Raw genomic sequence first — 122,629 nt, forward strand, 5'->3', positions numbered from 1 at the left:
ATTTCGTGGTTAGCCAATCTAGTTCGATACAAGATTGCTATCTGACGTTTTACAGCGCTTATGCCGAGTTTTCCTCTTCAAAAGAAGTACTTCATGGCATGTACATTGCACTTAAAAACAAAGTTTCCTTTTCAGCAAAACTTCACTGCAGGCAAGCAACTGCTTCTCTTGCAGGACTCGTCACGCCTTTATCGGTGTCGCCTGGCTGCAGGCGTGACTTAAGTGGCAGGGCAGAACGGAGCGAAACGCCATTCCACGGTATAGATTACATACTGCCGTAACTCATTGACTGCTATGAAAGCGATATCCTAAAGTCTAGCTGGCGAACGGTTCGCTAGACTTAATAGAAGATCTCTAATTCAGAATTTTTCAGCGTTTACTTTATCGAAGACGTTTATCTGATATCGTCATTTAGTGCTAATTTGTCTAATTTTCTTACTAGAAAGCCTTTTTAATGCTCTAAATGTTTTCGACGGGCTTTATTTTGTTCAAGTATGTGACTGAGGATTAAATATAATCGACCCATAATTCGGTTAGCGAACGCTGAAAGCAAAACTCTCGATAATTTCAAACTCGAAGGCGTGCCAATTATTCAACTTCCGGGCCAAATGGGCACGGCAGTAAACCAATATAATGTGGATATAATGTGGTGAAAAATGGGAAAGAAAGAAACGAAAATAAGTAAAAGAACGCGCAGAAAAATAAATATTGTCGTTATTGCTGATTGCTAACGAGATATGTCTGGTTTACAATGTACTTGGCGTAATTCCGTTGACCCGAGTCGGCTGGGACCTATATCTCTCAAACCGTTATTGATCATGCATGCATCCATTTGGCTTAAAGTAAAAAAACACGCGTTGAATATCTGATCAATTTAGCCTTTGCGCATTTGTGAGTGTCGCGATCTATCGGGAGGAAAACTTTTTGCCAAAAAAAAATGAATCAGTGTCGAAACTGAGCGCGGAGTTCCTTGTCGACAGTTTCAGATCAGAAAGTTCCTTTGATGATTCCTCTCAATTTATTTTTTCCTTAGGATTTCATTGATGATATTACTTTTCGACAATTTTAATTTAAAATCCTGTTCCACCTCGGCTTTTATTTATCCTGTTCAGATTTCTACAATTTAAGTTTTGCTATTGCGGCGTTTTCGCACATTTTTGACAGCTGGGTAACTTTTGTGTTATTTTTTGTTGCTAGCAAAACATTGCTAAAATAAACAGAGTATAGAAAGGGTGCGAACAGCCGGTTCCAAAAAGCTACCAACCCTCTTTATTTTTGCATGTAGAAGCACTTAAATATAGCATTTTGAGCTTTCGTAACTGAGTTTTGAATGTTCTAGAATTTTTTTTTTTTCTCGTCTGTGATTGTGTAATGGGCTGAGTAGGAAATCCGTCAGATTTGATCAAGTCTCTTTCGGGTAGCCGCGAGTGCCGTCATAAGCATCAACCAATTAGAATGCGAGTTGTCGGTCATCTGATCGCAAAGTCAACACTCCAGAGTTTCCTTTCGAACAAGAAAAACATGGCGGTGAAATTGATGAGTCGTTTGTTTTTTAAGTAGAATTTTTAACGTTGTAGCCCTGGATAAAGCACATAATGGGTTGATTTATACGATGCAGTATATGGTTTGGCTAACTAGACCAGAATGGATAAACATGACCGCTTTCTTGGTGAGTTTTTCGTCTGTAAACTTGGGGCCTGTTTACAGTGACTGCGTGTGTTGTATCGCTTCTTCATCCGTGATTTCCATATTTCGTATTTGTCTTCATAATCTTCAAGGCTTGGGCTTGTTTATGTTACTATATTGAAAACATCTAATACTCAAGCGATCTTTTAATCTACATTGTTTTATGGACGTTTTTTGAACGCCATCCCTCATGTGTAAACTGTATTCTCACCATCAAGTCACTCTCTCAACAGCTATCAACCAAACGCTCCCTGGCTTGGAAGATTTTCTCAAAGTGGTCCTTGGTAGCGAGCCATTGAGTGAGGAAGCGAACAGACAACGAATTGAATTTCTCAGAAGGTTAGAAAGTGTATCGCGACCGCCATCGCTGCCGCCTAGACCTGCAAACTTGAGTGAAATTTATCGCACGCGTCTCCAGCAAAACGAAGCTCCGTCCGGAAGCGGCCTACAAGATGAAAGCAGTGTGTATAAAAACGACAAAGCAATAGACCCAGTTCAGTTTGCCTCACAGCAACGTGAATTATCCAGAATCGCTACCCTGTGCAAGACTTATGCTCCGCAAACTGTTATTATCGGCGAGAAGGGAAATAGAAATGGAGGCTTGTATTTTGCAAGGCCGGGAAACACAAGGGTAAGTGATGAGGCTTCCGTGAAGCGACTCTTATGACTTTCTTGAAGTTTCTTGATGTATACTTCAAGGCATAGCCTTTTAAGTTGTCTTAATTTGTACTTATCCCTTGTACGTGACTGTATTTATTATTCAAAGTAATATACTTGCCCTCCCTGCCGCGAAATACAGTACCGAGGCATGAATAATTTCGTAAACGTGAACTCGCATATTAGCGAAACCAGTTGATCTCCTCTGATCTGATACCGCATTGTGAATGAAAAAAATTGTGCAGGCTGTGAATATTGCCCTTTTACCCGTAAGCTAATTTTCGATTAACTTAACGCAGTGTAGTGAATCACGTCAGGGATATGTATAAATTTGTGAAAATGTGTACGTAGCTAATACAGTTATCGCGTGGAAATAATCGATCAGTAATACTTCATTGCTGATAAACGACTGAAATCTACAAGGTAGCTTTCTTCATTGAATTTAAAATCGTTCTCTTTGTGGAGTTAAAACAGCATTTATACAATTGGTTGTTTTTAAATAGAATATAGTCATGGTTTCGTTTCAAAAGACACAAAAGATCTTTTGTTCCGTTTATGCTAAATTACCGCAGATCAACACCTTGCAATTTCCAGCGGTTTTATGGAGAGGAGAGTTTTTGTTTCAGACGGATGTTACAGTCACCCCCCAAAAATTCTGTGCTATATAATTTCAACTTTTAACCTTTCTGAAATACTGTGTATATATATCAAGCTAATTTTAATATTCAATTTATAGCAAAATAGCACTTTGATGCATTTGTAATATTAAATTTCCTTGCTTTACTTTATGGACTTTCTCTTTCCTCGAAGAACTAGTCAGTTACAAGAATAGTTATGGTAACTGAAAATTAATCAGAATTGAAAGTGAAAGATATTTTCGACTGACTTGCTGAAGCATAAAATGAGTTTTGTCAGTTTCACATGATCTTAACTTCTATCTAGTTCCAAATACTAGAAAGCGATGATGTTTCAAGAAGAACGCGATGACATTTTTGTCTTCTGTAGTGTATGATTTCAAGCTCATATCTCAGATCAATGTGTAAATGTAATACTGGAATCTTCATGTTATTATCAAAGATTATCTGCAACGGCAACGTTAAGACGCTCAAAAATTCTTCAGATCTTGTTGCAAAGGAGTTCTTGAAAGTCTGTAGAAATATATTTTTTAATATAATTGTTTTTTCTGACTTAAATGTAAATTGTTTTCTAACCTTTGTACTAAACCTTCATTTTATCATGAAATTAACTATCACCACAGACATTTTATCTTTTTCTTTAAATTTATACAAAAGTTACGTGGGTTTATAAATACCAAAGTTTATAGGTAAAAAATAATCCTAAATGCTGACTTACATGTTGACATGTTATCTTGCTCAAGAGTGCAACATTAGAATCGTGTGAATTTTTTGAAATGTTTTACAAGCAAAAGATACTATGCAAATATAAACTATAGTGTAGATTGTCACATTGTCATTAGACCACATCATTGTGATAGACTTTTTAGGATCTCTGCTAAAAGCTTTGAACAATAAAATCTAAGAGGTGTGAAGATCGGCCAGTCTTTTACACATGAAAGTCCATAATAAGCACCCAGATATTCTAATCACAAGATTTTTTTTTGTCTTTTCTTTTTAAAGCTTCACATGAAGAGTCGAGATCTCTTATTTTTAGAGAGTAATTAGTTCATATTACCAGGATAAATATGATGTCATGGCAAACAGTTTCAAGTTACCATTGCCGTAATACTGAGTTATCCTAAACTTCACAGTGGCTGGTAAAACATATTAATCTTTCAACTGGGAAAAGATTGTGGTAGATTTTCTGACATTTCTTCAAGCAGCAATGCTTACTTGTGGCGTAAAGCACTCTGTTTTTCTTTGTGTGCCTGTTGACCTTGCTTGACATAATTAGCATTTTTGACAAGCCTTCTTGAACTACAGCAATTAATACCACATTTGAATTTTTTCTCAACGATTGTCTATCACTTTAGTTGATTTTCCTATTGAATGAACCATCAATATTACTTTCTCCATGTAATTATAACCTACATGTACTGTATCTCTTTTCATCTAAGTGATCCTCAGATACCATGTCTTTGTAGTTTTTCTTGAATCTAAGCAGCTTAAATTTTTTGCATATCAGAGACCTTATCTTTGGGCCTAAAATGCTTTAGTTTTGGATTTTCATGTGAGACAGATTGGTGCAAAACAATCCACAAGAAACAAGTTAATCAGGATTAAGATTTTGACAGTCATAAAGCTGAAATTATATCTACTAAATCATCTAACCATAATACTTGAGTTATCCTTTGTCATCGTAGGAAAAATGAAGGTGATTCCCTTTTGAAATAATTTGGCAGGGTATTTTTTTTGAAATTATTAATTTCAAACTTTATGGATTGTTCTATGCTTGCATCCAGCAGATTACTGTATTTTGATGTCAAGTTCAGGTTTATATGTGTGTAAATTGTTTGAGTGTCCTATGTAAAGAACTGAACAAAATTAAATGACAATCCTGGACACTCTATTTTGTATTGTTCAGTTCCAGAAAATATCCATACTCCCCCCACAGAAGGGATTGGAATATCCTGGGGGGTAGGGGGTTCTGTGGACCAAAAAAGTTAAAGAAATGTATGAAGCTCAATCGAAATTTCCAGAGGGGTGGGGGGGGGGGGGGACTTCCCTTCCGTGGGGGAGGTATGGATATTTTCTGGGACTACACATTATTGTGTTTTTATGTGCAGCCAATATGTTCCATACAACAGTGGTTTTGTAACAAATTGTTACTAGTTAGTTCCTGGAACTCACTCTGTGATACTCTCCAGTCCTAGTCCATAAATGATCGAGTGTAACCTACATGTAGCAGGATACACAAATTTAGTGAATATTCAGCAACCTACCAAAAAAATAAATGACAAGAGCGATTATTATTATTTTTTAAATTTTCTTGCACTCATTCTAACAAGGGAACTGAGCTGTTTGATAGCAACTAAGATTTGTTTTTAGTTACTAATCAGTTTATAAACTTGTGATAAATTGGTAACAACTAGCCAGGCTTCTTTATAATTTGTAAACAGTAGCTGCTTTCAAAAGAAGATAGCCTTTTTAGTCTCAAATAGAGCAAGATCTAATGATGAACAGATACATTGTAATTTTCGTGTTATTCAAGAAGTACAGGAGGTGTCAAAAAGGAGGTGTCAAAAAAAAAATTAACTTTGAATTTTATTTTTTTGAAATGAATACTCGTCTGTTGGAAGCTTCTAAGAAACATGTGGTAGCATTTTTAAGTAAAGCAAAACGCTTTGCTGTTCTGTGATGATCTTGAAGCTTGAGGACTAGATGTGGTTGTTTTCTTGTGTACAAGTACAGGGCCGTGATCTAGAAGTGCCTGCGTGCCACAGGCGACTAACTTTTGCCTTTGGGCGACTCGAAAAACTTACTTGTTCATATAAGCTTAAGTGCTGCGTACCCAGAATTTCATGGTTGGGAACCACTGGTTTCCTTGTAATTTTTCTTATACCACAGCCTTGAAGCACGTTCACTTTGTGCCTGTGTGATCACTAGCTGATATGATTCAGCTATGTTTGACATTTCAGGATGGCATTCGAGACTCCATACAGAGTACAAGCAGTATGGAAGATGACCTCTATGAACATCTGAGTTTGAAAAGCATTTCACCCTCGGATCCTGTCAGCACACAGGACGCTGATGGAAGTACTAAAACAGAAGATTCATTTGTGTTTCCCAGCCCACCAAAGACTCCTCAGGAACATTCCTCCTCTATTTACATCCCCACTCGGTCAGGCAGTTTGAGGGCTTCTGGAGGCAAAGGCAGACTGTCTACAGGATGGTAAGTACTTAATATATGAACCACATAGGAGACAAAAAAAAATAGATTTATAAGCAGGCTGATACTGTTTCTCCTAGACAGATTTAAAACAATATTTTTATGAATTTTTATAATTGCAATCTTCCTTGTTTCTTGCTTGAGGTAGTTATGGTTTAAGACGAAATCTGATAGGAAATCGAACAATTTCAACTTTTAGTGGACAAAAACCTTGTTCCAGAATAATTTTAGGTATTTTACAGTCCCTTTTACAATTTTGTGAAGCTGAAGATATAAATAGTTGCCTGAAATAAAACCAGAAACAATTTCCCATGGGGACTTGAGAAAATAAATTTTAAAGTTCAGATAAATTGTGCAGTCACAGGTAAAATTTTACCATCACTTTCATTTCACCTGTACTTTCAAGTGTTTCATACGAACTTCACAATTTATTTTCAACACTTGGTGTTGTTAGAAATGATTTTTTTTGAGAAGGTATTTAAAATAGTCACACAGAAGTTTGCGAAACGATGAAAGTAATCACAGTTCAAAGTTTTTGTCCGCTTGTTAGTCGAATTTCTGGTGGATTCCTTCTTAAATCTTATAGCTACCTTGCATGGCAAAATTGCAAACCTTAGCCTAGTACACAAACTGCAACCTGGATCTTGGCTCCAGATAGGCAAAGCCAAACTCAAATGACTCAATTTGGAGTTAAGCACCTAAATATTAGTCCACCCTGCTTCCATAGCTAATGTAGTACTCTGAGCAAGCAACACTGCGATCAAATAAGTATTTATCCCTGATAAGTCAACTCTGCCGTGAGTATACTGTAACTTTTTAAACCCCTATGTTTCCTTTTAGGTTTAAGAGAGAGGCAAAATTGAATGAGGAAGTTTACGTGTCACACTTAAGGGAACCAGTAATCAAAGGATATCTCAAGGATATCAAGGCAAACAAAAGGCGTTGGTGTGTTTTACAAGGTAATCGCTTACATATCTTCAAGAACCAAGAAGATCCAGCGATCATGATTCTGTACTTGCCAGAGTGCAACATTGGTGTTGATGATAAGAAGAAGATCAGCTATAGTTTTAGACTGATTCCTGCTGACGGTCCAGGTGTGACGTTAGCCATAGAAGATGGCCAGGACCTTTCTCCATGGATGAGTGCAATTATGGCCGCAGCTGTACGACGAAGTAGTATTGACCGGCCTGTCAGTCCTCTAGAAGGGTTGTTTTCTTTGGAGCAGGCTAGAGCAGAGAGGATGCGTAGTTCTGAATTGGATGGTGGTATAGAAGAGGAACATGAAGAACTGGAAGAGGACATTTATGAACAACCTATTGACCATAGTGTGGTAAGTAAGGATTGTGTTATTAAACATACATGTACAAGATTGAATGCTTATCACAATCAGGCACCTCTCTCAAGAGCAAGTCAATAATAATTTGTATTTTTAAGCAAAGAGTTTAAAGGTTACTGTAGACCTTTAAGGGACAGTGTTTTTGCTAAAAACATTTTTCTTTGCCAAATTTCTGATTACTATTTTACCGGCATTTTCCCCACCAAAAATATTTCAAAAACTTGAAACATGCATGAGTTATACACAAGAAGTCCACAATCTGCTAAGTGTTACACAATGTAAGTCAATTAGAAGAGACCTCAGAGATCTCAGACTTGGATTTCAAACTTCAAGTATATATGCTTTTATTTGCTTTCAAAGGCTGTGCGCATCCTCCAAAGCCTTAGGCAAATGATCAAATTTAAGAAATGTTAACCTGACTCAACACTGAATGAAAATGTCCTATTGTTAAGCAAGAGCTTATGTGGTTGATTTTGTATGCTTACTGTAGCAAATCACTAGTAATAATAAAAAATTGCGAGCTATTTAGATTCCACCTCAGGTGTGCAATCCAAGCCATTGACATCTTCTGTAAATTTAATTGCTTTACTGTGATATATAGCGAAGGACACCTGCAAAGGTATAGGGTAACTTAAGAAGTTTGTAATGGAAAACTTAATTGCAAATTAAACTCTGAACTGTGTTGAAGTTTCTTAAAATCATCTTTAATCTCTGGTGCAGATATCACAATATACTTAAACCGAACTGTAAATCAATGTAGAATATTTTTTTTGATGTTAATAGTCAAGAAGTTTGGAAAACCACTGTAGGGTTATAAAATTTTGAAGCAGACAGAGAAAGATATGTATTTGTTGTAGGCAGTGCTGAGCGTTCAGCTTCTGTAAGATGCCTATGAAGCAGCATCTCAGCCAGAAATGCACTTTATGGAACACCATAACCATAAAGGCACTTTAGTTGTTGCCATCCATGACTACTAGATAGCTTTCGCCCGAGCTCATGGCAAATCCTGCATTGGAAAAACAAATGGTGTGACCTGTTTGAAAACAAATTATGAAAAAGAATCACTTCTTGTAATGCTTACTCTACTCTTCCAGCTCTGACATTCTGTTAACTAATTAAAGTATGATTTTGTTTGTATCTTGATAGTGTGGAATGCCATCTGCTCACAGTACCCCTGTGACAACAGAATCCAAGGACGAGGGGGATGAAGGTTATGATGCACCTCTCCCTCCCCTCCCTATTGACGATGATGGTTCCTCTTCAGAAAGCAGCTCAGACGAGGATGAAAGCATGGAGAAAAAAGTGTCTGATGAAAAGGCTGCAGTAAAGAAGAAAATTTACGATGAAATTCCTCCTGATCTACTGGCAGAACTTACAGCTGGGCAACACAAAGGAGGCAGTGAAGCAACCAAAAGCCAAGACTCTATTTGCGATGAAGGATCGACCAATGACCAATCGTTGGACTTCACTGACAGTCACAGTGAGCACAGTGGGAATATCAGCAACAGGCACAGCTATATTGAGCCTATAGCGAGTGATGATGCTGTTAGCTCTGAACTTAAAGAGGAGGAGGAGAACATGGAAAATGTGTCAAGGAAGAGAACTTCCACAGTTCTGAGCATTAGCACGGAGTCAGTATGTTCTGATACGGAACACGCAAGAACTAGTTCAGTTACTTCTGACACAAGTGTAACTTCCAAAGGTTTAGGTCCCAAAGTGAAGAGAAGAAAGAAACTTGTTCCTGCCGAAGCTGAGCTTCAGTTTCTGCAAGATCCCTGTGCAATGCACAGTGGAATCTTGTATCAGAAGCGCAGGTTGGGTGTCTGGTCAAAACGCTACTGCAAGATTATCGACAGCAGATTTAAGTGTTATCGGTAAGTGGCAATTGTAACATCAATTGGATGGAATGGAAACCTGTGGTTAAGTGGTCAAGAACACCTGAAATGAAGACACGTGGTGAAAGCAAAAATTTGGACATTACCCAAACAATGAGTCAAATTGGCAACCTCTTGTGATTGAGTAATTTGTCAATAGTTTGAAGTCTGCAATAAACTTGATTGTTGCTGTAAATGTTTTTGTCTGCAGAGCAATCATGGTTATGTTTTTGTTTTTGTTTTTTTATTTTAGAGAAAGTAGTCCTGAAATTTAATTGGTACACAATAACATCATAAATTACCACCATCATTAATGACACTTTTCATCAAGTACACATTGGCTCAAACTTTTAATTACATTGTACTATGTGTGAGATAAAAAAATGAAACTGTCTTTCAAGGGTTCTGATTGGCAATGGACAAGAATACAGGTCGCAACAGATATTTTGAGTTGGAGTACTGGTTCAGTAATTTGTTAAGTTTATGCACTCTTGTCTTCTCAGAAATCCAGCTGACGAGAAACCAAGCCTGAACTTTCCAATTCTTGGTTATGATGTAAGTTTGATTGACAACAAAGAGTCAAGGAAGAGTTACTGCATCAAGATATCGCACCCTAGCCAGGAGACTTACTACTTCGCCACAGATTCACGTGTCTCGATTGAACGTTGGATTGAGGTGCTGTCTTTGGCTGCTACAGGGAGGCTTGACGTGATTGCCCCATATCCTCCTTACTTTTGTGCTGAGCAATCTGGAGATGAGTTAAAAAGTAGGTCAAGGGAATCATTGCTTAGTAGCGAGGTAAGACATGTCGTAACTAGGTGATTGATGTGCAATTCATTACCTGTGGAGTTAAATGTACTGTGCATGTGTTACTGGAGGGTGTCCTGTCACAGTGTTACACATTTGTAGCAAGACAAAATAAATTCTTCTTTTGTTTATTTTAACTTTTTGCTTTTTTTTAAATTAAGTAAGCCTTTATTTAGTCACTGAAAAACAAGTAACATACAATAAAATTTACAAAAATTGAAATGTAATAACTTGCAAAAGTAAATTACAGCAGGTGAAAATAGCTAACTGAAAAGAACTATTACACATAATCTACGAATTACAGCAGTTACATGTATAAACACTCACAAGAATCTAACAAAAAAAAAATGCTCTAAAGAGTGACAAAGTCTCAAATCCTTTTTTTGTCTACCCCGAGCTTGTTTATATGAGGACAGCAGGGTAAGGAGTTATATTTAGCAATATGACCAAAAGGCAAACTCAGTGACTCTATCCACTGTTAGTTGTTGAGCGGCAAACTACTGATTCAACTTTCAAAGCCAATAGCAACTGAGACTGTGCAGTTTCACTGTTTAGACATAACCCAGTGGCTGGTCAATATTTACTTGGTTGAAACCTGAAATATTCGTACTGTAAAACTAATTAAAAATGAACTCAACCAATATTTCACCAACACACACACCTCACAGACACACTAGTGACCAGCAACACTATACATATTCAAGAAATGGAAAACATATTTTGTGTTTCTATCAAAATTTGGAAGCAGAAGTGGGAGTTAATGATACCAAAAAGGATCTGTAAACTTGGGCCACATACAATTCTAAAGAAAGGCTGTGAGGAAGACCAGAACCATAGACGAGTGTTTCAACAGCTACTCTAAGTGCTCTTAAACGGCCATTAGTGATTGTATAATGCAGTAGAAACAAGAAATATTTAACAATTGCTCGCCAAAGGCTAAGTGAACATTGGTGAATATTCACTAAGATGAAGTCAAGGTGAATATTCGGCAATGTATAATTTTGAGAGGTGAACATCAAGAACTACAAAATAATGGGCTAAAACAAGAAAACACAGATGCAATTGTTCATTTGCATACATGTATGCAGCCATGGTTTTAATAATAAGCATACAGTTACATTGATTGTGAATCAATTTACACATCGATTTCAGGATCATTTTAGCTGTAGAACAAACAAGTGAAATGCCTTTTGTTATCGTTTTTGACTTCATTCACAGTTGTCATCATGATCTAAAAGTGAGTAGCTTTAGTTTGAAGAAAAATATGTGTTGGTTAATCGATCTGACCTGCTGGCGATCAATGTAACCACTGCGTTAATGATTCTTAAATGCCTTGAATATGAGTTCTTGAAAAGACTTTTGGTCCAAAGGCGACAACCATCATTTTGAAAATTCTCCATCCTGTCAGATATCCTGCACTTGGAGTGATGTCTTTCAAGTAAATGAAAATTTCATTTAGCAACTGTCCACCATGTTTACTTACCGAGATGGCAGAGGTGGCGAGCTTAGTACCCAAGCCTTGGAAATGTTATATTCACCACCTACCGTAGTAAATATAGCATCATAAGCTGAGCTTTTTGACCAATCAGTATGTCCAATTCTTATATTCACCTCTGGAAATTATGCTAATTATCGTCATTAATTTTGAGGGAACTGCTGAGAGGACATTGTCACATTTATCTTTGCTAGTGTAATAATATTATTGTTCTTTGTGTACAAGGTGTTTTCCAAATTGTTTAGCCTTTATGGCAAATATAAGTAATTATGTTTTATTTTTTAATTTCTGTCGTCCAACAGGGAAGGCTTTCGGATGATGATAGTGCAGACACTCTGGATGAGTTGGACCCTCCAGCTGAGAAAGGTCAGAGTCTCAATAGACCTGAAGCAAAGGAAGAACAGAAAATATTACCTCCTGAGACGACATATGCAGTGCTGCCTAATGAATCTAGGTATGTACTGTTTATTGGTAGTTCTTCCAGACAGTTATGTAACAGCACCGGTGTAGTGAAGTGGGAGCTGCGGTGGCCTCATGGTGGGTGTGTTTGACTCTGGATTGAGTGGCCAGGGTTCGAGCCCTGGCCCTGGACACTGTGTTGTGTTCTTGGGAAAGAGACTTTTCTCTCATAGTGCCTCTCTTTACCAGGGCTGTCAATAAGGGCTGTAACCTGTAGTACCTGTTACGGCTGAGTATGTTTGATGGGCCCTTGATGTTACAGGTGAACTTGCCTGTAGTTGACGCAATTCACCCAAAAAGTAACATGTTTGTTACATGTGTGAAGATCAAGGCTACAGGTGAATCAAAACTTAATTACAGCCCAGGTGTATAAATCGGTACCGGTGAATTTAATGGGGGTAACCCTGCGATGGGCAACCATCCCATCCAGGTAAGGTAAAGTCTGCATACAAGCCAAGTGACCCATGAGGCCAGAGCTTATCCCGGTTTCAGTGGCATGAAGTGACCAGGAGTATTTCTACTCCCCCCTGGATGGGATGCTAGTCCATTGCAGGGCTACCTCCAGCATTAAATTCAGCGGTACCCATTTATACACCTGGGTGGACAGAGGCACTGTGAGAGTAGAATGTGTTGCCCAAGAACACAACCCAATGTCCCTGGCCAGGGCTCCAACCCGGACCACTCACTCCAGGGTTGAGCACACTAACCATGAGGCCACTGCACCTCATCCCATCCAGTGGGGAGTAGAAATACTCCTAGTCGCTTCATGCTACTGAATCTGGAGATGAGCGTTGGCCTGATGGGCCAGTTGGGTCGTATGCAGACTTTACTTTCCACTGCTAGTTCTTCCAGACGGTTAGTTATGTATATCAACATCAGTGTGATGAAGGGCAGTGGCCTAACAATTATCACACTGTACTCAGAATCAAAGATTTAAATTCAGTTGTCATAAACAAGGAACAAAGTAAAATTCTGTCGTGCCAGTGGCAGTTGAACCTATGACCTTGTTCTAAGTAAATTTGTAAGGGTCATGTTGATTCAGTAAGTTCACTGATTACATGTACTTGTGATTTTGTGCAAGAAGTTGCAAGATTTGATTTAAGTGCTGGCCGAATGTTGTTAAACTTGATGATTTTCTCATGTGCTTTCATGCACAGCTACTCAATATGTCAGGTGATAAGCGAAGGACTACACATGATCTATGCTTTAGAGACTACTCACAGATTAGAAGGTCTTCAGAATGGGCTTCTGAGTGGTGATTTCCCCTTTTGGATAACATTTACTATTTTTGTTGTTTTGGGCACCAGAATGGCTGCTACTAAAACTCTTCTTCCCTTTATTATGTTCATTATAAGTGGTGTTTCTTTTATGACAAGTGCAAAACAGAATAACAGTTCTTGGAATAATCATCCTTAATTAATTTTTTTTTCCAGAAATGTGGAAGTTTCAGTCCAAACCGAAGAGAAGTGTCAGGAAGGTGGAGCTGAACAGTCTCCAGAGACTGGAAAGAAAGAGAGAACACAAAAGAAAAGGAAAGAAAAACCAAGAGAAGGAACGAGTAAGAATAACATTATTATTTAATCTGTTGTTAAATTGGAAAAGCAGATTTGGCAGCATGGTCACAAAGTTAGAAATGGTGGTTGTTCATTATTTACCCCAAAATTGTCTCGGCCAAACGGAGATTTTCCGAAATAAACGGCACGTCTTGAAAGGTAGTTTAAAATTTCCAACCGAAAATATTCGAATGGAAAATGTGCTTGCCATTTGCAATTCTTCACTAGTTCCAGCCGCCATATTGGAATTATGATCAGGCCGAACTCATCCTAGGCTCTGTCGGTAATTGGGGGTTGTTAAGTAAATGATAAATGGCCAATCCGAAGGGAACGTACCAACCGGGATTTTTGCTTACCATTTGCGCAAACCGTTGACGAATCGGTTTCTCCGCGTAAATGGTACACAACCGTTATTTTCCCAGGAATTTGTACGACTTGGTCACGTGTGTTTTCCTACACTTTGCATTTTTTTTTCCCGTGGTTTGTGCTGGTCACATGTATTTCCTTGAGTTTTAATTGGTCCGTTGTGTTGCTTACAGTCTGTGATTGGCCATTGTAGTTGCTTTGGTTTGGCTAATTTCGACTAATTTAATTTTAATTGGATTGTTATTGTTATTTCAGAAACACCGTCTACCATGAGTCCTCCTCACAGCATGTTCATCAGTGAGTCTGTTGACGGGCAGGCCAAACCTGAACCAATGAATGAAGAATACGCCTCACTTCCTCAAGGCAATGCAAAGGTCAGTTGACTCTCCGCGGCTAAAACTCTCTCGCATTCCATATCTTTTCCTGCCCTTTTTCTTTCACACTGAAAGCAAGATGGGGAACGGATCGTCTACACGTGATTTTCGATGGAAACGGGAGAAAAAAATGGACAATGTAAATACGCAGTTAAACAAATATATTCCATGCTGCTGTGCGTCTGTTCAGTAATTGATCATAGATGACGTAAAAATGTGGAAAGAACAAAAAAAGTGGCACACGAACCGTTAGGCGAGTGTGTCACTGATGTTCTTACCACATTTTTTGACGTCTTCTGCATGCCAGTGACACATTCGCCTAACGGCTCGTGTGCCACTTTTTTGTTCTTACCACATTTTAGCGTCATCTATGATGAAATATATAATTAACTACCGATAAGTGAAAGGGGTGATTTTTCTTGTAGTGTGCAATCTTGTTTCGCCAGTTGAAGAAAGGGCCGAGAATGACTAAAAGCAAAATCTGAAAAATTCACGACCGTGTGATCATAAAATATTTACCCCTTGCGTGAAAACCTATCGAGAACTTTACAATTTATAATATGAAAAGACAACAATACACCAATTGTAAAGAAGCGTTGGGTAGTGCAGAAGTAAATTTTTACTTTCTCGATTTGTGGGAAAGCCTTTATCCATGATGCTTACCTTAAATTTCGGATTGTTTCTTTGATTCCCTTAATTTGAGACGCCTAAATTGTACGCACTCTGAGATGTGATACTGTCATTCTGTTGTTTTGATTTGTTCCTTCTGTCGTTTAATTACAGGAGACCAGCGAAGATTCTACCGCCAAGAAAGACAAGCGTTGGACAGACACTCTGAAAAAGAAAAAGCTATCACGCGGCAATTCCTATGACTACAGATTACGGGGAAATGTCACACCTTTGACTCACCCAGACAGCGCTAAGAACAAGCATCCAAGTATGAGAAGAAAGAATTCACAAACAATCGTCAATTTGACGAATTTGTTCGATAGAGAAGGGCGTTTCTGTGGTTACCTCACCGAGGTTAGGTACAATAAGTTTGGTACAACGCATTTAAGACGGTGGTGTGTTGTTAAGAACGGATTATTAATCCTCTTCAACAGCGAAAGAGAAGACACGCCTCAAGTAAAGCTGTCGCTAGTGGATATGTGGCTTACGGACAAGAGCGAAGAGTCTCGAAACAAGTTTTGCTTTGCGCTCGAGGACAAGGATGGTAACGAGACGACCTTTCAGACGACAGTCGAAGAAGATTTCCAGAAATGGATGGGTGTACTTGAGTTGTTCACGGAGTTACGCGTGGAGAGACCGCAGCCTGAAGTAGCAGCAGAGCCCCTCGGAAAAACAGATTCTTGTGCCAGCGATTTGGGAGACGGATCGTTTGAGCGGGGGACTTTACGAACAAAGAGTTCCCGCGCGGCCGCTAAAATAAAGGACGAAATTTACGCCCTGGCTCCCGGGAAGGTGAGAACGTCGCTAAGAATGAAGCTATCTCAGAGAAGGAATGTGATTGATTTTTTCCGGAAAACACACAGCTCGTATGACTTAGAGGCTGGGGCGCCTCCTGAGGGCTCGTCCCTCCCGGAAGCTGATGTCGACACCTTGGCTGTTTTCGGCGGCAATTTGAAACAAGTAGAATCAAACGGTTCGACGAATTCAAGATGGTGTACGATCAAACAGAAAGAACTGATGATTTTCTCAGACCGTAAAGCTTCTGATCCACTTCGGAAAATACCTCTGTTAAGATCAGCATTCGGTGATTTGAGCGACGATGAAAGCAGCCCGAACAGGTTTCAGATTCGTTTTTGCAACGAGACCCTTGTGTTCGAGGCATGCGATAAATTTGATCACAACCGATGGCTCCGAATGCTGGCCTCGGCGATCGAGAGACGAAACTCGAGCGACGACGACAGGCCGAAGTGCGTCGGTCGGCTAACTTCGCCAACGTTTACGAAAAAGAAGATACTACATCGGAGGAATCGGAGCGAGGCGTTGTCACAAGATGGGGAGACGCCTACATCAGCGACCAAGACACGTGAAGGTTCTACAAGTACTACTGATAGGCTCATGAGCGGGTATCTTCAGGAGGTCCGTGAAACCCACGGCGCTAGAACTCTTTTGCGCCGGTGGTGTGTAGCGACGAGCGAGGAGTTCATCGTGTATGAGAATCAAAACTCCAAGAAAGCGTCGTTTGAGTGGGAACTCTCACAAATGTCCGTTCAAGATCAGAGTGACATGGATGCGGGGTCGTTTGGGTTTCGTGTCTCTCTTGGCGCGGAAAAGGTGTGTTTTAAAGTTATTGATGAAGACTCCGCGCGACACTGGTTGAGCGTGTTAGCACGCTATTGCCATTCAGTTGCGGCGAATGAACCGCTAAGGTCGAATAGCAAAGAGGACAGAAGGCGCTCTGCGAGCGATAACGATCTGAAATCGAAATCGACCGAAGAGGACCCGAACGTTCTCGAAGTGCTTAGCGAAGGAAGGGCGAGCGGACGAAAGCTCATGCGAAGGGCAACCGAAGATTCGACTTTCTTCCGAAAGTTCAATCGTTCCGAGTTGTTCAAGGCGCCGTGGCGAGCGTCTACAGAGAAGCTAGAGGTAAAGATGAGGGATCGGGAACGATCAGGCCGAGCGGCGGCTAATAAGGCCTTGAAAAGGTTCTCTTGCGGCAGTCTATTCGACAGCGACGGAAAGTACACCGGCCATCTGATGGAGCTTATAACCCACGAGTTGTACAGTAGTCAAGTGCGAAGATGGTGTGTCCAGAAAGATGATTATTTATACGTTTACGACAACGAGGCCGCTGATGAACCCATTAAGGTTATTCCTCTCTGTAACGCCAAAGTACTGGATAACAGTGACGTCGAAGGCTGTGTTTACAGATTCAGAGTCGATTATGGCGAGGGGAAGACTGTGTTTTTTCGAGCACTAACTCGCACCGATTTGGAAAAGTGGACGACTGTCATCTCAGTGAAGACCGCTGTTCTGCTGGACCGGAGCGAGAGACAGCTCAGACGCAGCCGCACGTTTAGTTCAGAGAAAAGCTCCAGTGAAAGCGAGGTAACCTCACCGATCATCGATTACAGAGCCGCCCGAACTCTGACTGCCGACTCTGGTTCTTATAATGAAACGGTTTCCATCTGGTCTGCTGATAGTGTCTTTGACCCAGCAAATGATCCCAGCTCAGAAGGTTTAAAACCTGTTAATCCAGATTACGAAAACGTTACATCTCCTGTAGAACGAAAAGATGAACAGCCACCGAATGAGCAACGCAACGATTTGCCTTCAGCCGTAAGTACAGTTTCGGAAGCTGAGTTTTCTGGTAGCAACCGAAAAACTGGCAGTAGTCTTTCGAGTATCGAAGACTTGAGTCACGTTTACGAGAATTTCTTGGCCTTCGCTTCCGCGATGGCTGAAAGAAGTCCCGAATTCCAGGAACAGCTTTATCACGTCTACGAGAATGTTACACAAGCGCTGGATAGAGGAAATCAGGGAAGCACGCAAAACGAAGGACAAATTACAGAAGAGCTCCCTGAAGAGGTCCGGCAAGGAAGTAACGAGGGAAATGAACTGGGGAGCCCTTCGATGGAAATGTCATCAGAGTTCGAAAAGATCAGTTTACGGGAAAATGACGAGAAAGACTCTTCCAACGCGTACAGATACTCAGGAATCTCTGGCGAATCCGAGCTGGAGAAAGTTGTGGAGGATGCCAACGAAAATGAGCACCATGTTCTGGATGCCGCGGCTGAAGACGAGAAGAGTGCACAGACTGAAGCTAATCAATCAGACGTGATGGTGAGGGGTGGTTCTGCGTGTGAGACTGCGAGCGCAGCTGTTGTAAGTGCGTCTAGAGGAGCTGAGGAGTTGGTGGAAGTTCCAGTTAGCAGTGGCAACGAAGACCTGGTGCCGAACGAGGATGTTGTCAACGAAAGCGAGCAGGAAACAGTCGCGAACAGGAACGACAACGAGATTGAAGAGATTCGTGATTTTGAGAAAGACACGGGATGCATCAGTGTTGAGGATTCCATCAACATCAGTGATGGACTGTACGAGTTGCAATCAGAAACTGGTGAAAACATGAATGAAGTGGCAACAAGTCAGTCGTCCCTACAAGATGAAAGCGTTCAAGAAGATTCTTCCAGCCGTCCTTTGGTTCATGTCGACCATATAAGTGCTGTTGAAATGGGAGATAGCTCGCTTTATCTGGTGGAACAAGTAAACGACCAAGTGGGGCGAGAAATCAAGGGTGAGGAGTTTAGCGGGCCTTTTGTTCAGACAAGCGATGTGTTAGATGCCGTTCGAGTTTCGACGCCGTGTGACAGCAATAGTTCTGAAACCCTTTTGGAACGGGGTTGTCTTGCTTCGACTGTTGAAAAGTCTGCTTCAAACGGGGACGATGAAAGCAGAACCTCGAATCTTGAAGTCCAAGATTCTAACAATGCTCTTGAATTTACTGGAAATGATTTCAACGTTGAAAACGACGATGAAAGCTTGAACAAGCCCGAGGTCTCTGAAACTGAGCCACCGAGTTTGAGTGCAGCGGAAGACGACGAGTATCAGAAAGAACTTCAAGATGGCGAGCGTGGCACTGAAGGAGGCAAAACATGGAACAGTGCAGATACAATCCTTGAAGCGTCCGAGAATGTTTGTGCAGCTAAAACTTTCGAGCCATCTTTACCAGTTACGTTGAAATGCCCCAAAGAAGCCGAGGTTCCCTGTGAACAAACTCTTGCGTCGGAAGTTAACTTATCTGAGCACGCGCAGATTTGGGAAGAAGCTGTGACGCGCGTAGATGAAAGTCCTTCCTCGACAACGCAAGACTTCGAATTAGAAAGTCACGCCCTGCCAGAATCACCGAACAGTGATCTTGAAAGTGGAGACTTCACCTCTGCACAAGGCAGCCCAGAGGTTGAGTCTTACGAAGTGGGTAATGATTCAAAGCAAGAATACAACGCCATTAACAATGTCGACCAGTCTCTTTCATCTAGTCTGCCTGGGCAGACCAATCGAGAAGATTTCAGTCCAGAAACCGGGATAGACTCTGCCAGTGCTATTGAGATTTATTCAGAAACGGTCGCGAACTTTCCAGAGGAACGTTATGCAAAATCCAACCAACTTGAACAAAAACCTTCCACTGGGTTCGAATTTTCTAATGAGCATGCTGAGAAATTCCAAGCTACGGGCGTACGTGCTGACGATTGCCTGGGCAATGAACCTGTAGAAGATAATTCATCGCTTCAACAAGATATTGAAGAAGCCGAGGATACTCTGGACGAGGGCATCGAGTTAGAAAAAAGGTGCTCTTCAAGTGAGGGATACTATACTCCTGAAGATACTATAGAACTGTTAGTTAGAAGAGATAGTATTGCAGAAGAACAAACCGAGACAGATTGTGCGAGTGATAGAACTCAAAACAGCAATCCTGAACTTGGTTGTACAAGCAATGAAACAAAACCAAGTGATCCCAAAAGTGTTTTTCAGTCGGAAAAAGATGTAGCGACGTCATGTTTACAACAAGGCAATCATGAGCTTGTTAGAGAACTAGAAACTGATAGTGCGAACTCACAAAGCCAGCCCCCTAGCGCCTGGAGTAACCATGATTCAAGCTTAGGAGTCACACAAGATCTGACAAGAAGCCAAATGGATATCCTGAAGGCTGTGACGGCAGCTTTCGAGGAGATTCTGGAACTTCACGGCGACGATAATGACACAGACGACACCAGACTGTGATGGAGGCTAGAAAACATTTAGTCCAAGAATTTATCAACAGTTTAAGTAAGCAAACTGCTTCTTCGTACGCTCAATGTTTCCTCAAGAGAAGTCTAAGATTCGAGCCTAGAAATTCCATTCTGTTGACAAAGATGTGCGGCATCAGCGCAGGTTCTCTGATTGGCTGTCTTTTGCGCGGGAAAATTCAGAAATAGCCAATCAGAGGCTTTGTAAAATTACGTTATTAACACGGAATTTTTCGAGTCTAAAAACTTGGTTAAGATTTCTGCGCGCGAAGAGTGACTTCTGTTTACTGAGGCCTAAGCAACTTTCCTCATTTTCAAGGCACCAGGATAGCCGAAGGTCGATATATCAAAATTCTAACATGGCATCGGGGTTTTCTGCCAAAATTCAATATTTGATCTTGTTTTATTTGTATCAAGTCTCTCGTGAGAATTGCCAGCGAGAGGAATCTTAGAGAATTTGCTAGTTGAGGCAAAGAGCCTCGGATTCATGTTAGAATTTTGATATATCGAACATGGACTATTGTTGACTATCGCCTAGAATGATTGAATGCACTGGTGAATCATTCCAGCATACAAACAGTTCAGCAAGTTTACTCAAATTCAAAACACAGCGTGGATGGTGTTAAGGCAAGGCTAAACGGCTACGTCGCGAAAACACCGTAGATACAATCATTTCCACTAGCTTACACTGCTCCAAAGCCGAAAATATGAGGCAAAAAATATTTCTGAAGCATTTCAAACCCTTTTTACTTCGTGATCATTTGTTTCAGCAACATTGTTTCCTAGAAATGACTTGTTCCCTAGCAACCCCACTGCTTGAAATTTGTGGGCTCAGTTTTTAATAAAACTTTGTTCCAATATTATATTCCTATAAGAAATCGATTTTCATATTTCGTTACAACTCGCAGTGTTTCCGAACTAGAAGGAATTTTGGCCACAGGATTGTTGCACCGTGGGCAGGAACATTACTTACTCGATCAACGTTGTTAAGTTGTTCTTTTACATTGCTTTTTGGTGGAGATGGGACGGAAAATCTGCTTCAGAGTATGTTAGTTAGCTAGGCTAGATTTTTTTTAATGGCTTATCCCATCGCTCACATCCTGTTCTACAGTTGTCTGTCTTAATCCCAAACCTGTTGATGAAAAAAAACGCTTCAAATAACAATATTCTACGTTGTACTTTGAAATTTCAAATTATTACGAGTTCTTAAACTGTAGGGATATTAACTTTTCTGTTACTGATGAAGGCCTGCGTGACTTGGCCATGGCAAAGAAGGCGTGACTATACTGCCTGCGCCGTCAAATGTTTGCGCTTTCGTTGACTATGCAATCAGAATTGCATCAGCTAAGAGATAAATTTTACTATTAAGCATAATGTTATAACAGGTATTCACAGCAATTAACATTAAGAAAGTAAATAGTCATTACTGTAGGATATGTTCAAATCAAAATATCACGCGACGTAAATATGTCACGCAATCAATTTTTCTCGCTTTGAAAATGATTAATATAATGATAAATAGATTAACGTTCTGTTAAAATCAAAACTTATTGAAATATTGTCTAATTCATGCCATTTCATCGGTTCAAACGTTCAATGATGTGAAAGAAATTTTTTAAGAAATGTATGAATTTAATTTAAATTATAGTTTAGTTTATTTAAGTTTGAAAGAGGAAGTACAGTCTTGGAAATTTTGCAAGGATTACAAATGTACACGTGTTGTTGAAGTGTCTTGAGTGAATTGTTGATATCTACGTTCATAACAGAATTTCTCACTTTGTCGTTCACCCTGTTTCAAATTATACATTTTGAGTAAACGCTCAGTTTACCAATGCAGGCGTCCTCGAGCTTTTTGTTCGGTGTTTGCTGGAGAGTTTGAGGTAATTGTGGCTTCTGTAATATATGCTGTACAGTTGAAGTAATATTCCAAATCATTTCATAGGAACCAAGGTGTCTGTTATAGACAATAAAAGAGAAGGAAAGTGATTATTGTACGTAATTCTTTAATTTAAGTTAAAGTTGTTTTCTAACTTAATTACGGACCTTGAACTCGGTTAGTAATAACTACTAGCTAACCGAGAATGAGGTTTTTACGGGAAAATGTCAAACCGAGACCTCGCAGTATTGACCGAGCGATAGCGAGGTCATTACGGCAAGGCTAGTTCTTAAATTACGAGTTCTAGAGGTTATGCATTTAAAAAGTTACTTGGGATGTGTCTAACTCTTTACCAAGGAGGGCTTTGTGGTTCTGGTATCGTTAGGGATCATTCTTGGGTCTGAAATAAGGAAGTGCTTTCGTGACAACTAAATGAACCGTGACAGGTGCCACAAAAGTCTTATCACGTACTTGTTCCTCTTTGTACACGCATTCAATGTGTACCCTGCCAGGAACTACGAAATGAGACTGGTTAACTTCGCGTTATATCGACAAGTACCGGAATACCTTCCCGTTGATCTATAGAGAAGTCCGCAGAAAAGTTGAATACAGTTGAGACTAGACCAGTCTACTGCTCTTTAACATTGTACGGCGTGTAAGTACACAGACTGTACGCTAAACCAACGGATTTGCGGGGGAGGCCTGGGAAGCATAACCTTTGTATTTGAGCGGGTCAGTTCAGTGAAACCTGTATTAAGCAGACCCCATATTAAGCGGAAACCAGCTTGAGTCCTTAAATTTTCTTTCCACATCTACTGTAAAATAAACCTGCATTCAGCGGACACCTCTGTTAAGAGGACGCGGACACCAATATCAAGCCATTTTGTTGGGCAAAACCTGCAATAAGCGGACACTTCAAGAGCTTTTTACCACTAAAAGTTCAGCTGGACTCCTTTAACATTGTTGAACGATGTCGTCTTAAAGCTAAGAAGATTAGTCCAGATTGATGCATTGACTGACTGGACATTGTGGTATGAGCAGTCTTTCATCTCACGCTATGTTACACTGTGTTACAAAAGTGTTAATAATTAACTATTATTGTACAAAACAGTACCCCCTGAGTCTGTATTTTATCTTTTGTCGCCACTGAAGGACTTTTACAGACAAAAAATTCTGATTTAACAGGAAAAGCTTTCAAGTTCTCCGGTTTGTGATACACGTAGATAGCGTTATTAAATTGCCACAGGTACTAAGGTCTCAAAACCAGTTCGGGAGACTGAAATGTGACAAATAAAAATAATAGTATGAAACTAAAAATTATACTAGGTATTCAAGACGTGAAGTTTCAACCCGGGTTGAACACAATGAACAGAGGAAAGTAGAAACCAAACTGATCTTGGAACTTTCAAACCAAAAATAAATTGAATTGGCGGATAACAACTGAGGTAATTGATCATGAAATCATTCAGTGAGTAAATAAATCACCTCTCCGTGAAATTTCAAGAATGCAATTTGTATAGGTAATCATACGGTTTCGAGTTCAATTTGGAATTAATTTGCACGAGTGAGTTTTTCAAAAAGTTGAAATTGCACGAACCGCTTCGGCGAGTGTAATTTCAGCTTTTTGAAAAACTCACAAGTGCAAATTAACTCCAAATTGAACGAGAAAAACCGTATGATTACTTATTAATAATATAAACATGAAAAAATTTGCACGGAGGAAGTGCCGGAAGATCTTTCTTGAAGCCATTTTTTCTCATTTGAGAAAACTTTTTTCAAAGTTTCAGCACAAAATTTTCGTCATCATTTTACGTGATATCATTTTCTTAGAAAAGTTCCTATTGTCTTTCAGTCAATCATAGTCCAGAATTTCGATGTGTAATTTGCACTGATGTTACACTTTTTGCACTGTGTTACACTGGAACTGCACTGCTCTTAGCCAATCAGAATCGAGTAATTTTTTCATGTGTATTATTATCTCGTTAATTACCTTTTCTTGCTTTTACCAGTGCTTTTGCACAAACGTTTAAACAGTTGATCACCCTCTATTGGCGCCGTTATGAGTTAAAGCATAGCTATCAGATCTTCTGCCTGGTTGAATGCTTTGTGTGGGAGATATTTTCAATTTGTACCACACCAGGAGCTCATAAACCCGTTGTGTTGATTTTAATGAGATTTGCCTGCTATGCGCTCTTTATCTTCGCTGTTTCAATTTTTCAAATTCTAATCGGAAGCTAGACTGGGAAAAATGATCTGCAGCAGTACATACAGTACGTTAACATTTCTAGACATCATGAGGAGCAACAGCTAATAAAGCAACAACCTCTCACTAGCGACATTGACATCAAGCGAAGGCTTTAGCTCTTGAATGAAGAGAATCTCTTTAATTTTGCAATGAAAGGCAGTTTTGCCGGACGCTAAAATTAAATGGCAAAGCACGTAGACATTTTTCGCGGGAACATTTTACCTCCTGGGGGGCAGCGGTCGATTGGCAGAGTCATGTATCCCTTAGTATAGTGTCGAGTGTAGGGCAAAAGAAAATGGCCGATGAATGAAGATTGGCGAAATCCGGCTCGAATTTAGGCCTTAAGATACGCAATTTACCTCTGCCATGCTTTATGTACCAGACCATGATGCCGTAATATAAGGATTTCGTTTTACCCGGAGATACCGGCAGTGTCGCCAAGATTCTTGTTTACAAACAATTTTTGAATGATGATCATTGATCATGTAGCCACCGTGATTGTGTGAGGCATTTATGTCCTAATTCACCCTGCTTTTTTATTTGCAGATCCACTATTTGAAGACAAAGCATGCGACTGAGTGATGAGTGTTCACTATTTTTGGTCGTAGCGATATCTCATAGATTCCTCATTCAATCTGTTTGTGTTATATTTGGAATTCTTACATCATGAGCTACAAACGAACTTAACCATGCGAGCCATCGCTCCCCAAAACAGCTCAGAAACAACATGAAAAACTATGTCTTATGTTCAGGGTCCTTTTGCGGCTCTATCAACTCGATTACTGCAGTTTCATCTTCTAGTCGCTGGTGTATCGTTCCTTGGTTATGCTTTGGATATTAAGAATTCCTTTTGTAAATGCGAGGACTTTCCGATAGAGGATCGACCGTTTGTAGCGATTTGGAACGCCCCGACGGGTGGGTGTTATGTTAACTACAGCATCAACATAAATCTAAGAGATTTTGACATTCTCGAGAATCCGAAGCAAACTTGGGATGGAAAATACGTTACGGTATTATATAATGCACAGCTTGGACTGTATCCGTATTTCACGAACGAGCAAGGAACGAATAGCTATAATGGAGGAATGCCCCAGGTAAACAAGCAAACATGTCACCGTATTTACCCCGTTTCAGGTCATTAACTCTTTCGTAAACTTCACTCTTTTTAGCCTCAAGGTATTCTGTTCAATTTGAAATATAGAAGACAATATGTTCAATTCTTTAGGGTCTTCAGTCATTGTATTACAGGATTTGTATGGTTTATTTTCATCTTACAAATGTTTACTACCCACTTAAAAATAACCCTTCAGTCAATTGAGGTCATTTGTGTACATTACTCTCAAGTAGCTATTAATTTCCTAGACTGAAATCCAAAACATTTGATATTATGACATGCTGTAATAAATGTTTTCTTAATTTTCAGCTGATAAATTTAGCTGCACATCTGAAGAAAATGAAAAAAGACGTTATTAGAAAAATTCCAGACCCAAATTATAGTGGTTTGGCAATTATTGATTGGGAAGGCTGGCGCCCAACATGGGACAGGAATTTTGACTCAAAAAGAATCTACCAAAGCAGATCAATTGAACTTGTTCAAGAAAAACACCCAGAGTGGACAATGGAAGAAGTGATTGAAGAAGCAAAACAAGAATTTGAACAATCTGCCCGTGGGTTAATGGAAAGTACTATAAAGTTAGCAAGACAGCTGAGACCCAAAGGACTGTGGGGCTTCTATGGATTCCCTGATTGTTTCGGGAAAAGTGATACAAATTACCGCTGCTCTCATGAGGTGGGTGCATCTTATATAATTTTTTGGCATAGTTAACTTTGCACTCTGGAATCGTCGTCATGTGAGAGATGGAAAAATTAATTAAACGTTTATGCACTTATGCTTACAAAAACATATGGATATAAGAATCATGCAAGGTGAGTTTGTTGATCAGGAGCCAAAGATAAATTATTTGCAAAATGAGTGTTCTTGCAATATCCCAGTGGTCGATATTTGCAAAACTAAACCATAGAAATGTGTGGTTGCTTGTTATTTTGAAGCAACTTCAATTTCCTTGTCGTTAACTGGTATATAGTCAATATTAATTGTTTTTTGACTTATCAGGCATGTGCATGATGCATCTTTGGCAACCGTTATATACTAATTTGACATTTACTATTGGAGTGCAAGATCAAGTTTTGAACACTAATGTCTTACAGAGTGAATTGTCAGTGATGCATAGCATAGTTGAAAATTTCTATGTAACTACATTGATCATGATTTACTATCACTGTTAAAAAGCATCAAATCTTCTCACACCTAATTGGTCCAAACATTTCACATGATACAGCCAAGACTGAAGAATTCCCAGTGGTTCTGGCTAGTGATTTCCTCCAAGTGGTATTCCTCAGTTTTCGAATGTCGTGTTTTATGTTCGTGTATTAGTTTTCATCCCAATATAATTGTTGAAAGGCATAGAACTGAAAAGTTTGCACAGAACAGCAATACATTTAAATTGGTCTTTTAAAACAAGCAGCTTTAAACCCAGTCATTTTCTTCTGGCTTAAAGAATATGCATGGACATTTTGTTTTGCACATTATCTCTCCCTTAAAGATCACAGGTTTCCTCCAGCTTCACTCTCAGAACACTCTTTGCCTCTCAGAACAGATAATGTCAAAATGAGGTTTATATAATGTAGAGTCCATGGACTCAAATCCCATGATTTTGCAAACACAACTGAAAGAATCCTTTCTTCACTTTACAAACTAAATTCATTTGTTTTCAGAACCAAGAACTGAACAACAAATTGAAATGGTTGTTTTCAAGCAGCACTGCTCTCTATCCATCGGTTTATTTGTATGATCAGCAGTCGTCAAACAAAGCATTTGCATATGGCCGACTGGAAGAAGCATTCAGACTAGCAACATGGGTTTCAAAGGAAAAAAATAGAAGAGTACCTGTGTTTCCTTATTTTCGACATTTGTATGAAGGAAAACCACTGGAGTTTGACTACCTCACTGATGTAAGAATTTATTGAATTTTGTGTCATTGTGTCATTTACACTACCTAACATTTCTTCTGCAAACAAAACTGACATGTAGGACATGTTTTTCCTTTTTGAGAACAGTAGTGGAAAGCGTGATGGCACTTAAAACTTCCTCTCTCCACCATGCGTATAAATGTGTGCCAACAAATTTAATATCAGGGGTGGATAACCTTACGATGGACAAGTGTCATGTCATCCAAAGGGAAGAGAAATACTCCTAGTTGCTCTGCTGTGGAAACAGAGAGAAGTCTCGGCAAAATGGGTCGCTTTGGCTTGATATAAATTTAACCTTGCCTTCACTACTATTTCTGGAGCATTCTTTCAAACTGCCTTGGAGGCCAGGAACATTTAGCGACAGTCCAATAGAGTTCATAAAATAGGGGAACATTTGCTTCAGTCTGTAATGCTCCCACTCCTAAAGTGAACTGACAGAAACTCCTTTTCGGTATTTCCACTTTTTCTTCTTTGTACTGAGTTTTATTATTATCTGGCTGCTCTTTTAGATTGATCTGCGCAATTCAATTGGCCAGGCAGCTGATATGGGTGCAGCGGGTGTGGTCATGTGGGGTAATAGGCGTGATGAAAACACCTCTCCTGCTGTATGCCAAGAACTTAATAACTACATTAAAACAAAACTTGGTCCTTACTTTGAATCTCTGAGGCATCAATTGGAGACCTGCAGTGAGAAAAAATGTAATGGCAGAGGGCGGTGTGTTGATAGAAGATTGATTTCGTCAAGGTGGGTATCTGACGAGCCAAGTTTGTATGGACGAACATGCAAAGGATCGCCCAAATTGTTTTCTCCGAGCATACGACAACACTCTGCAGTCCACAAACAAAAAGGTACATGTAAATAAAAACTTTGCTCCATGTTTCAAATATGAATTTTAAAACCATCAACAAGCAAAACAAATTTATTTAACTGAAGTACATGTTTATAAACTTCATCACAGCATTTTGTCTGGGAGATACACAGCAATCATGACTGTCTCTTTTCATTTTGTTTGTATTTTGATCTTTTTTTTTTTGTGGGTGTGCACTTTTTCCCTCTTTGTTTATGCATGTTGCAACCAAGGTTAAGCATGTTAATTTTTTCTATCTACTCAGCTTGTTTAGTTTTCAGAGTAGTTTCTATCTATTCAGCTTTAGTTTTTTCTTGTCTAATCAAGTTAATTGCCCTTATGCTGTTTTTTCTTTTCTTGTAAATCTGGCAAAATAAAATGGTTGGTTGTTGTTGTTGTCTCTGTATGAGAATGCATGTACCATACCAAATATTACCAGAATGAAATATTAAGTATTAATGAGAGAATGCTAATTGATAAAGTAGAGAGTGTTTTAGACTAACACTAAATATATATATCTCATTAACTGCATCATTCAACTTTTATCAGCATGTACTTAAGCAAGCTTAGAGTATACAAATCTCGTAAAAAATTGAGGTGGTGCAAATGGCTGAGGGTTGATGAAATTGGTGGTCGAATGACTGCCAAACTTTGAACTCTTGTCAACTAAAGTTCTCATTTGATTCGGTGTTTTGGCAAAAAAATTCTTTTCACAACTTTTTTCTAGCCCAGTGCATACCTGAAGCTTTATGTTTCCATTACATTTCAGATAACCAAGCAAATAAAAGACATCATAAACATGGATTGGACTCCAAACAAAGAACGTTTTTGATGAAAGAACTTGCACTTCTCAACGCTACAGGATCAAAGAAGATATTTCTCAATTCTCGGCCACGCAACTCTTCGAATGCTAAAGACTTTGTGGTTTTCATGTCCACCTCAGATTCAGCAGTGGAAGTAAACAAGGCTCCTCAAGAACAGAAGAATACTGAGGGGGGAGTAGTGGCTACCAGTGGGTTACACTACCATGACCAATATAGTGATAGGTAGGATAAATATATATGAGCAGTGGCGGATCTAGTGGAGAGACCCCACTCCCTTTATTTTTGGTAAAAAAAGAAGAAAGCACAGAAGGAAGAAAAGCCGGCAGGCAAACAAAAAAAAACCACCCCCCCCCCCCCACCCCTTAGCTCAAGGTCTGGATCCGCCACTAATGAGTCCAATGTTAAGTCTACTCTTGGGGAAGTGCGATGGCTTGGAGATGGTATGTGTCCTGGATTCTGGATTGGGTGGTTTGGGTTTGAGGCTTTGCCAAAGTCATGGTGTTGTACTCTTAGGCAAGACATTTCGCTCCCACCGTGCCTCTCTCCACCCTGTTGTATAAATGGGTACTGGCAAATTTAATACTAGGGGTAACACTGCAGTGGCCTAGTGTCCCATTCAGGGGGAGTAGAAATACTTCTAGTCGCTTCTTGCTACCGAAACCGGGGAAAACTGTGAGGATATGGGGCACTTTGGTGTGATGCAAACTTTACCTTGCACTCCGTACAGAGTGGCTCAGTCAAGTAGCTTCATGCAACGAAAACTGGAGTTAGTCTGATGCTAACAATCCATCAGTGTTGGAGCAAGAATTACCCATCGGTCTACAAGACCATATAATGAGACATACATACTTCACATAGCGATAGAGGAGTGTTGTGCATTGTTTCTTTTTTTGTTTTTTTGGCTTTCAGTTACACACCTTTCATCGCTGTACACCAATTAATTTCCTCGCGTATGAATAATGAGTCAAACGAAGTGAAAAAGACTTTAAGCGCCAATATTGTTACTCCATTTTCAACAGCTTTTTACAGAAAAGCTCTCCCTCTCAGATTCAAACTCTGTCTGATTTTGTTTTTTGTTTCATTAGTCCCAGTTTTACTCAAACAGCAGTCAAGGGAGCCCTGGCGCCAAATAAACTGAACATGCGCTGTAATGAATCTTCACCAGAGAATACGGACTGTGAGATCATGAAAGAGAGTCCCGCGGCTTACACCAGCAGCTTTCACTTCCCTCACACCTATGTGGTGTTCATTTGTGTGTCTCTTGCGTCAGCGCTCCTCGTGTCGTCAGCTTTCATTATGAGTTATTATTACTGCAACATTCGTAAGAGAGTGGAAGAAGATGAAGATATTCCACGCGGGGACGATTGAACACTCACTGGATAACAAAATTGCTTTCGTGAAGGTGGAGAGCAAACAAGTTGAATTTGAATTAGTTGAAATGCAATGTTTGAAAATTAAAACGCGGAAAGAATAGCGCTAGCGGCGTCCACGACTGATCTCTCTTGGGGACAAGGATGACAGATAAACAACAACAACAACAGCAGCAGCAGCTGCAGCAGTGTGAACAATTTTTATATCTACAACTTAATGGACTACCAAGGGGTCGAACAAAAAATCTGCTCAGATAAAAGGGTTTCCTACGAAAATGAATGACTGGCTTTCCTTTACACCAAAAGAAAGGTCGTTAGAGGGGTTCTGTTGTTAAAACTGTACCACATAGAAAACTTAACAACCCCGCTTTAAGCGCTGTCTGTTACCCATCGACAAATGCCTGTGTCGTCTGTCCCCGTACTGACCAAGAGAGACATAAAACTACATTCAAATAACCGAATTTAGCGTAAAAGAATCTCTTGGCCCAATTCGACGTCAATTTTGACCTTTTCTTTCGCTGTGCTGTTTCTATAACAGTATATCTAGAGCATAGAGCACTCCGCGAAGTTCACGGTTGTGACATCCGTGAGCTTCGCCTAGAGAATTGATCCTGGTAACATAACATATTTATGGAACTGTCCGTGAAGTCTAGATGTGGTTACAGATTAGAGCTCATTAACAGTCACTTGCCAAGGTCACACATATCGAGTTCTATTTTTCTGTCCCCAGATCACTGCCTGAAACACGAGCTTTGCCTTTTAAGCCAAGCTCTTGGCTACACTTAGTTACGTAAGAGTCACGAAAATATATTAGAGAACATTTTTAACGCGGTAAATTATTTTCAAAGTGAAGGAAATAAGGTAGAAAAACACCAACGAGGTGGTAATAGATATTACAGGTACGAGTTGTGAGATTGGAGAAGACAGAGATAGTTTTGTTTTGTTTTTTAAATTGTTTGCCTTGTGCGTTGGTAAGTGTTTTTCTTGGCCGGTCCGACAGGCTGACCACGGCAGGGCCAGTGACAGTCGATATGAAGAATCATGTCGACATCTTTCTGTTAATGCCGGACAAGAAGGTATTTTATAAGTTAAGAAAAAAAAAAGCCCAGGTTTTGACAAAGTGACAAAATTCAGTTTAAGGGTGCAAGAGGACCCTTGTAGCGAAGCTTAGCAAAAATTTGGTTTGTCTCAAGATTGACAAGTTAGTACAGTGTCTGTTTGCGAGGTGAATTCTTTATCCTTTGAATCAGTGTGATCAGGAAGTATTTTCTCTTGGGAACTCGAAAACTCCGGATGCATCAAATTTAACTCTTTGAGCAAAACTTAATGCAGTGCATTTGACGCGTCAATGTCAGTTTAACAAACCTCTGTTGTTACCAAAACCTTTGTCTCAAATAATCCCGAACGTAAAGCTTATTTACATGGTCACGTTAATGGCGGGTATTTTGTATCAAAAGTGATTAAAACTGCAAGTTGATTAACCTCTGTGTCGTTGCTGTTGTTTTTGTAGAAAGGGTAATATCATGCTATACCAGAGAAAAATAATATCATTCGCGTGGGTCAATGTTTACAGTGTTGGGCTTTACCAATAAGAAAACAGGCGCGCGACCGACCGGCAGGGTATGTTACCACTATTTTTAGCAAATTTTCAAGTTTTATATTTATATCCTCGGCATTGAGCGATGGTTTAGTCGCCACCTAGTTTATGGATGTTTAATTAGTGATTTTGTAGGAAAAAAAACCCGGGCCGTTTAGTTTTGTGCTTGGAAGTTAATTTTTCAACCCAGTACAATTTCAGCAAACCAGCGTCAATGTTCTGTTGCGGTATAAACTTTCTTGCGCTGGAATTTCAAACTTTTCTTTACTTAAAAGCCGGCTGAACATATACTTCGTTTGAAATTTAATGATGACGTTCTTTAATGTAATCAGCACTTTATCTCGGAAAGTGGTATTTAGTAGAACGCCGCCATTATTATTTGGCGTGGATACTGCTGACTGGGACAAACTGCGCCTTTGGCAAAGAGTCTGTGCGAATTAGGGACGACACTGTGTCGAATCAAGCTACCGTAAATTGTAGATACTAACACAGTCCAACTTCTCCTTACAACACCTCATATGAGACATATAACACGGACACGTCCTATTTACCCCCTACCCCCACCCTCACCTGAAATTTTTGTGGTCTTTGATTTGAGAAGGAAACGGCCTGAGCGTCTTACGACTAGCTTAAGTCAAGAGAATATCTCTTGCTTAAGTCGATTAATATAACTGAGGGGTCCCAGTTTTGAACGGCAAGCAGTTAAAAAAATAAAGGAATTACAAAAACTGAAAGACTACAAATACAACTGAACTTAACCGCCAGTGATCCGTGGCAGAAGACACAGTACCGTCACGAAAACTGTCAGAAAACAAAGTCAACAAAACAGGGATTTTTATCCTTGTTAAGAAGCTGTAATGACAGCTTGACGCAGAACTAATGAAAAACTGTTCTTTAGTGCTTATGTGCGCTGATCTTCTTAATCTTTTTAGCAGGTGTCAGTTTTGTGACGTCGGTGATTCTAAACCGTTTAAACTAATAATACTAGATATCTAGAAGTTTCGTTAAAAGGTTGTCGGTAAATAATTGTTTTATCAAAATCCTGAACGTCAATAGAACGTAGAAATGTTCTTTTACAGGCGAAAAATCGGTGTTAAAAGATTTTACTAGTTTGTGATATTTTGCCCTGAAGTTCCTTGCACATTGCGTAAATTTCATTCGGGACAAAAATTCAGCTGGGAAAAGATAAGAAAGAGTTTCTGTCAGAGAAGGAAAAATTGCAATTATCTCTTTAATGGACCGTTGGCTAATCGTCTTTTAAAGTGAAATAAAAATCCTCTTTAGACGTCATTATTGGGCCCGAATTTCCCAAAACAAGGAGATCTAAATGTTTCTAACTTAAATTAGTTAAGTGCATGTAAACACGTAAAATGGCATGAAAATGACTGTATTTGTTATCACTGAGTCAAAATTTTGTATGATTTTTAGGTGAAATGCTCGCTAAAAAGTGGTTTCTTTCTCATAATCTCCTTCCTTGCCCAGAAGGAATAACTTCATTACCTTGTCCTCTCACCGCTCCAGGCACTGAGACCTTAAAACAATTTTGTGAGACAAAAAGCTGGACAGTCTTGATACTGAAGCAATAATATTTATTTTGGCTTGTCATCCTTCTCCCGAGAGAGAAGAATAAATAAACAACAACCGAGAAAGGCTGCACAATCTAGCCGACAACACGAAAGATAGTATTTAGTCTCTGGAATGATAACATTTCGCTTTCAACGAGGATAAAGATTGTATCGACTGAGAAATTTGAGAAGATGTGCGGACATTATCACATTCTAGAGGGAGACTGGAACTAGACTCGTTAAACCAAAATGGCGGCAGTGGGCGAAATATTTATATGAATCTTCATACGAGAGAAACATGTGGGGTTAATGTTGATAAACAGGATTTCAACTTTAATGAAGTCGAGGACGTGGAATCTCTTCCGATGAAGCATTTCGATAATGCGTTTGGGACCGTTTTGTCTGCACAAACCTTCGCTGAAGTTATTTTTGGCCTGTAGTTTTACGTTCGTCCTAACTTTGTACGTGTTTTGGAATGGATGTGAAGTTCCTTCAAATAGCCCCACAAAGAAACTCGAACAGATAAGAGGTGTGCCACAAACAGTCTTAGATTGCTCTAAAGTAATTGCTAAAACAAGCAATGAAGAAGACGAGCAAAGCATAGGGACGGAATTAAATAAACCCGCAGACCGAAACGTTTGCCCAAGCGACGAGCGAATTGACGTGGTGGTAAACGGCGAAAAGAAATTGGACGGGAGACTCGTGGGGAGCGAAGCGTTCGTTCCGTTTACTTTCGTAAAGGAGTATTTTGATATTTATGGCGAACTTCAAGAGGTAGATGGAAGAACTGTCTTGGATTGGCGGCATTCCTATTCAGAAGTTCATTCAATGAAACCGGGAAGTGTTTACGAGACGAAAGGCCCGTTTCTCTGGTTTGAAACTTATCATGTCGAAGGTCGCACTCGAGTTAAATGCATTAGCGGTGTCGAAGAGGTGCCCGTTTCATCGCAGTGGTACTCAAAGGGACATTTTTATCCTATTCAAATCGCGCAATATGGTCTCTCGCACTACAATATATTACAAATCGAAGGTGACTCGGATGGCAAGGAGAAAATCTTCGAAGATGCTGAAAGTGTCTCAGATGTCAACTGGAACTGGGTCGCGGCGAAGGGCGCACAGATGGTTAATGTGTTTGATAAAGAGCAAAATTCAAGAGTCTTCCAGTTTTCCACGGCAGGTAAGCTTTTGATTTATCGTTGCTCGCTTTTGTGTGCGCTTTTGTTGGGGTAAGAATTATTTTTGGATTTTCTAGGTGACAGCTCGGCGTGACTTTAATTTTAACACCAGTTGTAATTCATTGCACCTCTCTCGGATGCAAATTAGCGACACTTGAGATTTTGGTTGTGTTCATTTTAGTTTGCAATCTGAGAACTTTTATTTTAGGACAAAAGTAGCGATTTCCTTTCGTTGGGTAATCTGTTTGTTTTTTAATTTCTCTCCAAGCGTATTAAAATATCCGGTACAATCTTTCTATGGCACCGACAAAAGCTAGGTAAACATTATCAAAGCACGAACCCCTTGTCTTTCGCTTCAATCGGATTTCCATTTCTTAAGTCTTTTAAAAGATGAAATATCGACACCCAAACGAGTTAAGATTATGGCAAAAGAACCTTTCCATTCATTTTAGGGTGTCTAATCATTGTAGTTTATAAAGAATACTGTTCGTTAATCAAATGCGCGGAGAAGATGTCCTATGTAAACAAATTCCAAAGTTTCTTGCTCAAGATAAGCAACCTTTATCTGGGAATCTGCCTTGTGATTTTCTTATGTGATAACTCGATCGCACATAATTGAGGTTCAAGAGTATAAAAAAATGTGCCAACGAGGAGACGAAGAAATACTGCTTTCCCCTACCGTGTTTAATGTGCTTTTAATCATTTAAAGAAAAGTTACATCGGCTCCCTGCGCAAGATCCTTGAAGCGTCACAAAGAATGTACAAAAATTTGATACCACCGCAGATCGCGATAAATGACTGACTATTTTTTTCCTTTCAAAACCGATTTGAGCTGTGTGGGAGGTGTCTGCCAAACTAATTTGCTGTAACTTCTTTTGAGTACCACACAAAGATCAAGTGACACAATTCTTGAAGTTACGAGTCGTGGTGCTTGTTTTATATCTTGTAGCAGGCACACTTCTGTAGTTTTCACCGACAGAAACTACTGAATTAATTGAGAGCAACAATGCACAGCTACTATCTCAGTTTCCAGGTTTTAGATTCCCACTTGATAAACCTTTCTAGACCGGTGTTATCCTTATCTCTCTTAATGTTTTTTTTTTGGTCTGTGAATTTACATTGTTGTTATCAAGTTTCTGTTGGTTTGAACTAAGTCAACAAAACTACTCTTGCTATTTTCGCCAACTGATATTGTTCCAGAGTGTGTCTTGGCCGTTCTTTGTTATTAGTATATATGTTGCTCTCCAGGGAAGGCGGCCCCACATGAAGGGGGTCATCTATGCAAAGTATGCTTTGTATAAATTGTTTATTAAATATTAAACACTGTAGATATTTGCCTCATGCAGAGATGTGCTATGCTTCACAAAGTTTTGTTTCGTCAACACTCTTTATCTCTGCACAACCTTTGCATCCCAGCAGAAAAAAAATCTGTTTTCATTAACATTTCATGAGTATTCTTTTCCAGTGATGCACAGGCGAGTTTGCAAAGCTTATACAAGCATCCCTTCTTTTGCTTCCTTACTGAATAAAATCTCTTTACTCTAAAGGTGAAAATCTTCCACTAATGCAAAAGTTTCAAGAAACAGCAGTCTTTGTTGTACTCGTTTTCATAGTAAACTTATGGGAAACACATTTTAATAACAACATGATATTGATCTTTGTTGAAACAAGAGCAACTTTGGCATAAAAACACACCAAAAGTGTGTATTTTTGCTACCAGATAAAGTACTATAACTATAGAAAAAGAGCAAAAATATCATTAAGCTTCAGATGTTTGTCCTGTGTAAGGTAGAGTTGTTTTTACTTAGTTACTTGCCATTTGAACTCTGCATGTGACCGAATTTCAAGAGAAGTATGAAATTATACAACACAGTATGTTATGTAAAATTATGAAACAGTTTTATTCCAGGATATTTATTCATAGAAAAATATGTGCTGGTACTTTTTTGATGTCAGATGGGTTTTGCTTTCCCAGTGCTTTTGTTTGCAGATGTTGGAAAACATTCTTGGTTAATGAATGGAGGTTTTATTTCCTAGCAACATCTAAAAGCTTTTAACTGATTTTCTGATAAAAGGATATTACATCAGTGTGAAAAATAGAGGTGGCAACATTTGCCCACAGGAAGTATGCCAATTTCCTGCAAAGATCTGTATCAACTGAGTGTGAAATTCCAAGATTATGTGTTCTGAACGTAAGGTCCTTTATTTCAATCTCAATGTATTATCATTTATGAAGCAACAAATTTAAATTTGTTTACTGTAACTCCTAATAAGTTACAAAAGTATATCTTCATTTCGCTCTAGGTTGTTCTTGCACTACAAGTAAATGTTAATGTAGGAATATGTTGAAAAGTAAATGGGTTATTGAATAGTCAAGAGCCTATTAGTTGAAGCATTCAGTTACCTGTATTCAATTATAGAAATGTTAATTTAAGGCAATATACCACCGACTGTGTAACTGACTAATTCCAGATAATTTCTAAAGCCACAATTATCTTCAGTTGTTGTTATCATATTGGTTTATTTAGTGACCTAGTTTTCAAGTTTTAGTGGCTATGCCAAAGAGATATGGTTTTCAATTTAATTCATTTTACTGCCAAATGTGGATAAATTCTATTATTAAACTCTTTAATGATAATAAACATGTTATTATGATGAACCAAAGCAAGTTGAAAGTAAAGCAATAAAGAAATCAGATAATTAAAATTGGAAAAGAAAATATTAATTTTACATTGTATTATTAAAACAAATATCTCTGCACTAGCCAAGGATTACCATGGTATCAGGTAAGACGTTATTAAAAATGTTCATAGCTGGAGTGTTTTAATTATTAATTTATTTACTAACATTACTAACATAGGAAAAGAAAAGGAAAAAATATACAAATCATAAAGTTTCCTAATACAAATAAAACTTCTCTAATAAATTGCTGTAAGTAAATAATAAAGAGAAAAATCTCTTAAAAAGAATCCAACCAAAAACTAATATATGTAGACCTTCCAGAGTGTAAAAAAGAAGAACAGGCACAAAATCACTCACACTCCTGTCCAGTTAACTTTGGCCCTGAGTAAAACACTTTTTTAGCTGACACTGGAGTCGTGTTGTGGAGAATCTGTCATTCAGAGAGAGCGTACAAATTAAAATCAGGAACCAAATAGTGAAATTATTTGCTGTCTCAAAGGGCGAATAACTGCAATTAAAAATTCTTGATTTGCCGTTTAAATTGGAAGAATGTGTCGAGAATTTAATTCTAATGAGGACAAAGAATGATGACTGACTACATTTCATCAGATATTTGATTCAATGAAAGCCCTCAGAATCTGATATCAAGGAATTTTCTTGCAGCAACTGGAATTGTTAAGACAGAGCAACAGAGGGTAAAATATGTAGCTACCATTTTCTGATAAGTAGATTCTTAATTCTGTGAAGATAAGGCTGGATCAGATATTTGTGTTTAGTTTCAGTGTAAAGACTTAATTTGTTTTCAACATGCTAAGAATAAGTTTAATTAAAATGTCCAGACTAAGTTGGCCTCTGAGCCGTTACCCTAATAGTAGTCAACACCCAAGTTGGTTAGGAAATAGAACTTTTCACAATGAGTTGTTTGTGAAAGAAGTGAAAGGAGCTTACACATGTTTTTGCCAAGTGGTTAGAATAGAATTTTTTCTCTGAGTAACCCTGAGAAATTGATGGCTAAACAGGATAAAGATGAGTTGATGAATAAATTGTTGTGTCACTCCATGGCCAAACTGCTTAGGACTTGGATCAAAACCTTGGAAGTTTGAGAGCATATGTCTTTGTCTTGTTAACCTTTTTGAAGAGATTATAAATGGCCATTGGGCTTTTCCTCCAAACTTATATTTAAGCCACCTATGATACACTACTTTGGAAGGAATTGGGCAAGATGATTTATAAACTTCATCTGCAAATTTGTGAGAAGTTTATTAAGATGTTTTTTGATAGAAATTTGCATTGACCCAAAATTTGAAATCGGGTACAAAAAATAAGTGAAAAATCTCTTTCACCTTGTACTTATGTGCTTGGTATAACCAGCTTATGTTGGATACATGTATAATTATTACAGCACGATCACACCTTAGCTGCAAAGTGTTTACAGAAATCATTTATTTTGCATTGGGTACAATATTGTTCTTTAAGAGCATATCTTAACAGTGTCCACAATTTAAATAAATTCCAGTAATTTAAGCGAAGATGTGAAAAGAAGATGCACTACTTATAGCCTAAATTGATGGTATAATGTTCGTCAAAGTGTTGTAATGTTTTAGCCCTTTGTTTGCTGATGCCTTCGGCAATGCCAAGAAGGAGGGAGACAGATATTCAATTCCATTTTAAGTACAGAGAAGGGATTCTCTTTCTTGTATAGTACCTGCAGGCCTCTCTTTCTATCACAATTAATGTAATTATTAAGGGTAACCACAAATATCTCTTCTATTTTGCCGTTTATCAGTTCAAAAGTATTCATGTTAGAAGAGATTAAAACAGGGTCTGTTAGGGCGTTGGTCTCCAGGGCACGGGCCTAAAAATACACCAGGGCCTGAGATAAAACAGAAAGGCTCTAGTGCGCTGTGTAGCTTTATTGGGACAGAGAACGGACGTAGACCTCTAGGAAAAAGAAAGCCTTGGTTTTCTAGGCTCCATAGCCAAATCTTTAGGACTTAAGAGAGTTTTTCCTCTGGGACGGTGAACCCAACAAAGGAGAATTAATTTCGGATTTGATAATGAATGGTTTATAATTATTGTTTTCTGCATTGAGTTTTGAAAATTGTTCATTGAGGCAAGTCGGCACGAGGCAAGAAACTTGTGTAAACAGCAAATGTCTTTTGTCACGTTCGCTGACAAGTATGTATATGTTGGCAGTCTTCGCTATCTCGCGCCAAGACGCCTGATCAATTAACAAGTGCTTCAATTTAGCAGTAATACTTTATCTTGTTATCACAGGTGTCCGGAATCGTTTAGATCACGAGAGCCGCGAAATCCGCAAAACCACTCGCATTTCGATGCGTGTCTGCTTGTTTGGGGCAGTAACACTCCTCTACTCTGAGAGTATTCTCGGTGTTTGAAACTGCGTCAAGGACTGAAGAAGTCTGCCTTCTTTGACCTGTGTAAATCTGGGTTTAATTCCGTCGACGTCTCATTTAAACAACGAATTACAACCATATGTCCGCTCTCATTTGGGAATTTGAGCTCGATAAAGGTCAACCTGAAGAAAGGAAAATAAGAAACGATTTGATTCTGGTGTGAATTTGAGAGTGAAATGGAGATGATTGTTGTTTATTTTATGGATTTTTATTTAGCTGTATTTCATTCTTCTCATGGAATTTCACAGGCGCACTTTTCGTAACGACGTGAAGTTTTTACCGATATATGTTGCGGCAACTATTACAAAAAGTGTTTCTGTTTCAACGATTTCGCGGTCTAAAGAAAAGGAAATCTTTAGACATCTTTGGTCATTTGTGGCTGGGGGTGTAAAAAACGTGGACAAATTCCCCCCCGGGGGGAGGGTACTTCCTATTAATAGGCTAATGGGGATGGTGCCGCTTCATAAGGTCGCATTTTCACGAGTGAATTGGGGAAGAAAATTCTTGCAAGTAGGGATTTAGAAATGGGAAGAATCGATGTGAAACCGTTCTACCGAATTAAACAAATGCGTCACGTCATATTAGAATTAACTTTATCACGTAGATTCGTAAACAGAAAGTGACTCAGTCGGGATCGTGAAAACTACATTTGCCCAAAGTATATAATGGGCTACAGAATAGACCATAGTGGTGTAGGGGTTCTGAGAGCTGTCGACACATACCCAGTAAAAATTGACTCAATTACCCTCCCTCCCCCACCCCCGGGCCGGGGGACGAATCTCTTTATGAAGGGAAAACCGGAATTCGAAAAAGTCGCTTAAGTCAAGTTAAATCGGCAAAATGACCACACCAGGAGCAAACAACACGCGTATGGAATAAGGTAACCCATTTTTTTTTTGAGAATTTTCACTTTTAACAACCTCCGTGGATATCTTGGAGAAAATCCCATTTAAACCCTTACAATTCGATGCCATATCGTGTTGCTTGTGTGGTTCATAGAGAGAGCTTGGACTGCCTGTGGAATGAGGAGGATTTTGTGTTCAAATTACTGATTGGCATGTTGACTTTTCTATTTTGCGGAAGCGTTTGCTTTGAAAAACCGATTTGAGGTGTCTACTTTCTCGGCCAAAGTGTTCACACTTCTCAGAGATCCCACAAGGAACTTCTCTGTAAATATATTGGTCTTGAGAGGCTGATAACTCAGGGAGAAAACGTGGGAAAATATTTTTTCAAACCGTTTTCAAAATATATCTAACAGGGTGCACAACCAAAGAAACTTGTTGCAGAGAGAGGAAAGCTAATTTACTTTTTTGTGCGACTTGAGAAATGAATGACAGTGAAAAAATGGCTTCACCTGCGTTGCAGGCGGCGTAAATGGGGAAAGGGTAGGGAGGAAAAAAACGCGAGGAAGAAAAGAAAAACGTAAAAAACGTGCTTTGCCTCCCCCGCAGGCTAAAAATGGCTATGCGAGAATTTTACGTACAAACAGCTCTAGTCTACTCGTACAACTGGAGGTTTTTTTTGCGATGCAAGATGCACAAATAGAATTGTTACGTGTTCTAAGACTTTTATTTATGTTGGTTTATTTTCATCTTTGCTGGTCGATAAACGACTGTGCTTCATAAACTAGCCGGGGGGTTGAGAAGAGGATTATCTCTTCAATTCCTTGAATCGGCTCGAAAGGTTTACGATTTATTTTAAACTACCAAAAGCAGATTTTGCCCGACGTTTGATTTCACTGTGTTTGAGAGGCGTTGTCCCCTGTTTACACTGCAAGCATTGCATTGGATTATGTTTGGCGAAATATTTACTCTAGTGTTAATAATCGTTTGACTCTTGCCATTTGCCGTGACTACTGAAAATTCGAAGAAATAAATAAACGAGTGTTTTTATCCAGAAGGAAGGCGAAGGTTGGCGAAAGACACGAGTGTTTTACTGGAAATACACCACTCGTAAAATTCATACGAAAGTACATCTGGGACCCGAGTCGGGGTATTTTCTATATCCTCACTAGTATGAACTTTAATGACGTAATTTTCAGCTTTTGACGGTTATTTTTGCAAACAGTCAATTTTTGGATTATTAATAGAGGGGGGTGAATAGATTTTCGGATGCGGGACAAGTTTGGCGAAAAAAAGGCACGGATCGGCGGATTTGCATACCCCTATTCACCCCCCTCTTAATAAAAAGAAAATTTCACGGTGGCTTGCGCTCGTCCGCAAAATATTGTGTTTAAGAGGCGAAAATACAATTCCTATCGTCATGCCGCCGTGTAATATCCTCTAGATACTTTATTGACAGTCTTCTTGGACAGGCTCCAGAAAGTGTTGTACATTGCTACAATCAGCCTCACTGAATTAAGGATCACTGAAGATTGGATGACAATCATGAGAGAAGTTTACCAGCTTCTCTATTTTTTGGCTCTATTTGATGCCAGTATTGTAACATCACTTGATAAGGTGTGGGAGTATTAACTCGTGTAAGGATACTGTTGCCAGCCACCTTTAAATTCCGCATATAATAAGCCCCCCTAAAAATGGCTCAGACAAAGTAAAGCCCTCCGATTAAAAATTTAATCTCTAAAAGGACGATATGATCGTTTGCTGTTGTTAGCTTCCTTCTGTTTCGTATTTTATGTAGCATAAGTGTTTTTCCATGATGTTTTTGGACGACTTTAAAGCTTCTTTTGTATTTCATATCGTCGTATGTTGGGATCTTTGTCATACAGAATTCTTATGTGTACCAGGTAAACCTTTTCAGGCGAAACATCGCTTCCAAATTTAAGTGGGTTTGGATGGGGTTTAACTGTTAGCTGAGAATTAGCTGACAAATGATACATTATTGTTACTGATAGTTGTGAGACAAGATCTGCAAAGTCTCTTACAGTTTATAATGGGCTGGAATTTTAACTGATAGCCGAGAAATCGAGAACCTAACAAATAACTGAGACTACAGTATATTAGAAACGTGACAAATGTACTTCCGATTCTAAGTTCCTAATCCCTCGGAAAATAAGCCTTCCCTAGGATAAGCCCACAGAAAATCTTAAGAACAGCAATTAGTCCAGGGGTGTTAGTTTTATATGAGAAAAGTGGTTAGTGTCTGAAAAAAGTGTTCTGTTGCATCAGCAGGGAAGTGTTAAATGAAACGTCAGCTTTTCCTAATTCGCTACGGCGGTTAATTTAGCGTAAATTAAGCGCTTGGCTAATTCTTTTAGTTTTGATAGTCTGATGGAGATTTTCTTTCTGCTAGGCTTAACAGGAGAAGGGATTTCTCTAAGCGTGGACAGTGCGACCAAGGATTTCATCGTAGCTTTCGACCTCCTCCTTGGCGGCGAGGTGCGTGTTTCTATTGTCATTGAAACAGACAATTCGGATTTCTACACAGTACATTACACCTCTAATAACGAGTTAATTTCGTCGGCGGGGTCGGAGATTTTCTACGGTATAGGGCACTGGAATGGCTGGAGAAGGATTGTGCGGAATTTGGATACTGATTTGAGGAAAGGACTACGGGTTCCTGATGCGAAGAACGGGAAAAGAAGCAAGTTGTCTCTCACCGAAATCCAGAGCATCTCGCTTCACGGGAAAGGCTCCATTGACAACATTTCATTGGCGCATTCTGCTCATGCGCACTCGTTCATGGCCGCCGCAAGATGGTTCTTACGTCATCAGACCGAGCAAGGAAGTTGGCCAATCACGGTGAAGCGTAAAGTGATTGACGGGGTAACACTGCTCCCGAATTGGTACTCAGCTATGGGCCAAGGTCAGGGCATGTCTCTGCTAACCAGGGCCTATTTATACACCAAAAACCCCGTGTATTTAAGAGCCGCGCTTAAGGCGACTAAACTCTTTAAAATCAAGTCGAAGGACAAAGGTGTTTTAACCACATTCATGAACCAATACCCTTGGTATGAAGAATACCCCACCTCACCTTCACTGTTTGTTCTTAACGGCTTCATCTACTCGCTCCTTGGACTATATGACTTGAAGCTCACTGCGGGCCCGCAGCACGGCACCGAGGCAGCGGAGTTGTTTGATCAGGGCATGCGCTCGTTAAAAGCCATGCTGCCCCTCTATGACAGTGGCTCGGGCAGCTTTTATGACCTGCGTCATGTGACCATGCGCACCGCGCCAAATTTGGCTAGGTGGGATTATCACACTTTACACGTTAGTCTGTTATCGTTTTTGGCGAATATCGACCGGGATCCCATTTTAAGAACAACAGCAAATCGATGGGAAGGTTACGCTAAAGGAAAGAGAGCGAAACACAATTAACTTTAAAACGGCGATTTTTGTATCCGCAGCCCAGTGACGTTCTTTGATATAGAAATCTTAATCTAACAGACTATTCAAGGTCATTCAACGCTGGTTTCGTTGTGACGTTTCCGAAGTTATTTATTGCACCGTAAAGCGGACCACGCCCTTTGGCAACTTTCAGACGGTGCTCTTAGCGAAAGAGGTTTATCAGCAACGTACTAAAAAATTCAATTCTTATGACGTGGCACTGCTCAGGTCTGAGGACTGCTTCTGATTGGTCCCTTGTTGATTTGTATTTATTTCAACCAATCAGAGTCACTCGGGTCTTGGGTGGGCCAACGTCATCACTGTGCAATTTCGCTTCTGTTTTCAGTCGAAGGAGCAATTTTCGCAGTGTTAATCTTCTGGTTTACTTTGAAACATTAAGCGGCATACCAATATTGTAATCTGATTTCTTGAATTTCGTTATGCACAGACGTATATATACTTTCTTGTTTTACTTTTGTGGCTTGGTGACTGCCCCGAAATGTTTTTGATATATTTTTGGTAAACTCATAATCGCTTTTATCGTGTGCAGGTACTGTTTTATATTGTACTCGTTTTAGAGTTAACGGCATTACCAAAGATGGATTATATGTGCCCTGATCATGACAATGAGACTCTCTGAGTACTTACAAGCCAGAAAACTGCATCTTGGATACTACTTCCCACAATTTCTAAGAAAAAAAATTAAGTATGATTGTTTTTGATCAAGTTAAACGACCGCTCCTACATGATCGTGTCGAAATTTAGTGCAGTTTGAAACTAATACGAACACACCGTTGTGACTAAATGGTTGTGACTTACCACTGCATTCTTGTTAATGTTAGTGGCCGTTTATTTCCCATGTTACGCAATATTTGTTTATGAGAGGAGGAATTTAGTGTTGCGTGACAGTCCAACGGAACGGCATCTAAAAGGCCGAGTAATACGGAGAACATTTACTGTCCACTAGCCGTGCAACATATCTGCGTTGCAAATTGAATAGCGATATTGTGTTTTCATGTCATGTTAACTTCGCACAACTAGCTACTTGCAACACGGGTGATAAAACGGGCAGTCACGCTTTTAAATATGCCGCCACATTCGTATTGTCGGTATTGGACTGAAACTAGCATGCAGTGGATCGAGGCTCATGCGGAGAAATATCATAAAAAGAGATTTTAGGTCATTCGCATCAACCTCGTTCCCAAAGTCTCTCATCTTACCTCTCTTCGCTTGCTCCAGGGGGCGGTAAGATGAGAGACCCTGGGAACGAGGTTGCATTCGCATTTGAAACGACTTCCATTCTTAGCCTTGGTTGCAAGCCAGTTCCAGTGCAATGCCGGGAATACGAAAATGGTCTATTTGCATTGCAACAATGTTGCGAGACGTTGAGGAAAACGCCGCCATGTTACTCAGCGTTGAGGCTACATTACTTTTGTTGGCCACGTTTGGTGTTCGCGAATTTTATAAGAATAACTAGAATTTACTATACAGATCACAAGCACGGCTACCTCAACATAAAGTTTTTGGTCGCTTGTGAAAGTGATCTTCCAATTATCGGAGTTCAAATGGATGGTTACGTAACAATTATTCCACTGGCGCTTGTTGGATATGAAATGGTAGATAGCCAACGAGGCGCGTAGCGCTGAGTTCGGTATAATGACCTCATATCCAACAAGCGCGAGTGGATTGATTGTTTTATTAAAAACGCCCCAATATTACAGAACGCCCAACGCCCCAATATTACAGAAAACTGGACTGAAAAAAAAAAAAAAAATAAAAACACCCAAAAAAAAATCTCGCGTACGCTTACCATATTTGTAGAGCGTGATATTATGGCTCATATACCACGATGGCTAAGCTAATGAAAACTCTCGAATTGCATTATCCAGGGCTTTCCACAAGTTGCTCGGCAACTTTTTGCATTCTGAGCAATTTCTAGTTTTCTACCATTTCTGAGAAATAAGAGCAGCTTTTAGTGCTTGAATTGGCCTTGCTTCTATCTTTCACAATGTTTCAGTAGACAACTTTATGAATTTCTTGTGAAAAAGAAGCCAGATCCCCCCCTCCCCCCTTGCAGATCATGGGTGCAAGATGCGTGCAGCCGGGCTGCTAGGTCAGCGGGTTTTTTTTTTGAACGAAAATTCAAAATGGCGGACAAAGATTCGCACTGACTCGGGTGTCTCGGGTTAAGAATTTTCACAAGATTAATATTAAATTGATGCGTAGTCTTTACTCACATTTTTTTGTTTTAACTGAGAACAAAGTTATTTAGCAATGCTGGTTACGCCGTAAAATTACACAAAAGTGCTTAGAAATCTCACTTATGTTGGGCAATTTGCATATTTTTGCATAAGACCAAATAAAGGAAGAGAGCAACTTTCGAGCAACTTTCGTTACAAAAAGCAACTTTTGATCTTTTTTGAACAACTTTTTTAGAAATTGCGGGCAACTTTTTGGGAAATCTCGAGCAACTTGTGGAAAGCCCTAAGAAGACTTCCTTGTTTGGAGATTTAGAGCAGTTACGGTGTTTGCAAGCATAGGTATGTAAAAGGGCAACTTTTTGCAATAACAGGAATACGAAAGGGTATCTTTTTCTGTCAAAACGGAATATCAAAGGTAAAGGGGTTGGACCTCCTGGCGGAGCCTCCCCGTAAAAAAAATTTTACCTTTCATGGAGCAACTTTTTGACAAATTGCGGGCAATTTTTTGGGAGATCTCCAGCAACTTGTGGAAAGCCCTAGCATTATCCAATGATCCAGTTTTTAATAATTCTTGACATACGACATAATTTAATTTTACTGAAACAGTCGTTCACTGAGTTTTCCTGTAAAAGGAATCCCTCTGACTTGTTTAGCAAGCAAACCATTCGAAAGCTAAGTGAATGTTTTGAGTTTCGTTAAAATGAATTTACGTGGAACATTTCTTTCTTGGTTTCTCAATATACCAACAAGTTCGTCTAATATACCCTAGAGGACCTCCCAGGGGGATAAAAGTTTTCTCGAACCCTGAAAAATTTTGCATTTTTTCCCCTTGCTCCCTATTAATGAATTCCCGCTCTCAGCTAAAATTGTTTAGCGAAAGTAATATCCCTAGCTCCCTCTAATCCGAAAAATATTCTTTGATCCCTTGAAATAAATGATCTGGAGACCCTCACCCCGGGAAAAAAATAAACTGGAGACTGTTTAGAGATTGTCATTGTGGAATGGAAGGGCTGTGTTAATTTGTCGAAGAGAACATTGACTTGATGCTGCGAAATAGCGCGAAACTGCGCTTACTGACAAATTTATCTCTCTTCCACATTCCTAGGAGAAAAATGTCGTCACTTTCATTTCCCAGCAAGCAAGCATACAAACAACAAGGAATATGCTGAAAAGGGCGCGGTTAAAAAGCCTAAGGGTGCGTTTCTTTAAGAAAATCCGAGATCGGATTCTTAAATCCGAAAGAATCCGAAAACGGATTTTGCGTTTCTTTACTAAACAGATCAATCCAAGATCTCTCGGATCATGGTACGTCAAAGGAACCGATGAATCCATTCTGGGAGTGGATTCTTCGGTGGCGTCAGGCAGCCGGGGGGAGTGTCATACTGCACTTTTCACCTAATATTGCAAAGAACTCAACTAAGAGGCTATGAGGGCTTTCATATTCGTTTTGTGTTCGTTGTTGTCCAAAGGTTGCGCTAGCCATTGATAATTAGGGAGGTACGTTTTCATGAAAGTAAAGGGACTTTGGTAAGAGTTAACGAACAGATCGGCTAATCCACTGGCGTGAAAGATCTGGGCTCAAAATTATATGCATAGGCCGCCATCTCACATGTAAGAGACGGACCATTATTTTTTTTGAGGGACGGAGGGGAAGGGGTTAGGCACATTTAGGTTGTGTACGAGCTTTTCTTTTGGTGGACAATACCTTGTGCAAGAATTTTTTTTAAAGTCAAACACAAGACCAGGATGTTAGAAAGCCATTGCTCGAATTTATTTCTTCATGGCTCCCCTTACACGATTATTTTTTTAGCCGTTTTTGTTGTGCAAGAATTTTTTTTGGAAATTGCCCGACTCACCACCCCCTTAAAAAAATAATGGTCCGTCCCTAACAGCAGCTGGTTCGGCCGTTAGCCATGCCATTCCGCCAGAATTTGCTTCCAGGGCTAACGCTTTACGACACTGAGACACGAAATTATCGTCCTCCGAATCAAATGTCTTCCAACATTAGATAATTATTGTGCTTTTTAGTTGCTTCACCGGTGTTATCGGGACTAAGGTCTGGTTTCTTTTGGAAAATGGGCCCATCATCTCAGCCCTTCTAATTGACGTCTAAGTGATTATGAGCAAACAAAAGCACCACGTGAAAGGACTTTATTACAAATCCTTTTACATACAAGAACGTTATAAATAACATTTATTTACAAATCACATCACGAGTTCTCTATAAGGAATGTTTCGAAATGTCGAAATACTGAAGTTACAGAACTTGCTTAGATTTCGCAATGATCGTGTTCCGCTCAACAAGAAACTCGTTTCATCAACGAACTCTTTAATCCCTGCAAACAACATATCACTTCTTGTGACCGGCCATCCTACAGTTCCTCGAGCGGTGGTCGGTAATTCTCCCTTTTTGATCGATTCGTTAATTTCCATTATTTAGCGGAAGCTAAATGATCTCTTCAGTATGTCGCGAAACACCTTGATTATTAAGTGAACAAAATTTAATATGTATGTACAGCTTTTTTATTCTTTTTCCGTTAAGTATTACGTCTTTACAGGCCTTTTAGATATCAAATGATTTCAAGACAATCGGCTCTTATAGGAAATAAACAAAATTATACCCAAAATCTACAAAACAGAATGTATTAAATAAAATATAGTTTTAAAGCTTTTTTATATACGCCGTTACGCTATTCTCACTCTTTTTTAACGGTACTAAGTACGAGGGAGTGAAGTCATACTTCGCATAGAAAATAATGTGTTGTAGAAGTTCTTTTCCATCATTCGATGCTAATAAAATGAACGGAACGTTTTTTAACTCTCGTGTGTTAAACTCCACGGAAGAAAATAAAAGCACAAATTTCCAAAAATCCCCACCTAATTTTATATACGTTTAGTAAGAAATAAATAGGTTATTTCTCTTCGCAAGTTCAACAGACCTAAAATAAATTTTAAATATAAACGAAACAGTTCTGCCATTTCTATATTGGTTGTTGGGAAACGTGTAACTCGCAGACACCCCTTTTTAATAATTAACGATTTATGAACAATATGAAGAATGATCTTTAAATTATTTTTCGCTTTGAATAAATTTCTTTAGGGTTTAATTTCAACTGAAAACATGCTAAATAACTAGCCTAGTCATTCGATAAGTCTATAGTGACAGGTTTCTTGGAAGGCGAAGAATACACTCCAGAGCTGTCCAGGTTCTTCTTCACTACATTTTCAAGTTGTGAAGGGCTCTGCAGATTTCTATGATCCTTCTTTAGAATGCTCGGGAGCCAATGGTCGTTTTTTTCGCTTTCTAGTCTTTGTTGAGCTCGATTGTGCTGCCTCAAACACCGCATAAACTCTTCGTGTGGTAATAGATGTTGAGCGTGATATTTACTCTGTTGGGTCATCATAAGTTGTTGCTGCAGTTGACGATCCAGTGGTGTTGAGCCGAGCCCGTGAACCGGCACAGCGGCGTGCGCCAATTCCTCGGGGAACATTCCACGCGCGCCGCTACCATGGAGATGTAACAGTTCTGGATTGTGCCATAAAGACGGGTGGTTCCTCCAGGCACTGATTCCCGGGTGTTGTAGATAAGCTTGATCAATTGCCGATAGATTGGCAGCCTGTAAATTCTGTAAATGTTGCTGCTCGTGAGGATGAATGTGGAAGTGAGTGTGAAGATGAGAGTGCGAGTGTTGTTGAGGTCCGTAATACTGAAGCCCCGTCACAGGGTCTGTAATAACACGTCCTACGCCCCCTTTGAGAAGGGACTCGTGTGCTTGGCCACGCGAGTCCAATGCGCTTTGCTCCAGTACTCGCCCCTGCCCCTGAAGATAGGAGATAGCAGGGAGATGATGGCCAGCAGACTGCATGTGAGCAGTACGATATTGCGCATACCACTCGTCAAATCCTTCGGTAAATTTCGAGGCATTCCCCCTTGATTCCGCACCGGGGACAACGCCCATCCCTGAGAACATGTGCAAAGGAAGCATCCTATCCATACCAGCGCTCGGATGCGAGAATCCCGGTATGTTGATGCCCTGGGATGACATACCCGGTGGGATGTTCGAGGGATACCAATGGTATTGTCCTCCCGCCATCATGTTGCGTAGCGACGCCTCGTAATGTGACGTGATGGTAGCTGGAGTGTCGTACGGTGAGTGCCTGGCACTTGAACGAGCCGGTGCTTCCGAAGACGATTCCACTCTAGCCTGAAAGAACAAAACAACAGATATCTTTGAGAAACACCCAACCATGTACACCATGTCTCAGCTTAAACCGGTTCTTGTTTTCTCTGTGGAGTCGTTTACGTCAAGTTTGTCAAAGAGACTTCGAAAGTGTTGCCACAAAGTACTGTCGAATAAGGCATGTCCTCCTGACAGCATGTTACCGTCTCCAATTCTGATTGGAGATGTCATTACTTTGGTTTTCAAAAAAAACATTTCCGTGTTTAAAAAAAAAAAAGGCGCCTTTCAGGTTAACATACCTCAGCCTTTGATGGCGACTCCTTAGAAACCGACGCTTCTCGAGAACACGCCAGGTCCTTCTTCGGTTTCTCGGGATGCACGAAGATGACGTCAGTGCGCACACAGCTTCGTCCCTCTTCGCCCGTAATGACGCGCTTAAATTTGGGAGGAAGCGAAACAGGCCCAGGCACTTCACTTCTACTCCCGGCCGGCGAGCACGATCGGTTACTGGCGACCTCGTCATTGTTGTTACTGCTGTTGCTACAAACGCTACTGGCATCATGGTCTGGAAGTACACTGTCCCTACCCCCGGTAGTGCTGCTAGTGTCGCTAGCGTTATCATTGGCATCTTCGTCAGAGTCCTAAGAGGGTGGTACACAGTTAAGTTAGAGAACTTCCCTACATACAAAAAGCTCAATACAGTTTCAAACAAATTGCAGAGTCTTCAATTTACCTGCGACTGAGCTTTCTTTCGTTTGTCTGTCGTTTGATTCTCAGGTGACTGATCCCGTCGACGCTTCTTTCCTTTCTTCACCTTACCCTATTTAAATAAAATCCCAGTCAGCCTATTGCATCATTTGTTGCTGTAGTCATTAACCCCATTCATATCACGGTTTGCGCATAAGATAAGCCTAAATTTTTCAGGTTCGTTGTTTGTAACCTGAGTCAATCTTCTCCATCCTAAACCATCCTTGATTCTTTAAGGTTTATTATTATCTCTTTGGTGTTTTCTATCTTAGTAAACTATTATTTTCAGGTTTCCTTCAATTTAAAGGCCAGTTTGTTCCTGGCCAAAATAACAAAAAAATACCGTGACCGAGCTCCTTTAACAAGAAAGGAAAACCTGAAGAGTTGCAGCAAAGGCGAAGACCCTAACAAAACAATACAAACAAAGTTTTGGTGAACTTTGTACCTTCTTGAGTTTCTCTTTTCCCCCGCTGCTTCCAGTACTTGAAGTGCTGCCACTTGACGGTGAAGGCGCCTTGTTTATCTTTGCTAGTCTTCGGCTTCCTCCAGACGACTCACTAGTCGCTCCTAAATCAAATTGTTCACATTTAGAAGCCTGGATCACGATTGAATTTATATTAAAGGTTTGAACGCAGTCTGAAAGCCATGTTTTTTACACGTGGTTGACTTAAGAGAAATTCTGGGTTTACATGATCATCACTCGTGTGTGAAAGTTCTTCAGGAACTCTTTAAAAGCTGTGAAGACACTCCCTACGATTACTGGCGATGTAAAACCTTTTTACACTTTTTTTAACCTTTTTTTTCGGATACTCAACTCTACTCAACTTCTTCATTGTGCACTATTTACAGAGTTAATATTAGTTAGTATTATAAATATCAAAAGAGAAGTATTTGTAACACTATATGGTTAGGGAAAAGATTAGTAACCACCATGACTGAAAATACATTACAGAAAAAAAAATTTTTGACATTACACAGCTACAAGTGACAAAACAATGCAGAAACACTTGAAACAGAACAGAAAGCACTGCTTTCAAACATTCGTGAAAGGTTGAGGGAACTTCCGAACAGCAGGAAAAACGCCGGTCTTTAAATAGAGTTTCTCTAACATCTGTCGATTAATCAGACTTCCGCTCGTTTTTCGAAATCTTTATAGTTTTAAAAACAAGAAATCTTTAAAAACAACAACAACATAAAAACACCCCGAGCGTTCTCTATTTCTGAAATACTTGAGCGGAAGTGACAAACACTGAAGTTTGAACTCCAAAGGATAAAAAATAAACCACAACAGCACACTAAATGTATTTTAGCCACAATTTACGCACGCGTTGCAATCATCTGAGAAACGAGCGTTGAAATTACGTAACAAAAGACCTAAAAATACCTTCGACGGGGCTAGCAGTCTTGTTTCGTCCTGATCTTAGCGTTGTTTGCACTGGAGGAATGGCTCTTCTGCTTCGGAGAGCTAGTTTTCCATTCACCATGTAGCCATCCTCATCTCTGAGTTCCCTCTCCACGACAACCTTGAACATGTAAGGCGGCGGCTCGCGCGTTTCATCTGTCGCGGGAAGCTTGCCGTATTTCTTGTGGTAAATCCGGCAATCGTCGCATAAAATCACCTTGTTTTGGCTGCCGTGATGCCAGCTGCGAGACTCAGTCGTATAGCAATGCCGACAACAGTACAACCTAAAGTTAGAACATTTAAATTAAAAATAGTTCGCGCGCGAGACGTACACATCACGCACGATGAAGAAGTTCGTGCACAAAGCTTGAAGACCACGCGAAGAACACGTGAAGAAAAGGTGGAAACGAAAAACGCAGAGAAACGACTTCAACCAACCTCAAATCTCTTTCGCTGTCATCACTGTCATAATCGTCTTCACTGCAAGAGCTAAGATCAACTGAGGAAAGAACAAGTGCAAATGAGTTGAAACTTTAACTTTCTTGTTGAAGTCTAGGCCACTTAGGGTAACAATCCCTGAAATTGCAGTTTGCTACTTACCGAATTCGCTGACAATGTTCTTGGATGTTCTGGGGAGAGCCTTGCGCCTAAGAACGTTATGTCTTCGACGCCTATGTGGTCGAGAACTCAACGCTGTGGGAGTCTTTTTCCATGTGTAGTAATACTCTACAAGCTCTCCCTGTCAGACGAAAACAGAACGTTTAAATGAAAAGAACAGGCAATGGTTAAAAAAGCAAATCTGAGCAGGTTTTGGGAAAAAAAAACAAAAATCTTTACCGTTTCTTTGTGGGAAAGCAGTTCCTTCCTGATCTTGTAAAAGTTCTTTCCATATTGCCTCAGTCCCTTGACAAACTTTTTCTAAACGAAAAAAACAAAAGAAGGCAAAAATTCAAAACGGATGTCTAAAACCTTAAAAAGCAACAATATGCACTTCGTCTATGAGAAGAAGTGGACTGTAACTATTTTCATTACACTGGCAGAACGTGTGCTTTTAGGGTTGGGTGGGTGAGTAAGGGTTGAAGAAATGAGGAGGGAGAGGGGAAAGAGAAAATTGAAAAGAAGGAGAGAAACTTTGGACGGCTCTCTTGATCCCTACTTGTACTAGATGCAGTAACAGCAAACATTCAATCATTACCGTTTCATCATCAGACCATTTCTTTTCCAGTTCCTTGGGGTAGGGCTTCTTCACTAGAGCTTGTAAGGCTTTGGCTGCATCGTAATTATTCTGATGAAGCTAAGAACAAAGAACAGTTCTGGTTGATCATCTATTCAGTGTTCACAGTTCAACTTGAGATTTTTAAAGAACCTCACCCAGTCAAGAGTTAAAAGAACCTCTCAAAAGAGCTGCGTCACTGTTTGTGCATCTTGCTAAGTTTAAAGAAATTTCTTTTCAACTTCATCGTTTGTAATCTGCGTCAATCTTCTCCATCCTTAACCATCCTTGATTCTTTATGGTTTATTATTATCTCTCTGGTGTTTTTCTTTTTTAGTAGACTACTATTTTCAAGTTTCCCTCAATTTAAAGGTAATTTTGTACGCAGTAATCGTCTACGTGGCTCCTTTAAACTCATTAAATTCTCTTGAACAGAAAACAACTCACCACATTAAGGGCATTGCTTGTTGTGGCATCCTGAGATACAGCACTGTAGCCATCCTCAGGTGAACCACCATTACACATTCCAGCATACTGCGCCATACTCCTTCAACACACAAACACAACAAAAGATTAATTCCACAAATGTGTTAAAACCTTTTTGCGCAATAAAACAAGGAATTTTTCATCGACAATGTCATTACAACCTGACAACGTGAACCATTTAAAACACCAGCAAGTTTTACTATTCACCTTGCAGCTCGTAGATACATCATCAACTCATAGTCATCAAGAGTTGGATTCCACATCTGATAAGGAAATAAAAAAAAGTTAAATGATATCAAGAGAGTTAAAGAAAGAAAGAAAAATAATTATCTGTCCACAAGCCCAGATGGATCACAAGGTCAGCACCCTATTTGACTCTGGATTCATAGCATGAAGCAGCTAGGAGTAGTGCTACTTTCCCCCACCCCTGATGAGACATCGCAGGTGACCAATCAGAATTTTTCAGGTTGCCATAACAACCATAATAATAAAATTATCATTGGGCAGAGACATGCACTGGGAAAGTTAAATAGTCTTGCTTCATAAGAGCATGACATGAGGTCCCCACAGATTGAAAGGATTATCGAAAGTATATAAATAACATATATTCCTACCAGCTCTTCTCTTGGTTTTTCTGCTTCCTCTGAGCTATTCATAGGATATGGACAACACTCTGGGAGAGTCGCCTGCAATAATAAACCACTAATGTAATGGTATTGGATACCAAGAAGGGGATATTGACTATATAGAGTGGTAAATACTGTAGCAACATCACAACATACCAGTAATTATAACACCCAAATTACACCTTATTAACATAAATATCTGATGTGGGAAGAGAGAAAGAAGGGGAGAAGAGTAGACCATTATCTAATGGACATACAGTATTTAGATGTGATGCATCATAATTTTAAAGGCAGCTTGCACATAAGGTTAATTTTTTACCTGATGGCTTACTCCAACTCTTATTTCACCTTTGGTATTTGCTAACCTCCTGAAACAAAGAAAAAACAACACAATGAATATTACAAACCATCGGGGTTTGATGTAGTGTGATCACTTCTTGAATTCATTTCCTTGCTTCAAACAGTTAGACCTTCCATTATAGAAAGTAGATGACCTGTGACCAGGTTAAAGTGTTTTTTGGGTGGGGGACAGGGGGGGGGGAGAGGAGAGGGGGACTCAAGAAGAAATGTTGTGGTGGCACTAAATTTTTGCAGGAGTTTATTTTTGCATATTGCCAATTTTTTGTGTTTTGCGAGAACAAATATTTCAGATTGTAAAAAACTGGTTTTTTTTTCTGCTAGGTACTAATTTTTGCGATTTTCAGGAAGTCACATTTAATTCAGTGGTGGATCCAGACTTGAGCTAAAGGGTGGGGGGTTTGGGGGGAAGGTGCTTGCCCTGCCGGCTTTTTCTTTTTTTACCCAAACTAAGCAAGGGCCCCAGGCCCCTCCCCTAAATTTGCCACTGTAATTGAAATTTGTAAAGCAACATGTAGAGATGTTAAACACAGCAATCCAGTGATCAGCATCACTCTATCACAATTACATCATGTCCTTGTGTGGCTGATTGCTCCAGCAATGGATCAGCAATAACATTTTGTAGTGTTGTTCTGTTTGTATGTATAATTTCACCAGTGGAGTAAATTTTTGCAGAGGAAATTTTTGCGAGAATCTTTTTGCAGGAACCTTTTTGGTGGATAGTGTGCAAAAAAAAACGAAAAAAAATTGCAAAAATTAGAACCTACAAAAATTTAGTGCCACAGGCTAGTCAATGTTTACTTTTCAACTATTTTCTTAATTCAAGTTCTTCCAAGAGTGTTTCTTTAACCTTGAGTAAACAGAGAGTAAAATGCTTTCTATTTCTTTGATAACCAACCAGCTGTATCTACTTAACCAATGAAAACAATCCCAGTAAGCTGATTTCAAAACTAATTCAAAAGCAGTTCATTGCACCCATTACCTTGTCTCTGGGTTGTAACCAAGTACATAGAAAAAGCAATCATCTTTCTGTATGTATCCTTTGACTGAATCTGTGATCTCCACAAATGGTCGCACTTTGCATTTTCCCCTAGGAAAAAAACCATGACCATTATTAAGTTAGACATTTCGCTGCTTGTTGTTACATGTGTCACAGAGACACCAACATAAAAAAGTTGAAATCCTGCAGGTTGCCAATTTTACCTTCTTTGATCTTAAAAAAATTGTTCACAGTAATGGTACAGCTCTGCCTATTAAACCACAAAAACGACTCAAATATCCAAAACTTTTCTCCCAAAATGCCACAGTTTGGCAAAAAAATTTCTGAAAAATGTATTTTATATGTTTTCTTTCACATTGCCCAGGAGATTCTGTGACCTGTATGGGAGACTGGGAGATTCGGTCTGTATCCACGAAAATCCAGGAAAATTCAGCAGAGTTGTATAGATGGCGTCATGCAAAAAAATGATGAAAGCAAGAGCTCTGCACATTTTGGGACAAACAATTTTTAATAATAATTATTAAAATCTATAAATTTGGAAAGCTGCTGTCATTACAGAGCAATTGGAAAAACGTTTGACCATGAAGGTTGTTTTTACTCACCTTAGTGCAGAAGCTGGATAGACATCTGTCGCATCTGAAATAAACAATTCTCGCTCCTTGACAGCAACATCCTCTAGAATGTGGTCACCAGAACCTAGAAACAAATTTCAAATGTCAGCTGTTTGACTCTTTAGTCGTCAACAGCAATCAGCATGTTATTTGTCTAAAAATGTCATGATCTATCATGAAATTCTCATATTAGCGAATAGGGTTTTCATTAAGTCCTGGTCACCAGCTAAAAAACTCCGGCTACCTCAATTTCTGAACCGCCCACTTTTTGTGAATGAAGACGTGTGTGAGTTGTAAAGAGTACTCTGGGAAAAACAGTTTCTTTTTTAGGTTACCTTGAATGTCCTTGTCAATACAGTCAAGATTGTAACAAAGGAGGGGGTGTGGTGTTCAGTTACACTATTTAGCTTCTTTCTCAAGTTCCAAAAAAAACTCTAGAGTTCCAATAATACATAGACTTAAAACCAAAATGTTAGATAAACTGGTTTTACCAGGTTTTACTTTCTATATAACATTTCAATTCAGATACATATTAATTAACAAAATTTTAAGAGTTAACCAATCAACTGTATGCACTGAGACTTTTTCCCCCTCAAATGCTGTCCCTTTAACCACCTTTTTTTCTATTCTTATGACCAATAAAGAATTATTTTAGCTTGCTTTTATTTTTCCAAGTTTATTGGCATACTATAAACAACTTGACAGTTTGAATAACTAAAATGATAAATGTGGAAAAGGTGTCATGATTTTACCGGAAAAACTGCAGCTGCCTGTGTAGATTTATACACACTAGTAAAACAATATTCCTTAAAATAATGTACCATTTTCTGCATTTCTATCCTGAATCAATAGCTGGTAGACTGATTCTGGGACCTCTGAAGGACGATAGTACCATCTTACCACCACGACAAGGGAGTCTCGTTTGCTCTGATGAAAAAACAAGGACGTTAGTTTTCTTACAAGCCTTATCACACTGTCTTATCTTTACCATCGAAAATTTAAATAGAAGTCCTACACTACTAAGTTGCTTTCAAATTCATTTTCTTATTATTTATTTTGTCATTTGAAAAGTTTTGTATTTAACTCTGATTTGGTAACACATACATGGCAACCATCAGTTTCCAATTTTATCACCTGCTTGTAAAAATAATTAAACTTATTGCCTTAAATTGACAAATGAAACGATAACTAAAAATTAAGCCTTGCACTGATCCAACATTTGTAAGAAATCTTGTAACAGTGATTTTTCTTTTTTTTTTCACACCTTGAATTACATTAGATTCTTGATTGTTACAATATTCATTGCAGTTTTAAAAATGTTCCACTCTATAAGTCATCTGCAAAAAGTCAAATTGAAATAAATTGCAGCTTATCTATTTCTTTTTGAGCAAAACTAACAAAAAATATAAATAATAACAGAAATTCATCTGATGATGTTTGCCCAACCAAACAATAAAACTGAAAGATATGGAAGAAAAACAAATTGGGCAAAATTTAAATACAATTTCAGCAAGGTTACAAGAAGATAATTAAATAATTTGAATCTCTCAATTTAACTGAAAAAATTTCTTAGTCACAAAGCCACAAGAAAACTTTCCAACATTAAAATTTTGCAATTTAAATAACAACTATAGGCAGCTGTATACTGCCTGATAAAGAACAAAACAAAATAAAGCCAAGTTTACGTGAACGTTCCCTTATATTTATGTATGTTGGGGTGTTACAAAGCAAAAGGTGACTGATTTAGTAACATATGAAAAATGTATATTGTATTTGAAAATCATTGTACTTATAATCATTTGTGCTGAAGATTATCAAAAAATTTCAGTTGAAAAATAAATGTTAGAAAATATAAATTATTTTCACCGATTGAGGTAGAACATTGGACAAAAAGAGCCATTTGAAAACAAGATTATATTACAAATCGAACGGAAAAGAAGTGTTTGCTTGCATAAATAAATAAATTATTCTGAATTGAAATCTTCCACAAATTGATGCCTTCCCATAATTTGATAATGAAACTTGAAATAAAAAACATTTTAAATTTTTCTACCAAACAGCACACTTAATACTGATAGGATTTTGCACTAAGAGAAAAAGAAACAAACATTGGAGGTGTAACAGGGAGGAAGAAAACGGCCACCAGGAATCTACAAGCAAAAAGTTAAACATAAACATTGACAGGGAAAAAAAAAACAAAGATACAAAAACTTACCATACGAAACTCTTTGATAGCACAAATAAAATATGCCACATCCGGTCTTTGACTGTCGATATAAACGCAGTCTGTGAAAAGAAGTAAAAAGATTAATTTTTTGAGCGAGGCTAGCTAAAAATGAAAAATTTGAACTCCGCGTGCCGCGCGCATAACCCGTGTTTGTTTTGATGTTCTGGTTTATTTGTTTCAAAATGTTTTGAAAGCGTTTAACCAAGTCCCGTGGAAATCGTGAATTTTCAACATAGCCTTCATCGAGGAAACGATTTAACAAAGTCCCCAGGTAAAAATTGCTTTATATATCGCATCAGCAACGCGACTAATTCTTAATGATTTCCACAACAAAGGTAAACATGTCGAATGCAAATTTACAATTTACACGAGCCATAGGCCACATTGTTTAGCGGAAAGAGCATTGTTCGCAATAGACCACAGAATCTATAAGAACAAAAACAGAACGCATAAGAAACTGTTGATAGCACGTTTGTCCTCAAACTTCGCTAGGAACAAGATAAATGTTTTAAAAATCGTTCTTTGAAGTCGACGAGCAATACAGAATTGTCAATGCTAGGTGTATTTTTCCCTTTCGTGTGTGATATTAATTACAAGTAATTATTCTAATAGTACAAACAATCCATATCGTTTTTGACACAGAACGGCTTTTGAAATTCGACAAATTTCTCCGAAGTTCTCTTCTGCTTACCTCCCGGTTCGTAGTAAACATCTTCTTCTGAAGTGTAAGTCAACTTCGAAGGCTCGGCATTTTCGCTTTTCTTATCGCTACTAGCCGATCTCCCGGCTTGTTTCCTTCCCTTTAATTCACTGCCCTTGTCGTCTTGAGAGATCGAATTCCTTGTTGAATTGGTCACACTTTTACACTCTGAAGTAGCTTCACTTCTGCCACCCATGTTCATATCTATTCCTCGCCGGCGAAAGGTTCTCTTTGGAGCAAACGTGTTACAACCAACTTCCCCAGCTCGAGGGATCTCGTCCGATTCGAAAGTGGTGAAACCAGGCACTCTATTCGCGGATGCTTCTGTGGCAAACTATCCACTGACCTGAAACATTGAACAGGAAAGTGAATAAATTGTACTTGAAAAATCCTTGTCCTTCCGATGAACGCTCCTTTCAACACCTCTCGACCGACACCTCATAATGTAATTCCTAATTTATTCAGACAATTAACCTTACAATAGACACGCTCTCGCGACAGGAAATTTTAAATCTGCCCAATCCTACAATCTATTTACCTTAAATCGAAGTTCCAGTCAAGTTAACTCCATAAAACCACTGTCGATCTCTTTGCTTGATTTTCAACGTCGGCGGAGTCACGAATGTCGAGTACCTTGCGGTTTCCGCTTGAATAAATTCTGTGTATAATGTGAATGACACCAAAGAAACCACATTAGAAACCAATTGACGGCTACCACTACATAAAAATTTCGGTTGCGGACCGGTGGATTTTGAAAGTGAAATAACAGGGATTTTACACTACTAGACACAAGATCAAACGCACTGGAAGCGATAAAGACAGCGCAAATCTTTCCTATCGTGAAAGTCGACGAGTCGGTGACACATTCTAAAATCTATTGTTTTAAGATGATTATGAAGACAACGACCCACACCAGATATTCACCGCCTTCAAAGCGAACAATTTTTCACCGGAACCTCCAGAAGCAAAAACCCGATGCCCGAACTATAAAACGACTGTTCAAAAGAAAATTGTTTTGCTTTTCTCTCGCTTTCACTTTGGAACGTAACTTTTTTCAAAACAGCAAAGTAAACATGCTAACCGTGGGATTTATTCCCTTGTTCGTGTTTGAAAAACCCTAGAAAAACATTAACAAACACAACTGAATGCCATCCGCCCACAGAAGTTGCCGTTACTTGCTGCTAAACGAAAGCTTGTCGAATTCAAGGAGAAAATTCGCATATAATAGCTGTGCTCTGTTTTACATGTGTTGTAAATATAATATATTATTAACACGAGAGATGTGGACGATTATTGTCTCAACAGCGATTACACTTCAAACCGTTGAAACGACTTGTCCAAATGGAAATGTTGTCTACGCGAGTGAGCTCGCCGTGAAGGCGCAAACATAGAAGAACAAGAATACGGGAAAAAATACAAAATATTTTCGAAGGAGCAACTTACCTCTACAATACGACAACCATTTAACCATTTATATCGAGATGAACGGAAATTTGCAGAGTCAAATCAGGCTATTTCAAAACGAGAGATGCACGCGCTTTCAAGAAGGAACAGATCACCTTTGACGAGAGGACAACCGCACAAATCTTGGCTAGAATCGCTGTGAGTAGTCCAACAAATGCTAACCCCCGGCCGAGAAAATGCTCTCTCCGTCAGCTCAATGCATAAACCGCACAATTTGGCTGTTTAGATGAGCAAAGAAGACAAGAGAGAAGTGAACAAACCGAGAACAGATGGTTTCTTTGTCGATCGTGATTGGCGAAATCAGCATGAGGCGTTGCAAGAAGCTCTCTGATTGGCTGAGAGATCCTTAAATGCGTGAACCCTGTCATATCACCTGCGAGCTTATTTTGATTGAGGAGTTAAGTACATGTCAAGGCTATTTCGACTACTTACATTTCTAATCCGAGCGTTAAACTACTCAAATACAAATCAAGCCTTCCGAATCCCTGCTCGTTTGAGGCAGAAAATCTACGACATTAAAGAACTGCGATTGTTTCCGCAGGGACTAGTACAATTCATTTGACGCTTCCGACTGAAATTTTGAATACCGGGAGCTAAATAATGGTCTTGCTGACAACGATCACAAGTTCATTTTGTAAACACTTTTTTTTTTCCTGTCAATCATAGAGTCACACTTCAAATCGTCGCCTCTCCAACAATCCGAGGTTCAAAAGTAAATTTACAGTTCGCTCCTTGTTCTCGCTTGAAAAAACAGGGTTAGAGGTAAATTCTCGCCCCGGGCGAAAACATAATTACAATCGACGTGCCTTTAAAAACGTCGTTTAGCCTATGAGAAGATATTCACAATGCTGGTAAAGTTCAACAACGTCACAACCATTCATTTTGTTATTGTTACACAAAATCTCGAAAACAAGGCGCATAACAACAGATATCCAGAACAGCTTCAGGCAATCACTGATCGCGAAACATTAAAATCACTCAAGCGACAACGCTTTCAACAGAGGGACTCACAGTAAATAGTCGTGTGAAACTCTTCGATATATGTGGCAACAGAGCGCTAAGAATAACTAAAAATGTGATTATTACACTTTGATTCAAAGCTAACAGTTTCTGTGACTCCAAAAGACGACTTGATGTCGCTCAGTAGGGGGGGCGTTAAAATCGCTTGCAATATATCCTAGTGCCGGCGCGTAACCGTATATACAAATATAAATTAAGCGGATTTTATTTTTTCTATTTTTGGATCCAAAAGACTGGCATTTCTTTTCTAAGCTGAAGCATTAAACAAAACAAACCGTGCAAAGCAGATCCTTTTATGTTATACAAACTAATCTGCTACACCAGCCGCTGAAAAAAAAAAAAATTGACTTCCCTTGTTAGGTAGGGCTGAGCAAATATACTTCATGTCTACAATCAGTGTACCTTAAGAGTGCACTATCCTTGCATGAATTCAAACTGATCGCGAATAACTTTTTGATCTATTCTTTGAAAAAAGAAAAATCCTTCTTGTTGTTGTTATAAACAAAATTTCTGATTTCTTATAATCAGCGGAACAAATTACCGAAAGAATAGAAAGGCGATGAGCGGAGAATGCGAGGAAAATTCTTGCTGTTTCAATATCTTTGAAATATCTGTTGACATATTTCAATAACTTGACGTGACTTTGGTTTTCTAAAGCGAATATGCATGATGCACTTTAAAAAGCGTTTTATTTTATTTTTATATGTACCTTATTTAATTTCTAGATGGAGAGAAAACTATACTTGCCGATTTCTGAAACATTGGTGAAAATTTGAATTTTCGTGATGGTTTCAATAGATACAAGCAGATGTCGCTCTGCTCGTTAAACTGACATGATATAAACACCGCGTAAGGCATTTTAAATGAGGAAAACAACATGTATAAATTTCTTTAGCGATTTATTACTCCCGATAAATTTAACAAACAAACTGTGAAAGTAAAGTAATCGACCTTTCTTCCTGCCTGACTGAAATAACAACCAATAAGGTTGACGGAGCTCATGTCGTGTTACTGCACGCGTATGATGTGCGGTTTTAGCTTAAAACGTGTCATCCTTGGTTTATAGCAGATATTCCAACCGACCCCTCGTTTTCGCTCGAGTGGGAAAAACAAAAACAAGCCAACTTGGCTTTGAATTTACCAGAAAAATCTTTCTGTTATTGTTGAAAAGTCACTTTTACGCTTGTGTGCTCGAGAATAAAAGCGAAACACTACAGCAAACGAAACGTCTGGTTGAAGTCATTGTAAATTGTTGTAATACCCTAATAAGATAGCCCAGTTTATAAATGCCGTATGACGCGTCAACCGCAATATCTGATTAAAAGATAACTACAAATTTACCTTTTCCTTTAGAAAATGCTTGACTTTGGTTATCCGGAGAGTTAAATGGGTTGAAATTCTTGCCTGAAATCCCTTTGGCTGCTGTTAGCGCGCTCTAAATGCAATTATTGCTAATTACAAAATCATTTACGAAATATAAACGCGAGCAAAATAGACATATGAATACATTACAAGCATACCGGCTTAATTCTACTAATTAAACATTCATCAAGATCTCTGCGAATGCATGGCAGTTTTGGCGAGCTCAAATCGAACTTTGACGAAGCGATCTCAAAACTTGAACTCTGAACAGTAGCTAGAAAAAGAATATTTCCCACTGGAAAGCTTGTGACATTCGATCCTGATCTGGAACCCCGACGGCTCGGCAGCTTGTTCGAAAGTAGCCTTCCGTTTATAATAACCTTTGACGCCTCTATTCACTCACACGTTTTCAAACAAAAACGTTCTGAAATCTCTGCAAGCTATGAAAAGCTGAAAGGTTTTATACCTGTAAACATTTCGAGTCCTTGCGCGCGAGAAGGATGATGTAAAAGTTGATAATTTAAAGGGGTCGGGAGACATCCGTTGCGAGCCCCGACACCGCCGCATCACGAAGTATGCACGCCGTTTCAAATGTTTTTCAAATTCACGAACCAAGAACAGGATTAACACAACTCCGAATATAAATGTAAATGTACACGAAATGTAAGAAGTCACGATCTTACCTTTCCAGAAACGAGTAGCGAGTAGCAATTTTGAAACTCTACTCGACGAGAGCAAGATCTTTGGTGTTTATCACTTGAGATCTGAAATAGAATTCTCGATATCACACATTTGGCCCACTTAAATCGTCCCCTTGGGAGAAGTTATTCATGTTTTTAGATAATCACTACCGGAAGTTGTCACAACAGTGACGTTTGCCAACACCACGAATTCCGTGTTCTCGCTCCCTTAGCCCCGTCAACAACAGAAAAATGCAACTACAGTCCAATTTTATTCCGCACTTTTCTATTAAAACGATAAATTCAAAACAAATTTGAAAAGTTATCCGCCATACCGCACGCGGTTGGCAAAACACAATAAACAATGAAATTGACATCACAAAGGCGACGTAATGTAGATTTCAAGTTTATATAGCAACTACATCTCAAAGCAACGGAGCTTATTCGAAGTTATTTTCTCGATGAGATCTTAACTGCCTCGTCGTTGACAAATTTTTGAGCCTATTTGTCATTTGATGCACTTTTTAGCCTGAACTCTGCGACGGAAATTATCAGCTGCAGAAAACGGGTTTATCTTATATTGTTTTCAAAGACAGCTGCATCGAACTGGGTGGAATAACTGATCAATATGATTTCTGAAAGCAAATGAGAGCTATCGGTCGATATTTATGTATTGTAAATGGCTTATTTAAAAGGCTTGGATATGATTATGAGGTAATTACTACCTCCGCTTTTGAAAAGCGACAATTTCTTTAAACAGTAAGCAAGTCAGTTTTCTTTTTCTTTCTTAAGTTTTCCCCGAGCGCTTTCAAGTTGTTTGTTTTTTTAAAAGGAAGATAAGTCTAATTTACACTTCGAATAATTTCAGCTGAAAAAATAACTCGGCGCCACTCTCACAAATAACGTGTTTCTTTTGAAGCCAATATACTTGTCTAAACAGACACGAAGCACAGCTCGAACTTGTGATCGGTCGCTCTTGTAATTTATACATGTTCATGCGTTTGTTCTTTTATTCGGGTGCACACACGCGTTAAATTAGCTTTGTTTGTGGAACAAATGATCTTTGAATGAATTGTTCAATGTGTGTACACAGGCGCTTTTTAACACACGAATAGAAAGTAATGATGATCTAGGTGCAAAGATCTCCGTTTTGAGCCATCTTTTGAACAGTATTAGCCGGAATAAAATGTAGTATGAGTTGTTTTTTAAAATTTCGATGTTGTACAAATATTTAGAAATTTTACATATATTTCACTCCTCAGTGAAAAGGTCCTTTGGCTGTGAGACAAGCCTGTCTCCACGTGTCTCGATCTGCCGCGATCGGGAATTAAACAAGGTACAAAGGGAAATATTGCCTCTACGTTGGGGGTGGATACTTGATAAAAACCTTAGGCCTAGTTCAGACACCGAACTTTTCATGAGCCGAACTTAATTCGAATTTGGACCGACCCAAATTATCAAAAGTACACCTGTTGATTCAGACGTCGAACTTAATTCGTCGAACTTTATTTAGTTTAAACCAAAACACATCGAAATGTCAGCGATTTTCAGGCAAAGTAAAAACTACTGGTAAAATACGTTATAATAATTTAGACATTAGGTTCGGCTCATGAAAAGTTCGACGTCTGAATCAAAGCCGTTCCAAAGCCGAAATTCCCGGCTGAGCTAGGCGGGAAGAACGGCTGGGCCGTTCCAAATTCAAATAGCCGTTCTTAACTGATTCAGACGCCGAACTTTTCATGTACTTAATTCAATGTATTTGGTTCGGCTCATGAAAAGTTCGGCGTCTGAACTGGGCCTTAGTCACAAAAATGTTTCAATCAGTCCCATGTGAAAAATGGGCGGAAACCTTCTTGCTAATGTTACTATGACAGATTAGAGCGCGTTCACACCAGACACTTTCAATGGGTTTGAGTTGCCCGCGTCCCAGAAATAATCTTGGGTTCCATTTTTAGAGCAACGGGTTTCTTAGCTTCAGAGAAAAACAACAGGGGCCTAATAATATTGATACGTTCACAAGAGATCCGGAAATCCGCCCAGCGGATCAAGTTGAGTATTAAATGAGGGGACTGCTGGATGAAACATCGCCCATTCCTGACAAGACAACGACGAAAAGCTTCTATTCTATCAGGAGGACGGCACAGTGAGTCTCAAATCTCTGAGGTATGTGCGAAAAAAAAAAGCCACCTAAGGACTTACAGCGAGCAACTTCAAGTAATTTCTGTGAAGAGTGAAACGACTTTCTGAAACTGCAAAGTCTGCAATTGCCACGAAAAATATCACGCGGTGAAAAATCACTACAGTATTTTTACTGCGATAAAAATAACTTATGTGCATATCTGGTGAATATGATACCGAAGGACTGCAGACGTGCTTCTGGGGGACAATTATCTTCCCTCCCAGCTGTCAGAAAATTATTCAACACAATTTTATCTCTGTCGTCGATAGATAGGTTGAGGTGCCCTGTCTGATGTGTGGCATGGCACGCGACAACCATCACGCAATCTCAAAGGTGTCACGTCACACTTAACTGTGTTTGTTTTGGTTTTTCAGACTTTCAGGTGAAAGATGCGGGCTTGCACAATAAAATGAGACTAGCTACAATTATTATTAGCTAGCTCTAACTATAATCTTATTAGAGCTGGCTAAAATCGTTAAATATTGCAGTGCAGTGTTCTCTTCAAGTCACGATGCAGAATGTTCCATATCGAGATAGGCCGAACATGCCAAATAGCCGTGTATGCTCCGGGTGTATGCTCCACTGCGTCGTGTACATAAGTGTGTTTGATCTAGAGGGTTTGATTCTCGTGTTGTTTCACTAAACTGATTGGCACACCCCCACAAAAAATTCCAATGAGTACTCACCAAGGATCGGCCGTATTAGACAATTGTAAAAATGGAAGGCGGGGGAGTAGAGAGAGGGTTTATTTTGCCCACCCCCAGACGCAACAATCTGACAACCAAGCAGACGGAAGACTGCGCCATTCTGTACTCCAACACCCCTTCTTTGAGTCTGCTAGTACGTAATATAAGCTTGATTTATAGAGCGGCAGTAAGAGGGTTCATAATCCTCTGATCCGACAGTATTAACAAACATTAGCTAGACCTTCGACGACAGGAAATAAACTGCAAATTATATTATATTGTTCCTCGAACGTACGTCCTGTTACCAACGCTACCAGATTTTAAACATAAACAGTATTGGTGATCAATATTATTTGAGGTTACTGAGCCCTTTAGTCCTGCGACTGTTTTACTTAATAACAAAACATAAAAGCAATATCACCAACTGACAGAAATGAAGAAGATGATTGTTTCCAGAACTCTCCACTCTTTGATCTCGCGTGGGAGTCCCGCGTGTCGTGCGGGTAAGCAGTGTTTGCTTAGTGAGGTGTTGGGATGTTTTTCACGTTGAGCAATTTTTTCCTCTGGTTCGTTTTCTTTATTCAGGTTTGAAATCAACGAGGTTGGTGAATACATATGCAAATATGCGGGCTTGCGCGTGGTAATCTCGTTATAAGTAGAAAATTACGTTTATAGAAACACAAATCTAGATAATTCTGGATTGTCTGGCAAAACATATGCGCTAAGAGGCCTAAGACGCCTAAAAATAAGACATCGCTTTTAATGGATCGGGCGGTATGCACAAAAAGCGCTTAATAGTGATATCACTAAATACTTAACTATAAATATGCGAGCAACGTCTGTGGCGTATGAGCCCCGTATGCGCCCCGTATGCGTGACCATTAAAAATACCAACCAAGCCTGACGCCGGAATTGAACAATGAAGTGATTGGCGAACAATAGGCGATACACTATTAAGGAAAGAGTAAACGGAAATTCGAGTGACACCATTTGCTAGTATACTTCCTTCGCTGTTAGATTGAAAGAAAGCGGTTTCAAATAAGAGTTCCTGCGTTTAGTGGTAAAACATGGTGTTTATCAGCTGGTTAGAGACAGCTGTGATTCCTGTGTTGATATGTGGTGCACAGAATCTGTGAAATGCGTGTGACCTCCCACTTCGTCCATTGTTCTTCGTCGAAGCTGTCAGCGCCATCCAAATTTGCAATATGGAACAGAAAGATCCCAATTACGACCCCAAATGTCTTCATGTGCTGACAAAACTGACAAAAGTGCCATCTCTACGAAAAGGACGTTAATTTCTTTAGGAATGTAGCCGTATCTGTTCCGATCCTCGCCACAGCTGACCCGACATAATGACCTCAATATTATGTATTTACACAAAAGTGACCGATAATCTCGAATCCTCTTTAAATCTGTTCTCCAAAGATGCGTCCCGGCGACACAGACGAAAACATCAGTCCTCTTGGCATATCCGCCCTTATTACGTCACATATTTGCCCAGACAAACTGGAGCTTCGAAAAAACATTTCTTACAAAGTTGTAGGACTTTGTAGACTCTGTTTTCATGCAGTGCCCGTTCTTCAATAACATAAACTCGAACCTTATCTGTCCAGAATCAACCGTAATCGCATGACCTACACTGTCGACCCCTTGAAAGATTATGGCTGGAGCTAATGACGGCTCGCTTGCATTCCATCAGATTCATAAGAGCCAGAGTTTGTGTATTCTCGACTCTGGAATTCTGAACAGGACATACGGTCTGTCTTGAAAATCAAGTACTCGCTTCCAAATTCTCAACACCACTTTGGGAAACAGTATCTTAAAACTAGCCAAGAACTTCTAAAGAAATGCGAGAGCGAGAGCTATTTGTTTTCACAAGCCACCTTGTTCCTTTGTGTAAAAGATTAGCAATGCAATCATGGCCCCTTAATCAATATTACATGCAAGCAGATTCTCTAGCCCTTAATCACGCCTTTTCGTTTGCTTTTTAGAACCCCTTTAAATGCAACATCGGAGAAGCCACTTTAAGTATCTCAGAAAGAAAGCGTTACAACTGTTCCTCACCTTTTGAAAACTGAAGACGACGAGCAAAATTTCGATCTGTACTCCACTGCTACTTGAGCCGTGTAATGTGGATATGAGTGTCTACACTGTGCTACAAGAATGGCAGTTGTCACAGGGGTCAAATGATATTAGCTAATGTCTGTCATACGGGAACAATTGATTCACCACTTTGTTAAACCCCCGAGGGCTCAACATCATAATACACAACACGCAAAACTTTAGTGTAATTGCGATCGAGTTTTCTGGCGAGTTTTGAATTCCTCGTAACGTATAAGCTTGATTATTTTGTTGGTGTTTAGTCGGTGTGACAATTGTCGTGACTGAATCGATCTGTTGATCAGAGGTATTTGATAATTAAGTTTGAAGAGGTGATCAATGTAAACATAAGTAAGCGGCGATGAATTTTATCACGTTTCCAACAGGAATGTATGTTTATTCACGATTACACACGAACTTAATGAAGCGTGGAGATCAAACGAAAGTCTAACTGGGCAAATCTTGGCGAGAAAAAGTTTTAAACGTTGAGATTAGAGTCCCTTGTAAAGAGGGTATATGCTAAACACGTAGAGACAATATTTCAATTATCAAATTTGCAGGGTGTAAAATACATCGAGGTTGATATTACACCTCATGACGTTAGTTTGTCAACAAAGGGCAAAAGTCCTAGAAATGATAAAAATTGCAACCCCTTCGGTTTCAAGAGAGACTTAAATCTCGAAAATTAAGCGTAAGAGCTTCACAATCTGGATAGTTAATCTTCATTGTAATACGTCCAAAACTTCAAATGAGCAATTAACTTTTCATATAGGCAAGTGCAGGTTTCCAAATTAAGCTAACATGTCAACCCTCTTTACGCCAAATGTCAAAGTGATTACAAAACAATCGCAGACAAAAGAACTTTTAAAAAGGCTCCGTGCTCTGGGTGTTGAACCTGTCAATCATTCATGTTTCTTTGGAGCCCAATGTTCTCACGGCCATTTATCTCGTGGGGTTTGCCAAACCCTCGCCTGCACCCCTGTTCGAAATCGTTTGATTTTTCCGTGTTTTTCTGTTTGTTTTTTTTCGGATTTTTGATTTTTTTCTCCTGGTTTCAAAGACTTGCATAAGATGATGCAGCCACATTTTCGTTTCATCAGCCGCATTTTTTAGAAAGTATTGGTGACCCTTCTTCTTAGTAATCCTAATAGGATTATCTAAAATAAACAACGAAAGATGTACGTCTTCGAAAATCGGAAAATAAGTTTCCTTTCGCAATGCCCTACCCCGAGGCTGACAGGTTACAGCAAATGCCCTACCCCGGAGATTGAAAATCTCGGGTTGTATTCCCTATAATGGCCTATGCGGGGAGGATCTGCCCGAAAGGGTACCTTTCCCAGGCTTCAGGTATATCAAAGAATAGGGATTTTACACGTTGAGGCACATGAAAGGGTAGGGAAATCTGTCATTTAGGTATTTAAAAGGGTCTTTCGTTAAAATATTTCGGGCAGGTGCACCTTGTGGCTGTATGATTTAATTTATTGAACCTACGTGAAAATGACAAGAAGACTTCCTTTTTTGGAGATTTATCCATAAGACGGGCTATGAGCAGTTACAATATTCGCAGGTAGATATGTGAGAGGGGCTGACATCCCGGAGGGTGTACTGTCAGAAATATTTGGTGGGGGTGTACGGCCTGCTTCCCAAAACCCTTACCTTATTCATGACCAAAATCTGCGATTTTCCCTACCCTATTTATGACCAGGCCCAAAATTTGACACCCTGTTTATGACAGTTGCGGCTGACACAGTTGCCCTAGACATAATTTTTCAAGGGCTTCTGCTTATGGTCTTATCAATAATGATGAAAAAGTAGCTTCTTCTAAACAACATACCCAATTCAAGAATAGAGTACAAAAACCATACCCTATTTAAGACCAAAATGGCCAAAATCGACACCCTATTCCAAAACGGCATACCCTTTGGGGCCGCACATACCTATATAGCCCATTTAAGGGAGTACCCCCCCCCCCCCTCCCGGGGCTGACAATTTCTCAATAAAAGGAATACGAAAGAGGTATCTTTTCTGTCAAAACGGAATATAACAGGGTAACCTGAAGGGGTTAGACCTTGGGGCGGAGCCTCCCCGAACAAAAATCTTCGTTGGGTGCCACCCTCCAGCTCCAGGCTGAAAAATAAGTACCTAAAGCGGCCGAGAAATGTCCGAGGGGGATAAGCGGGATTTCAAATGACGGAGCCATGATCTGGGTGATATACTCCATGGGCGAATGCCATACGTACAGAACGAGCCATACATACATCACCTGTTGTTGAACCAAATTAACTTTTATTGCACTTTACTGGCTTGAAAGTTAATTACCGATGAACTATATACCACAAAAATGCGCCAGCGCGTGACGCGTGAATTATGTGCTACGTGCGCTGCGTGAAACCGGGTTTGGTTCCCTCCTTGTGATCAATGCATGCCTTGCTCGTGTTTAAGATAAACGTTTAGAATTGTACGAACTGCTTTACAGACTCTTTCACAATCTCAAAACTAAAATTTCCCCATTGTCATATACACTAACTGTTTAGTAATCGATGAAAACTTTCAAAGCCGTGCAATCTTGAGTCACGTGAAGTAAGCGTTATAAACACGCGGAGACCATTTGTCGAATAAACATAATAGTATTACAGCTAGAGTAACTTTCATTTTCAGTTTATTATCAAGATAATGCTATCATTATAGCTAGCCTATCAACAGCCATCGCTCGAGCGCCTTCTGAGTATACCAAAGTCAGACTCAGCTCAGACGTGGACGTGGACGTGAGTGCGAGCAGTTACGTAGTCCCGTGTGTCACTCGGCAAGGCCCTAGAAGGTCAGGCCTCCAGGATTAAGACTGAGAAAAGCAACATGAGAATAACAGATAATCAATATGAGAGGTCAAAATGCAGCATTTGAAACACATTCATGCAAGTACTCTTTTGTGTGTGCGACATGCGTGTAGTGATCAGCTTCTGAGTGCAGACAAGTGGCGTGAGTGATGATCGCTGGCACGACTCCCGGATTGGAGGACGTCGAAAGTGTGCAGTTTCAGTATTTATCGTCTTACGTGGAGTACAAATACTGTTTGCAGTTTTGTCTCCGGATCAGTTACATCATACGCGCGTTATTCTTTGGAGGACAAACAAACTGTCCCCCATACCTCACTAAATTAGCTATAGATACGTCGCGAGTTATGTCATTTTTTCCTTAGAATCTCGGCTATAAGACCCCAGTTTATAAGTTTATAAGTCTCCACCCCCACCCCTTCCAAGCTAGCATACTAGCCCAAACTGCATATTCCTGGACTTATGGAACTGGCGGCGTTACTTCCCCACCTAGTCAAGCGTTTTGTTCTCGCAAAGTCGACGATATGAAAATTCACAGGAATGTCGGGTTCCCCCCTCCCCACTCTCCTCCAGCTTCTTAAGAAATCGTAAAATCAGAAGCGCTCGCATTTTTCATTTGCATCTTTTTCACAAATACAGTTAGACGTACGTGTAAAATGATGACATTATTGCGATTATGATAAGCCCGTTCCTTCAATTTTTTTTCGTTAATATAGTGTGGGACAATATATTTCCCGGTATCTCGTCAAATACCATTAAGAAAATGTTTATAACTGTTTACAAACATCTCTAAACAGGCCAGTTTCCCCCTACTTTGGAAAAGACCACGTGGGGAACAAGATTTTTATTAATTTAGAGCAAAGTTTTGACGATACTATCGGTTTATATTCATTTCTAATACTAACAAACTGTCCGGCAAAGAACAAATTAGCGAGTACAATCTATTCAGAATTCCCTTCATCGAAGCAAATTAGGAGATTGTGGGTTGTATATGTGTTTACAAAGGCCACATAGCGGATTAGGTTTTGAAGGAAGATATCTGTAATCCCATGGGGAGCCAAGCCGTGCCAAGTTGAAAGATAAATTTCTGGATCATGTAGCATCTCTCGCAAGACGGTCTCGTAAGGTCTCACATGAATAGCTCGATATACAGAAACAATACCCCTAGCCTTAAAAAAATAATAACAGTCGCTAAAATGATAAAACAGTAGCAGCTTACGAGAGCTGCTACACTTTTAAAATTTCTACCTAACTGGACGCAAAACCCACAATTCTCTACGGGATAACGCTCGAAACACCCCGGGGGTACTCCCTTATATGGGCTATATAGGTGTGTGTGGCCCCAAAGGGTAGGGGTTTTCAGCCGTTTTGGTCATAAATAGGGTATCGATTTGGCCATTTTGGTCTTTAATAGGGTATGGTTTTTGCACTAGTCTTTCATCATTATCAATAAGACCGTGAACAAAAGCCCTTCATAACTTATGTTTAGCCAAGAGAAAATGAGGGTCGAAAATGAGGGTCCCTCATTTTCTCTTGGTCTAGGGTAACTTTGCCAGCCGCAACGGTCAAAAGTAGGGTATCGAATTTTTGGTCTGCTCATAAATAGGTTAGGGGAAATCGCAGATTTTGGTGATAAATAGGGTAAAGGTTTTGGGAAGTGGACCGCACACCCCCACCCAACTTTTCAGGGAGTAACCCCCTAAATGCTAAGATGCAATCGTTGATAAGTTACATTACGTTTTGCACTTGCCCGCCGACGCAACCTAATATTTGTCGTATTTCCGGCTGAACCGCTGTCGTTTGTCTCCGGCTAGCTTGTCTCCGTCTGCGTTCGCGGCTGCGCGCGGGGAAGAGCGCGGACAAAGCGTTGGCCCACTTCCGTTTCGCGAGTTTTTACGAGCATCTACCGAAGGATTTCCGACATGGTTCGACGATGTTCGGATATCCGGCCACGGCAGTACAGCGCCTGAATGGTTTGTTCATCTTCCTGAAGTTGTATTTGTTTTGGTTTTTTTCTTCTGTGGAACATGGGGGATCAACCAAAGGTTTTAAGGAGACGAAAGAAGAAAGAAGTGAGTACATTTTAGTTTCCATATTGTATATTTATAGCGGGATGCTTTCCTTTAGAACCGACATTTTACGGCCCCTGGTTAATTAGGCTTGTGTCGACTGATGTAAGATGAATGTTCGTTTGTTGTTCTTTGGTTTCGTAAAGGCGCATGTCGGAATTTTTCTCAATTTACCGAATTGTTTTTGATGTTGAATGAGTGAATGTAATTATTTCTTGATGCTTTAGCCACGAGAAGACAGTCAAGAACCCACAAAAGAAGAGAACGAAGTTGGAAAGTACCTGAAATGGAACTGTCCTTCAAAGAACTCAACGATGATGAGCGAAAAAGTGGAATATTTCATCGGTAAATATCGATTTAAGTTAAATTATTCCTTTCGTTTTAACACTCCTTTTAAGCTTTTTCAACTAGCTTTCAACTGGCATTTTTGAATTCGCTGACTCTGACTGCAAAAGCATCCAAATATTTGATGATGATTAAACGCGTGACTTACAACGAAGTGCAAAATTCTGCCGGCTGAAAGAATACGGTGTTTTATTCTCTTATATCTTATCTAGTGGGAACAAAACCTTAATTTCATCCTGGCAGAGCGTATGACTCAATCCTTTATCATTTTACAACTTAAATTTAAGAATTCAGTTTTGCTTGAAGCTTACAGAAAGTTCAGTGACTGTGTAGTGACTGTGTAGCTATGAAGAATTACGTGTCCTTTTCTTCCTTGACTCGATTAAAGGAAAGAAAAAATTGGTTAGATGCCACGAAGTAAGTGGCAAAGCCTTAACCATGTGTTGTAGGTTGAAAGTCCGAAGACTTTTCTCGTCCTTATCGAGGGAGATGCTAACCTTCTCTCGGCTCATACAACACGGTTATGTAATTGTTGATGTCGACTTTATATTACGCTCTCTGAAGCAAATCTCATCCTTGTGGGACATCTTTTGGGTGAATATTTAAGCAACCCCATTGTCTCTCCCATATTTTTAATCAGCCATGTTTATTAGGTTTCTTGTCTTAATTTTATTGCAATATTCCGGCATTTAAATTGTCTAAAGGCTGAAAACTAGTTTGTTTCCAATTTTAATTAACAGGGCTTTTTAAGAGACAGACTTAAAGTTGATTCATATGCAAACTAAAATCTCAGTCACAAGCCAAATGAAGTAAATTCCCAGCTGAAATTGAATTCATCTACCTTACTTACTTAAACTCGCCTTGTGACAGTGAAACATGTTATTTAGTTGTCTACATGGGGTAAAATATTGCAAGAATAACTTTCCAATAAGTACATAAGAATCTCATTTTGTTGAATGAAAGTAAACAGAGTTTGCTTGCTGCTAAAATTTGTAAAGGAATAAAACATACTGATAAATGGAGTTTTTAACAAAAGTGACCATTGAGCCCTGGCCAAATGTACTCGAAATTAGATGGAAGTTGAAAACTTGGGTCCTCTTGGGAGTTTGTTTGACCAGGCCTTGTGTGTGCTTGCACTGACTTGTGATGACTTGCACTCACTTTTGTCAAGATCAAATTTGCACACAAGTCAATGCAAGTTTTTAACTGTTTGGCCACCCAACCCAAGTCAATGCAAGCTGAGTGACGTCCATTAACCATTATTAGCCAATGAAATAGAGAATATTTCTGCCTTGAAATGGGTTTTGTTGTAACTTGTGAGTACTTGCAAAAAAACTTGCGAGTCCGTTTGGCCACCTAACACAAGTCTTTACGCAAGTTCGACTTGTGGCCACTTTTCGACTATTTGCAAGTCCAAGCCACAGTGCTGCAGATTTCCTCAACAAACTAGGTAAAGTACAATAAAACAAGCGGTTCTGAATGGAAAGTGTGAAGTCAAGCTTCACTTAATTGCAGCAATGAGGCTGATATCTATAATGCTGCATAATAATAAATAGGTGAACAACATAAAGATCGTGTTCATGAAAAATGGTGACTTGGATAGAAGCATTCTCTAAAAGTACATTTGTGCTATCCAATTGGTGTTGTTGATTTGTTGAGAACACAAAAGTCAGCAGAAAAGTTTATATAAGGAACACTAAAACAATTCCTCTAGAAGAGAATGCAAATTTTAATAAGCAGTACATTTGGTTGAACTAGCGATATTTCCATACCGTAGATGAGAAAGCCTATTTTGATCTTGTCCACAGTGTTCTGTAGCGGGGTTTTGGTTTAGAAGGCCTTTGATTCAGGCCTTCTTGCAACCCAAAGAATGATACTATTGCTTCTAAGTCATTGTCACCCTCTTAACCATTGGTTGAGTCTTCTTGATGCGTATTCCTTACCATTTCGCTCTCCTTAAAGGTGTGTTTTGGTTCTAAGTACAGAATTTTGCGATCTAGAAGAAAACCACAACACACAACACCATCTTTATTTTCGATGTTGCTAACAAAAAAAACAAAACAAAACAAAACTCTCCCCAACCCCCTAGAATATGTAAAAGACCAACACTCAATAGGTACCAAAGAAATCTCTGGGGAGTGGGCAAGAGGCAATTGTTAGTATTTTCAAAGGGCCACTTGCCTCACCTACCCTGGAAGGGAGTTGATATATGCTCCCAGCTACTCCTACACGAAGTTAAAGGAGTGAAACATGAACAGTTAAACAGATTGTGTTACGGTCTTTTAGTATGCCCTGCCATTGTGTCCAGATGATGAGAATATTGACATCTGAGGGCCACATTTTCGATCAGAAACTAGCATTTCGTGTACTCGGAGTATCTTTCCCAAGATTCTAACCTCAATAGTACTCCGTCCTATGGACTCTGCAATAATTATAATAATTTATAATACAATAATTATTATCAGAAAATAACAGAGATGAATTCTCACCTTTTGGAGAATCATAGGGTCTTAATTTCATTGCAGAGTTAGCCTTTCATGGTTACAACTGTTGATGAATGTTTTAAAGTACACATCACCAGTTGTAAATATGAAAGGATAAAAGTTAGCATGGAAAGTTTAAAACAACCTATTAATGTCGCCACGACATCACTTTTAAGTGACAAAATAAAAAAAAGCAACAACTCTTGGAATCTACTTCTACCTCTACATCTACATCTATATAAAATATGTAATCTGCAAAAGGATTTACCCACCACTGCAGATGTAAAAGAGGAAAAAAAAATAGGAGATAAATGTAAGTAAATCCCCATTTAGATAACAAAAAGAGACAAGACTGACCCTAAACAACCCAACACTCGGTTGGTCTATCACTTCAGCAAGAAGTGAGTTCCACTCAGGTGTAGTTCTTGCATTAAAACTGAATTTGTAAGTATTACTCACAGGCGTTAAAGCGGATTGTACAGGAAAGAGCTTGAAACATTTAGCCATTTCAGCAGACTCTGGGATCAACAGTATGCAGCTGTTTCGAAATAGTGAAGCAACTGGTGGTTTTATTTTACTACCTCTCCTGGGCAGATCACCTTCCAGTATTTTATCAGGTTGCCCTTGGTAACAAATTTCTTGTTTTATCTGTACAAGTGCTGTCAATATCAGTGCGATCTTACATCTCGTTCAGTTTTTTAAGCAGTATTTTTTTTTTTCTTATTCAAAAATAAATTCTTCAACTGAGCAAACAGAAGCAAACCTTCCCTCAGCCATTTTTCAAAGCATGCAGATTTTTGTGCAACGGCTCTCAGATGACGTTCTCTTCAGTGTGTTGATTCATCATTAGTGAAATTTTGTCATTTGTGTTGATAATTGGATGAACAGTATTTTTTCACAGTGAAACTTTGACGTTTCTGCTCCTGATTGGCTACATTTAGAATCAGTACGAATTTGATACACTATGGTTTTCACAGGTAAATCTCAATACCTATGAAATAAATTGCACTCTGCACTATCTCTGATTGTCTCACTAGTTTTGTTTGGATTTAGGCTCTAAAGCAGTGGACTGTTTGCTTGACTCAAAATGGGCATCTGGTAAAGGAGGTACTGAGATACTATTCACTGATCGTGTGTCTGTGGAAACATATCTAGATAGGTAAGCCAAACTATTTGACATAAATGCACATGCTCTCTTAAGTGACACTGTCACAACTCAGACATTTAGTCCACAAGCAAATATTTACTATTAGGATTTTCTTCCAATGCAAAACAAGCAGTTCTCTTCAAAGAATTGTTTTGTTTGTTTTTGGTAAAGGTTCTACATGTACATGCACGTAAAGCTACTTTAGCCCTCAATTTTCATCCTTTTTCCCTGTGTCATGAAATAAATAACAAGAATCAGTGTGACCATGAATGCTCACAGAGAGTTAATTTTGATTAAAATATTCAAAAGATGGCAAGATATAAAGTAATGCTGAGAGTTAGTGAGTAATAACATTCAGTTCTTTAACAATGTAGTGCCATCTGAATTTCATAACAGTTTCTGCTATCTTGCATTCATAACATTAATCCAATCTGTGCAGTTATGAATTCTGTATAGGTGAAATTTGAGTTAAAAGGCATTTCCCATGTGTAATGTTCTAAAACAGAGAGTAGGTGTAAAAACTTGGAAAAACCCAGACTAAAAAGAAAACATAATAATGGGGGGGGGGGGGGGGGGTGGTGAGGAGTTATTTTTCAGCAGGGTTGTAGCTAAGAAAATAGTCTCTTGGCTAAATTTTTCATTGGGCTGGTCACCATTTTTCATGAGAGACCTGGAACAAAATTTTTGTCCCCAATCTTTCATAGCACCTTTAATGTGGGGCTACCAAGCTTTGTGTTTACAAGATGGTGGACGCAGTACATGGAGAGAGAACACACAAAGCAAGTGCTGAAAACAAGATTTTATTTCAATTACTTTACTCATTATAGTGCCACCGATACTCAAGGTAGTCAGGAATTTATTCTAAACTTTTCATTTAGATGTTTTTTTATGTTCAGATATCGAATGGTTGTACATGCATGACCTAAAGACGGTTCATTGTCCTTAACCAAGTGATCGCCTGCCAAATCCAGGTGGCAATTACCTCTTTCTCAGCAGGTGCTTTGCAACAACCCTGTTTGCATTCACCTAAAAGTTAGGCAAAAAATCCACTTGACTGTGCAAACATTGAAATGCTCATGGAATAGTAACTTAGTCACAGTGACAAAAAGTGTTATCTTTTCAGGTTACTGCTTTTGGGATTCTTCAGTCGTGTTGTGCGAATCAAAAAAGTAGTTAAGACCAAGGAAGAGAAAGAAAAAGAGAAAGAGGAAAAAAAGAAAGAAAAAGAGAAGGAAAGTGAGAAAGGAGATGTGAAAGAGAAAGATGAATCAGAAAGCAAGAAGCCAAAGAAGAAACCAAAGAAAGAGAAAACAGAAGAAGGAAAAAAGGCAGGTTAACCAACTAATAATTCATCTGTACATAGCTTGACTGTTAACATATTCCCTGATTGCATCCTTTGGTTTTAATGTAGAGTGCCATTGATAAAGTGTAAAGGCCTTGAGAAAAGCTTGGTCAGTCATCCAGGGTAATAAGATGTCCCAGGCCGACAAGCAGCTATCTCTGCTCACTTGCCGAGACAAGCCACTGGCTAATCAAATAGTAAATATTAAGAATGTTTTCAAAGCAACCAAGAAATATCTAAGTCACATGGATAATCAGGGGATTTAGATTGAACTTATGAAAACTACAAACTACAAGGTAGATTATGTGAAAAGCAGAATTTATATTGAAATTTTAATGAGTGCTTTCAATTGGCAGTTTTTATATATAATCATTTAACATATTTAAACTATGTTTATTGCCAGTAATGAAGTGCCATTGAATTAAGTTTTTAAACATTAGTAATTAACACACATTGTTCTGTTTTATTTGTCATGACAGCTTGCTCAAGTGAATAAGAGAAAAAAGCTCAGAAATTTTTTTTTTGTCAGCCAAATTCCAATCATGTGGATAAATTTTTAGTTTGCCAATGAAAACTATTAGATCCATAGAAAATAAAACCTATGCATTTGAAGAGAACACAATTTTTTTTATTTTATTTATTTATTTATTTATTTTGTTTTTTGTGGTTAAATTGAAGCCAATTTTCCATCTGAGTCGAGCACTGGTTATCAAACACATGATCAAAATTTACCAGGATCAAGTTTCTTTCTTTGCCAAACTATTATTTTATTCATTTTGGACAAATGAGGTTTTGCAGGTGAAGTATTTGAGAGTGGGATCTACAGAAACGTGTTAATAAGGCAGACAAATGAAATCACATTGATTGTGCAAGTTTGGCTTGTGCTTGCAACAAGATAGGCTGTGGCCATAGCAACTGTTGAGAGTGCAGTGTTCAGCATCCCGTCTAAATGAATTTTACCCTTCCAATACAATTGTCAAAGAAATCGACAACTTACCAACACATTGCAAATAAATTGTGAACAGATTGCTGACAATTCCTTGGTTGTTGGCACTTAGTCTAAAAGGTAAAAAAAAAACACACGACAATCTGGCGACTGACTGTTGACCACCACCAACATTCTACTGTCAAAATGCCAAGAAATGGTAGACAATCACATATCAGAAACAAGAAACACTAGTTTCCTTTTTTTCCCTTCATGAATTAGTTGGAGAGCATAGGCGAGCAGGAGAAGCTCAGGGTAATAGGCATACTGGCTGAGGAGAGGGTGGGATGCAGTCCCCCCTGTTTTGGAAAACTGTGTTAGTAATTTTTTGGGCAAGATGCTCATGATTTAGGCAACAGTGCTCTATTTCTGGCAGTAGGCGTGCACAAGAATTGTGAAGTGCAATTTTGGTGCATAAAGTATCCTGATTTCAACACATGCATTTGAGCATTATGTATTTTTTGGGGGTGCAAGAAGGTCACCATCCTCCAAAGTCTGAAGGTGCCAGTTTGCCGTTGCTTTGGGCAGTTGGATGCCATAAAGGCAAGCTGGAATACAACTAATTGTTTTTTTCAAGCCCTGATCTATAGATTCACTGCATGCAATGTTTGTGTTATGTTTCTGAAGTGACTCAGTTTGTGTTGAAAGGTGCAAGTTTTGTGCCATTATAACAGGCTAACCAACAGACTAACCCATGCTGTTTGTAATTAATTTTCAAGGATGATGGTGATAGCGGAGAAAGCAAACAAAAAGTATGACAATAGTTTCAGTACTTTTGTAAAAACAGATTCTATCCCACTACATATTTGCCCTATCTAACCCCCTTGTGAACATTTAACTGTGCTATTGTGGACTACAGGTAGTCGCTCTATCACTTAGTTGGTTGTGCACGATGAGAAAGAAAACCGTGCTTCTCACCCTCAGGATTTGGGGTGGCCATTTTTCCTCGCTGTTTATTTATGGTCTCTCTCGACAGACTAAGTGGTAGAAGGACTTCTTATAGTCTAGTGCTACTGTTGGAAGAGATTTGTGGATTTAGCTTTGAAATTTTGTTTTTTTGTTGACATTGTTTATAAATGGTTTAGTCAAGTGAAGCAAATGGAGATGGCGATGGGAAAAAGAAGAGAAAGGTTAGTTGCAACTCTTGATGACAGATCAACATGTTTTTAACCAATGCAAAAGTTGTCTTACACTGTCCCCATCTCTAATTTCCTCCCTGTAGAGATTGGAATAAATATTAAAAAAAAACAAGTCTCTCTTACTCTTCCCTGAGAAAAAAACGTGTATTGAGCCCAGCTTCAGCTCAATCTCCCTGACCTGATTCAGGAAAGGAGGGTTTTAATTAGGATCATATTGGGTTTAAACAGGTTTTTTTGGTGCTTCCAAATTTGAACAACTTCATTATCTTGGTAATATTTGTTCTGTAATAAGCAACATCACTTGTAAATGTGGATTTAATTCTTCTGACGTGATCTCCCTCTCTTAGTTTTGTGGTCCCAATCTTAATCTCTTATATTTGCTATGATATACATGTCCTTTAATATCAACTTGGGGCATTTTGTGTTACATCAAGCTTTAGGGTGCATTTCAAGAGTCCACTCTGGGTAATGATTCTTTGGTTCCTATGATGCATCATGACCAAAGTGATCTTGACTTTTGTTTAGTAAAGAAACGCAAAATTTGTTTTTGGGTTTAAGAATCTTGGATCCAATCTTGGATTTTTCCAAAGAAATTTGCAGTCCTAGACTTTCTTTGTTTTGTTAGCTTTGTAGTGGAGTGATATTGCTAATCCAACAGTCACATGGTTATCAACTATCATTCCTCTTGTGACATTGTAGTGAAGTTTATATTGTTTAAATTTTATGGCTTACATAAGTAATTTTTGTTTGTTAGGTGAAAGTGAAGCTGGAATTGCACGATGATCAGATATTTGTGGATGCTGATGAGGAGGTCAGTAGCATTTTGCAGCAGTATATTCACCGCTACCAATATAGGCTGTACCCCGTAACAGCTGCTATGGCTGAGTATGTTGGATGGGCCCTTGATGTTGCAGGGGAGCTTGCCTGTAGTTGATACGATACATCAAGAAAGAAACATGTTTGGCATTGGCGTGAATATCAAGGCTACTGGTTAATCAAAACTTAATGACAGCCCAGATAATTACTTATTCAGTGACACAACTGTTCAAAATGTCATACATTTTGTGCTTCACTTCAATGTTGTTGTAGTACTGTCATCAAATAACATTTTCATACCATGTCATCCCATACGTACAGTATTTCAGCCTGGTTTTATTTTTAATGTGGCATTAATGTTGTTCGCATAAATTATATATTGTCAATGCCAGTTTTGCCCTTTCTCAGGCTTATGTCTGGAGATTTGACCCAGTTCATCCAAAGACCTTTGTTCTTGGGGTTTTGGTTGGTAAGTACATCAGTCCATTTGACAATCAGTAGTTGTAGCTGTTGTTGTTGTTTTTTTTAGTCGATCACTTGGTTGGTTAGTTAACTGACCAGTCAGTTATTCAGTCTATCAGTCTCTGTCTCTCCCTCTATCCATTAGTCTATATGTTTGTCAACTAGCAGTTGGTTAGTTGTTTGGTTGGTTGGTCAATGAATTAGGTGATTGGTCAGTTAGCCAGTCATTCAGAAAGTCAGGCCATCTCTTTGTCCATCAGACAGTCCGTGATGCCAGCCAGACAGTCAGTCAATCACTCCATTAGTCAATCAATCACTCAACCTGAAGACAACCAACCTATAACTAACGTACTGTTTTATAGTGCTTGTTTTCTCAGTACCGGTACTAGTTTTACTGCACATTTGTGGTTGGGCGGTATATTGACTGTTTTCTCTCCGTTTTTTGTCCAACAGTGATAGCCACAATTGCGATCTGCCTGTTCCCATTGTGGCCCAGTAATGTCAGGGAGTATGTGTGGTATCTGAGTGTTCTGGCAGCTGTGGCAGTGGGTGCCATACTTGTGCTTGCCCTATGTACGTTTGAAATTACTATTTCTTATGGACATGTCTTTTGAAATTGTTGTTCTTTTTGTATAAGGGCAATTTTAAAAAAAGTCAGTAGATAGGTCATCAAGACACAACTTTTCCTCACAGGTTCGCGTGTATTTCGTACGGTGAAAGTTAGGAGAATTTTGTTAAATTTCAGGAGAGTACTTATTCGCCAACATGACTTAGATAGGGAGCATAAAAGGGGGATCCGAGGCTTCCCTAAGGTTTTTCCCCAAGGTTTGAGCCCTTGTTATTTTCCCCGCGGAGAATTATACACTACCTGCTGTTTATTTGGTGCTAAAGCTGGTTTTTTTTTTTCGGTCATCCTTTGCAGTGCGTTACGTTTTCTTTGCAATCGTTTGGGTATTAACAGCAGGACGACATCACTTCTGGCTTTTACCGAACCTGACGGAAGAATGCGGCTTCTTTGAATCGTTTGTTCCGCTTTACACGCACGAATATAAAGGAAGCAAGCCTGAAGAAAAACCCGAGGAACAGAACGAAAATGAACTGGGAAAAGAAGATGAAAACGAAGGGGACAAGGAAGAAGAGGAAGGAACGGTACAAGGCAACAAGGAAGAGAGTGGCGAGGAAAAAGATCATACGGACAAAGAACCTTGGGTAACATTAACAGAGGAAGAAGTGGCGACAGCGAGAAGTGAAGTGGATAAAGACCTTGAAGATTCAAATGACACTTTAACTTCTGAAGTGAAGTGTTGATCGAATATTGCATTTTATTGTGTTCATATTAGGGCCAGTAACTTAAAATTATAGTATCATGTTACTGACATAAATAGTCAAAAGCCTAAATTTGTAGATTTACGGCGACTTTCGTGACCGAGTTGTTAGTGATTTGGTAATGTGCAAGAGTTTGGGTTCGCTGCTGTCAATTAAAAACACTCACGTGATTGATGGGAGCTAAAATTAATTTCCAAGGAAATTTGAAGAAAGATCACAGGCGTTGTGAAACCTCCAAACAGTTGCTGTTCTTTTGTCGGGTTTGTGTTAACAATTGCCTTTCTTTTGCTTTGTCCCATTTTATCGAAAAAATACTCCAATATATTTCCGTGAAATAAGCAGAGAAATGTACCTACCCTTGGCTAATATCTAGAATTCAATGAAATTATTTATAAAGACTATGTGGTTGAATGATTAATGGTTTATGTGTCATTTACAGAAATACACGGATTCAAATGTCGACGCACGTTACCCAACAGTTACACTGATAAGATACGGTACACAATATACACTGGTCTTTTAAAGTGGTGCTATGATCAAATTTTTATCCCTTGATTTTTTAGGTGTATCACAGGAAAAGAAAGATGCGATTTTCGTCATAGTACCACTTTAAAGAGTAAGAAACTTGGCCACCCAAGCCCCCTTCCTTCCCAACTGCTAACGCAGATTAGTGTTAATCTACTGGCGCTCCATACCGAATGCCGTTCTCTGATTGGCTACACTACTCACTATCTATTGTGTATGTAGTGAGTAGCCCAGCAGTGTTCGGTAGTTAACAAACTGGCGGCCTCTTTGCGTTTTTGAAGTGTCTGTTAAGAGGAATTAGATAAAGTTTTTAACGACTAGTAGATTTGACACTAAGGAATTGCAGCAGTGGGTGCTGGAGCAGATGCTATTTGATGTGTCGGAGAAACTGCCGTTTGTAAGGTTAGTTCCGACTGAAATAGTCACCAAGATGAAGTCGAATTGTAGTTTCAAAGAGTCTGTGGTCGTTAGAGATGTTTCCTTCAGAGCTACGAAAAAGCACAGAACGACACTGTGACGAAAGATATTTCGTCACTTTGCGTTTATTCGGCTTAAAATATCACGAATATGACATTGCACTTTTCGTTCTTTCCTTTTCAGTGATCTGTGTTTAGCAGTAAATGACCTCATGGAACAAATAAGTCAAAGAGATCATCGCTCTGGAATTTCCGGCCAGTATGGAGCACTGGAGCTTGTTAAAACATTGAATATCACTGTTTTAGAAGATGGCAACCGTTCCACCCTACACTCAAAAAAATATTGTATGAGAGCGAATATTTTTCAGTGCGCATTTGAGGTTTTTCATCTGCCGTTACGGCTGTTTCCAGATGTTTGGAACCGTTAGGGTCCTAATCTTTAAGATGATCGTAAATCAGGTTAAAATTGTACTCAAGATTAACCTTCAAGCCCTCACTATTGAGTTAAAGTTTTGAGGCGAACCCTTGTAAAATGTTTTGCGAACTAAAATCAACTTCTTCACGTTGACTGCGCGGCAAAACGAGCTAAAACTAAGCCTTTTCTATTTAGCTGCCTCTTCCACGCAAAACTTGATGTGTTCAGTTGCGTTTTCTACTACATACTCCGTCTGTTTACAGGGTGGGAATGGTAATCAATCAATCAATAACTAGCTGATAAGTAGGTTGTTGATTATAACGGGGGGGGGGGGGGTGGAGAGGAGGAGGATGAGGAGGAGAAGGCGGTGGGTTTCAAGCTGGGATCTTTCTCACGCCCCTCTCACATTTTTCCTCTCGCCGTTTTCCGCCCTGTCCGCGCGCCCCCTCCCCCCCAAGGAGGTGGCAAAAGGCCGGGGGAGGAGAGGGAAGGGTGGCGTGTTTGGTTGAAGAGGCCACATATCAAATCGTCATTTTCAAAGCAGCTGCGCCTGAACGGTTTACACTAATAGTTCTTCCGAATCCAAAACTTCTGTCCGTATGCGTCTGACCTTGTCTCTAAAACCTACGACCCCCAACATTCTGTAATCTCATCTAATCTCGTTCCGAAATCTTTCGTGGGCCCACAAGAACGAGAAATGGGAGAAATGGGAACAAAGGGTGCTCACCATTTAGCAAAAAAATCCGGAAATTTCGGTTGAAAGTCAAAAGGAACAGAAATCCGTTCGGAAATTGTAGCCAGAGGTAGTCCTCTTTTTCCGTACGGAACAGAACGACGGAAATTTCCTTACCATTTGGTAAATTTTCCAGTTTCCAGTCTCTTATCAGCCGAAAACAATTACGAGAAATCGAAATGCAAATGGTAAGCGCCATCTCGTTCTGTTGGTTTGCTGATTTTAGAAAAACCCTGACCTTTATTCATCTGTCATCCCAACAAGTTCTTTCTGACAAATGATAAGCGCCCAAGATTACAACCTGTCAAGACTGTGTCAGTAATTGACAAGTTATTCCCCCCTCCCTCCCCCGTCCACCTCTTTTCTGCTATCATCACCACCAAGGCAACAAAGCCTGTAAACAAGGTGTAAACAGAGCAATTATTTCACAGGAACCGAAGGGAAGTAATAAAATATTAATAAACACAATATTTTGTCTAAGCAGTGTTGTTACCCACAAATCTGCATCGCGTGACTTCGTCGGTAATTCCAAATACTACATTTTAAAACCTTTGTTGACTACTGTTTTCTAATCAGGTGCTCGAAATTTCTCTCGATGCTATCTCTTCCTCCAGCGCTCTTCAAAAGCATTAAGGCTGAGTAATTAGGAGATAATTTGTGCTTATTGTTAGCACACTTCAAACCTTCGTCGACGCAAACAGTGCTAGGCCAATATTCCTGGATATTAGGTCATGAGAAAATTACCGATGGTTAAATGAGTTATTTTCCTATGGTGAAGCGGCAATATTTTTCAGCAGCTCACGAGTTTTCAAGTCCCTTTGGACGTCATATCCAGAGATATAAACCAAAAGACTTAAACCAACCAAGTAAAATCAATCTCAGAAGTGTTCCTGCCTGGAGCTTGGAAGTTTCCAGTGTTGCTGATTTTGAGGTACGATGTTTCTTTTTGTGTTTTTCGTTCTTATCTGAACCATCCTCGCCGAGTACTTCCTCGGTCTTTAAATAATGGCTCTCAATTTGCCATTCCGTTTTTAACTGATAAAGACTTAATACAGACCTAGTTTGCACATTTAACGGCGTCTACGCGAAAGAGTTTATCTCTTCTACCAAAAGGCTTTTCCACCGCATAATCGAGAAATATTTCGCCTCCATTATAACTAGTGTCTTCGTTTCAGCCAATTCAAGTGCATCGCAGTTAGGAGAAATTACCGGTAGCTAACTAGTACATAAACAGCATTGTGAGTTACATTAGCTTCTTGGTAAAATTATTCATTGAGTTCTACTTTGTTTTGTCTCTAGTGGGCTGTTTCCACATTATGTGGCTTCGTGTAAATAACTTGCATTGAAAGCACCGCTCCTTGGAGAAACAATTTTGATATGATGGTGAATAATACAACGGGAAATATGAGCGACATTAACCCAGCTGGGTATGGAAGGAAAAGAGAGCCTCTGAACTCGGAACCTGTGCCCAACTGGCAAGAAGCGAAAGAGATTTTCAAATGGGCATGGGAACTTCATTGGATATCATTCGTGGTGCTATTCCTGGGAATCGCTTTATATTCCACTATACGGCTTTTCGAAGCTTCCAAAAGGCGGCGACAGAGAGAAAAGGTGTCTCGAAATGTATCTTATGCTGTACATTCATTAGTTATAGTCCTGGGAATCACTCGAGCCCTAGCGCTCGTCCTTTTTCCGTATGAGATAACAACAAACGTCAACAAGGCCGATATAGTCATTCCTCTGTACGTTCATCGAATTATTTTTGGTCTGGGCTTTCCCTGTTTCATGGCGGCGTTTGCTCTGATCCAGATTACTTTCACGGCAAGCGTTAAGACCACGCCTCTGACGTACTCTAAGCTGCGAAAAATACGTTTCCTAGTTCTGGTAATCGTCGGACACTTTAGCGTCGTTATCATCGCAGACGTAGTCACAGCCTTAGTTGAAAGCACGTCTGCGTTGTACATGGTTTGCACCGCTTATTTGCTCTCCATGACTCTCTTCACGGGTGTTCGAATCACTCGCAGTGGTTGCAGGGTTTTTCGCGAAAACAACAAGCACAAGAGGGCCATGGAAAATTACGCGGCTTCGTCCACTTACACTCCGCGCCGACGCCAGCGCGCGTCCTTCAACACAAAAGCTGTGCGGAAAGTGTTCATCATTACCGCACTAACAATATTCTTCTGTATCGCACTATTCGCGTTAAAAATATACGATTTAGTAGAAGTCATAGAGTATCATTTTGTGCGTGAAAAGATCGTGGAGCCATGGCCTTGGTTTATTCACGAGACTTTGTTTCGTTTGACGGAGTTCGCGCTCGCCTTGACCGTGCTATACGCCGTGTCTCCGGTTAAACCGCCCAAGAAGTGCTTGTCTGGTTCTTGCTGGTGTTGTTGTATGGCGCGCACGGTTCAGATCAGCGCGGGAAATAACGAAGAACGCCCGAGATCGGGAACCAATCAAATGACGAGCTCAAGCCCAGCTCCGGAACCCGTCAGCAAAACCTACGTATAAAGATAGGTCTGCAGCGCGTACATACCAGCGGTGTATAAACACATTAGGTAGGAGGTCAGAAAACCCACGACATTTATGACCATTTCCTACAAGCATAAAACATCGCTTGGTTCGAAAACAATCCGTTACACCATATTGATATTGTATCAAAGGACTTGCATAAATAAGCGCAAAAATGTTTGTTTTTGATGCATCAAATCATAGAAAACAAATAAACGGAACAAACTGTATGACAGATTCTTAGCCAATGAACAAATGGCAAAGGTCATGCCCATTAGGTCGCTTTTAAAGCAATCTAGCGATGAAAATGTTTAGTTCTGGAATAGTTTGCGGCCTGTATATCTGTAGGCTGCTCATGATGTGTTTGATGTCATCAGCACATTCCAAGTTTTGATGCGGGCAATATAAGCGTCATTATTTATTACTTGAACAATATTTAACAATATTTATTAGTTCTGTCAGTCAGATGGATCATTATATAAAAAAACCTGCTGGTATACCGCTGTAAAAAGCCTAAGACCATACAAAAAGACAATCTAAAAACAGGAGTTCTTGATGACAAATTGTATTTGCATGCCGACTTTAGTGATAGTAAATAAAAAAGAGTTTTTAGCAAATTAACTGCAATAAAGAGCCAATTAAGTTAACATGCCACATCAAATTGATGTTCAGCAGTTAATTCTTGAGTATGTTAGAGTTTTGAGTGTTTTGAGTGTCTTGAGATTTTTTATTTGTTTTTCATGTTTCCATGTCATCACACCGCGTAATTAAAGCTAAGCTCTTTAATAACAACCAACCCACTCTCTTCCCCGGAGCCATCTGTGCCTTTTAGCCTGAGACACGAGGAAAAGATGGCTCTAGAAACATACGATGTTATTGGCTCGATCCTTAGGCTAAGATTCCCACTAATTCAGTGCTGGTGTTCTTCCCGAAAACGTGAACTGGTTGGTCTTTACCTAACACTGTTCGATTAGAGCGACTGCAGACCTTCAGTAGACTTTTCAGTGAAGTCCTCCATGACGGAACTGATATGAAAGCCGCTCCCGGCCAGAATTTTGCTTCCGCTTTAAATTCCCTTTGTTAAAATCTCTGACGGTCTGTAAGTGAACGAGAATGTAGCCAGCGTTGACTGCTGGCCATATCAGTTCGTTACTTCGGAATACTCTAGAAATCCTTTCCACCCGTTCTGGTCTTTACCGCCAAATTGTGTATTTCTTTAAAGGTCTATAAACAATTAAACAAATGGCAAGGGAGACTCAAAATGAAATATTAGAGAAATGAAAAGAACACTTTTGCATCACAAAGAGGATAGGAACTTAGCTAATATCCAGCCAATTTTATGGGTACATTAACTCACACAATGGGCTCTGCTTCATGCGGGTACATGCACGCATTACGGTCCTATATCCTATACATGACTGCGCAAAATACAGTGTGTGAAGTTTTTGTTATTGTTGGGAGGTTTTTATTTTTTATTATTATTTTTTAAAGCGATATGCAAGGAAACATCATGGATAACTTTGTTTTACATTTTCACGCTTTCTACACATAGGTAAATTGTTATGGGATTCTGGCGCCACTTCCGAAACTTCGGGAACTGACCGGAAGTACGATCTTTTAGCACTGGGATTACTGAAATAATTTAGGCAAATAACATGAGCTGTGATTGGTTTATAATTGCCTTTGGAATCCATTGGCCGGTCATAGCAAACCCTGGTTTCCTACACGTGCTAAACCAGTCTCTCAAAACTTTCTGGATCAGTTGTCGCCAGATTCCTATTAGTTAATAAGTTTAAGCTGGGCTGGCCTCACAAAATGCGTATACGGAGACAGTTCTCCGTTCACAAATTTAAATATGGTCACTTTAGGTAGCATCTACGGAAATATGCGTTTACGTAATTCAAGCGTTTAGGTCGTGTAAGTGTGAAAGTAAGACGTAAACGAATGAAAGATATGAATTTTGGTTTGGAATATGCCCATATCCTTTATGATTCACTCTCCTGGATTCTTTTGAGAGTCCTTTTTGTAGGGTTTAGCCTGACTCGTCCCCAGTCGTCTTCATACAACTTCATATCGCGCGCAGCACGGGGTGAGGGGGGAGCGCAAATTGAGATGAGTTGCCCGTTGTCACCACTATCTCACCTTACACCGTACCGCGTGTTATATGGAGACGACTGGGGACGAGTCAGGATTATGGCTACAGGGAAACTTGGTGAGCTTTTCATTACTGGGCTGGCTGTCTTCATTGGTGGGTGGGAATGATGTTTCTTGTTCCCTTTCTCTGTGTTGAATTATGGAGAAGACAGAACTACTGCATAGTGGCGCGCGCATGCGTAGCATATAGTCTTTATGGAACTCACGATGGGTGTGAGGGGCATGTTCGCCTAATGGACTTTTTTAGGACCATAAAAGCGGGGTGGTAGCTCACTAGAAGGGTGGAGTGTCTTACGCAGATTGACAATCACCTCGCTGAAGTGTTGTGAGAGCCTTGTTGAACAGAGCTGAGATGTCCTAGAGCTCTATAGGTGACTTAAGACAGAGAGGAGACAACACGTCAGAAAAGGCTTAAAAATCATTGGTTAATCAGATTGGACAATACTTTAGAAGAGTGTTTAAATGATAATATGGGATAGTGATGGTGTATTTAACTTCAACAAAAATGTAGCAATCCTCATAAGCTGCTGTTGTTTTATTATTGTAGCAGCTGTTATGTTTTTAGGGGTAGGGGCCCCGTGGGGGACTCCCGTATATAAAGGATGGGGATGTTCGTCGGAAATTTTGAAAAGGACCCCTAAGAGGTACCATGATCCTGTTTTGTGGGCGTGGCTTGAAATGTTTTCATCGCTAAGAGGTACCAATTCTAAAACAACACATTATCTCCTGTCATATTTTCATTCCGGCTCAAGACCCCAGAAGGTAACGCTAAAGCTCCGGCTGTGGACCTTTTGAGGTTGAATGCCCTAAGAGATACCAAAATCACGTTTTGAACCCCTAAAAGGTACGGCGAGAACCACCTTCGTTTTTATATGAGAGTCTCCCTTGGGTTAGGGGCATTGTTTCTGCTGTTTGTTCTATTGGTCCTTGAAAGGGTATCGAGCCATTTATGTGAGACCTCACGAAAGCTGCTACATCGCTCTATTTCAAACTAACTAACACATTGAGACCACTTTTAGTCAAACCAAAGGATAAATTAGAGTAGGACAGAATTGCTGGTTCAGTCTGTCGCATATTCCGTGGTTACGCTGAGTCGATTTCGAACGTCAACCGTACACCTCAGCAAGTCGATTTTGTAATTGTATTATATGCATATTGGAGCAAGCCCGAAGTCATTGGCGAAAACATGCTCACAGAAATAAAGTGTGAAAGATCTTCAAAAACACCATTCGTGACTAATCAATTCATTTTGTTTTTTGGTCGTTTTTCCCAGACTGGAGGGTGCCAATTTTTCCGCCTTGGTAGAATCTCAGGTAAACATTCAAGATACACTGTTCTCTTATAGAGGGATTTTGACCCTGTACATGGAACAAGCCCAAAAGCCTAAGGCAAAGCGTGAGTTAGTTGATATTGAGTCATATTTTGCTTTTGTTGATAGCGGTTTAATGGTTAGTGTGGTTCGAAGTAGCTTTTTGACCTTACATGACATTGTCAAGTACCAATTTAAAAACGGTCATCTATTCCAATCCAGGTTATTTTTACAACCTTCTGCACTGCTGAGGAGGGAAAGAAGTCGAAGACTGCAAACAGTCATGTATGCAATTTTTAAAATGGCTGAACGGTTGTCATAGTTTTTTTTCAGTTGCGTATGCACTCTGGTCTGCGTGCCTCATCATCAATGTAGACCTTATGTGACTATGTCCTTCAGAATCTGTGGCACATTACATTTTCTGAGGGACATTTTGAAAAACGATCGCGATCGACGACTGCGACGATGGTCAAATTTGAGATTAGAAACCAAGAGATGATAACATTGCGAATGAAACAGCTGTTAACAAGTTTATTTCATTTAAAAGTCGTCTGTTGTTTAACATTTTAAAAGCAGAGATTGTTCAAAATGAACATCTTCACGTTAGTTTATCAGTCGAGTAATAATTGAAATACTCAGAAAGTTGTGCTCTGTTCGGTCTGTTGCGATCAAGGCTATCGACAGTTTTAGCGGCGTTGCAGTGTGGTTTATTCGGGCATGTCGGTTATGTCTCGGTGAGTTTTACCCCTTATGGCGAGTCAATAAACTCTCGTACAGTTGTCTCCCTATTTCCATCCTGCCATACAGGAAGGAAGTCATTCGACGTTTTGGGAAGGAACTAGTAAGAAGTCTGCCCACACCGAGTCAATAAGCAGCACGCAATGTGCGCACGCTGAATAGATGCTACAAAATAATAAAAGCTACAAAAATGTCATTCATGGTGACCTGTCTTGCAAATGTTATGTTTAGTGCGACCCATCTCACTTTTTTTAACTGTTATTGCGCTGAACAAATTTCGCGCATTACGCGTATAAATATTGTTCACGAATAACGCCCTCGATCACGCACGCGACTCATTTGTATTACTGTAAAAAAATACTCACAATTAGTTTCTCATTGTAGCCAGAATCTTAGTTTGTTTGCTTAAAAGAAACCAAATTAAAAGCGTTTGGGTTTTGAATTCTATACGAGTTATGTTTATACAAAATGAGCTAATTAAATATTTGTCCAGTTTTTCCCTCGAGTTCCCGCTTTGTGAAAAAAATTCATGCCTACTTGCATTCTCGAGATAACTTAAGATCAACGTTCAAGTATTAAAAGTGCAGCACTATTTGTTTTCACGCTGTTTTCGTTAATTCAGTTCAGATTCATTATTTTTCATTTTTGAGTTGCGGGCTAACAACTGATAAATTGTAAAATAAATTACTCTGAAATGACCACTGCTAACTCCCACGCAGATTTAAATTGAACGTTAACGTTTGAGCGCGCAATTTCGGAATAATTTTCCACAACGCTGCTTTTTAATTTGTAAAATAACAAGAAAGGGCAAATTCTTGCCGAAGTAAATTTTTTCCTTTTAAGTGCAGTTTAAACCTGCATCGATGAAATTTTGTTGCATACTACATATATAAATCTGTATTTTTAGAATACTGTATTACGATAGATTCGAATATAGCCTTGGACTTTTGCAAAATACTTGATGCTTGTGCCCTGGGTATTGGACAATAGACGCGAATGACAAATCGAATCAAAGAAAAGCAAAGCAAAGCAAAGAAAAGATTCATTAGAGAGAGACGAACACATTTTAAGTATATTGTGCGCCAGTTCTTTAAAGTTAGACCCTACTGGATCGGAAACAAAAGAGATATTCCCGAAAGAAAAGAGCGGCAAAGATTGTTAAACTAATTAACAAGTCAAATTTATATTCGAGATTTCGCACGATATAATTTATCAGGCTATTACGTATACGAAACGCTGGTGAATTGTTTATTTGGCAACACTGGTCGTAAACACTCTTGTTTCTCAGAAGCGTCTGTGAACAAAGTTTCAATCGAAGATTTGTAAATTCTCGTCGAAGACTTCACGACGGTTTTCATAGTCGCTGAAGAAGGCTTCCGAAGGCTTATTAACAAAGACATTCCTCCGTGAGTTTGATTTGTGAGTGAACTTTTCGCTTGAGTGAAAGAACAACCGTCATGTCTAATAAGAAAGAGGTGAAGGAATCGAAGAAGTCTGTCTCCATTTTCTCGATACTCCGTTGTTGTGTTGCCGGAGAATCGAAGCCAAAAGTACAGAAAAAGCCTGATGGGGAGCCAGCTAGTACTGATCAGAAAGATGCTCCGGTGGAGGAAGGGAAAGAAGCTTTGCAAGACGCTGGAAAGGTAGAAAGGAAAAGCGGTGATTTGGAATTAGAATACAAGCCTTCTCCTCCGGATCCTGTCGTGTCACCGAGCGATGATTACAAACCAAGCTACGATGAAGCTAGCACTGCTTCAGCAGCGCCTTCCACTGTGGGAAGCGACGAAGATCCCAGTTTCAACGCACCCGCGAGCATTCAAGTTGTGCAAGAGAACGGCGCATCTTCGGGAACGACGCGGGATATCGGGACGGGCGGACGCATCAATATGCAGTTCGTCTTTGATCCTGAATCATCAAAGTTGACGTTGACCGTCCTGGGCGTCGAATTCCCGCCGTTTCAAAAGTGGAAATTGGATGATTTGGAAGTGAGTTGCATGCTTCTGCCAATTCACCAACACAGCTTCCGCGCGCGCCCTAAGAAGTTTAAAGATCCCTTCACGATGATCTTGACCCCAAAGGAAAAAATTAAAATGATGTCTCTTCGATTTCGCTTGTACGATCACCGCGCCATGTCCAAACATATGATTGGACAGGGAGTTGTGAATCTAGGAGAGATCAAGCTTGGTCCACAAGCGGTCAAAATCGCCCTTGATCTGAACATTCCTGAAACCTACGCCATTGATTCCCGCTACATCGCGTCTGTCACGGGTGAGAGCGGGCAAACGCCCGTGGAAGACAGCAAGCCGGAAATCCTACTTTCTCTGGAGTACCGCGCGCTGACGAGGAAATTGATCACTGAAGTTATCAAAACCCGCAATCTCGGGCTTCTGAGTAACTCCAAGCCGCAAGACATCGCCGTCGAAATGAAGCTGATTGGCGATAACAACCAAGTTTTACGAGTATGTCGAACCTCCCTCAAGAAACATGTCATCGATGCCGAATTTAATGAGATGTTCATGTTCCGCGTGACGTATGAGAAGCTGGCCAGCATCGCAGTGATTTTCACTCTGTACCGCATGACGGAGAGGCGAGGAAAAAGAGAAAACATCGGAGAGGTTTGCTTCGGCAAACAGTCAAGCAGTCATCAACAAGAGAATCACTGGAATGACGCCGTGAGAGGCTCCGAGAGAGTGGTCACGCAATGGCATCCACTGTTCAAATGAGGTAAGTTTAGATGAGTCGTTATATTTGTTTGTTGACTTATCTGCTGTAATCATTACTAAGTGCATTAAAAAAATCCAGTTTTAGGCCTATTTCATGCATATTTCACGTGTCTGATAACAGTCATATTCTTATTCTGTTTTGTTTGTTAATTCTGAAATGCGTGGGTATATACGTAACATGTTTAATATTTATGTATAAAGAAAAAAAAAGTACTAGCTAAAATGTTTGAAGCCTGCAAGAATAGATTTGTCTGGAACTATAGTTTCTGTTGCTTGAAGTTTTATTTTTTTCTAGTTGCTTCAAACCAAGGGAAAGATTTTCCGGCCTATTAACAACAAAGGTTTACTGGTTTTCTGCGTTCACTATCTTTGGACAGTACTTCGCTGAGCCCCCTATTAAATGGAATGCAGTTTTTGTCAAAAAACCTTCTAGTTTACAAGGTGTGGAACTTTGAAAGCAGTCTCTGAAGAGAGCGTGCATGCACTCCTCTTAATTTTTCACTCACTGAAACTAAATTACACGTCGGTAAATTTTTTATCAGTGATAGTTTTGTCTGGGGTTTACAAATGGTAAAACTGCAAGCGACTGAAGTTCTAATAGCGCTAGCTGTCTTCCAGACATTGAAAACATGGCGAACTTAGATCTATTTCCTAACAGATGGGCGTATCTTAGCCTTAGAGAATTCTTATCAAAACCTAATCGTATTGAAAAACTGTTTATTTTCTCCTCTTTTAGTTTACGGAGAATATTTCGATGGAACCACGTAAAGCAAGGAAAAAGGAAATAGTATGAATTTACATGACATTCGTAGTATTAGTTTAATATAATCTTAACATAAATTGTCTTGTTCACACTCTCTGACTCACTGACACCTCTGTTCCGATCTGGAGTATATTATCATAGTAATATTTTTCTACTTCCTTTCCTATTGGACCGGTATGCACACATGAATACATTACGAACACAGAGCATTAATCTTATCTCAAACAATTAGAAAATTTTAAGTTGGAAATCAAATTGATTTGCATTCGGGAAAATAAAAAACCGAAAATTTCAGAGTATCAACAATTTGGAAAATCAGAGATTTTTAAACAATGTGAAATGGTTTCTACATCTAGCTGTTTCATTCAAAGACGGAAGTGCCAAAAAATTCCATGTGATCGAATTGTTATCCAGTCAAAACTAATTTTCCGATTTATAGATAATTTGAAGACACGCTATCAGTGTAAATACTTTCCTAACGGACTTTATGGTTAAACAGGCATTATCTTGGAATTTTTTTTTTTTTTAAGAATTAAAAGAAATCTTTAACACGAAACACTCCTGAGCACAAGGCAAAAAGAAATTAATATGGGATTGGGTGGAACTGAACTGCCATAAATTCCAGTCTGAGTTGGAGTGTTTCTAAAAGTTGTCAGTGACTTGATCCTCACATTTCTTACGCCACCTCAAAGACTTAAATTAGTTCTTTGACGAAAACAGTATTGTTCAACAAGTACAAGCTGTTTAACGCAAAGTTCAACGGCTATTCCCACTATATACTGATGAAGGGGTATTAAACTTGATATGCAGGGACTTTTCACCAGTATCGGCATCAGCGCCCCAACAACACTAAATTGTGAACTGATGAATTCATTGCAGTGGCAGTTTCTACACAGTTTCGTACCGTATGACTGATTTTGAGCTCATGCGGGGGGGGGGGGGGGGGGGATCTGTGCGTTTGTTTTCTGTTAATAATGTATCAATCAAAGCTTGGCAGTTTAGTGAAATGTTAATGTGAGCGGAACTCAGTGAGGTGGAAGATGAGAGAAAGGGTGAGTCGTCCGGCTATCTGGAGCAAACTAAAAGGAGCTACTTCATTGTTTGCGGATCTTGAAAAGCTTAGCCTAAATTTTTCAGGTTCGTCGTCTGTAATCCGTGTAATCTTCTCCATCCTACACCATCTTTCTTCCTTGATGGTTCATTATGATATTTTTGGGAGTTTTTCTATGTTAGTAAAGTACTATTTTCAGATTTTCTTACATTTAAAGGTAATGTTGTACATGGCCAAAACAACTCATAAAATACCGCCACAGACCTCAAGATTCAAATTCGAGTTGAATCAGCCTTGTTTAACCTCTTGACAGGGATGAAAAGAGATGCATCTTTTTGCAAATTTTGTTTTCGTTTGCGAGATAACGATATACTAACCTGAGGCTACAGCAAAACCTTTTTTTTCTGGAGCTATCTAATGAAGCTAATAATTTATCAGGTTTGCTTGTGTATAGCTGTGTATTTTCAAAATTCTTAAATCCAAGTCAGTTAGTTATTTAGTTAGGTGTAGAAATTCGTGTCAAATTAGAAAAACCGTTTTTAACAACTACTATTTAGATGTTTTGACAAGCAAAACAATTTAGTAACTATCAATAAAGTGTGTATCGGTAATTGTCAATTTTGTATAAGTACTAAGTTTTGCAAGTGCTATTTAGTGTGTATTTCAATAAATTTTACTTTTTTAAAAAGGCGATACCTATTTTGGACTGAGGGTAGTTGAGGTATCTTGTCTTATTTTTTTGCACGGCCAGCCCGGCAGCTTTTCCCTTGCGAGGATTGCTGCTGGTATAAAATGAGATTGAAGACCACTGTCTCAGAATTGAAACTGGTACATATCAAATCCCAAACGTGATTTCCATAGCATCTCAGAACCTGCAATTTTTGTAAACTGAATCAAATCGACCTAGTAAAAGCTTATCTTCTACGTGTAGCCTTATATCCGATATCAGGTGAAAAAAATTTCTCTTTGAAACAAGAAATTATCATGCCCTCTCAATTTGTCCTCAGTTGATTCCAAAATTATTTCTTCTTAATAGCGGAGCTCCGGTGGCCCGAAGGGCCGCCAAGCGGAGCCCCATACTCATATAGGAGAGAAAAGGAAACCCATGAGTTGATTTTCTCATGGTCATCATGGCTAGCGGTATTGCTCGTGGGCGCGTACGCACGACGGCGACGACGACGGAGTCGCGCAACATGGCCGCCATACTCCAAATAATAGGTTGACAGAGACATGCAGTCTTGGTTTACCGTGTACTTCTTTGATATTGGACATCCATGTTATGACAGGAGGGAGAGGTGAACACGTCAGATTTGGCTGACCCTATGATCATGGCCATTATGACGTCATGGCGAAAGAAGTGCGCAAATGCAGAAAATTTTCGAAAATGGCGTCGTCGCCTCTCGCTGATACAACTTTTTGAGGCAGATTTCTCCAATCATTCCAGCTTCAAATGGTATTGTATTTGGATCTCAAGGAGTGATTATCATTTTTCTTTCTTTAGAGGTAAGTAGATTTTAATTATAACCGAAAAATCTTGCAGAAAGTGTATTTAAAGTGTTACAGGCATCGCTCTCCGTTGGAAATATGTGGGGCAAAATTTTGACTGTTCGCCCTGTAAAATTGCCCTTTTTACGTGATCGGTAACGTAAAGAAACGTGTAACTTGGTCACAGAATAGCTTATATGTATAGGAAAACATTGTATCTGAAGATGGTTTTGAAGAATTAGCAGTAAAAATGATCAGTCCATTTGAGTATGAAATATCTGCGATCTCGTGCTCGGAGTGTTCTTTCACAAAACTGAAACCTTTTCACATATTCTGCAATGGGCCTAGCAAACAGAAATATTATCCACAATGAAGGAAATGAGAACTTTCACAAACAAGAACTTAAGCTTAATTATTTAAATAAGACAAAGCCTGCCTACTGCACAACGGTGGTTTAAATGCAGACAGAGGATAACATGCAGACTGCAGACTTCTTAAGAATATTGTATTCCCATTTCCTTTATATAGAGCTTGTGCTCCGTTTAGCCTGAAATATACAGCACAGGTTAGCTGGTGTATGGTTAGCTCGATCTCTTTATAAATGAAAATGGGAATATGATATTCCTAAAAAGCCTGCAGTCTACATTTTACCCATGGCTTGCAGTCTAGTGTTGTAAGACTTTTCTCTTCTTCGTAGGCCACTTTCGTGCTGCTTTGACCACAGGCTGGTAGTTCGGAGTATATTCAATTTCTCATAGGGAGCCTCTGCGGAGGAGAGAGTACAAGGCCCCATTTATATGGTCTCGGGTACTGAAGACAACCCTATCAGACCCTCCTGAGGCAACTTTATCAAGTGTTTAATATATGACATGAAGTGGTCCTTCCAGGATTACTTAAGCCTTTTTTTATACTCCAGTGCTCAGTTATCCTTCTTCCTTTGGCTTCCTTTCAGTCATTTGATCACTGTGGGGTTTTGTGAGTTAATTTTTATTTCTTCATACCATGAGTTGCCCCAGGTAGGCCAGTCACAGTATTTTGACGAAAAAAGGTTATCATGCCTACCAGCATTACCTTGGTTATGCTGCTAAGGGTGGCTTGTGTTTCACTTTCTCAACAAAACAGTGAAAGTTAGCTCGTTTAGGGTCACTGGGGCGAGGGCTTTCTTGGTTACCTAATATCAAATAAGGGGCCTCACTGTCGGCTGCAATTATGTATGCTTACATAGCAAAACTTGAGTACCAAACTCGGTCACCTTGAGTTCCTGTTGCTGAATCTTATTATGTTTACAAAATTGGCACTGTTGATCAACAATTAAGGTATTTGAAGTCTGATTTATTTTAATTCCTAAACAATATTGTAACTTTTCTTTAAGTAAGGATCCAAAAATGCTTTATGCAGAGTGATTGTTGTAGTTTGTTTGACATGCTTCAGAAAATTTTATTTTTCTTTTTTGTGCAGGTGAGGGTGCTGAAAAAAATTATTTATGTGAAAATCTGAAGACCTCAGTTCAATACATTGGTACTGGAAATGAGCTATTTAATGTTTTATAAATTGTGATATTAGCTCCATGTACATTACCGCATTGTATCTGCTTGGACGTGACTTAAAAGGTGGATGGGGGTTGGATCATTTAATTGTGAGAATTGCATTTTTTGATGGTAAATACATACTCGAGTTCTTGGTGCTGGATCTCATTAGCAAAGTTGTCTTTTAGTTTACATTTTCTGTTGAAAAGAATTAGGGGCGATATGAAAACCAAAGAGGGAAGGGAGGTCATATAAACATTAACTGCAATTTTTGACTGGTGAATATTATGAGGAGTCTTATTATTTTGATCTTTTTAAACCTTAGGTTACCATCCTCCACTACCTTTGCAAGACCATTCAAGCAGGTCCCATTTCTGGCAATACATGCAACCACCGTGGAAAGCTATCTATTTATTGTCAATGTACTGTCAATTAAACATTTAAAACCCAATCCTGTGTGTTATTTGCTGGAAATGTACACTTATCATTCTCTTGAAGCTAAAAATAAACTCATCAATGCAAAAAGCAACAAGGAACCTGGGATGGAAGGAGCTGGGGAGAAATCAGGCTTGACGTTCATGTTTACAAGTACAGCCTCTCTGTGACACTCGTCTCGAGAACATTTCTTTGTAGTTCAGTTTAAGCTTAGTGTAAAATAATTGTTAGAGCTCTCTTTGTTCGCATAAGATTTATGATGAAAATTAAAAGCATAAAGTATAAAGAAAAGAATTGATTATCATTTCAAACTTAGAGGTAGTAAAGCTATTACAGTTTGTCAAGACAGATACTATTAGAAACCAAGGGGTTTGGTTATAATAAGAGATCACCTGATATTGATCTTTCTAGCTTTGTCATAACCTTCTACTGAACTCTTTGTTTTGGCAAAAAGTCATTTTGGCTGAACGAGTTTCTTCTTGTTAAGTTAACTCTTATTGCTAATGACTTTGTTAAGTTAACTCTTATTGCTAATGACTTAGCATAGGAAGTATCCCTGTTCAGATATCCTTTCCTCTTTAATTCACTTGCTGCTTGGAACCAGATTCTGTATTTTTTAGGTCTTTCTGTATGACATCCTACGCAGTTGTCTTTTACAGTCTATACAGTCTATGCTGAGAAATGAAAAATTAATAGAACCCAAAGCACCAGTTTAGGATACCTCTCTTGTCAGAAGTTCGGAAGAAGAAACAGCTTTGCACTGCATGCGGACGCCCGAGGAAACATCATGCTCCGATCTCATATTTGACGAACATTTTGACATGAAATGAAGCACCTTTCTGGCAAGAGGTCTGGTCTGTGTTATTCTGAATATCATCCGTTTCATCTAAGTCTCCTGTAGAGTGATTTTATATCGTATTACCATCTGAAATATCCACACGTCTGCTCGGAGCTGGTTGGCCTCGCAGAAGAAAATGTTATCTTTGACGGTTTTGTGGATAATTTAGCGCAGAAAAATAATTCCTTGGTACGTTATTTACTTTCCAACCCAGTATATGACTTGATAGTTCAAATGCCTTTGCAAGGGAGCATTTTCTCATATTTCGAGGGTTTCGAGTATCGATCAGCGGGTCCTCCACGCTATCGTCTACAAAATAATGGGTTTAAACCCACTGATCATTTTTATGCACATGTTAAATGATTCGTTTTCATCACTATTCGAACGTTGGAAACCATATCAAGATCGTGTTTTTGTGTTCGTGTTGTTCATTGTTGGGTTCTCGAGATATCGCCCAAGAAACGGGTGCAAAGCTCCACTTTTCAATCGCGTTTTTAATTGAGCGATCTCGAAATTTTGCATGTTTTTGTGCCTTCTGACTTCTAGTTTTTGAACACCAAAGTATTTTTGCACACAACATTAACAGGTTATCTTATTCTTGTGGTCTGTTGATCGCTTTCTTTCAAATTCTTTGAGCAATTATCGGATGAAAAACTTGTCTGGTGTCATTCTTTAGCGGCCATTGAAACTTCACGGGCCGGCTCACGAGTGACGTCATAATGGCCAAGATCATCGGGCGCGCAATCGCATGGCAACGCAAGCGAAGTTGACCTCTCCCTCCTGGTTATGATCAATACCTGTCAAAACAAGGTATCCGCTGACCAGTATCATGTGACCATATCGCGGGCTCAAGTTTACAGCTTATCGAGGTCGCGTGTTTTTTTGAAGTTGACCGCTGACCAAGTGCTGGTTTTCGATTGGATTGCGGGCTCATCTCAGGTTAACTTGTTGAAAACAGGGCAGGATTGTTCGGAAGCCGGTTAACGCTAACCAAGGATTAAAAGTTAACCGAATTATAACTTTTTTTTCTATACAAATGTTTTTTGGCTGCTTTGTTTTGTGTATACAGTGATTATTAAAGCTCAAAACAGAAGGCCAAACAATATACAGAGAACCGCGCCGCAAAGCTACAAAACTGAAATCAAAATTCTACCTTTCTCCTGGGTTATTTGACTCTGAACAACGCGGCCCAGGAGCTACGCTTTTAGGCTGGCCTAAATCTATATATTATTGTGGGCTCTTACATCAACAGAACCACCACAGCTACATTTTAAAAATTCAAAATTTTCATAGTTTTCTCGATCATTTCAGGTACTTACTTTATCTTATATATTTATGTCTGTGGTTCTATTCTGGTTTCTTTTGATCTAATTAATGCAAATATAATTGTTATTTCAGCCCGAACGTGGTTAATGTCACTCCTTTTTTTGCCTGAAAACCTTTCGTTTAAATGTCTTGCTTAGTGCCAATTGTAGGAACCGCTGTCCTAGAGATTTCCGCGGCTCAGACGGAATGGGAAAACACATTTCATGAAGGTTTAGCTTGTGGGAAGCTCCGTAATTTGCATGTTTTTTGTCATGTTGGTTTGTGAACGTCGCCCTGGTGGGTTAATTAATTTTGGAATTATTTACTTCTGCGCCAGATGGCCCGTTTCACTGTGCCGAATTTGAAATGAATGCGGCTTGGTTTGTAATTATTCCTTATAAGTAAAAAGCCGAAACAATCGCTTTTGTTGTGGAAACATACAAACATACAGTCGTCGTAAAGAAAGACGAATGAACTTATCGTGAAAGAAAACTTACAAGGATTTGAAAACCGCAACGTCAAAACATTAGGAAAAGCAATTCTTATTTCAAGTTGTGACTTTTCGAGCTTTTATTTGCTAACTGTGGTTATAAAAGACTCAAGGATCGCCCACAAAAAACATAAGCTGGTTTGCGCAAGAGTGAAATTGTACATGACAAAGCCATTTTATAGCCGGTCGCGCGCTCCGAAAAGAAACTGTGTCATTTTCGTTGTGGCAGGAGTTTTTGATTAATGGTTCGGCTTGGTTTGGAAATAGACGATCTCTACCCAATGAATTTAAATCTTGTGTCTCAAAAATACGACGTGAAGAGTTTATGGCCAAAATGTTTTATGTAAATATACAGATTTGAAGGCAGGTGCGTTGGAAAACAGTATATAATTAATTGATTTTCTCGAAGCTTGTTGGCTAGTATTTTGGGTCTTCGTAATTTGTTGCTTGTGATAAGACTTTTGATGCCCTGAATTCACACAGAGCGAACTGAGAATTTACCAAACAGCTTTTCCGAAACGATCCAGAAACATATCTAAGGTATTATTTGGTCATTTTAGGTCAGAGCTACATAATGTTGACTCCATCTAGATTTTGCATTTAAATAATTCAATTACGTTTGGCAGAGATCGTATGCGAAGAAAATGAAATATTCCGTGTGGGTGACTGTAGCAATTCCGAGAACCCAAGAGTAATTTCGGTCCCTCAGTTGTGTTAGCAGAAACGCGATAATGAAAAACGCAGTGACACAAGAGATAATCTGAAGAATTTCGCCAAGGATATCTGCCTCAGCAAACGGTAAGTGTAATCACCATATCTGTAGCGGAAAAAGTTCTTAGATATACTTCAGAAAACCAGATCGTATATCCGTGGCAAGCTGAAAATCGCTAACTGTGTTTTCGCTTTCGACGAATTGCAATTTTGTTAATTTTTTCCGAGTTCTTAATCGACCAATCGTATCTTGTTTATGTTGGCGAAAAGTGAAAAGAGCGCGTCTTAATTGATGTTCTTTCTAATATTTTCAGTAGTTTGAGAAAAAGTCTTCATTTCCAATATTCTCGACACCAGATGGACGGCTAACGCACCTCGGACAATTGTCTGCCGAAGTTTCCTCGCATCGCAGATGGATTTTACATCGAAAATCGGTGGCTTTTTTCGAAGCATTATTAACCCAGAGGGTGAAACTCAAAACACAGACAAATCATCAGAGGAAAATAGGTAGGAAATCTGAAATGTAGGGCATAAAATTATTTCTTTATTGTGAGGTTATTTTCATATTCAATTGCGTTCTTTTTGTCGACTTGCGTAGTTGATAGGGTGGGGTTGGAAAATTCCGCAGCAAACAAATTTTTGCTCTCGGTTTGAGCTGAATATAAAGTGCGTAGACGCAGAAAATTGAGAATTAGATGGCTAGAAAATCAAAAATAAATAATTGAAATATGACTAAAAGTCGAGTGTCTGTCATGTTTTGGTTTGGTCGCTCGCGAGCAAGGAGATTGACTTCAAAACACGAATACAGCTGTTGCTGATAATTGTAAAGTCAAATTTATTGCTTAAGAATATTTTGGCTTTTTAGTCAATAGAGAGCCACCGGGAAAGATAAAATTGACAATAGGAAGAAGTTAATACGCTTGAATAGAGCATTCTCAATAGAGAAAAAAGGAGAAACAGCAATTCGATTTACTAGAAGGCGAAACCTCATTTGAAATTCACGCGCGAAAAGAATGGGTTTATCGAAATATCGTCAAACGAACGAACGCAATACGTGAAAAACATACATAATTGACTGGGCAAATATTTTAATTTTGTAGGTACATCAGAGCATCTTAAATGAGTTGCGAACCAATAAGGGTAGCGAAACGGTGCTAGCAAATAAACAGAACTAAGGAATTAAGAGTTTAGCAGACAAAGATGTAGCAACTCTGGTATTTGTGCCAAGAAATCTACCTGGGGACTGTTTTGTTAATGCCGCGTAATTGAGGCTTCTGATATGAATGTATCCCCTGTTAAATTTTTTATACGTCCTTTGCCATTGTTTCGCTGTTGTCTACATTTTAGGCAAGCTCCTGGCGAAGCAAGAACGGCGGAAGACGAAGGAGATTATGACGAGAGGGATGCCGAGTATTTAGACGATGATGAGGAGGAAAATACTTCTGCGTTCTTCACAAGAAATAGTTCCCTACCGTTACCTTCTAAATCAAAGCAAGACTCGAGCGCGGGCGCTTTGGCGTTGCAAGTCCCTAACATAGGAGGAGGAATTAGACGCAGGAACACACTGGCAACTGCCCCAAGTTACGGACTGAGCGGTTTAACTAATGGAAGATCTGCACCCAATGTTGTTGCTCGCACCAAGCAGAACGTAGAAACCAGCAGCATTGTGTCGGACGACGAAACGGTACGAGGAAGCGCAGCTCGAAGAGAATTTGGAAGCCTTCCTGCGAGGAGTCGAAGTGAGACTCCACGGACATTTGGCGGGACGCCATCGAAGAGGATTTCGAGCTCGAGTACTGTGTCTGAGTGGAATATGGACTCAAATGTGCGCGGTGTGGGTCGGCTCCATGTCGTTCTAGACTTCACAATGCACACAGCCAAGCTCTCTGTAACTGTTACAAAAATAGAATTTCCACCGTATCATCAAAGAGATACTTCTTTGTTAGAAGTCAGCGTCATGCTGTTGCCGGGAAAACGGCAAAGTTTTCGAACAAAACCCAGGGATTTTAACGAGCCCATGGCAATGTATTTGTATCCTAAAGACAAGATTAAGGATATGTCGCTTAGATTTCGCCTTTACGAGCAAGGCGCTATGGGTTCCAAGCACTTATTAGGCGAAGGAACTCTTCGGCTCCGATCGGTGGATCTAGATTCAGAAATGATACCTGCTTCGGTGGATTTGCAGCCACCGGGTTCGTATGTTCCCGAAGCAGCTTCGGGAGCGATCATGTACGAAGGGGAACTGGCGATCTCCGAAGAAGACAGACCCGAAATTTTACTGTCTTTGGAATACCGCCCTCTTACGGGAAAACTCCTTCTGGAAGTGATCAAGACGAGAAACTTGGGAATGTTAACTGATTCGAAAGCACGTGAAACTTATGTTGGTGTACGAGTCGTTAAAAGCACTGGTGAGCTTATCAGCAAAAGTAAAACCACACCAAGAAGGCACATGATAGATCCAGAGTACAACGAGATGTTCCTGTTTCATGTACCCGAGCATGAACTAAACGCTGTCACTGTTTTGTTGACTGTGACGAGCATAACAGCTCGTACACTGGCTTTAAAAAAACATCGAGTTGGAAGAGTCTCACTCGGACAAAACTACAGCAGCGAGGAGGAATTACGGCATTGGTACGAAATGACGCGAAGGAAAGAAAAATCCATTGTGGCATGGCACAGAATTAACGAGATGTAGAAAACAATAGACTAAATCAAAACTAGCCAGAACATTTTATCTAAAACGTTTTACAAGAAATAGATTTCCAAAACAGGGCAAAACATTTCAAAACAGACCCAGCTTGGTTCACATTGTAATGGATTAGATTTTTTGTTATATTTTCCAAAGTGTTGTTGACCTCGATTCATTGTAAGCGGAATAGCTTAAGCAATGTTAGTCGTCTTGGCTAAATAAACCCGAGATAAAGCAATTTTGTACAATTATTTTTAAACCCCAAAAAGGGTGTATTCCGGACACAAGGTGTTAATACGTTTGTCCATAGTAGTTATTGAGTGTGTATACATAGAGTTGACAAATTAAAACCAAACCACGCGTAAATTGACTTTGGCTTTATACATAGCTAATGATTTTGGGTACAAAGATTTCCGTGCCCGTCTGGTGGATATATATTTCTCATCTTGTTTTAAATGCACGGTCGAATGATGGAGTTTCGTGGTTTACAGCCGCACCCTAACTAACCCGCAACCACACCTTTTCATATTTAGTAACTGTGATGAAAATACCGCGACTAAGTTGCTTCTAGTTCTTATTCCAAATAGAATTTAAGAATTTTTATGCCGACAGAAGCATAAATAGAAACGGCAGCCATTTTAAAATGTAGAGAACATTTCTACAGCAACGATTTTTAACAGATGCGAGTTTTAAGTAGATCGACGCTCGCTTTGTAGCTTTAATGTTGATTGTTGCTTTTTAAACACGAGAACGTTTTACTTATTTTAAACTTGAAGAAAAAATATTTTGCGTTTGATGCAGCAGGGCTGGTAGTATACAAACTGACAACTTTGATAAAATCTGTGAGTTCGTTCGATTATCCTAACCTTGATAAAAAAGCAAAACGTTCAAAGAGCCTTGATTTATTCATTGTAGTTCTAAGCCTCATGTAACTTTTGTGCATACCCCTTACTTATTTCCATTCTTTCTTGTGGTTCATAGTCGGCATATCACAATTCTGAATTGAATTCTCTACATTTGTTTTGTTTTTAATGTATTGACATTAGATATCGATAATTTTGCTCCATTTTATCCTTGTACACACTCACTCAATGTTTATGCGTTATGTGTATCTTTGCGTTGCTTGAATCGTGTTTGGATACATTTTGAGCTGTTGCTCACACTAGACTCCAGAGATAGTTCATGGTATATTGCAATACCGTGCCAGGATTAATTGATGTTTAGTATTTAGTCATTTATCAGTGTTCCCCATGCATACCGCATGTTTTCGACTTGGTTATGATCCCCCAGGACTCGTTCCGACAACGGGGAAGAATAGTATCTAACGAACTGGTGTGCATGGGTCGCTATTTAAGTTCAGACAACAAATATATAATAACAACATGGCGCTAATATTTTAAGGTTGAGTCGGACGTGATTCAAGCATCAGTTATAACCAGTAAATTTTCTTCGATTTTCCATTTTTGACTCAAGGGTAACTTGCATGATATTTAATTTCAACTGAACAGAGCATAGAAGGTTACTGAGACATAATGACTTTCCAGGGAACTCAAATGAGATCTTATCATGCTACGGTTAAGCAACATTTTGGGAAAATCAAAAGCAGCGAATTCCTGTGAAATGTTGCATTGTAACATTCCTTGAGCAAAAAGCTTCCTTTTGTTTAGTCGGAGTTTATTTAAAATACATCGAAAGAATGTGTACTGCATTTATCTCAAGTATGTGAAGCCGCCATCACAATAGGTCTTAAGTGACCTTGTGGCTGGAATTCGTTTTCATTCCAACAAAGTCAGTGTTTTCCAGAAACATTTCTTAAGCGCTGAAAAAAATAGACACTGCGATTGTCCATATCATCTTACTGACCCAAAAGTTAGCAGAATCTAGGATTGTTACCTCGAGAAATTTTAAAGAGAACCTTGCATGAATTTTAATCCGGCACTCGTTTGAGTTGACTTGATGACAGCTGCTTAATCGTAGATTCCAATTTAGCTGCTTGTTAACGATTAAAATTAGAAAATGTCTGCTAGCGGGCCATTTTAGACATAACTTTGTGGCTGAATCAATCTTTGATTTTATCAGCGATCCAGTGAAAATCAGTGAAAATCTCAAAACACTTTGATAAAAGTGCACTGAAACGAAACACCATTATGTCCGCAGTGATCTATCGCCCTTTTATGATAAAAAGGAACATTTTTGATAGCGATGCAATTTTTTCTTTCTTTTAATGAATTATCTTGTCGAAATAAGTGGAGTGCTGTTAGGTTGTCTCCAAAATTTATTAATGGCCGTCGATCGATCACACGAAACCATGAAAATCAAGCATTACCATAGATTTTCTTCATGTAAGAAATTTACTGTGGCGATAAACGAGAACAAAAACTCTTGACTCACATATACACATTTTGTAAAATTTTTCTGTCATTGTTGATTGATCTTTCCCGAATAAAAAAGCTAGCTCATTCGGTAAAGATTACGTTTTCGAACTTGTTTTACCTTTTTTTTGCATAAATTCGTCGAAACGTTCTTAAGTCTTGCTTTCATTTTTATCGTTTACTTGAAGTTAGGTGGCATTTCTAAAAGGGGTTGCCTTTTTTGATTTAAGGTTTCGTTCACATGGAAATCATTAGGTAAGAGAATTAAAGCTAAAAGCATTTAAATGAAATTAAATTATTGTACTGTGCCTTGCTCAACATTCAAGGTGAAGAAGACTCATGTCTATAGCTTTAAAAGCTAGTTTATCTTTCTTGAAGAGCAAGGGATAATTTATTGATGTGAAAACCAGTTTAAGACATTCCCCGCGCTGCCGTTTACGATAAGTTTTATTGTTTCTGGTAAAACTTAACATGAAATTAATATAACAGACTATGTAACAGTAATGTTTATCCCCTTCTTTTGTTTGGAGTGAAATCTGGTCTATAGCAAGGAAAATGTGCAAGCGCCGCTTAAATTCGTTTGGTTGATTTGCAGTGATTATTTGCAAAATGTACGCCAAGACAATTTCACAACTGTTCAATTTTTCAACCATTTATTTGTCTTTTTAGCGGCAGTTGGTTGACAGACAACATAAACGGAAGATGGTAGGAGGGGTGTTAAAATATTGGCGAGCCGTTTGATCAGCGCATATTGCACAAAAGCCAATCGCAGCATGTCAATTGTTTGCGATTCGCAGCTGGTACTTAAAATCAGACACCGGGGGTATTCTAGACATAACAATTCTCCAAATTAACATTTAGCCTCTCTGAACGACGACAATTCCTGATGAAAATGCGCGTGGGTCTCATCTGAAGAAATAAAACGAACGCTTGCTTCCCGTGGTTGTATAGAGTTTAAACTTAAGAGTATATGGCACTTAGACATTGCTGTCTCAACCTTGCAATACGAATAAATCGAGCTGATTCTGTGATTTAATAAGTCTTTGCGTGTTGCTGAATATAGGAAATTTCAACTCAGTGGCGTACTGCGCTAAGATTAATTTTTAATCTCAAACAAGTGGCCGTGGCAGCTCACTCTAATTTATGCTCCTAAATTACAAGAAAAACGAAAGATGTTATTGTTCTTTCAATGTCAGGATTAAATACTTTTTGATAATCTGGAGCATGACGGAGGGAAAAAAGGTCTAGGAATATTAGGGACATATCCAGTAGTTTGTGTCCCTTCGAATTAAACTGAAAATAAATGTTTTGGTAAAATTGTAAAATTCAAACTAGTTCGGGCTTTGAAAATGTTGAACGAGAATACATCTATGTATTAGTACGAAGTGTAGTTTACAGAGTGTAATTGAATGATTGCGAAACGCAGAAAATTCGCTATGGTTTCGTGTCTGTTTTATTTTGCCAAACAGAATGGAGTTATCAGAATTCAGCATTTCTAATATTCCAATAGATAACAATAATTTGGATGATGGCTTCGGAGATTACTGCAGCATCGAGTTCTTTTAACATGCGTTTAAAAATCCCAGTCCGCGCAAAACACAAAATCTCGTAAATGACTGAATCTAAGTACCCAGGCCGCAGATTTCTATCCAACAAGTCAGATTCCTGTTTATGGAACTTCACGTTAACGACTGCCGACCCGACCTAAGTTTTGACGCTTTCGTTCTAACAGTTTCAGTCTCGTTAATATAAAACCTCCTGTAAACCATAAATATGATATACGATAAACTGAAAAATGCCACGTTCTTGTCGACGCAATACGAAGGGCACCATATTCGATTGCAGTGCTGTGTATTCGCAGATCCAACAACTTTCGTTGAACATTAAGATTATGGTTACAAGTGAAAGACTCTATATCTAAAAATGAACCTGCACCTTCCACAGGAAACCAAAATTACTGGATAACGCTATCGTTCATAAAGTTGTATGAAAAATACAGCGATGTCTCCCAAATTAAAAGGGAAGCTGAGAAGTGACACATGAAGCACTTTTTGTTGTATGAAAGCAGAACTGTTCTAATAATATTTATGCTTTATAAACTACTATAGTGCGCTGCCAAATGTTTGTTTAAAATTGTGGTTTGCTCGACAAACAAAGAGCTCATTACAATTTCAAGACGATTTTTTGCCTTCGGGATTTAACAGCAGGTGCGCTGGCAAAAATAGATTATAGACCCTACCTGTAGGAAGAAAGTATTTTTAAAATTACAACCCGGGGGATAATTTGTGATAAAAGTGTATCTGGCAGTACGAAGACGCTTTGAAAAACACAACAAGAACTTTGAAATGAACTAAATTAATGGTTATCTTAAAATGAAACAGGACTGTTTTGTCTGCAGCTGACTCCCAGAAAACAGAATAGAAGTAAGAGTTTAATGCACATTAAACAGGAAAAAGCTATATTTAGCGACAGAATATAACTTTGCCAAAGCTCAACACATAAAACCCTACTAAGGTTGGAACCTTTTTGTCTGGGCTCTGATGATACATCTCTGATCAAATAAGTAGGAAACTACAATTGAAAACAGAAGCTGTACTTTACCAGCTTGCTTGGCCACCTATGTCAACTTTAAGTTGTTTGGATTTGTACTACTTCATTCTGCTTTTTCTTCCGCAGTTCGAGCCAAATTGGATACAGTCTCTGGATCTTGGAAAAAGGAAATCGTTTAACCACCTTAGTTGTCACTAAGTTTAACGTGTCTAACGCAAAATCCCACGTTTAAGACCCCCCGTTTATAATCCTCCCGGATATACGCCCTTCTATTTGCTAACAAAGATATTACTCCGGATATAAGTCCCCCGCCCGCCCCCCCCCCCGCCCCCGGATATAAGCCCATCTAATGTATAAGTGCGTTCCTTCAGTTTTGCGTTTCTTTACAAACATCAAAATGTTTATTCGAAAGTTATAAGGCTAATAGGGTAATAGGGTAATAGCTCTAAGACTCTGTTTACAAGCAGGTAGGGTAACCCTAGTGCTAGGGTTACCCTAGCAGGCGGGTGAAAGATAGCCCGGGTTTGCAAGCAAAATTGCACAGGTAGGGTTACCCTACCACCCGGGACAACGAAATATGCTTGGCAACCGCACGCATTGCAAACAAAATGGCCGACAAGGGAAGGGTTGTGGCAGTTACTTCGATTCTGCTGTCGTTGCTGCCAGTGGTAGCTGCTTATCAGTGCCATGGAGTTTTGCTGTGTTACTTCCTCAGTTCTAGAAAGCGACAGCAAGTTGCCAGGTCAAAGGCGGCTATGGAATACAATAAAGCACTCGCCCGAATGCGACATGTAAAAAGGAGAATTATTCAACGAAGACGATTTCAAAGAAAACCAAGTCGTACGGATCAATGGTGGAGAAACTTATTTGAGGGCAGGATGGAGGAAAGCGAATGGAAAAAAAATTTCAAAGGGTCTGCAAACAAGTAAAAAGTTGTCCCGGGTAAGCGAGTTATCCCTAGCAGAGCGTTCACAAAGCAGCTAGGGTTACCCTGGCGCTAGGGTAACCCTAGCGCTCAGCTAGGGTAGCCCTCCTGTTAGGGTAACCCCAGCACTAGGATTACCCTACCTGCTTGTAAACAGGCCCTAAATGTAATGGTATATTACTTTTAATTCGTTTCTCAGATACGTTTCATCTCGTCGTTCCGAAACATTTTTTTTGCTCCGCTTTTATGCCCCCCCCCCCCCCCCCAGATATAAGACCCCCGTTTATAAGCCCAGCCAAAACCCCTTATGAAGTTATACAAGCCCAGAGCTTTAACGTGGGATTTTACGGTATTTAAGAGACAAAAATATTTGTTTTTAAGATAAAATTAATTTAAAACTTCCTCCTAATGTTGAAAATTATCCTTTTCACGCTGCCATCTTCCGGAATAAAAAAAGCAAACAAAAAAGCGGGCTGCGTTTTTCACTCCCTGGGAAACATTGTATCTTATCTTTACATTGTAAAAGATTGTTCATATCTTTACATGTGAGGATATTGACTCGATATCTTCACGAAGTTTCCAATATTAGGTCGAAAGCCAGTAAACGGATCTCGGAGATCTTCGGCAAGACAAGTAAGCCTTCCTAAAAAGACGGAAATGTTCGGAAACGTTCGTGTGGCCTTCGGAAATCTTTGGAGAATCTTCAGAAAACTTGAAAATATGGTGAGACGAAACTGCTGCTGCAATTTCCATTATTTATTTAGAAGAAAAAATAATTTAATGATCGGTAGAAGTTACTCAGAATGTAGAAAGCCGATGCTGAGAGTTGCCAAGCAGCTTGTGAACAGCCTTAGATGACATGCTTGTCTCCACTTGAAACAACAAAAGACAGAGTGCTGGTACTTATTTTAAAGACAATCGAATTCGAGGATGTTACCAGGAAGGAAAAATATGTCAACTGAATTCGCCTCCCGAGAGGGAATCTTTTTAAAGAAACTTTGAAAATTCAACCTTTATAAATTAAAATACATTCGAAAACGGGCGAAATACAAGTAAGACCAAGTAAAAGGGATTGAAATATTTTGTTTGACATAAACAAGCATTTCAATTAACAATAGCCAAATGATTCATTTTCTCTGAAAGCGAAGTGTGATGTCATTGCAAAATATCGAATTAAATTTAATGTTATGGACAGCTTATATTTCATTTCTCGCTTGTCGACTTGATACATGATATGTTAGTTTTGCTTTTCATTTATATTTCCTTCAAGTGATAGAACTGTCTTATTTGAAATTGTGACACATTGAAACCAGTCAAATACCATGGTACCTGAAAAGCGCGGTAAATATGCAATCAAATTGCGCTAAAATATGGTTTTAAAGTGCAAGTTTACGAAATATTTCCACAGAAGAACATGCAGAAAAAGAGAGAAGTTTTTGAATAGATTGCTGTTATATTAAAACTTCAATTTTCAGGGTTAGGAGAATATTAGTAACAACATTTTTGACCCAATGCCCGCCTGAGTTTAACTGTCAACAGGTGTCTCACTTGAATGCGCATGTGCAAAGCACGCTGACGTTAAAATAATACAAGCTAATTTCTTCAGTGAGTTAATTCAGAGATATTTTCACCGTTGAATTTTTGGAGGAGATTTCCAAAAAAGATTTGGATCATTCAAGGAGAAAAACTTTGTCTTCTTTAGGGAAGAGTGTTCTTCCGGCGGCAAAAAGCCAGCTGCCTTGGCGCGCGAGGGTTCCGCTAATAACATCAACACACCGAGTCAACGGAGCGTGGTGAGGTAAACTTCTCGAATGGCAGGCTTAACACGATGCTTAACCAGGAGGAAAAGAGTTATTCAGGACGAGAAAACAAACACTGAATTATCCAAATGTCTTACCACATGGGACTTAACATCCCTTGGAATTGGAGCGACCTTGGGCGCGGGAATTTACGTTGTGTCGGGACAAGTGGCGGCCAGTATCGCGGGACCGGCAGTGATAATATCCTTTGCTCTGGCAGCAATAACATCAATTCTCTCGGGTCTGTGTTACGCTGAATTCGGCGCACGTGTTCCAAAGACTACGGGATCAGCTTACGCTTACAGTTATGTGACCGTCGGTGAAATATGGGCTTTTATCATCGGCTGGAACTTGATTCTGGAATATATGATCGGTACAGCTGCCGATGCTCGGGCGTTAAGCGCTTGTTTCGATTATGTTATTGGAAATGTGATAAGGAATTTAACACTAACTTACATCGGAGAGATAAATACACCTGGTCTTGGTACATATCCAGACGTGCTATCGTTTATCGTCACCATCATTGTAACGGTTGTATTGGCGATTGGCGTCAAACAGTCTTCAGCATTTAGCACGGTTTTTAACATTTTAAACATTTTAGTCGTGATTTTCATTGTGGCAGCAGGGATATTTTTCGTTGATACGAGAAACTGGACGGAAGGAAAAGGATTTTTCCCGTATGGAGCTTCAGGAGTATTAAGTGGGGCAGCGACTTGCTTTTACGCGTATGTTGGTTTCGATATAATAGCTACAACGGGTGAGGAAGCTAAAAACGCTCCTAAATCGATACCTGTTGCAATTGTCGTGTCACTAGTTGTTATTTTCGTGTGTTACTTTGGAGTTTCTGCTGTGGTAACATTGATGATTCCGTACGATCAATTGGACAAGCTTTCGCCAATTCCTAACGCGTTTGTGCAGAGAGGATTTCCTCTCGCTAAATATATCATAGGTGTGGGCGCGGTTTGTGGCCTGTCCTCGAGCCTCTTAGGCTCTCAATTTCCCCTTCCAAGGATCATTTATGCCATGGCCTCAGACGGATTGTTCTTTAAATCATTCGCTAGCGTGAACCCTAGAACTGAGGTCCCTGTTGTTGCTACGGTGTACCCAGGACTTCTAACGGCCGTCATTGCTTTACTGTTTGACCTAAGCGAGTTAGTCGAGATGATGTCTATTGGGACATTACTTGCGTACACTTTAGTGTCCCTTTGCGTTTTGATCCTTCGCTACCAGCCCGATGTTCCCGAGGACCCCTCCTCGATGCCCCTGTTATACCTTGAGGAAGACAAAGAGGATGCCTATGGAAACCTTTCGTTGTACGATGATTACGCACAGGACGAATGGGACTACGAGATTTCTACAAATGGAAAGATACACAGTCCAGAAGCTCTGAAAAACTGGATAGAAAATTCAGACGAAGATATATTTCGAGACGAATTTACAAAAACGAAAAGAACACACGAGGGACTACTAAAAAATAGAACGAGGCAAGGTCCCACAGCGGAAAGCTTCCGCATAGTGAATTGGGCAGTAGCCTTATTGTTTATCTCGTTCATAGGATTTTGTACAGCAATTGTTTATGGCTTGGATGCTCTGCAGAGACACAGTTACGTCATTATCATGTTCCTTGGCATTTTTGGAATCCTTAGCGTGTTCGCCATTATTGTGATCTGTCTGCAGCCTCAAAATACCAAGGAGATATCGTTCAAGGCGCCTTTTGTGCCGGCTCTGCCAATCCTTGCCATCTTTTTTAACGTGTTGCTGATGTTGAAGCTCTCTAGACTTACTTGGATCCGGTTTGGAGTGTGGATGGGCTTAGGTTTGTACGTCATATACCCTTTACTGAATAGTCCTTCATGTGAGAGTGTAGCTTTTTCAGTATAAAAAATCGAAACATCCGGGGCCGCGGTTATTTTATGCTCAGTGACGTTGCTAGGTAACAGGCTCTCGGCTCTTACAGGTAGAATTAACAGAAAACATAAATAGACCTTTATATGAGGTCGAGGCTGAACATTAACCACGTTGCTAAAATTACTTGGCAGTTCCTACTCAATTTTCCTTGCAGATCTCCATCCATACATATTGAATTACCAACCCTTGGATGAATTCCTTTTTACTTCCTTCATTGACGTGGTTACCTAAATGACGGATCAGTTATCCAACGATGTTTGAGCAAAAAATTAATCAGAACGCCTTATATTACGAAATAGCTATACCACACTAATCTGGAGTTGTTCAGTAGTCACCAGTAAAAAGCAGATATATATATATTTCTGGTTTCATTTCTAAACTGTTTTTCCTCCATTCCACAGGCACGTTGTTATATCTTGGTTACAGCCTCTGGAATAGCGAAGAAAGATACAGAACGCCTCAAGGACAGCTGAAATTTGACAGACAAGTTCTTCTGGCCGACAACTTCGACAGTGTGGACATTGAGTATGAAATGGAAACAATTCCGGCCCATAGAAACGACATGGACATTTTTCCACCCAGTCCGTTCAAATGGGACAGCTTATAAATATTCAAAAAGATCTCAGTATAAGGGGTATAATTTTGCTGTGTTTCGCCTCTGGCGAATCCTTTTATCCTCTTTAACACGCGACTTGAAAAAATCGATAAACAAATGTCTCGATGAATACGTTTTTTATACTTTGAGAACCGGCGCCTAAATTCGGGCGGTTGTAATATTGAAATGTAGCTGTAGACGGAAGGGGGGGAGGGGGCAGGGGGGCAGGGGGGGGAAAAGCGGGATTTCTCGGTAGTCATTTTGATTTAAATAAGACAAGAGGATGCAAAGACGAATTTCAATAGGGTATTTTCGATAGATTGATGATAAATATGTTTGTGGAATAAAGACAATAAATTACGGGTAACTGGTAATGCGAGTCCTGTAATTGCTATTCAAAGGCAGTCATATTCAACAAAATATATCTGCATTTATTGGCCCTTTTGTATTTCCGATATTCGCTCTGGAGGGATGAGTTAGAAGGACTGACCAAGGAAGGAAGAAATTGGCCTCAACAGACATCAGGAATAGGTCGAAATAGTCCTACTGTCATTTATTTTTACTTGGAATAAAACAGCTGAAGGTGTTGCCCCTTTTGTAGATGAGTCAAGCAAACGGAACTGAACGAGTTCAACTGTTCTTGGAATGTTACCATCGAATGTTTTCGCAGGTCTTTAATAATGTTACATGTGATTCAGATAATTCGTATTTGATAAAATTACTGCGTTGGTTATTTGAAAAATTGTCACAGCATAAAACGAAACTTTCCGAAACTATAGTTTACATAACAGTCAATAGACCTCATGCACGATAGCCGCCATATTTATTTTCGTAATGTTGTAAATTAGGCACGTGATTTTTGAGTGTAAATTTTAACTCCTATTAATTATGGTAAATTTTACTCAGTCATGCTATACTTAAGTATTGTAAAATAAAGCACTCTTAATTTTAGACAGTTTCGGCGCATTTATAGAAAACGATGTCTTCAAAGTTTTAAAAAAACTCAAGATATCGATTAGTTATTCCTAGCTAACTTAAATAGTTAAAACAATATTCCATGATTTGCCTGTCAAAAGTCATTTTTGCACAAATGTTTCACTAATGAGGCTAGCCGATTGTCGTCTCCCCATTGTTTGCCCCCTGGCAAACCACGTGGCTATTTTGCATCTTAACAAGGAAAAAAATCAAAGTGCTCTATGAGCAAACCTGTAAATTTCCCGGTGCGTTACGATTGACAGGAGCTAACCTTTGCATAATATTGAATTACTCTTTTCATAAAAAAACACTAATGTTTTAAAGAGGAAATATTATAATAACAATAACCAGAGCTTCTTTAACTGAAAATAGAGATTCTGACGGTAAACTTTCTCAAAATCTTTTCTCCTGACTTCATGCCCACAGCAGAAAGCTCAGTTATAAACTGTTTACCAACGCTGTAAGACATTAATTGATGACAGATTAAGCCAACCTTTTCATGACTCTTTCCTAGTCTCCATCGCAGAATCTACGTCACTCTTTCGTGACGTACGCTCGAGCAACTGAGATAAACACTTTCCCCGACCAACAAATGAACCGGAAATTTTAACACACAATTAAAACGAGCTGCCTTTTAAATGTCCCCTTATCTACAAATGAACTAGAAGTTTTAACAACCATTTAATTTACGTTATTGGAACTAACAGTTCTATTTTTAGCGCAACACCCACTGTTACAGGTTGTCCTAGAGTTGTCAGACGATATATGCCTGCCATATGCTAGCACAGAGGTGAAAATACCCTATCTGGTATTATACAGCTCTCGCACTGAACGGTGATTGGTATAAGCTGACATGGAATTGAAATTTTCATAAAAAATATATAATGTTTTAAAGGGAAAAAATTACAAGGATCTTTCTTCCGAACTTCATGCCTACATAATTAACAGAAGGGAATGGTTATGAAACTCGTCAAAGTTCTTTTTTGTATGTTTTTGTTCTCTTTTTTGGCCTTGACCGAGCATAAAGCACAATACTTGTTTACTCCGTACTGAGGAACTAACCAATAGAAACGTGTTGGCTACGTAATTCATGCGTAGTGTATGAGCGCAAAACAAAAGATTGTGCACAGTCGTGGACCTTCTTCCTACATAGATCTTGGCATCTATCTTTGTTTGCTTCCTTGATGTTTTCTCAGCCTCATAACCAGTCCCCTATATTAAATATGATGACTACAGCAGAGGGGCTGTAAGACAATGTTGATAGATATAAGTCAACCTTTCCGTTACTTCATTGTTTTGTTCAGAAAGTTATGACGCCCACACACCTTAATTCAGTTGCATTCAGATCACTGAAGAAGAGGCAGCAGCCTCAACGTGTCTGGTTTTGTGACATTTTATCTGCGCATATTACAAAAACACTTACATACTTTATCAGGCATTATAAAATCTTTAATCCGATTGGAGAGCCTCACTTCTTTATTGATAATGTTCTGGTATTCTCAAATACCTGCAGCACTTTATCTCATCAAAAGAGGTCTCCATGGAAGTTTGATTTTCTTCTAAAACTTTTTCTTCTTGTTGTTGCTTTTGGATATCGATTTCAAGGATAGCGGTCTGAAATTGCGTTTGGCTCAGTGGGACGATAGTAGACAAGGTATGAAAACATTTTGATTTTTTCAATGGTTCGGTAATTTCTCGAAATTCGACCGGCTTGTTGGAAAAGGCTGTTACATTGCTTAAGGTTTTCTCATATTCTGGCATAGATGATGTTCGGGATCTGGCGCTGAGTCTCCTCAACGTGCAGGGCGAATTGACACCTGGAGCCAGAAATGTTTGCTCTGAAACTTCACCATAGGGAGGTTTTGTTTCGAGATTCCTCCAGTCTGCCATGCTTAGGTTCCTACCCTTAGCATTTTCTACCTTCATGGAATATTGAAATTCCGGCTGGATCTCAGCAAAGACAATATTCTGACCCTTGTTTTGGTTTTCTTGTAGCTCTGTGTCTGTTCCAAAGTCAGCCTGATATAAAGGTTGCTCGTTACTCTCTGGCTTTTGCAGAAGCGGCTTGGAAATACTCCGGTTCCTGTTCATTGAAGCTCCTCTCCAGCCTAATTTCCGTGCTTGGAAAGCTTTCTTTTCATCTACGCCACGAGAGTCTGTACCACTTGCCTCAGCTCTCTTAGATTGTGGAGTTCTGAGGGCGGCGAAGTCGTTTATACTGTCATAATCATTGCTATTGGTCTGCAACTTTCTTAAGCACGACACGTTTCTTCCTCGCCGAAGAACAGGACTACAACTATTCGACTGCAGTTTGGGTGATGAAGGTGTCGCCTGCACTCCCTTCTCTTTAGGAGTGGTTTCTTGCTCAAAAGCTTTCATTGTCAATTTTTTTGTCTCTTGTATTCTGCCCCCAGAGTTGTCAGCCGCAGCAGCCCTTGAGTCAGAGCTATTATCGGAGTCGCTAGTATTTTGTCTAATTTTGTTTAAACACGACAAGCTTCGTGCTCGTTGAAGAACAGGGCTGCGACGAGTCGACAAGAGCTTAGGTGATGAAGGATTTGAGAAGGGCGTAGGTGATGAAAGTTTTTTGTTTGTCCTCTGGAGTTATTTCTTGTTTAAAAGCTTGACTTGTCAAGTTTTTTGTCTGAAAAGCTTTTTACGTTTTGTCGCCAGACTGGTGGACCACTGCAGCCCTTGCATCAGCTTTTTTCAGGTTTGGTAGTCTTAGGTCAATAAAGAAAATACTTTTATTTGCATCAGTTGCATTATTTGGCGCTTTGTTGAAACGGGGAGAGCTTTGTCCTCGTTGAAGAACAGGGTCCCTACGATGCCAGTGCAGTTTTGGCGACGAGAGAATACCATTGGGAATGATGTCTTTCCAATTTGCCTGCATTGTCAAGTTTTCAGTTTGCGAAACGTTCTGTATTTTGCCATCGGACTGCTCGACCGCTGCAACACTTACATCAGCTCTCTTTGGACTTTGGCCGGCTTTGGGAACATTGTTGATATCGAGATCTGTGATGTTATTTGCTAATTGATTCGAGCAGGTTAACCTTTTACATCGTTGAACTGTGGGAGATGAAGGAACCCCGAGCATGGGTGAAGTACAGCCAAGGAGAAAATTTCCCTCGTTTTCAGCATCATTTTTCACAGTCGGAATACAAAGAAACTGTATATTTTGAATTTCAGGTGTGTCTTCTTGAAGATGATTGATAGGTGTCAGTAAGTAGCCCGGAAGCAGCCAGGCACACCAAACAGATGTTGGACATTGGACTAAAATTTTCACTAAATAGTTTTCTTCTTGGTCTGACAATATTAACTAGTTGATATCTGTTTTTTTTTTTTTTTTTTTATTAGCCACTAATAAACATTATTTTATTTTGTTTTTTAATACCAATAATAACAATAATAATAATAATAATTTTTTTTTTTTAAATGAAGCACTTTATTAATACACCTAAAACACACGTACATTACACTTACATGCACTGTTGAAGTTTTACAATGTTCAATAACTTTTCTCATACACGAAAGAAAAAGAAAACGTGACAGCTAAGTAACTACACAGAACAAGAAAAAAATATACAAATACAAAAAAAAAAAAAAAAAAAAGGTGGGGGTCTATGCATTATCTTTAAGTATTACAATTTTTAACGCTACATTATTGATATTAATTGAGAGCATTTTTGGATTTACTACGTTTACCTTGTATTGTAATAACTTTGTTAATTAATCAACTTAATACCCCATAAGTGGTGCTTTTTAGATAAGCGATTTTACGTTTAAGCACATTTTTCTAGTTTCCATTGAACAATCAGTTTATTTACAAGTTCATCTAGAGACAATTCTTTCTGAAGATATTTAGAAGCATAGATATATTGTTTGACCAGGATGATGAACAAATCTAGCTTGCGTTTTAAAGGGTCTGACAGCACATCAGTCACGTGACTTGTGTCATGAAAAGCAATTTGTTCTTTTGAAAGTATTATCTCAGTACTTTGAGAATGATTGAACCATGATATAATTTGTGAATAAAGTTTTACAGACTCCTTGCAATCAATAAACGTATGTTCTATTGAATCCGCGTTAAAGCAATATATACATTTATTGTCCTCGGCTAAATGATATAGTTTAAGTTCTTTCTTCGTTACAATTGTTCTATGTAAGAAACGAAAACAAAATTGGCGAAGTTTATTGTCCTTAGTGAGGCGATATATATCTTGAAAGCATCCAATCCAGTCACCAAGTTTTTCAGGAAATTTACTCTGCCACTTTTTTACACCACTCGGGACAATAGGGGTATGATTATTAAACAATTGGTAATAATTTTTGCAGCGTGCTTCAGCCAGATTAATTAGTGTTTGATTTGAAAGAATGGATGGGGAGGTCGAAGAAAGATCA

The 122,629-nt window shown here is 39.3% G+C and overlaps 9 protein-coding genes and 1 non-coding gene across 16 annotated transcripts; 8 read left to right on the forward strand and 2 right to left on the reverse strand.

Moving 5' to 3' along the window:
• Window positions 1–1,465: 1,465 nt before the first annotated feature.
• LOC145481133 (uncharacterized) lies at window positions 1,466–22,161 on the forward strand. Its single transcript, XM_081459527.1, has 10 exons — window positions 1,466–1,669; window positions 1,920–2,317; window positions 5,939–6,192; window positions 7,030–7,519; window positions 8,672–9,399; window positions 9,903–10,197; window positions 12,004–12,155; window positions 13,594–13,718; window positions 14,335–14,453; window positions 15,237–22,161. Exons 1-10 carry the CDS (start codon window positions 1,645–1,647, stop codon window positions 20,178–20,180), a joined length of 7,530 nt encoding a protein of 2,509 aa, XP_081315653.1. The 5' UTR covers window positions 1,466–1,644; the 3' UTR covers window positions 20,181–22,161.
• A 1,958-nt stretch (window positions 22,162–24,119) lies between these two features.
• Window positions 24,120–32,826, forward strand: LOC145481135 (hyaluronidase-1-like). The gene is made up of 6 exons (XM_081459531.1): window positions 24,120–25,400; window positions 25,730–26,095; window positions 27,082–27,318; window positions 27,846–28,185; window positions 28,954–29,230; window positions 30,094–32,826. The coding sequence occupies exons 1-6, from the start codon at window positions 25,044–25,046 to the stop codon at window positions 30,374–30,376; spliced, it is 1,860 nt and encodes a 619-aa protein (XP_081315657.1). The 5' UTR covers window positions 24,120–25,043; the 3' UTR covers window positions 30,377–32,826.
• A 768-nt stretch (window positions 32,827–33,594) lies between these two features.
• On the forward strand, window positions 33,595–44,223 carry LOC145481136 (D-glucuronyl C5-epimerase B-like). The gene is made up of 2 exons (XM_081459532.1): window positions 33,595–34,717; window positions 43,067–44,223. The coding sequence occupies exons 1-2, from the start codon at window positions 33,922–33,924 to the stop codon at window positions 44,089–44,091; spliced, it is 1,821 nt and encodes a 606-aa protein (XP_081315658.1). The 5' UTR covers window positions 33,595–33,921; the 3' UTR covers window positions 44,092–44,223.
• Window positions 44,224–46,976: 2,753 nt separating this feature from the next.
• On the reverse strand, window positions 46,977–69,815 carry LOC145481150 (uncharacterized). Of its 4 annotated transcripts, none has more exons than XM_081459568.1 (20): window positions 69,307–69,815; window positions 60,390–60,509; window positions 59,843–60,197; window positions 59,140–59,210; window positions 57,746–57,851; window positions 56,916–57,009; window positions 56,296–56,403; window positions 55,276–55,324; window positions 54,945–55,016; window positions 54,538–54,593; window positions 54,292–54,391; window positions 53,827–53,925; window positions 53,469–53,549; window positions 53,232–53,370; window positions 53,070–53,130; window positions 52,614–52,915; window positions 51,675–51,796; window positions 51,216–51,302; window positions 50,782–51,123; window positions 46,977–50,506 (listed from the first exon to the last, which is right to left on the reverse strand). In XM_081459568.1, exons 3-20 carry the CDS (start codon window positions 60,051–60,053, stop codon window positions 49,439–49,441), a joined length of 3,168 nt encoding a protein of 1,055 aa, XP_081315694.1. In that variant the 5' UTR covers window positions 60,054–60,197; window positions 60,390–60,509; window positions 69,307–69,815; the 3' UTR covers window positions 46,977–49,438. The 4 variants fall into 4 exon arrangements, with proteins under 4 accessions (XP_081315694.1, XP_081315693.1, XP_081315692.1 ...); XM_081459567.1 differs by having other exon boundaries at window positions 64,381–69,815; XM_081459566.1 differs by having other exon boundaries at window positions 63,677–69,815.
• A 4,270-nt stretch (window positions 69,816–74,085) lies between these two features.
• Window positions 74,086–85,330, forward strand: LOC145481237 (translocation protein SEC62-like). 2 transcript variants are annotated; one of them, XM_081459686.1, is made up of 10 exons: window positions 74,086–74,245; window positions 74,470–74,587; window positions 78,124–78,229; window positions 79,341–79,545; window positions 81,264–81,296; window positions 81,630–81,674; window positions 82,438–82,494; window positions 82,908–82,968; window positions 83,415–83,534; window positions 83,884–85,330. In XM_081459686.1, exons 1-10 carry the CDS (start codon window positions 74,201–74,203, stop codon window positions 84,267–84,269), a joined length of 1,176 nt encoding a protein of 391 aa, XP_081315812.1. In that variant the 5' UTR covers window positions 74,086–74,200; the 3' UTR covers window positions 84,270–85,330. The 2 variants fall into 2 exon arrangements, with proteins under 2 accessions (XP_081315812.1, XP_081315813.1); XM_081459687.1 differs by lacking the exon at window positions 81,264–81,296.
• LOC145483198 (U6atac minor spliceosomal RNA) lies at window positions 74,979–75,106 on the reverse strand. Its single transcript, XR_014048897.1, has one exon. It is a non-coding gene; the product is annotated as a U6atac minor spliceosomal RNA (small nuclear RNA).
• Window positions 85,331–85,971: 641 nt separating the features above from the next.
• Window positions 85,972–89,007, forward strand: LOC145481238 (uncharacterized). The gene is made up of 2 exons (XM_081459688.1): window positions 85,972–87,307; window positions 87,676–89,007. The coding sequence occupies exon 2, from the start codon at window positions 87,754–87,756 to the stop codon at window positions 88,885–88,887; it is 1,134 nt and encodes a 377-aa protein (XP_081315814.1). The 5' UTR covers window positions 85,972–87,307; window positions 87,676–87,753; the 3' UTR covers window positions 88,888–89,007.
• Window positions 89,008–94,083: 5,076 nt separating this feature from the next.
• On the forward strand, window positions 94,084–97,501 carry LOC145481199 (synaptotagmin-14-like). Its single transcript, XM_081459625.1, has 2 exons — window positions 94,084–95,812; window positions 96,548–97,501. The coding sequence occupies exon 1, from the start codon at window positions 94,546–94,548 to the stop codon at window positions 95,809–95,811; it is 1,266 nt and encodes a 421-aa protein (XP_081315751.1). The 5' UTR covers window positions 94,084–94,545; the 3' UTR covers window position 95,812; window positions 96,548–97,501.
• A 5,209-nt stretch (window positions 97,502–102,710) lies between these two features.
• On the forward strand, window positions 102,711–109,489 carry LOC145481200 (synaptotagmin-14-like). 3 transcript variants are annotated; one of them, XM_081459627.1, is made up of 4 exons: window positions 102,711–104,244; window positions 104,331–104,502; window positions 104,730–104,922; window positions 105,763–109,489. In XM_081459627.1, exons 3-4 carry the CDS (start codon window positions 104,828–104,830, stop codon window positions 107,108–107,110), a joined length of 1,443 nt encoding a protein of 480 aa, XP_081315753.1. In that variant the 5' UTR covers window positions 102,711–104,244; window positions 104,331–104,502; window positions 104,730–104,827; the 3' UTR covers window positions 107,111–109,489. The 3 variants fall into 3 exon arrangements, with proteins under 3 accessions (XP_081315753.1, XP_081315752.1, XP_081315754.1); XM_081459626.1 differs by having other exon boundaries at window positions 102,711–104,502; XM_081459628.1 differs by having other exon boundaries at window positions 102,711–104,502; window positions 104,733–104,922.
• A 4,741-nt stretch (window positions 109,490–114,230) lies between these two features.
• On the forward strand, window positions 114,231–117,474 carry LOC145483021 (high affinity cationic amino acid transporter 1-like). Its single transcript, XM_081461646.1, has 2 exons — window positions 114,231–116,566; window positions 117,060–117,474. The coding sequence occupies exons 1-2, from the start codon at window positions 114,763–114,765 to the stop codon at window positions 117,263–117,265; spliced, it is 2,010 nt and encodes a 669-aa protein (XP_081317772.1). The 5' UTR covers window positions 114,231–114,762; the 3' UTR covers window positions 117,266–117,474.
• The last annotated feature ends 5,155 nt before the right edge of the window (window positions 117,475–122,629 follow it).

The sequence above is a fragment of the Orbicella franksi genome, chromosome 3, assembly GCF_964199315.1.
Source record: "Orbicella franksi chromosome 3, jaOrbFran1.1, whole genome shotgun sequence".
NCBI classification, from domain to species: domain Eukaryota; kingdom Metazoa; phylum Cnidaria; class Anthozoa; order Scleractinia; family Merulinidae; genus Orbicella; species Orbicella franksi.

Bases quoted from the DNA above. Each gene is read 5' to 3' on its own strand.
- LOC145481133 (XM_081459527.1), top strand. From the start codon at position 1,645: ATGGATAAACATGACCGCTTTCTTG. The intron at 1,670-1,919 runs GTGAGTTTTTCG...CTCTCTCAACAG, and splicing joins TAAACATGACCGCTTTCTTG to CTATCAACCAAACGCTCCCT. The intron at 2,318-5,938 runs GTAAGTGATGAG...TTGACATTTCAG, and splicing joins CAAGGCCGGGAAACACAAGG to GATGGCATTCGAGACTCCAT.
- LOC145481135 (XM_081459531.1), top strand. From the start codon at position 25,044: ATGTCTTATGTTCAGGGTCCTTTTGCGGCTCTATCAACTCGATTACTG. The intron at 26,096-27,081 runs GTGGGTGCATCT...ATTTGTTTTCAG, and splicing joins ATTACCGCTGCTCTCATGAG to AACCAAGAACTGAACAACAA. The intron at 28,186-28,953 runs GTACATGTAAAT...ATTACATTTCAG, and splicing joins TGCAGTCCACAAACAAAAAG to ATAACCAAGCAAATAAAAGA.
- LOC145483021 (XM_081461646.1), top strand. From the start codon at position 114,763: ATGGCAGGCTTAACACGATGCTTAACCAGGAGGAAAAGAGTTATTCAG. The intron at 116,567-117,059 runs GTTTGTACGTCA...TCCATTCCACAG, and splicing joins TGGAGTGTGGATGGGCTTAG to GCACGTTGTTATATCTTGGT.
- LOC145481237 (XM_081459686.1), top strand. From the start codon at position 74,201: ATGGGGGATCAACCAAAGGTTTTAAGGAGACGAAAGAAGAAAGAA. The intron at 74,588-78,123 runs GTAAATATCGAT...GTTTGGATTTAG, and splicing joins AAAAGTGGAATATTTCATCG to GCTCTAAAGCAGTGGACTGT. The intron at 78,230-79,340 runs GTAAGCCAAACT...TTATCTTTTCAG, and splicing joins GTGGAAACATATCTAGATAG to GTTACTGCTTTTGGGATTCT.
- LOC145481200 (XM_081459626.1), top strand. From the start codon at position 104,828: ATGGATTTTACATCGAAAATCGGTGGCTTTTTTCGAAGCATTATTAAC. The intron at 104,923-105,762 runs GTAGGAAATCTG...TCTACATTTTAG, and splicing joins AAATCATCAGAGGAAAATAG to GCAAGCTCCTGGCGAAGCAA.
- LOC145481150 (XM_081459568.1), bottom strand. From the start codon at position 60,053: ATGAACATGGGTGGCAGAAGTGAAGCTACTTCAGAGTGTAAAAGTGTG. The intron at 57,010-57,745 runs GTACATTATTTT...ATTTGTTTCTAG, and splicing joins GGATAGAAATGCAGAAAATG to GTTCTGGTGACCACATTCTA. The intron at 56,404-56,915 runs GTGAGTAAAAAC...TTTTTTTCCTAG, and splicing joins TATCCAGCTTCTGCACTAAG to GGGAAAATGCAAAGTGCGAC.
- LOC145481199 (XM_081459625.1), top strand. From the start codon at position 94,546: ATGTCTAATAAGAAAGAGGTGAAGGAATCGAAGAAGTCTGTCTCCATT.
- LOC145481136 (XM_081459532.1), top strand. From the start codon at position 33,922: ATGCGTTTGGGACCGTTTTGTCTGCACAAACCTTCGCTGAAGTTATTT. The intron at 34,718-43,066 runs GTAAGCTTTTGA...TCTTTCTGCTAG, and splicing joins CTTCCAGTTTTCCACGGCAG to GCTTAACAGGAGAAGGGATT.
- LOC145481238 (XM_081459688.1), top strand. From the start codon at position 87,754: ATGATGGTGAATAATACAACGGGAAATATGAGCGACATTAACCCAGCT.